Source organism: Homalodisca vitripennis, chromosome 5, assembly GCF_021130785.1.
Source record: "Homalodisca vitripennis isolate AUS2020 chromosome 5, UT_GWSS_2.1, whole genome shotgun sequence".
Classification (NCBI taxonomy): Eukaryota; Metazoa; Arthropoda; class Insecta; order Hemiptera; family Cicadellidae; genus Homalodisca; species Homalodisca vitripennis.
Window position 1 is genome coordinate 147,496,616 of NC_060211.1, and position 144,179 is coordinate 147,640,794.

The following is a 144,179-nucleotide window of genomic DNA, read 5'->3' on the forward strand; positions in this document are numbered from 1 at the left end:
TGCAGACGGGAACATTTCCTGTTCAAAGTAGAACGAGTTTAGTTAATGAGACATGTACTGATTGTTAGTTACAATCACGAAATTAGTTACGTGTCGGCCTCACACAATTCTGAAGGCGTTACGAAAAAAGCAAAAAAGGAAATCACGCGTATTCTTGAAAGGGAGGTACTACAAAGTGTGTATTTAAAAAAATCGGAGTTCATTCATCAACTTATTTGAACCACTTGAGATTTTAAATAAATAAATTGCCATCGTTTTTTGTTTAGTAAACAAGGTTTTACAAAAAATGGACCGTTACAGTTATTTGATAGTTTTGTCTGTTGAAAATCCTTTAGGATTACAATAAAATATCTTTATTGTTCATAGCACCAATAAAATGCATGGAATATAGTTACATTAATAAAAATCAGGATATATTTAAAAATTCAATATAAACACTATTTTACAAACGAAAAGCTAACAGTACACTCTATTGATTCTTGCGAACACTTGCTTTTATACTTCTGGTGTAATTTATAAAGTTTAATACTTAAGGTTGATTCAACATAACATATGAAAACATAATCTTTATGTTCGTTAAACAGTTTTGAAAATAATACTCAATTTGCTATTTGAAATAAGATTGCTACTCGTAAATAGATTTGCTAAAATAACACAAATTTTAAAAAAAATTTCGTTTTATAAAAAATAACTACACATATAAAAATAAACTAATTTTTTTAATGTGTAATTTTCACTCAGTAGTTTCATACAAATAGCACTATTACTTTCTTGTCTTAAAATTGAATAAAATATCAATAAAATCCAAATGTGTATTTTGATTATAACATTGTTAATGTTTGTCACTGGAATTCATTCTCAATGTTTCCTGTTCGTCTAAACGTCATGCTGTGGAGATGTTTTAAAAGTCAATCCCTACCTAACCTTTAATAAAATCGGAAATATTCCTAAAGCCACGGGGATATCGGTAAAAAATACAATACCAGGGTCACCCAGCTCGTCAGTCATTACACATCGTCATAATACGAGTCGTATGTTACAGTCCCTTTCTAGTCATTGTAAAAAAAATACTTCTGTATTTTATTGGACACGTTAAAAATATGATTTATTGTTATAAAGCATAAATCATTTTTGCATTAATAAGGAAATTATATTGTAAAGAATATAAACTCAACGTAACACGATCCTAAATAATTCACCTACCTTGTGGAACCATCCAAATGTTCTAGCCCTTACGTTAAAGGGTTCGATAGAAATTTTAATAAAAATTTTTCACTCGAGTATTTTATAGCTTATAGTTTTATAGTTTAGAGAGAACCAAAATCTCCGGAAGATCTTAAAAAATGTTAAATGGGTAAAAATTACTTGAAACTGATAAAACCAGTGGCGTAGATAAAAATTATATTTTGAGCGCTTACCATTGGGTTTGGGGGCCAAGGAATACCCCTCCTCCCCCAGAATAAACAGGGTTTCGGGGGCACTCACCAGAAAAATTTTTATAATAGTACTCCCTAAAAATAGCCTCTAAATTTTAATATTTCGATCATTTATATATTAATTTTATTTGATTTCATCTGATCAGTTCAGTAAGCTAACTTATTTATTAAATATAATTTATGAAGACATTCTATACCTTTTAAGTAACCTTTCCACATATCTATCATCCATTCCACTTGTGAATCAGACTCAGACTAATAAGATTTATAACAATTAATTATAAATTTTAATTATTGTAGAAGAACACAAAAATTATGAACCCCGATATTGAATAATGTTTTAAATACAGTAATAGGCGTAAAAATCCAAACACGCCATTGTTTTTCTCGTCTATTTTCTGTTATCTAGTTGCGTTAAGCCAAATACTTCTGACACTCATCACAAAATCATCAAACATACAAAACTGAGGAACTTTATACCTTTTAGGTGCTTACTAAGAAACGAGTTTGAAAATTTCGTGGTATAATCGCGAAAATCCACGAAAACTGTGATATTTTATATGCGAATTTTTATCACATCCAGAGTTGTTAGAAATATTAAATTACCATTTGGATTCCACGTGTGCTTTATTGTTATAACAATAATAACAGAAAATAATAAAGATTTTCTATTATTGTTGTTTATTTTTAAAAGAAAATAAATTTTCTATTCTTTTTAAAAATGTGATAAGAAGTAGGCCTAATAGTTGTATTGTTGTGTGGAATATTACAAAGAATCATAACAAGTAATAAATCTAGTGATTAATAAAACGTAAATGAATCTTACTCAACCTGCACAAATGATATGCTGTTAGTTAGTTACAAATAATGATCCTTGTAAACTTTGAAACAATGTTTTAACACACTTGATGATACACTTTTAAAGTTATTTCTGTACAAAGAATTTGACTCACCGCGATTTAGCGTTTAAAACAATCGAATACTTGGTCTGAATGGTATAAATATAAAAAGAAGATTTCTATGGTGACAAGTTTAATTGTTTTTAATAAATAATACAACAAGGCGTCTGTATAAGTAACTGGTGGCTTTTTGACGATTTTAGTATGCTATTTATATTTGGTTTTTGGCAAAAATAATGTCTTAAAGTATTAGTAGGCTGCTCTGAAACACACTGTCTATATTAAGCTTGCTTTATTAGCATATATTGAAACAAGCGATGAATAAAAATGGAATACATGAAATAGATCATAATTTGGGATTTCGAACAAATTTTTATTTACAACTACCTACATACACTAATAGTATGATGTATATTCAAAATAGTATCAACAAGATATTGCTTCGGGTATACCACAAATTTGCAGGAATCATATTAGCGACTTCTTTGACAAACAAAATGTACATTCTAGTGTTTACTACTTTTTATATTTACAGTTTATTACTTTATTTTGCGTTTGAATATTTTTATATGTAATTGTTTTTGGGGAATTTAAAGACAAAAGAGCCGTATAGGACTATTCCTTGGCCTCTCTCTGATGCGCACTTCCGCAATCATTAAGAAAAGTATTATTTCGTGTTTTAAAAGTGTTCAAAACTAAAACATCATATAACCTTGTTCATACTCGTGTAACTAATATTTCGTTATGTACGGAACGAAACTACGGGTTCTTGAAGTTCAAAATTAGTCAGTTAATCATTTACTAAAATTAAAGATAGCGTGTAAAATATTCTCACAGTTCCAGATGGAGCCAGGACAGTGGAAGTTTCATAATGACCTTACCAATGCTCGACTAACATTATGTTTACTAAAGCTTAATAATATATTGAATCACTTCACATACAGTTCAATCCCTGCAGTATGTATACAGAAATTACTCTAAATTTTAACACAAAAAGGTTTGACACTAGAGAAATTTACTCCAGTTTATGATAAACGATTCTTTGGAGGAAATTATATTTTAGAATTAATTACTGTGTATTTAAAACTGATTATTTGATTATCTAAGCTTAGACGTTAAAATTCAAAGAATGGAATGGAAACATGACTCTAAATGAGAAGATTTTGCAAACTCCTGATCTCCCTTCTATATATTACACCGACCAAAAATCTAATTGCTAGACATTTGTCCTTAGTATTTTCAAACTACTAATAAAAACTAATATCCTAAATACCATAATGACCATGATAAGAATGGTCAAAACGAACACGGCAAAAATATTAAAAATATGCCATTAAAATTATCAAATTCAGCAGATTCCATAACCACAAAATACGCTAATGAAATGATCCAAACTAGCAGATTCTTTAACTCATAAATATGCAGACGAAATGATCAAAACTACAGATTCTATAACACACAAATATGCTAATGAAATGATCAAATCTAGCATATTCTAAACACCTTACGTGAAAATGTGGAATAATCATAACAAGCACGCTGAAAATATTTGCAAATGTGCCAGTAAAGTTTTCAAAACCAACACATTTAAAAACCCACAGATATGCCGATAAAATGATCAAAACAATCAGATTTTAAGCACCATACGTGATCAAGTTAAACAGTCATAAAACCGTAAATATTATAAATGTACTATTACAATATTATCAAAACCAGCAAATTCTACAAACAAACAAAACATGCCTGTGAAAGGACATATCACTAAAGACCATGAAACTGTGTGAGAATATATCCTCAAAACATCTACATCCTAAACATGCGAACAGTGCGAACTATCTGGCTGTCCTTTTCAACACACTAACCTAACAGAGATTTCGAGATTAAATGCGTAAATCATCAGAAGATCGCTCAAACTCTCTTGGTCAAGCCGTGAGTCTTATAAAATGTCATAAAGCCCAACACAATATAAATATAAAGCAAAGCTGGCAGTGCTGTAATGTTTTATAGTGGAACAAATATAGCATCCGTGTCATCGCTGGCCCGAGACAAGGCCTGATGACGAAACAAAAGGGTTAAAAATAATTAGTTAAATCTATTAAAAGTACAGGATAGCATGTAAAGGTGGAGCGAAGACAAGGTAAAGATGTGTAATGGACCACTGTTCTATTTATAGAGGTTCCAGCTATTTCTGTCCCTTTCAATCATGATATTGGACATGCGCAGTAGCGTACGCTGCGTTTCCTAGACAGTCTGCCAACCGAACATCTGGGTCACCAAAATTATCGTATAGTTCGGAACGTCCTAATTTGCAATGTTTAACTTTTCCTAAGAGTAATTTTGGATATTTTGAATCTTTAAAAGGCACAGATCGTCACCTTGAAGGCCTAAACCGATTCTCGTACTGTAAAAGCAGCTGGATTTTAAAGTTCCAACTGTCCATTCATAAAACAATGTGACTGTCATTTAAGTCAATGGTATTTTTAACCAGTTATACATTTTTAGTTGGCTTTTTTTAGTTTATACCCTTGTACTTTATTTATTATTGATTTTATTCATTTCCCATCTTCACAAACACAAGTCATACTTGGCGTAAAGTTGTTTTATTACTTTTCAGATATTGTTCATATGACTTAATTTTGAACATTATAAACGACTGCTTCACAGCATTAACTGAATTTGTTATTGTGGTTTTCAAGTATATGTTTTCATCCAGATTAAAACTTTATTAAATTCAACTATTGCTAGCGATTTGATGGAAATAGAGGGATGCACGGATGTGACGAAAAGTCCTATAGGATAACCGCTAGTACTACCAACTCTGACTAATGTTTAAATCACCCAGCTCCCACGAATGGGAGAGGTAGACTTTGTGCAGAACCTGAAGCTCTGGTGATTACATTACTGCACCAGCTGATACGATTATTCCAGAAACTCCAGTTGCGATTCCTCCGCGGAAGAAGTTCCCAACACTGCTGCCACAGAGATAATCTAATCCCATGCCAAGAGATCCTGCACGAAGAGAAGATGGTGGTATTGCACGCAACGTAATCCGTCTGATACTGAGTCTGCCCCGGCCACTGTCTGTGGGTGCAAACTGCTTAACACAAACACCACCATTGCCACCTGATGTCAATAGCACACGTCTCTTCACCTCTTTTATAAACTACATAGAATCGTTGGACGACTGTGGAAAACCACTGAATATAGCACTACGGAGGCTGTATATGCTTATCTCATAACAGAAAACATTTACAACGGTTTAAAATTCAAAAGTTGGTTAGAACCATTTTTGGTAAGCAATTTGTTCGAAGCGATAAGCGAATGAACGTATTACAACAATTACATGGACAACAATTACGTGGACAACAACTACATGGACAACAATTACGTGGACAACAATTAGATGGACAACAATTACGTGGACAACAACTACATGTACAACAATTACGTGGACAACAATTACGTGGACAACAACTACATGGACAACAATTACGTGGACAACAACTACATGGACAACAATTACGTTGACAACAATTACGTGGACAACAATTACGTGGACAACAATTACTCTTAAATTATTTTTGCTAACATTTTTAACCCTTTCACCACATCATTAAACAACTAAACAATTATTTAAGCTTCGAAGAAAACTAAAATAAATTTCCCCATAACAATAAAATAGAACAATAGATTGTAACCGCTTCAATAATAAATGCATAAGGAAATCTTAGTTGTATTCTAAGCAATAATATACATCACTAGGCTATATACTCAATTTTTCAATAACGTTAAAACATTAGTCTTCGACTTCTCTTCTAAATCCGTTTTTTTTATATAATACTTAAAAAATTTAATACCCATAAAACTAGAGAGGAATTTCATATATTTGTCAATCAGTGATCATAAATTCCCCAACAGCCTTTCCCATCCTCATTGGTGATGTGGGATACTTTATATACTTATTATATTTTATACTTATTTTCTTAACCTTTCATCAGGCACAGTTGACATGTTTTATAACTGTAATTCATTTTGATTGTTGAATGGGCAAAGTATTAAAACAGCTGATAGGGTGATGATTAGTAATACATATAGTTATTTTTTATTATTATCTAATTATAATAACTAGTTTAGCTTTATGTGTAAATATAAGTATCATTTTATGTTTTAAGGCTTAAAGAAGTACGAGTAGTTAGTTTTATTGATTTGTGATTTTTTTTACTTACGTCTTAAATAATTTAATAATTTCTTCATGTTATGCGTTTTATTTTTGTATTAGTAAGGTAATTTTTAATTTCTTCATTTTCTGTTATAGCAGGTTAAGTATAGAAGAGGCCATGGGCCTAACTTTGCCTTTATAAATTAAATTCCTTAAATTGAAATTTAAGTTGCTTTAGTAAACTTATAGCTTGGTTAATATAAATAATAAATGCATATTCACATTCAAAATTGATGTAATGTATAGTTGGTACATCACTACCATGTATTTGATTATTTTTCACGTTAAAAACTTATTTTATTTGTATACTTTGTACAGTTTGAATTTGTCTTAATTTTAGATTACAATTTACATTAAATACACGAACTTCTATAGATACAGAATCCAATTTCTCCTCGTATACGCAAATTAAGTTATCCAAATGGTTAAGAACAATTACAATTTAAAATTCTCTGCATATTGAAGAAACAACTAAGCAAGCTATGAAATTAAGGTCACAGATACTACACTATCTGTAATAAGATCTCTCGGTAATTGAAAGTTAACGATTTATTATCAATACATTAATAAAATTACATTTCAGTAACATAGTAATTTATTTGCATAAAATACTATATTATATAATAATTTGTTAAGAGTAAATCATTTAAGTACGCAAAATTACAAATAAATGTTCTAATTAAATAAATCCCAAAATACTGAACCAAGTCTAACCAGTAAAAATTGGCGATCTTTATTAAAATTTATATATTTCTATAAGATGTGTTTTATCCAGTTTAAGAATCATGCATTTTATCAATTACTTAGCAAACTGTCCCAAAACTCAATCGGAAAACATTGAAATGTCGAGATTGGTACGACTATTTCGCTAGCGGGGGTTGGCAGCGCTGCGCCGTGACGTCAGAAGTGACGTCAGACCAGCCGATGTGCGTCATCGCTCGCCGCTCGGCACCAATAAACAATCGTATTGAACCGACCCCGACCGCTGACTGCCACGGCTGCTCAACCTAGTTCACCAGTTTTTGACTTTACGGTAGCTTTAGACTTTGGGCGCAACTTTTTATAAGCTTGTTATATTCAAGCCGTTAATTATAAATGTTTTTAAACTCGTTTACAGTCGAGAGCTGTTGTTTCCAAGCCATTTGGCGTTTAAAGTACAAAAATCACAAACGGCAGTTTTGAAAATTCGGCAGAAGTTTGAAACTCGCGAAACAGAGATCTGGATCATGTCGTTGCATTTTATAATGAAATTTACGTAATTGTCAGCCTATTTTACAATGATTTGATGACACTTTTAGGACAGTTTTAATTTCTTTTTACATTGTGTAATAGTTCCACACTACAACTTGCTTTCGTTATCAAATGACAAGATGATTATTGTATATCAGTAACTGTTATGAACTTACAAACATACGCTTAAGAGAACCTTTACTATTGAAGCAAATACCCTACTGTTCTTTCTTTTTATTCGGCGTGTGTGCGCATATATGTAACTGTAAAAGTCCCATTACAATAAATCGAAGAGCCAAGCGAAAGCAGTTTAAATCGGTTTGGTTCGTGTATTCATTAATATAATGATTCCTTCAGCTTTTCCATAATGTGTTTTAAATATGTTCACTACAGAAACTGGAGTATCACAAAGGTCAAAGCGATATGTGTATTTTTTTAAACAAAACTTATGTCACAATCTAAAAATGATACTTTCGTATCTCTACTCGTAATGTTACTTTAAATTTATATACATGACATTCGCTAACAAATTGCTCAAGCATTTTCAACATAAAAGACTAAATAAAAGGATCTTGAAAGCCTTATAAAAATTGTTTATAAACCTATAGTTGTTTTTTGTATATAAACTCCATTTAGTAGGCGTTATTTTAATGAAAAAGCACAAAATAACACTAATCAAGCACAAATTATTGCATATGAATAATTAATACTACTATAGGAAGAAGTATGATAGTATAAAGTATAAGTATAATAAACGGGGATCAGAAAACGCGATTAAAAAAGTAACAGAAGTTAAAATCGTCTATTTGAATTTTCACTACCTGATTTGGTGGTTGCACAAATTTAAAATAGATTAAATCATACTTTAGTAAAGAGACGAAGTTATCATTTACAAGATATTTTTGCTACTTATACTTATAAATTTCAGAATACTACCCAATAATTTCTAATATCTGATATAATGTAACAACGCTGAAAACGTACACCTATAAGCGCATCTTATATTTTAAATAAAATACGCGTATTGAGGAATTAACAAAGATATGTACTAAACTGAGCATTTTTACACATATAGCCGTAAAAATAGCACCACGAGAACGAAGAACCATCAAATCCTCTAACTCTGAAGGAATGTCCTTGAAATCGTCTCGCAAGCGACAGAGCTTGTCAACATTCCTGATACTGCCTGGAAGAGTATTCCACTAATGCCAGATGAAACAGTGAAAGGTTTAATTGTGTATGGTTGAAGGTGTTGGATACGTTGGAATTGAAGATACAAATTATTCCTTAAGACCGCACTAATTCAGACCTGAAGATACAATTTCAAGATTAATACCTCGGAGAACCAGCTGGGAATGTTATGGGTAATTTATAGCTGTTAAAAAGTTATTATTGTGTAATAAGTTGAAGATGGATGCAATACTTCTGTGCACGCTACATGTACTGGTCTTGTCATTGGTCACCAAGTCGAAGTTTTTGATATTTCTTAACACGAGAATCTTCATCAGAATTGTTTTAGCATCAAGTACTGAGCAAGTCATAAATCCACGAATGCAAACTAAATTACTAAACTCCATTTTCTTATTCTAAAGGTTTTTCGCATGTTCACTAATTCCATTAATGACAGGTTTAACGGTGTATGGTTAAATGATTTTGATGGTTTGGAATTGACAATAAATATGATACACTCCGACTGTGCTGCTGGAACTGATTCAGGAATGAAAGTTCTTCACTTCCATTTTTCGGAGTAGACATGTAGAATTTAGTAATACCTCTTGATTACCGATTAAAATGCTGTTGGAATTGGTTTCGTTTAACCTAAGTACATGCCTGTAAGTTGAGATTAAATGTAAAAGTACTATCCACGCTATCGATCCAATGAAGAATGAAATGTAAATTAGTGGTCAGTTAAAAAAGTTCAATTTTTATTTCTGTATGTGATTACGTACATTTACGAGAGCAATGTTAAAATTACAGCGCGTTTCTCATCGGCAATTCTTACATTATCCGTCATTTTTACAAGCGGGTTTACAAGTATTACCGTCAACATAACGAAAGAATTACAGATGGAGCCACGCGAACCCTATATTAGACATTAAGCGTAAAAAACACTGTACGAGGTCCTCATTGAGCTCCATAAAACAAGGAACAACGATTTCATTCGTTTATAAGTCACAGCGTATGTGTTAACTCTAAGAATATTTACCAGTATCATTAAAATTAAAATACAAATTGTATAAACGCCCGCACAAGAAAATAGAAAATACAACTGGTAAATAAAAATAATTAGTTTATATTCATAATAAACATATACAATATATTAACTTGAGATCCACAAACAAACATAACTGTATTTGTATAGACAATTCCAGTATGCAATAAACCTGACTGGTGGACAGTCATTCAATAAGGTTATTTTATTTAATACAAGGTAAGGATACGCCACACCACGTGTCGCGTAAAATATTACGCTAAGGTTCCATGCAAAATTTCAGATCTATAACTTATTTCATGAGTTAAATATTCTCCGAATAGATAGACAGACAGAGAATCATATAGAAAGGAAAATGGTACAAAAATTACGCTCACCAAATTCAATTGTTGCACAATCATACATTCCTTGTCTATGTAGAAATGAATTTTCATATTTTGCATGTAAGTTTACGGGTGACATCTTTCTGTAGATGTCTTGCCACATGATACACGCACACTTTTTCATTTAATTTGGTTGCATAGCAGTGTTCAAATAATACAAGTTTGGTAGGGTATGCTAGGGAGGGTACTACAACGCAAGAGCATACTGAAATTAAATCTTATCACCAATTCATAACACTAACTTTCCACCCTATTATTTTTTCTTGCACAAATACTGTTTTTTATTTTTTACTGTATGAATAAAACTCACATCTTTAAACTTTATATGTTTGTACTCAGTTTGTTTAAAACTTTATTTATTTTGCTATTTTATCGATGTCATCAAGGTTGCTCATAAAAGTAATACAAAACATTCGCTAACGCTCAGCCAAATTACATGTCGTTACATGCACTATCATCGAGCACAGTGTTGATCATATAAAAATGAGGATTCATGCAAACTTTCAAGTCTATAGGTTAGTTCGTTTTCGATTTATTGCGCGGACGGACAGACTGAAATTGTTCAATTTTCCATCACTCTTGAGGGTTGGTAAAAGAGTGGAGGTATAAGGTTTAGTTTAATACAAAAAGATAGCCAGTCTCAGTAAATATTGTGTTTCTGATTATAATAGATATTATTTATTGAAATAATAAATACTCTAATTTTTTAATATAAATACATTAAAAAAACTCACAATGATTCAAAATGGTATAGTGAATATTATATCTATAATTTAATGTGATGTAATGCGCATTATACTTATATATTTATGAAATTATGAGGCAATAAAGTCATAATTGGCGTAATAAAAGTCACGCTAATATAGCGTGCACTTTTCCTAATTAAAATAATAAACATTCCATGTCATATATACGGATTAATATATACCAACCACAAAAATTCATGTAAGAAAACTAAAGAAAATACATGTTTTAAAAGTTACATTGTTTTGGCTTTTCCAACCATAAACTATATAAGAATGTATTTCATGTTTCCAAGAATGCGCAGATTTAATTTGTGGTCAATTAACTTTCATTTCAGAAATTATTAAATAAATAAAATTATATTGTCGAATTTTAATTAAATCCTTATCTTACAATTACTATTATTGACGTCCTTGAGATTTGAATAATAGGTTTCATAAAATGCAATGCTTCAAATGAAGGAGGGGTTAAAACGCTTAGCTGAGAACATGTTTACAACCTGAGATACTTCGGAAGCCAGTTATACTGATACAAAAATATAATGGCTATAAAATGAAATATCGCATAAATGAAAAAACAGCTACTACAGCAAGCGCTATTCTTACATCTGATAGAACACATCTAAAATAATAACACAGACTATGATTGGTATTAAATAAGACCAATCGTAACAGTTTCGGCCAAGACTTTAGATAATATCGGCCAAAATAACATCTATGTTATTTTGGCAAATACAAGTAAATGCTGTTTTAATTCACCAGGACATCCAGGCACGTCGTTGTGGACGTTCTTAGCTATGAAGCCCTCTAATAAAGAATATGGTTTAATAAAATGAAAAAAATGAGTTTGTATTTTCCTAACCGAAAAAACATAAATAGCGTATACACTAAAGAATAAATTAAAACTATATTTTATTAGCTATTACCAATAATAAATGCCTATATCTAAACCGGTAATTTATAAATTGACAAAAGTATCTTTACAAAAGGTGAACTTATACATACTCTAGAAAGCCTATTATCTGTCATTTATTTTCCCAAAATAATTTGAGAGTAAAAATGCCTCTTTAACATCGGTCCGTCAAAGAAACGCCACTTTTCTTGGAACCACCGGCTTTTGTACCTTGAAATAGGATTTTTATGAAACTTCGTTCCAATTAACTCCTGAACATCCTATTTGTATAAATAATACCGGACTGGTATTAACACAATATAATTGTATATTATAGTAATGGTTATAAACTGAATAAATTAAATCTAGAACAATTTATATTTAAATAAAGTCAATATATTACGTTAAATGTTAACCAATAAATATCTCGAATAGCACATTTATTTGGCCTCTTAGGATTCATAACACTCGTTATCATTCCAGCCATGATATTTATATAGTAGCTGTGATTAGTAAACTAGTAAAGTAAGGTTGGGGAGAATTATTGCCTGTTCATTTCGTCCATTAGTATCTTATTAAATAACATTTGTTATTATATTGGTTCTAGAAAATACATGATTTAAAGTGACTAGTTTTTGGAACCTTGTTAATTCATAGGTTTATAAAAATTGCTTATTGAAATATATTTTTAGATTTATACTTAATAGATAATTCATACTAAATCTACATTAATGTTTGTGATTCATGGAATCGTGATTTTTCGAAGCAAATAATCTAAAAAATTATAGGTAAATTATAAACTAAAATAATAAGGTTTCTAAAATTATTTATGAGTTTATTTTAAATGTAAAACTTCAGATTATAAGTTTCCCATTTGGTATAATTTAAATAGTTTGTTTACTTGAATTATAAAAACACTGTCTTTTGAACGAAAAGTTGGAACTTTACTCAATATCGCATAACCCGACTTCAAAATAGTTTCAGTTCCTGAATAATAAGTGCTGGATGTCTCTATTTTAATCGTTAAATAATGGTTGCACCAATATATTACTTATAATTTTAGGGGATAAATTCAATTTTTGCAAGTTATCCAGGAATGCTGAGGTCACAAATATTTGATTAGAAGTTTGTGTGCTTCCATGATTTGATCGGGTAAGGAGTACCGCAAGGTTTAGTTTTTGGACCTCTCTTGTTTGTATATGCGAATGGTGAGCATTTATGTCGACAACATGCGTATAAAACAAAGTAAATGAAGACATGAACAAAAGAACCAAGTAGACTGATTCATGACAAAATCAAAATAATGTTTAATGCGTCTCATACTACGATAGTATCCACCTTAAACCTTGAACTGAATAAAAACCACTCACTTCAACTTACTTATAGAGTTAAGAAGATTCTCAGAATAATGTATTGCATGATTCGTTCCTAAATAACTGCAGAGAGATCTTTATCATCAGACATAAAACTTGGTTAAATTTCTTCAAATGTTTGATATTATAACTATAACAACTCAGTCATCAGTGGCATGTGAGGATCATATTATTTTAACAGAATTTGAATGCTACTGCAAGGTTTAAACTAAAACGTTAACATGGGTTTATTTATTCGCAAGTTCCAATATAATAATTAACAGATTCATGAACAAATTAGTTCCAAACGTAGGGCTGCAGTTGTTGAATAATCTTTGCAGCTATGGAATTTCCTCCCCTTTCATTGTGTGCACTGCAAACCATCCTCAGTTTGTAACACAGCTGAAGGAATTGTACCTCCAGCAGATTACCTTCTCACATCTGACATGACTAACGTCAAACAAAATACCGACGAATGTGTACGGTAAGTATTTATAATTGTGTACCTATTCAAGTATTGTCTCCTCTGGGTTACATGCATACTCGTACTTTTCATACGATTATTTGATGATATATTTTGTTTCTGAACACTGTACACGATATAAGAAAGAACAATGTGGCTCAAGCGTTATTACTACAAACAAAAAATTAGTCATTTAATTACAAACATAATTTCACACCAATTTCGTTATGGTTACTGAGGAAAACTTGATCAATTTACGCACAGTTTTCATTACTTATTCGCCTGAAAAAAGTGTAATTGAACGATATTATAAGTTCACATAGCAATGCAGTTTAATACGCGTATTTCGGAGAAATTTTGTTCCCTCCTTGCTCAAAATAGCAATTCCTTATAACAAGAAGCTTTATTAGTTCAAACAGAAATTAGCGAAGTCTGATGATTCCTAGAATAATCGGAATATCGTGGAGGCCTCCAGAAAGTTATATCTCGTTGTAGTAATGGCAGCCAGATGAGAATATTTATTTAGCATAACGACATCAAATATATTAGACAGAGCTTTATGTACATACCAAAGTGACTTTATCCAACTGGTATATGTGGGGAATCAAGTAATTTCAAATAAACACCGAAATATCACCAAAACCTCTTTTATTATTACTTTTCTTCATAGGGTAGTAATGGTATAAAAATTTAATGAAGTGGAAACATCCATTTTGGAATTTTTGACTTGGACGGAAAGAGTCCAGTGGAAATGATGTATGTGTGCGTGTGCGGGGATTGCGTGTGTGTTATTTTTGTTTTCATCCGTGGTATTGTCAGAGATCTCGTAAATTATCCGGTTTTTATATGTGGGGAATCAAGTAATTTCAAATAAACACCGAAATATCACCAAAACCTCTTTTATTATTACTTTTCTTCATAGAGTAGTAATGGTATAAAAATTTAATTAAGTGGAAACATCCATTTTGGAATTTTTGACTTGGACGGAAAGAGTCCAGTGGAAATGATGTATGTGTGCGTGTGCGGGGATTGCGTGTGTGTTATTTTTGTTTTCATCCGTGGTATTGTCAGAGATCTCGTAAATTATCCGGTTTTTACGAAATGAAACATGTTTACAAATATTGAATGTAGCCTATTGGAATTGGAGTTATGAGAAAACCGCTGAACGTCTATTCAAGATCAATTAAAAATAGAAAACTCCTTGAAAATTCAATTTCAGCCATGGTTTGGTCGCTAGTTTGGTCGCTAGTTGACTCGAAAGTAAAATAAGCTTGTAGAAAATTGTAATTCCGCAATTTTCAAAGTTCTTTGAGGAGTAAAAACAACAATGTCCTGTTTTAAGACTTACCTGTCGGTTATATAGCACTAACTACCAATCGTGCAAAATGTCAACTTTCTAGCGCTTTCATAAGTATTATAGAATCTATATTTCTATTTGCGACATATTGTGAAAGCATGCATAAGTGGTAAAACTGTTTTAAAAGCAAAAACGCACTTAAGAAAAGACAAAACCTATGGTGAAACTCTTACAACAATTAACTTATAATTAGCGATAGATAAATTAGATATAATTACGCCGGATTGTACAAAATATTTAGATACGAAATTGAAAATAACGGCAATAGTCTGGTATATCCTCGGTTACCTGTGAATATTAAACTTTGAAACAAACAAACAGCATTCTTCTGTTGGGCCATTTCGTTCATAACTCTCAATTCATTGTTATTATAATACGGTTCATCCTCGGTTACCTATGTATATTAAACTTTGAAACAAAACAAACAACAGTCTTCTGTTGGGCCATTTCTGTTCACAACACTCAATTCATTGTTATTATAACACGGTTCATCCTCGGTTACCTGTGTATATTAAATTTTGAAACAAGAAAACAACAGTCTTCTGTTGGGCCATTTCCGTTCAAAAACACTCAATTCATTGTTATTATAACACGGTTCATCCTCGGTTACCTAAGTATATTAAACTTTGAAACAAACAAACAGCATTCTTCTGTTGGGCCATTTCGTTCATAACTCTCAATTCATTGTTATTATAACACGGTTCATCCTCGGTTACCTATGTATATTAAACTTTGAAACAAACAAACAGCATTCTTCTGTTGGGCCATTTTGTTCATAACTCTCAATTCATTGTTATTATAACACGGTTCATCCTCGGTTACCTATGTATATTAAACTTTGAAACAAATAAACAGCAGTCTTCTGTTGGGCCATTTCGTTCATAACTCTCAATTCATTGTTATTACAACACGGTTCATCCTCGGTTACCTGTGGATATTAAACTTTGAAACAAACAAACAACAGTCTTCTGTTGGGCCATTTCGTTCATAACTCTCAATTCATTGTTATTACAACACGGTTCATCCTCGGTTACCTGTGGATATTTAATTTTGAAACAAGAAAATAACAGTCTTCTGTTGGGCCATTTCCGTTAAAAACACTCAATTCATTGTTATTATAACACGGTTCATCCTCGGTTACCTAAGTATATTAAACTTTGAAACAAATAAACAGCATTATTCTGTTGGGCCATTTCTGTTCACAACTCTCAATTCATTGTTATTGTAACACGGTTCATCCTCGGTTACTTATGAAAGAACGGTGCACGGCGGGAGCAGTTCATTAACAAATCACGACTGAAAGCGTCCTTTCATAGATATCTAGTGATAGAAGATATTGGTTAGTCTGGTGGGTGTATGTATATGGGTGTATATTCATGCAAGGCTTTGTATTTAGTCTACACCCCGTTCATTATATCTGGTCGTTGTGAGACAGTAATATGAATCAATTACGCCAAATATAAACCAAGATATCCACGTCAGTACCAGAAACTTAGAAAATTAGTCAGTTTTAAGGGATGCTGTTGATGCAATACGTCAACACTTAAGTCTTGAACTCTTGGTAGCCGACCTCACTAACATATTTTAAAACTATAAGGTGAAACGCACGAACCAACAAACTTTATCTTTTCATCTATCGATTGGCTTGGTATCTGGGAAAATTCCTGTTATGACCAAAACTGTGTACAGAAAGACAGACGCTTCACTTCGCTGTAATTTATGGTGTGCAAACTGTGTCTCTTTATCATGGTACAATATTACTGGTTATTGTATAAGTAACACAGGCCAATGATGAAAAATCTATTTTAGGGCGATAAATCCAAATATTATACTTAAAAATATTCTGACCAAAAGAGGTTGGTTATATTTTTCTGTTGACAGCTCATGTTTTATATGTTAACCTAACCTCACTTTTAAGTTTCCTGTACTTGCTTAGTACAATGTCTAATCGTGGTTGTAAAACTCTTGTGAAAACTGTGGTTACATTTGTGGTGAGTTAATAAACAGAAAAGACAATATTAAGGACTTTGGTGAAAAGGGTTTATCCTACTTTGAAATTGGAAACTTGGTGATCAGGAAAAGTCTTGGGCGCCGCGTAAGGCATGTTATGTATGTGTGCAATGTCTCAAGGGAGAAAAAAACCTTTAAATTTGCAGTTCCTATGATATGGAGGGTACCAAGAAATAATTCTGATGATTGTTACTTTTGCGGTGTTAATGCTACCGGTCATAAGTACAAAAAAGAAACCAATAAGCTACGCTACTATTTTGTCTTCCATCCTACCAGTAGGGAACGGTGTATATTTACCGGTTCCTGAACCTCCAGATGGCTTAAATTCTATTCAAACTGAATTATTTTCTGATGAATAATCAGAATTATTCGAGCAAGAGAATGAAGAATTAGAATGTATTACAGAAAATGTAGAGCCACAATTGTTTACTCAGATCGAACTTATCGACTTGGGTAGGGGTCTTGGCTTAACAGAAGAAAAAGCTGAATTGTTTGGCTCTGGATTAAAAGAAAATACCTGTTATGTGTAGCCTATAGGAAAAGAGAGCAGTAAGTTTCCAAGATTTTTTAGCAAGAAAGTGATTTGGTGTACTACTCAGACTTTCCAGGTCTGATGAATGAGTTTTGGTACTGAATACAAAAAGGAAGATATAGGGTCTTTATTGATTTATCCAAAACTAGTTTAAAGGCTGTTTTATTAAACAATGATAAAATGCACGCATCTGTAACTGTTAGTATTCCTGTGCATATGGAAGAAAGCTGTGTAAACCTAGAGATAGTGTTAAATAAAATAGGTCGTTCTGCTCATGGTTGGATGAAACGTGGTGATTTAAAAGTAACGTGCATGCTCCTTGGTCAGCAAGTTTGTTTATCCAAATTCCCACATTTCTTATGTGAATGGGACAGTAGAGCTTAGGGTCAACACTGGTGGAGAAAGAACTGGCCTGTGAGGTAGTCTTTCAAACTTGGTAAGAAGAACATTGTAGACAAAAACCTTGAAGAGCCAAAGAGTGTTCATACCACCTTTACATATAAAGTTAGGCTTTATGAAACAGAATGTAAACATATCTGCCAAAGTTTTCCACCCTTCAAAAGCCAAATGAAAAGAAGGCATCTTTGTTGGAACTGACAGAAAAATGATGTTTGACGTTCACCTTGAATCCACAAAGACCTTAAATGAGAAATAAGCATGGGTATAATTCAAGCAAGTCGTAAAAACAATCTTCGGAAATAAAAAAAGGCCCGGAAAATGTTTCTGTTGTAGCTAAAAAATTTAACATTTGGTGAGCCTAAAAGTTCACTTTTTTAACAGTAAGCTTGATTACTTCTAAAGAATGTTCTTCTTGGAAGATGTTAGTGAGGAGCAAGGTGAGCGTTTTAGCAGGATATTAAATTAATAGAAAACACTACCAAGGCTGCTGGAATACCAACATGATGGGGGAATACTGTTGGTCAGTTCACCAAGAAGTCCAGCTCTTCGTTACTTATACACATGAAGATTCAGAGAAAAAAAGAGAAAGGAAGTATAAACCAATGCCAGCTGACTAGAATAACCAATAATACCACATTACATCACTGTTTTAAGTAGCCGATTGTAAACATAACCCATACTTACGATATAACACAGTATTTCATTAATTCCACCATATACCGTGTATAGAGATTTTATAATATATAATAAAAAGCTAGCTCAAAACTAGGGGTGACACAAAAAACTAAGGCCATAGTTGATGTCAGAGCATACAAATCTATAAGGATCAACTATTGAACTAAAAAAGGTTTTCAAAAATATTAGTATGTTGTACTGTGTTACAATGTAGTACATAATATCATTACGCGTTGCTAACAGACCACACTGATGTAAAATTTCAAATCTATAACTTATTTCATGCTCTAGATGTTCTGCGGGTAGATAGACAGACAGAGAACCATGCAAAAAAGAAATTGGCACAAAAATAAGCTCAGCCAAATTCCTTTGTTGGACATAAACCATCATAAAATTAATTATTTGTATATGTTTCATTACGTTAGGTGTAATAGCAGTGATCAACGGTTAAAATTTCCGATTGGCTAGAGAGGGTACTAGAACGCAAGGGTGCACCATAATAAAATCTTATCACCAATCCACAACAATAACTTTCTACTCAACTATTTTTATTTTTAATGTATGAATAAAAATTACATGTTAAAAACTCATATGTTTGTACTCATTCTGTGTATATATTCTTATATTTTGTCGTTTATATCACGGTTACCCATAAGACCAATGTAAAATATTCACTAACGCTCAGCCAAATCCCATGGAGTGACATGCACCATCATCGAACACAGTATTGCTTATCTAGAAATGTATCTGTATATAAAATTTCAAGTCTATAGGTAATTTCGCTTTCGAGATATCCGCATGTATTTTCCTGAAGTTCGGTTGGAAGTTGGTAGGAAAAGTTTTCCTATTTTGGCCAAAGATTTTAAATGACCTCCCCAGTGACCTTCGGCCACAATCTGGGGGCGTCAAAAGCACGTGAAGTACAAAAGTAATTTGTAATTTTTATTTGTACAGGTAAATTTGTAAATTAATGTCTGAATGCTGATGGAAATGTTAACCGAATTGTAGTTTTGTTATTTTTAGATGTATTTTAAGAGTTTTGATGTGTTATTCTGTAAAGCAGACCTTGTACTGAGAAGCGCTCGTAAATAAAAGCATTTGTATTTATTTTATTGTGTAGAATTTACCAGTCTCTTGAATGATAGACTTCCCCAAAAGCTCAGCCAATAACAAAGAGTTTCTCGTATAATCAAAATCACATATAATATAATAAACCTAACATTTTCTTTAATTTTTCTCACTCCTTGCTAAATGTAGTAGACCAATGCATTTTACACTTTTAACATTGTTAACATTGTCAAGGAAGACTGCAATCTAAATCCTTCAGTTGAGTTATATTTAGATAGCAAAATGTATAAATGACAACCAAATGTTTTATCGCAACCAAATTGCGTGAGGAGAACGTAAAGTATTCTGGCGTATAATGAAAAACAAACATTATAAAAAGACATGAAAGAAGCATCGATATAAACAATAGTTTGTTGTCGAGATATGGTGCACATTTTCCTGCCTCTCGAGATATAGGCTTCGATAAAGCTCAGCCATTTGAATTTGCTACTGTCTTCACAGGATGTGTCTTGCAAGTCGGGTTAAACCTAGCAATTAAATTCTGAACTAATTTATATGTATTTAAAATTCCAATTGTAGAAGATTCTTTACCAGTAATCGCGATCATCTGTAATGGTAACTTTATACAAAAATGTTGAACTGCAGGCACTATTACGATCTTATTGTTATTGGTAGAATTATGGTGGTTATTTTCGATGGGGTCGTTTAGGTGTATACTAATCGTATCTTTAAAACGAGTCAGCTCCTATAACGCTTAGAATAAAACTAATGTTGTAAGTATGCACAAGGCTTAACGTTGTTCTTATAGAGAAAACTCGAGGTCATCTCACTACAGCCACCAATCCTTGATGTTGTTTAAACATAAGTATATTAATAATTCAAATAACACAAAAATTAAATTCAATTAGCAATATTTTAGTATATAAACTTATGGAGTTCCGCATGGTTCAGCTTTTCCCTCCAATGTGTTACTGAGACAAATGTAAAGTAAAGGTGTCATTTTTTACCAAGCGAAGTTAGAACTAAGAAGCCCTCTCTAACACAACCTGGGGGCCAACGGCTTAAAGGTGACTTTTGCATCACCACTAATGGCTGGGCAGGCCAGCTACTTGCAAGAACAGGATCGCTCAGCAGTCACCCATCCAAGTAACCGCCACGCTTGACACTGCTTGATCCGTTTATCTTGCGATGACCGTTGTACGCGTATTGAGATCCTTATTAATGTGAGAAACCATATTAAATTACTATCTCCGATAGGTAACTTATCCTCCAGTAGTTTGCCTCATTTTTGTGCATAATTAGAACAAGAATTCTGATCAATTTTGCATATTGCTTACCCTACTATAAAATTGAATTAGTTTTATTAAATAAAGTCTCGACTCAAACCTTTAGGTAAGTGTAAAAGTATCCTTGTGCTATTGGCTTCAGTTTTTGCCTTACTATGCGGTATAAGGTATATATTGAGTACTTAAATGTATTTTTTTCAACTAAAGTGGAATTATGAATGGTTGAGAAACAGTGAATATGTATTAATCCCTCTAGCTGACTGGTCATACTCTCGTATAACAAATCTCTTGACCCCTTAACTAGTATAGACAGCTACTGGGCTCGAAACTTTTTTTATTTCGGCAAAAGGTATGTTTGTATTGGCGTATCTCTATCCTGAAAAGTCTACCAGGAATTCATATCAGTGATGGTAACTGAAAAACACTATCAGTGCACTTCGTCTTACCAAATTGTTAAGAGAGAAGCTCTTTGCCTCAACTGCTGGCTTAAAAATGTACGCTGAGAATGTTGAAAAGTTAGATGGGTCTCTAAATGAATTCTTAATCTTGTATTTTGATTTCATATACTGGGCTCCAAATATTAAGATATTCAATTCTAAGCATCGATAATAATCTTTTGAATAAAATTGCATGAACAAGATTATTACTCAATGAGAGAGCTTAGCGAGTGAGTCAAAATCTCAATGGCCCGGTAGGCCTCAACGCTCTCCGCCAGAGAACAGCGTGCCTCCCCTACAGTCCTGTTCCAACTTAGCCTATAGCGCAGGGGTGGATTGCTTGCATATACTGCACAAGCATTGCCATAGAGTATTCGGTATTGAACTAATAGTATCATGTGAGTGTTATGAGCTTTTAATAATAATAATCAAATCCATTTGGTTGGATAGATTTTTGATGAACACAATATATGACATTTAAATTTAATAACACTGATTGTCCTAATGGATTATGACGAACAATTTATAGTTTTACAATACTGTTTATAACTTGAATTCTGAATTTGCTCTCAGTTCCATTTATATTTTTGGATCATTTGATTGATTAGCAAGGTTTAAAATTGCAGGGTTAAACTCAGTTACGCTAAGCACTAGAGGTTTTTGTAGTCATAAAAGTAGATAATGTTAGTGTTAAACTATGGGTTCATTTTATAATGCCATTCCTGCATCATGATTACAAACAAAATTTTAATTCGTAAATGTATAAATTTCTTGACTTGCAACAAATGCTGACAATATGATTTTAACTGGATGAAAGTTTCAAAGAACAATGCAGCAAAATGTAACATATGGAACATGTTAAAATGACATTTAAAATTATCAAATTTTTTCACAACTGAACAGCGAGCAATACATCCTCTGAAACATGTCTTAATTATTGTTTTACTTGTTCATTGTATGTGCTCTTGCCAACTCCAAGTAATTGTACTTTATTCCGAAGAAATGTTATATTACTAATTACATTCTGTGGATTTAACTTCTGCATAAAACTAGCTGTCATATCTATTTTTTAGTATTTAAGTCATGCATTAACCGTGTATACCACTGGTTGAATACAATGATAAAGGATTTAAAATATGTTGTCAAACATAAAGCAAATAGCAGACATTAAAACTATTTATTAAAGTGGTTACGTATTTATCCAAAGAACCTTAGTACATCAACAAACAGATTTAACAGTTTTATTTCAAATGTTTTTATATGAATCATTGACACAAATAATAAATAATAAAGAATCTAATGAGAGTCCATGAGGCAATCCAAATTTTTGAATGGTACCATTTAATTTTATGTGAAAAACATTGTCAAATAATCTTATTTCGTAGACTTGCCAAATGAGTTGACTTGTCACACACTGTATTATTAAACATACTCCATTTTATCTTTAATTTTGTTTAATAAATGTTTTTAATGGTGTACGTTTTATTGTAAGTAACATTCATTTAGCCGACCGATTACGAGGATAAATTGGGAAAGTATATTGATATAATTTGATGAAGATATTGATTGAAAATATCATGTGAGGGCTACGAAGGTCCGCATCGTTTCAGCGAAAAATGTTTGGTCTGATGGCCTTTTACAGTTTAAAGTTCAACTTCTATTACACGAATTTCAAACTTAAGTGACCTTTATGTCTCAGTACGCTTTACTTGGAATTATATATTTATATTTTTAAACTGCTTTGTCTAATTAGTCTTTTTCTGTGTGTATGTAATTAGTACACAGATAATTACCCTAAGTGTTTTATTTAATAATTGGCAATGTGACAAATAATATAAATAATGAGATAATGCTCAAATTAAAAGCAAGTGCTTTGTCTGTAAGACAACTTTTTTCTCTAAGCACAATAAATCTACTGGATTACTGTATTATCTGCAATAGTTTTCTATTCGAAAACCGATGTTATTTTACCGTTGTTAAACCGTAATTCAAAAGGTTTATTAAACCATAAAGCATATTATTGGCGTCAGTCCAAAATAAAGATTTCTATTTTGTACATATTGACCCATTTAGATAAAAATAAACCACTCAAAGTCGATTAAGCCACATCCACAAAACCAATAAGAATATAAACAGGTTAACTTATTGGAGCCTTCTCTCAGCTGTAGAATGCCAAATTTAAAATTTAAAATAACTTTGACAACATAGAACTTTGTATAAAATATGACAATGGAAAGAAAGAGTTTGAATCGGCATATTATGTGATTATCTTCAATTTAAAATAGTGTATGAATGCAATGACATCATTTAGAGGGTTTATAAACTATTAAAAACATTTGTACAGTATATTAAAAATGAAAATAAAATATTATCTTTTTGAAAACGTCTTTTAGAACTGTCATCTCGTCGGAGCCCACAGACAATCTTCAATGCCTTTTTTGGAGGACACAAATATTCCTGGGTGGGCAAACTCCAAGCAATATGATCGGAAGATCACGGAAGAGACCTTTTAAAACTGTTTCAGAAAACAAAAAACATGAATTTGTTTGAGCAAAGAACGTGCTGCGAATATTTGGTTGAGATATGGACTCAAGACAGAAGAAATGTTCTAATCCGTAAAAGTGTAGAATATGAGTTTTAGGTGATTTTGTTTTCTTTTTAGAAAAGCAAGAATAATAGAAATTGGTTAGGAAAGAGTCAAATCACGACGGTGGTTGCTCTTATAAACCAAGACCGATTCAAATATCCAGTATTGGGAAATATCCCTTCATAAAGAGATTTACTGAATATAAGAGATAACATGGACAAGTTCATAAGAAAACTTGTAAATTTATTAAGAAAAAATATGAAACAATTCAACCTTAAAAATGCTTCACTGTTTTTATTATAATGAACTACAGGTCGTCTATCCGTTATACCGTATGTAAATAAAACATTTTGATCTTTTTATACATGTGTTTTTAACCTTTTCCTGATGAATCTGGCTTTATACTATATTTTAAAATGTTATAAATTGCTCGAGCTCATGCAATGAAACCTAACCATATTTAATTATATTAGAAATCGTACTACCTTATCGAACCTACCTGTACATCGGAGTCATTGTAAACTTCAGTGAAATTTATAATTTTTGGCACTTCACTTGGAGGGTTTTATACATTGGAATCAGTGAATTATCATTCGGTGCAAAAGGGTAAAATTTCTAAAGATAACAATAAAAACTCATTAGACATTTTCAATTACAGTAAGTAATATTTTTAACCACAATTATATTTAGGTTGTGTATGTTTTTCATCATGTACATTAGAGCGATGATCCACCCAAGAGAGTGTTTTATTTCTAGTTGCATCTAGATATAATGCAAACATCTCAGACTTTGAGACATTCAAGAGAAAGAGTCTTGATGATATCCTACCAGGCTATAGGACGTCTGCAAATTTATAAATGAATGTACGTTCATTATTAAATGCTACTTTTCAAATGTGAAATAACACGTTAGATGTATTAAATATAAAATCGGGTCTATAGGTTGGAGCGCTGCTTTTAGAAACTGTAACAACGGAAAGACCGTCATGACATTTACCATCTTGGATTTTTGAGAAGAATTTGTCAAATAGCAAGAAGTCATTATGCACATTGTTTTAACTGCCTCATTCTCAGGAATACAAATCTAAAGCTGTTTTAAATACGTTTATTGGGTAGAATATATGACCATATAAGATCAGCCGTTTAAACTAGTAACACGATAAAAAAATTGTATTTTCACTATTGCACATTTCACACTCATGCTTCATCGGTATCCGCTCTATAATTTATACTTGGGTTTGCTAGCATCTCGAGAGTACAAGTCGCTCGAAGGGTGTGCCAACATTTTATTCTAGAGCAAGTCGAAAATTGTATAGTCATAGTATATGACAATAATACAGAATACAGAAAATAATAAAAAATAATAAAATAATAATTAAAATAATATAAAAAATAATAAAAAATGTAAATATACAGAAAAATATTTTGAGACTAGATATTTACATTTGAAAATTTTAATGTGTACCAGTACATACCCATAACATCTAAAAGAAAATTATTAGAATAATATTTTTACCTTTAACTTAGAACTTTTCCTGGGACCATGGGGAACCTATGTTCCCAGTTTCAAGTCTCTATGTCCTTTTCGTCGAAGACGGACAACAACGACATAGTCTCACCAGTACAACAGTTGTAAGGTTTGATCGGCATTGGGACAAAACAAGATTGTTCTGGCGAGATTTCAGTACTCTAATGCAGATATCAAAGACAAAGTTACTCTCTAACTTTTACTATAAATGTAAAGACTGTTATAAAACCAATCTTAGTTGTTTTGTGACAGAAGTAGGCTTCTCAGACCTGTGTATGTATAGCCTATACAAGAATATTTTCTTAATCAGGAAGCATGGCAAAATCAACTATAGCACAAAAATACAAAGGACGGAATAAATTTCAGTGGCCTTAAATATACATTTTTTTACATATTTTCTAGAACGTGACAACCAAGCAAACCAAGCATTGGCGTCTGAAATATAAATCACTCGAACCAGAAGTCCATACGCGTGCAAAGCCTACGAAATTTCGTGCGAATCCGCGGGCAACTGCTAGTATACTATAGTATTAGCATTTAGTACGAGTATACATATCAGGTCGGTTACTCTCTACGTCCCACTGCTGTTTACAACAGAATCCACCATGGACCTTCGGTGGTAATTTCTTAACAGTGTCCTTGAGGACTATCAAATAGTACAGTAGAACTAGAAAAGAGTACAGTTTCTAATACGAAATCAACGAAGCGCATTAGAGGACATATAACACATCAATTGAGTTTATATGTATAGACGTTACATAACCTTTATTACATCCCGAACCGAGAGATTATATTGCTCTTCTATTGAGAGAACACAGCGATGTTGCGTCAGCGTCGACAGCGTGGGAGTATGACGTCATTGCTGGAACGTCACTGTTGCCGGGCGAACATCATTCGCCCACCTGAACTGGATAGGTTTTCTAGCTTTGACGTTCTCTTGATTATTGTTACAGCGATCTGGAATGTTATACACTGCAGACAGAAATATCTTTCCTTTATTATTTAGGTCTAGTTGTGTTATTACTTTTCGAAGTCAGGAACAAAGTCCTATACGTATTTCTCCCTAACTGTTTCATTCCTTTGAGTTTTCTATTTTCAAAGAGGAGATTTTTCAGAGTCTGATAAAGGTTTTGTATCCATCCTAGCAAGCTATAAACTTGGTGATGATCATCACAATTCCAAATGTTCTTTTATCTTGTTGGCTGGCTCTGATATAATTATTATTTACATGTGTGACGGTTGGTGTCTAGATTAGAAAACATGAGCTCTGAAAAGCTTTATTATTAGGTATTTCTAACCCTTTCGTTACCCCATTTAACATTTTCGACCGCTACCAAAGCTAGTGTGACATTCGTTTTGAACACTTAAAGTGAATGGGCCTATACCCTAAATTTTGGTGAAAACCAAGTACGACCCAGCTCGTATATGATTGAGTTAAACTGATCACGGAGACCCGTTAAAGTCACCAAGGCTGCAGTATAATAAGAGGCCACCACCACAATAGAATCATATTTATGATTATCTAAACTATAGAAAAAAAATGTTGAGACGAATTACTTTATATAAAAACTATCTATGTTATGTGTATCTGAAAAATGTAACAAACAAAAACAGTTTAACATTTAGTTACTTTTTACTGTTTTTAAGGGAAAAAAACTGTGTTTTACTGTTTACTATGATTCTATTGTGTTGGTGTCCTCTTATTATACTGCATCCGTCCCCAACTCTTCCGACGAACTCCGTGATTAACGGAATATCGAATTATTGTTTTACATCATTACACAAGACACAAGTTTAGAATTGTATTACGACTTTGACAAGGAAATACCAGAATGAGTTACGTTCCAGCAGACGTTTAGCGAAGTCGGGTCACTAAATTGAGTAGGTAGTGGGAGGTCGGATTCATGAAGGATCTCTGCCAAGGGCCCATCTTGTACATAGATGACCTTTACGGTTATGTTCAGCACTGCACAGCTCTTCATTATACCAATGTTTGCTAGTTCCACTTAACTTACTCAACCCCGGCAGCTTATTTCGAATGTTAATTATATTAACTTCGTCTCACGATCCATTTTATAAAGGTCAGACGAGCTGCCATACGTACAATCATTCCTAGGATGTGGTTCATGAATGTCATCGGATGTACAAGTATAAAGGCAAGAATACAGTAGCTTTAACAACGGAGACCATATTTATTTCTTAGTGAATATCAATCTGTAGAAAATTGTATGATTTTCACTTTAGATTTGTAGGAATTTGTGGTTACTTTGGTATTATCTAGTAGGTCACTATTTTTGGAACAGTTTTTATTACCGGGGATCCAAAATAACAAGTGCCGAAGACGCTACCGAAGCCCGCACTGATGGCCAGGGGCATTTCCGATCGGTACCTACTTTCCCGACCTCAGATCACATGCCAGATCGTCAACATGATCTGACGTCGAAGGAGTTCTGGCACCACCCCGCAATTCTGGCAAAAAAAAGAAAACTTCTTTCGAGTTAGTACCTAAATCCAAGCTGAGATCACATGAGTGCCCGTAAGTTTCATCTTTAACGTTTTATATTTATAATACATACGTAACTAAACATAGCCTAATAACAAGTAGTATATAGGGACAGAGTGGTCCTCTTCTCGCCGACATTGCATTCTTTTGGGAACTAGATCCGACTGTCATAATGACATATAATTTTCACCGTAAGTCAAATAAAGTGTGCTCTTGCTAGGCTATTAATGCAGTTGTTTAGGTTATCGGTAAGAAACACTGTTAAAACTAGTGGACTCCGGATAGTACCAATTTCTGCAGTTTAACTTAAAACGTTACAAAGGCAATACCTGAATAGTTTGATAACTTTTTTGAAATTTCTTCAAGAATTCTCTCAGCCTTTGTATGTATACCTGAAGTACTTGTAGCTGTTTGATGGTAGACGTATTACCCCTAGTACTACTGTGGCATTCGAAATGTTTCTTTTTTTAATAGTTTTCCTACTTAGGCATTTTTCAAAACAAAAATAACAATATTCCACAAAGTAACACTCGTATTCATTCGTTTAAAGTTTTTATAAACTCTCAGTAACGTGCACAAAACAAAAATTAGATCGACTTCAACTATTATGAACATCAATAAGGACACAAAATAAACTAAACTCAAATAATTGAGAACAAAAACACAGCTTGAATAAACCACGGCCTTCAAATATAGGAAGTGCATGAAAATGTATATAAAAGAGTACTATGAAAAATATTCACTGGTTAGACACTATTCATATTACTATGCTAGTAGGAGATATTTGTCTGACGTAAATCTGAAAGTATTAATGTAAATCTGAAAAGGAAACAATAATCTTTGCAAATATGCTAAAAATGTTAAAATCTGTTTTTTAAGGTCACTTAAGTTCTTAGATTCAATAGTTGAACAAAACTTTGAGTAAATATCTGTTTTGATACTTAGTAACCACATTTTCTTTCCAAGGACCAGCGAGAAAAATGAATGACGATTTTCTTAAGAACCGTGTAAGCCAGAAACACATTCAGGTGCTTAAAAATTCCGATTTATTATCTTCAAATCCTCGAGATATGCGTGCGCAGTCTTCTATTAGCAAGTTTTAAGCTAATTATATTGTATTAACTTATTTTAACTTCAAAAAACTGCCCAATTGTGATATATAATACGTTTTCAATAAAATAAGACAGAAAATATTACTTATATCTTTTACTTTTTATTATATTAGTATAAGGTTTTGAAAACTCTTTAATCACGTATTAAAATTTCGTGTTAAAATTAATTTCATCTTACATAGTACTTTGATATCAGAAATATAACTTCTATAACAAATCCATGTGCTAAGTTTCTTCTATTGATATTGAATTTATTTAACCCTAAGGATTCTTTAATGTAAATAATTTCATTAAATTATTATTCTACTAATAATTTATAAATTAACTACTAATAGTTCACTAAAATTAATACGAAATAATTACATCATACATACATTAAACAAAATTCGTGTCCTGAACACAATGAAGTTCGTGGCTGCTGACCCTACCCCAATAGAGGAAATAAAATTTGAGAAAATCTATTACGACTTGATATCAATGGGAAGTTTAATTCTTATATGCATTGCGAATGATATAGACCCCATCTAATGCATGAAGTGTATATGTATAAATGTGTAAATGTTTACATGAAATCTAAAACGCTGAGCCATTTAAGTCATGTTCCCCATAAAAGATGGAGGTCGAGAACTTTTAAAGAAAATAATGTAGACGACCCTCGTTAAGAATGTTCTAAATTGTATATTATTACATATATTCAGTATATCGGCAGTGTTCATTATTTATTAAAGATTGTTAGAAGTAGTGTTGAACTACAACATTTCTAGTTTATGTGTCATACGGCTTGTAAAGCGGCGATTGCCACATCTAGTCCATTATTGGTAATTTGTTTAATAACCTGAGATGGTGGTTTGTCACTTTTATTCAATAGCGTTTAGGTAATTAGGTCTTTCAGAAGCAAGACGCAAAGAATTAGGTGCATTTACTAGTATATCCACTGTTTCAGTAGAATTTGAGTGAGACACTGCGTGTGACGTAATTGAGACACCAGCATAAATCTTCTACACGACGTGAAAATGTTTCTGTTGATATGAGTCAATTTAAAGTTTCCAAAGGTACCCAAATATTTCTTTCTTCTATCGTCCACTTGGTCGAACAAATCACGAAATATATCAACTACACCCGAGTTCCAGTCTTTGAATTCCGGGCAGAGATCTTGACTAATCCAACTCCAAACTCTCGTGTTGTGTGAATTCTTCTCCAAACCATTTGGCGATGCACACCTCGCAAAAGACTGACTACCTTCGTGAACTTGTGTTTTACTATGGGATGTCCTTATCAAACTGCTTAGAACACACTCCAAACTCTCGTGTTGTGTGAATTCTTCTCCAAACCATTTGGCGATGCACACCTCGCAAAAGACTGACTACCTTCGTGAACTTGTGTTTTTACTATGGGATGTCCTTATCAAACTGCTTAGAACACACTCCAAACTCTCGTGTTGTGTGAATTCTTCTCCAAACCATTTGGCGATGCACACCTCGCAAAAGACTGACTACCTTCGTGAACTTGTGTTTTACTATGGGATGTCCTTATCAAACTGCTTAGAACACACTCCAAACTCTCGTGTTGTGTGAATTCTTCTCCAAACCATTTGGCGATGCACACCTCGCAAAAGACTGACTACCTTCGTGAACTTGTGTTTTACTATGGGATGTCCTTATCAAACTGCTTAGAACACACTCCAAACTCTCGTGTTGTGTGAATTCTTCTCCAAACCATTTGGCGATGCACACCTCGCAAAAGACTGACTACCTTCGTGAACTTGTGTTTTACTATGGGATGTCCTTATCAAACTGCTTAGAACACACTCCAAACTCTCGTGTTGTGTGAATTCTTCTCCAAACCATTTGGCGATGCACACCTCGCAAAAGACTGACTACCTTCGTGAACTTGTGTTTTACTATGGGATGTCCTTATCAAACTGCTTAGAACACACTCCAAAACTCTCGTGTTGTGTGAATTCTTCTCCAAACCATTTGGCGATGAACACCTCGCAAAAGACTGACTACCTTCGTGAACTTGTGTTTTACTATGGGATGTCCTTATCAAACTGCTTAGAACACACTCCAAACTCCCGTGTTGTGTGAATTCTTCTCCAAACCATTTGGCGATGCACACCTCGCAAAAGACTAACTACCTTCGTGAACTTGTGTTTTACTATGGGATGTCCTTATCAAACTGCTTAGAACAGACTCCAATCAGCTTTGATGACGTTGCATTTAGGCGTAGAGAAAGGATCTTAAAAGGAAACTGCATTCCTATCAATATTAGAAGAAAAATATCATTGTAAAAAACTCCCAGTCGCTTTCTGAAAGCTAGTTTTTATTGAAAGGGTAACAGGATTTCGGAAATTTGCCATCGTTATAGGTTACAAAAGGTATAACACAACGTTTCGAGGATTGGAATCTATCCTCTTCGTCAGTTGGGGGAGGTATTAATACAAACAGAAGTAACGAACATTTCGTATATTCCAGTCCTCGAAACGTTGTCATGTACCTTTTATAACCTATAACGATGGGAAATGTCAGGAATCCTGTTATGCTTTCAAACCTTTCATCGTCAATAACAAACTTTAAACGTGGTTGTTATTGGTAAGATTTGATGTGCCATTTGAAGCATAAATTAGGCAAATACCTTGGTGACAGCAGACGAAATAGAACGTATGCAAATCTTTTGTAGAATATTCAAAGACTGGGATAATAGTGAGTGATAACTGAGGTTTGAAAATTCTACAATGTGTAGTTTCGGACACTATTGCCGCTTCAGTAAATATTTCAACATTATAGCATTTATGGCGCATTGATAATAAATGCAAACTTAATCAATGCGACTTGTGTTGATGCCCAGTCCAACACAAGTCGACACATAACAACTCTGTACACAATGCTGTCTACAAGCAAATATAGGCCTATATACAGGAACTTTTTACCTTTCTTATACTACTACTTAGTACATTCTATTTTGTCTTCAACCAGTACTTTGCCCAGTCAAATGCACTTGGATCAAATTAGACTATCAGCGTTACAACGTGGATTCAAAACTGAATCTGCATGTTTTGAATTCTTTCTGGCGTCTGAGATAGTGGGAAAATCACGATTTGTGAAAATCACCACCCGGGGGAGACGTATAGATTAGAACTCTTAGCTATACACGCAATCATATCACCCTACAAACGTCTCTTAAGAATCAGCTATACTGACGGCCATCTTGATTTTGACCGCATAAGAATAACTTTAAACCTCAAATTCTGTATGTTACACCTTACTTTTTAATCGTAGAATTATGAGTGATACATAATTCCAAAGACATTAATATGCATGAAAACGTTTGTACTTTTAAAATTACGTTTATGGTAATCCAGGAAAAATCTCAAGCTTCTGTTTAATTTATCGTTAAGGCAAAGAAAAAATCAATTGGAATCGTATTTATCATTTTTTTATAATAAAAAGTATAAAATCTCCCATTACTCTGCGAACAATAATGAGGATTTAACAGTTCTTGACGTTTAACATTGTTATGAGGTAAAGTCCATAATGTTGGTAAGATTTACTATGTTTTTTTTTTTAAAGATAAACTTTTTGCTAAACTGTACGAAGAATGTAAACGGAGGTTCTATTTCCTCCCTTCTCCCAGATTTATACCAGATAATCTTATTTTTCCGATGAAAATTCTAAATTAACAAATTGTAAATTAGGTTACAAGAACGAGTATTCCATTTTAAATTTCTTTTCTTGAAAGCATGTTTAAGATTTTATTATTCAAATTGAGTGGTGAAATTCCTACCTTGAGCCAAATTAGTGAATTAATATAATTTCTATTTGAGGATATTTAGTAGTAAGCGAGCTTACCAAATGATTACTCCAAACTGTGTTTTAGTTTGTCTAGTACGATGTTAAATGTCTAAACTTTTTATGTTCTTCAGGCTTCTGGTGATTCCTACAATCAGCAACAATTTATCTGCGCTGACTTTTTATTTTTTATTTAGCTCTAGAAAGTGGGGGACTATTAAGGTTTACAAATAAACAACAATAACTAGCCTCTTACAATAATGATATTGTCTTAGCGACCTTCTCCTGCAGTGGGAAATTGATCAGAGTATTTTTGTAAGCGGTGAGATCGAGGAGCTAAAAATACTAAAAAATAATATCAGGCCCGGAGGTAAAGTAATAAAGAGACAATAGGGGGCGGAAATAAAGCGATGGACGGAGGGGAGGAGGGTTCAGGCAGGGTTGGTACCAAGGTGTGAATGGTGGTCTTTACAGATATGTTAATAAAACGATTTTCAGAATCACAACACGAGTGGCTGCAATAAGACCACTATTTTTGTATTTTCCCAAAATCATAAGAAAAGCCTCTATGTCATTTGAAGACTAAGTACAGTATTTAGTACCGTTAGTAACATGAAAACTAAAGTAAGATACGATTCATGCTATTTATTGAAATTTAATGCATATTTAAATGATAAAGAGTTGAAAAATAATTGAAAAAGCATTTAATAGAAAATACCACCTTATAAAATCACTTATGAATCTCGTCTCTAAAAGGTTTTATACGGGTATAAGTCGTGCAATCGGTTCGCGAATGGTGTAATTTTTTAAAGATTTTACCAACCATTACAAATTTGTAAAAACATCATTGTAGAATTGTCACCCTTTCTAGTCCTAATAAGTACTAATGTTTCTACGGTTTAAAAAGTATTCCTGTTAATATTAACTATTTCTGTTATTTTTGTTTTTAAAAGATTAATATTTATTTGGTATTACATTTTGTATTCTATGGTAGTTTTTTCAAAATAGAGTGTTGTGATTTTTAGTTCTTAATACTAATATCATTTTTTGCATTGTCCAATAATACTAAACTAGATGCTTTAAAACGTAATAATATGTTCATTTTAAATTATAGCTGGTTTTTACCCGCTATAATTCAATTATATTATATTATTATTATATTATATTATAATTATATTAAATTATATTCTTCGCCCACTATGCTTCTATCCTATAGAAACCATATAAAACTCTTATAGGTAATTAATACTATAAATAAAAAGTAATGATAAGTTTCTTATTCAATCTGAAAATGTGTAGAAAAATTATAAATCAAACATAAAAAAGTTATGTACATAGGAAGATTAACTTTATTAGATAAATATTTATTTTATTTATATTTCATGGCGCTTTATATTTCATTCAAAACAAGATAGTAGTAACGATTTTTTACGACTCCCTATCGCTCTCCTGCCATCTCAGATCCTTAACAATCCTTCAGGTTCTCTTTAGCAAGTCTTTAAAAGTGTATGAGTTCACAATATCCTCAGAAATCCGGTACATAAGTCAGTTGTGATGATTCATAAAATTGTATAGCTAGTCTGAGATTACAGAGATCAGAAGAAGAAAACAAAGGCTTGGAAGCATAATTATATATGGAATTTTTTACAGATATGTTAAAAAATAATCATTTATATTTATTGTTTGTTTAGTATGAAGGCTAACAACTATTTTTCTACCGGTTATTCGGGATTTACTCAATGCGCTATAGTGGGTTCCATTTTATTCTTGAATAAATTTATCTGCCAAAAATAGTTTTATATTTAGCTTCTCTATTATTGCTGATCATACTAGTTTCATTTTTGTATCATACCAGTTTGCAATGGCTGTCTGTAAATTTTAATCCTGGAACGTGAACGTGAACGTGGTGTTTAAAAGAAGATTCTTCCTAAATCCACCAAAAACACATATTTTAGACTTTCCAAACAACCTAAATATCAGTTTTGTTAATAAATCTCCATATCTTATGTACTAAAAGTTCAAATAAGCTCTTGGGTAGGCCTGTTCTTCTAGACTGTATTCTAACGCTGTGAGCCCGTATAGACGGAAGTCACCAAAGTAAAAAACTTGATATACATTCGGGAAACACAATCCGGGGGACAAACACTGGGAAGAGTAACAATTATTAAAAGAATGTGTGACGTCTGAAACGCACGAATCACTGAAAGTACGTAAAAGGATTGTTATGGGTGATGATTAACCATACTGTAAATGTCACTGGTGATGCAGATTTTGTAGAAGATTGAAAAATATATATCTTATCAAAAAAATGATATGGTGAGATACGTATGCAAAAATATTCGTATATTGTCACAGAATTTAAAATGGCTGATACATATAATACATAATATTACACAGGCTGATACATACCAAATGTGGGATAACCAAAAATACTATACGTTTACTCTAGTCAATATACCGGGTGCCCCAAGAAGAGGTGACAACGTTTGAGTTTATATTACTTGCCCATTTATGCACCAAACATTTTCAAACTCATATTTAAATTATTGGACAAATTTTGTTGCTTGTCTTAAAACAATGTTATGGACCATTTTTACGTACTTGTTGTCATTACTATAGCCTAAACAGTGTTACCTAATCAATGAAAGAATTGACTATAATATTTATTTAATCAATCTTTGGACGAAACATGTTCTACAAAAGTTTATGCTTTCTCTTGGTGACGACAAGAGAAAACATTAATCATTACTTATTACGTAATTTGTAAATTTCTGTAGTATTTTAGGTCATTTTATATAAAAATTTGTATATTTCCATCAACTTTATGGGTTTTTTTCAAATCTTTTGAACTTTATCTTCCGATTGCAACCCCTTCTTCACAGATTCGTTCATTATGAACTGATTAAATCCAAACAGGTTTTTATTCCATGGTAATTACATAGGCCTTGGCCAATTATCCTTATGCAATAAATCACTTTCACACCATGGTCCTTAAGCATTTACATCTCATTTATTGCACAATCCAGGGCAAAAATAAACGATAAAAATCATAAACACTTGTTCATTATTACCGAACAATTCAATTTTTGACGTAATTTGTAAATTTCTGTAGTATTTTAGGTCATTTTATATAAAAATTTGTATATTTCCATCAAATTTATGGGTTTTTTTCAAATCTTTTGAACTTTATCTTCCGATTGCAACCCATTCTTCACAGATTCGTTCATTATGAACTGATTAAATCCAAACAGGTTTTTATTCCATGGTAATTACACATGCCTTGGCCAATTATCCTTACGCAATAAATTACTTTCACACCATGGTCCTTAAGTATTTACATCTCATTTATTGCACAATCCAGGGCAAAAATAAACGATAAAAATCATAAACACTTGTTCATTATTACCGAACAATTCAATATTTGACACATAATAAGAAATTTAGATAAAACAATGAAATAGTTTAAAAATATAATATAGTATAGTAGAAATAAGATAAGTGCGACAATTTCTGATATACTCCGTGTAAATTCGGTTTGAAATTGAATCTATACATGCTTAGACAACATTTTTGCCAGCCTCAATTTTACAAGAGTTTCAATATGGTTGTCCTTCACATTTATGCCAATTTGGATCACAATTATCACATGATATAGAGAAAACATCAAATATGCATTTACAAATTTAAAATAATTTAATACAGCTTTTAATATTGTATATATTTAAATAAATTTCAAGGTTTCCAGACTGTGGGTTTTCAAAGATTCTAAGGCATTTATTTAGTAGTACAAAATTTGAAAGATTCTGAAAATTCTAAATCATTTTACAACACATTCGTTTACATACTGACATTTTGTAAGGTTCGAAAATTGCGGCCGTACATACATAATTCTATCAAATATAGGATAACCATAAAAAATCGCTATTGATTCTAACTGATTGTAACCAAATAGACATTACACAAATTATGCTCCCAGGTTGTATATTACAGATATAAGTTCTGTTTACAATATTCGTTTCCTGAATATTCAATTGTTTCCTTGAAATTTTATCGTCCTTGCCATATAGGTATACACATTATATAAAAAAATTAACCAAACTGTGCCTTTTCGTGTATAGGGCGACGATAAAATCTTGGTTTTATATACGAAAATCTAATTAAGAAATATGAATGAGTGAGCATGTTTACTGCATAGGACGAGCAAAGTTAAAAAAAGGAGATTGATCTTGACAATTGTTTAGAAGAAAGGGGGTATGAAGAACTACTAGTACTCAGACTGCTACTACTCAGAAGGAAAAGCGAGAAGATCAAACTTTTGGAAATCGTCTACAGACTGGTGTGTACATTTTTTAGTGAAATAGGGGATTTCTTAAGAGATTTCAACCCACGTATCCCGAGTTGAAATTTCTAAAATGGAAACGTCAGAACGTTGGAGAAATTGCAAGCCGTATTGGAAATTTCCACAATAAGTTCCTTGAAAACTTCCATAGGTGTGTTTCCGGCTATCCGGTCACCATTGAATCTTAGACTGCTTGGAAAAGACAAAAATATTTCCCCAAAACTAAAATGCAGTAAAAGTGATTTACAGATCTTAATTGTGTATGGCTTCAACGCCAAATTCCATTTGCTAACCTACAGAAATCTTTTTTTCTCCGTGACTATAAACAAGAATATCTTGGTCCAGGCATCAGTAAATTGAACCTGTAGGATAACAGTTTGCGAATAGAAGTTCATTTAGACTTCTGGTGGTAGTCTTAATCTGACCTGCCAATCCATAAACTACTCAACCGATTGTACTGAAATTTTACATGGTCATTCCTGAGGTTCCTGGGATGAATATAGACCTATTCTTATTTCGAAAATCCCTCCGGGCTACGCCCCACTGGTCTTTAATGTAGCGAAAATCCCATGTAGAAAATCTACCTAGAAAATGTCCTAAAACATAATACAGTCAGAATTTTACTCTGATTTTCTCCCTATGAAGCAGTCGATAAGAACTATGCTAGATGAAAGTTTGCTGGGCTGTTCTATTGTTTGTTTGTTATGATTTCACGCGTAAACTATTCAACCCACTGTACTAAAATTTTACAATTTTACGTGTACATTATTACAATCCCTAGTATAAATATAGGCCTATTCTCATTTCGAAAATTCCTCCGGGCTATGCCCCACGGGTCTTTAAAGTAGCGAACAATCCCATCTTGTTCATTAAGGTTGTGAAATATTAATTAATATAACGATCCTGTCAAATTTTCTGGATTAACATCCTTCATAATTTCTAATTCGTTTACATTTATAATGTGTAAATTCTCTAACGAGTAACCATTAGTTTTCAACCGTTTTAAACTTCAGCGATTAGTATTCACCTATATTATAAAATTTCCTAAAACATAACATGGTCAGAATTTGACTCTGAATACTCCCTTTGAAGCAGTCGGCAAGAACTATGCTAGAAGAAAGTTCGCTGGACTGTACTTTTGAAATAATGTACCAAATTCCAGCTCTAAATGTTCTAAAATATTAATATTTTTCAGTTTATAAAGAAACAAATGCGTTAATAGTGTAATTTTTAATGTACTTTTATCTGTACATTTATAGCAAATATTGAGTATAACAGATATAACAGATAAAGTTGTTATTTAACTTTAATATATATTTAAAGACTTATCAAATATTGGTTGTCTTTTGACAGAAATAGGCTTCTCAGACCTGTCTATTTATATATATTTTATTGATCAACAAAGAGGTAAAATCATCTGTGGAACAAAAAATACTAAGACCGGAGTAAAGTACAATGGCCATAAATATACATTTAAATATGGGCGTCAGAAATATAATTCACTCGAACCAGAAGTGCTCATACAGGTACAAAACCTACGGAATTGCGTGCGAATTCACAGATAACTGCTAGTAAATAATAAAAAAAAAATCATTGCCAATCTAGAACATTTAGCCTATTGAAATACGATAATGGTGAGTACTTTGCATATTTTACAGCTTAATATTCTGCATGAAATTGCTTTTCAAATTAGCTTTATGAGTAGAACAAAGTAAAGTATGTTTACCTATGACCTGCATGGGCTGCATATAGGGGTTGATTGGCCATTGTTTGTCCGTAATAGTTTACTATGCAATATGTGCTATAGGCTTTTGGTTGAGTTGGTGTTTTTAATTTCATAGTGACATTTTTTAGGGATTCCATCCAAGAAGACAAGAAAATAGAAACAAAATTAATGTTTGAAGCCAAGAGGAGGTATAGGTATATAAAGTAATTGGATTTAGAGAGAACGGTTGAAAATAGCTAAGGTTAAGTATCCTTTACATTAGTCTATGTATGTATATCAATTATGAAATCAGGGAATTGTATGTGTGTTAATTAAAATAAAACTTGTTTTAATAGGATATGACTTTTAATATAAGAAATGTATTGTTCATGTATATTTCATATAGGCTAATTAGTGTGAAAATACACATCCTTGACCAGCCGGTATCCGTGGATCTGATTTCAAGAAGACCGCAAATACACTTACAATTCTTTGTGGAATAATAAAAGGTCTGTTCCCTTATTTTTCGGTCAAAAAAGCCATCTTTTGAGCTGTGACTAGATTTGAAAAACTTATTGCACCAATGTATTGTAGATAGAAATTGTATTTGGCATTTTCTTTATTTAACGCTACAATATTGAATACAGAGGTTAGGTGTGTTGAAATGAGTCTTATTAAACTCTCATTATTTTTCTTGCCATAACATTTGACGAAAATAAAAACACACTAACAAATATGCAAATATATTCAAACTGTATGATATTATAATAAACCGTGTTTAAAATATTGAATTATCACGTTTCTTTAGAAACAAATATCCATTGAAATAAAATAATGAGAATTGTTCTTTTTGTCTGAAAGAAGATCAAGATGAGATCTTCTCATGAGATCTACCAATGAGAGAATAATCTTGTTTATATTCAAACTTTTAGATTTTAGACAAAACCCTTGGTCTGGACTTCAAGACCGAGACAAAATCCTTTCTGGGATTTCAATATGAGTAACTTCAAAATCTCAAACCCATCAGAAAGTTATTGTTCATGCCAAGTTTTGTGTAGAGAATAGGTTTACTGCTCAACTGTGTGCCTACTGGAGCATTTCCCACGTTATCATACTGGAATGCGCGCGCATTCTTATCTGGCTTCATCGTCCCTAGATCATCCTCAGTGGGATCTCCTAGATAAGTCTGTGAGATAGCCAGTCCTAATCCCCAGTATAACAACAGTGTGCTCTGTTCCAAATTTGTCGTGAAGCGAGTTATTCTTAATCAGATTGCATAAGAACTCTAACTAATCAAGGGGAAGTTTTTAGTAAGTTAATACGAGAGAAGTGGTGACTGGAACATTTGTATCACAAGATCAGAAAATCCGTTGCGAACTCAGGAAAACAGTGTCAACACTCCAACCATGCATCACCTACTCCTGTGAAATCCAGGATCGAGAATAATTACAGTGCATTCATTTTCTACTTACCGTATCCTCAAAAAAAAATACTCTTAAGAAAAATGAAATGTGTCTGTCATCTAAGTGCCACAAGCTGGCCGTTTATTGTAATTGTGCAATGCATATAATAAAAATTCCACATACCTTAACAACAGATTGGGTCTAAATAAGTACTATAAGTTTCAAAGCAAAGGTTACGACGGTGATTCAATGCTGGTTTATAGCACAAGAGGAAATTTGACGACGGCCTTCCTAAGCTTACAACCTCGGCAGAGATCCTGGCATGGAAAAGAAATAATATATCTCCTATTAGACTGTTTTTCTCTCTTAGTGCAAGAGGGTGAGAAATTTCACTTATTCCTAAAAGGACCTTGGCGCTACTTCCGGAGTAACAGGCTATTCTGGACGGATAAGGTTGGTGGTAGGAGCCGCCTCCTATCAAGATCCACGAGGAAGGATTTTGGGCATTTATCTCAGTCATGTCTCTTTGGAAGAAGGGAAAGTCAACTCTGCACTAGCCTCTTTAGTCCAAGCAGGCACGCCCTTATGTGTGGACTAGCAACAACATTTAACACTTAGGGAGCCTCACCAACTCTATCAGTCATCTCCCTCAGTAGACTAGACATCGATATAACCTTGCACCCCAAATCTCAAAATTTATGATTTTTATATGACATCCACAAGATTGTCCATAACGTTATACTTCACATATTTATTTATACTCAAAATCTCAAGACTTTGAGAGACTGTATTGATCCTATAGGTCTTAATGAATCTTCTCACATTCCCATTTGGTAGCCGAAGAGATAAGAAACTCTGGTTGAGACGAAGTACGTAAGAGTGTCTCAGATCAATTCGACCAATATACAGAGGTTGAAGACTACCGTACGAGGCTACGACCTGTGAGTCAAAAACGTTTAGAAGAAAATCAGATCATAGCAAGAAGTACAAAGGGTGAAATATTTCATCCTCATCTAAACGTCGCTTATGCACGGAAATCAGATGAATTATAATTATCAGTATTGTAAATACCAGTACCATCCAAATATATCTTGCTGTAATTGTCATCCTTTTTTGCGACTGCTTCCAGTCATTTCTCTATCAACTTAAAGAAGAAATATCACTGATATGTCTGTATTGACTGGAGTATACAGCATTGATAACCTCAGATCCAGATTCTTCTCTGGTAGCGCCTGTGTCCACTACTGTACAACGCAACGTCAGATCAGAATGTCCAGATTTGATCATCTGGCTTTCAACAAGCTAAGTGTAGTCAATAGAATGTATATCTGTATCAAGTCTTAGGGTTGTAATCTCCTTGAATCTTCTTGCACCACCCACTGCTTTTCATCGTTTTCAACTCAAGTTCTGAGAAGAGATGTATCTCCGCTATTGCGCTGATGTAGGTTCATCTCCCGCCTCTTATCTAACACGTCATAACCCTTATCAGCCGTGATAACAGCTCTGATAAAGTGCCATATTAGCACGGCAAGTAGGATGGTTGATCGCCTATTCCAATAACCGTTTGCTTGCTGCCATGAACAAGTTACTAGCTGTGTAAGTAATTCCAAGCAAATATTTATTTAACAATGTTCTCTATCACAATGCCCGTCAAACGAGGCTCTTCTCAAGTTTAAAATAAGTAAAATAGCAGAAAACACATATAATGGGATTCACGGTGAGGACGAAGGCATTTTGGTAAAAACATATGAAAAATATCCTCTATAAAAAAAAATTAAAGGGAATACCTAAAGCAAACATGTAATATGGGATCCAAAAATTAGCTCAAAAGTACCCATAATTCCATTATTGATGTAGAAGGGAACTAAAAAATAGTCATTATTTGTAAAGTCCTCTAGATTTGGGGTTTATTTTGGTTAAGCATGCAAGTGCTTTGTCATTTTAATTAAGTATTTCACAAACTATACATAAAATGTATACCATATTTAGAAAAGTTACTTTTGGTTACTTGGTCTTCCTGCTGAAAGTAGAATGAACGTGAATCAGTGAAAGTGTGCTTCACAAAACAGAGAAAAATTGTATAGACTATTCACGATAATTGCATTTTAAGAGGGTTGAAGGTTAATACTGCAACGGTCGACTGCGGATTTAGACCAATGGTAGTACTTTGATGTAAAATGAATTAATAGCTTCTAGCAGAATTATATTTTCCCATTTTATTGTAATAAACTAGTAGGAAGTGTTAGTCCCAACTTCAAATATTTATCATTTGAATGTCTAAATCGTGAATATAATGAGTGTGAGCACCATGTAAATTCCTGTTAATGTATAACTTCATATATCCTTAGGAATTACTACTCCACAACTCTATGATTGGAGAAACTTGAAGCTTTGAATTCGTGGATCTGCTTTGTACGATCTTACGGTTTGATTGTATACGCTGAAATGGCACTTTCGTCCATCGTCATTGGTCAATGTAATATTTATGGCATTCCCGTTTTTGACCAAAAACGGCTTGAGGTTCGACAGCCGTTCTAGTTTTTTCTTGCATTCCCCTTATTGACTAGATACAATCGAAATTCCACAGCTGTCCATTAGTTCACCTGGACACCAAACGTTTCTGGCATTCCACATGATAAGGGGATGGCTTGATATTCGACGGTTATCCATTGATCAGAAGATTTTTCTGGCATTCTCTTTGTTGGGTAAGATGACATGAGGTTCGAAAGACGTCTATTACTCAACCTGAATCCCAAAATCGGTGTGACATTATTGGTTTTAGGAAATTTTTCATCCAAAAACTAATAAGCTCAAATAAACTCTCGAGAACCACTTTTATATAGACAAAAACCACTTTTATCTCCAAGTGTGTTTTAGGAAACGTCAGTACAACCTTCCTTTTTTTACTATAAATATATGGCTCGTTTTTTACCTTCTTGACCCTCCATTTACCAACCAAAGCAGACCTTTTCCCTCCATGTCACTTTTGTACTACTTTCGTTACCTTTGAACATTTCCTCCTGCGCCAGAATACATGCTTCTGTAAAGTTACAGACTCTATACCACGCCGAGCTTCTGGGTCTAGTCAAATATTCTGTAGGTTTCAACGTATTCCTTTTTTATTCTTCCAGGATGATTGGAGGATCCTAAAACGTTTGGAGTACCAATTAGACCTTAGAATTACTAGGGCTACTTACAAGTGTGACCTTTGTGTATGTGTTGTTCTATGGACATAATCAGCAGATTGTGTGGTATGAAAAGTGTCAGAAAGCCCAGTTGGATGTACTGCACATGTGTTCTTAGTATTCGTATACTGATCTTAGTCCTGTCCCAAATCTTTTATCAGAATGCGATCTGTTGAGAATGTGATAAAATTCCCTCCCCCATACTTTTGGATTTGAATCTCTTACTCGGTTGCTATATACTATAATATCTACAACCTGTCGGGTATCTCGATAAACATTGTCAACAAGATTGTAGGAAGTTAAACACGCGTGTTTTGAGAGATTAGTATGTGGAATATCGAAGACCAACTGTAGCTCTGTCACATTCATTCGCGTTCCCCATGCAAATTCTTTTAGCTTTCTGGTGAGAATTTATCCTACAATAAATTATGGTAAAAGTATGCAACTGTTACAGTGCCTTACTCTATATTATAGTTTTTTTATAGGATATATATTTTATCTATTTGACTTGCATGTAGAATTATAGTTTTAGTACGCTAACAAAGAAACACTAACACTTTTTTTGTAACTATTACCAAATAACATGAGGTAATTTATTTAAGTTACAGTTACTAAAGCAATGAACGTAATGGTGTTTTACAATCACAACCTTTGGTAAAATTACTCGATTGCTGTGAAACTACACACAGAGATTTTTTATAATATTTGGATGGAAATATTTATTATTTGATTCTGAATTGTGGTCCATACAGTTTTGTGGACCAATAAATGATATGCGTGTCGTGTTTGTGAAATTTAACATTTTACTTCTAAAGATCCAAATTTCTTTAATTTTCCAAATTTTGTCTCAATTAATTGCAAATGTTGTACACGACCTATTTTGATGACAGCCCAAATTGATGCTTGCGACTTAGCGTTTTGTTATTTATTTTCGTAGTGTATAATTGATTAAAGATCAATTATAGGCCTACACAAGTAGTTTCTTGATTAACGATCTATTTTGTATTTTGTTATTTATCTAAAGCCAAGGGTATTTTGATCTAAGAAATTCTAGAATAACTCGTCAAGATTATACATTATTAAGACCGTACGCGTTACGTAAGAATATATTTATTGGTTACTATAGATTAATATTTTATTTCTTTGATACAGTTAAACAGATCAAGTTTAAAATAATATTTATCAATGTACAAAATTGATTCCTTGATTGAGAACTTCTATGTAACATTTTCAATAATAAGATAAGCAAACAAACCACAATAATTTGGTATTTTAATTCAATAGCATTTAATTAAATGGGTATGCCCTCAAATTGCTGTTCGTAAAATTACGTCATACGTGTCAACAACCAGAAAATAAAGTTTTAAACGACCAGTACTTGTATTTATTATATACATTTAGCTTTTATTTGAACATACATTTAGGATAGAGCAATTTTAGTTTCTATTTGTTTATTTGTAATATCTCTATAATATGTGTTACTTTAATGTTTTTGCTTGTGTCATAAACAAGTTAATAACATACTGTTCATTACAGTACATGTACCCTTATGTACATGTACCCATGTAACCTTACTGTTCATGTACCCGGAATTATAATAAATTAAGAACAGAAACTGTTGAATTGTAAATAAGAGTGTACACTCCAATTTTGTAGGGTTTAACCAAAAACGTTACCGATTTGTTTACATTGGTTTAATACATTAAACGACTACAAAATTTGATTTTACTTAAATTGTTAAACACTTTAAATTGCTAAAAGATGAGGGAAATGTGTTTTACTACACATGGCCCTCAAAGAAAGTAACACAAGAAAATAAGACAATAGAAACTGAGGTTCGATTCGTGTAAGATGTTGGATACCCCTCCTCACCCCACCATATGACCCCAACACCCATCTCCCACCCCAACCCTTACAGTACACGTTGTTGGTTATTAGCCTTTCTGCATGACCCATTAACGATTTTCACACGATCCATTCACATACCGAGCTAACGATACATCTATCTACTCACGATAAGGCGAGCGATGCTAACGATACCTTCAGTGGATCGTGTTTATAGAAACGACGCGACGCTACCATTATAAGTAACCAAACATAACCTCAATCTTTTCGAGCAAAGTTTACAGTGTTACAGAATGAAATAACGGGTTGAAGTTTTGCATTCGTGCTTTCACTAATATTGATTAAAACACTTACTTTATCGTTGGAAAAGTCAAGATTAGTGCTTAATCTAAATATAATTTATTCTGTACAAACGTTTGGTGTTCAATCAAAAACGTAATCAACTCAGCTGTAGATATCAAGTAAATGAATGAGAGCAGGTGATTGAAAATTACATTTTGAAGACAATATTCAATACTGGATCATCTACATAACCAAAGAGTTGGTCTGTCTTCTTTTTAGTTGATTACACAGTACAGACAAGTTCATTGGTTTTTAACTTCAAAACAAACCAAAAATCTCCATAAACAGAGAGGTGCATATGTTGTTTTTGATTTTACATTAGATTGAATTACTGTGATATGACAAATTATGAATTATATTTTAATGGACAGACTGTGACTGGCGTCGACTACTCACGCATACCGTGGTGAACTATTGACCCACAGTTGAGGAGTGACTGTGACAGTGGCGGGCACAGTTGTCAGAGTATGACACCGAGAACCTGTCACGCGGCACCACGTCTGTCAGTAGCTCGCGGCCGACTGCTTGCCTGTGAATCAACAGTGCTTGGACGGCATGTGAATGGCACTACGTCGGGATTGGCTGAACGGTCGGTGACGTCAGCGCCGATTGATCCGCGGTCCGCGCCTCCCATTGGTCCGGCACCGGGGGGCGGGGCATCTGCAGCTAAACATTATTCAAAAACTTCTTTTATTGTTCCCTTTATTGTTATCTTATTGCTACATATACAATTAACGCGTGTTTAATAAAGGATGCGTTTGGATTCCGCGATGTAAAGTCGAGTATTTACGCACTCAGTCGGTCGATTGAGACGTGGGACATGATGAGATGAGATGAGACACTTGAGATTCGAGGTTACACGTATCGACTACCCCCATGTGACGTCATACCACCCCCTACTAACAGAGGTTAGGTAAATAAATAAAATAGAAAAAGTTTTAAACTGACGAAGATCATTTCGACTGAGCCTCCGCAGATCTGGGAGCGGGTACGACTTCTATTGACGTCCGACTTCATAAAGTGGCCTTTAAAATTAATTAACTTCACCATACATTCAACCGTGGTACTCATTATTTTGTTAACAGCACATATATTTATAAGTCCTAACACAAAGATTTGCCTGCCTTTTAAAGACAGTCGCCAAAATAAATTGAACTTCAAAATTATGTAATATTTCACGCAATTAATTTGTTTAACTCATTTTTACTAACAATTTAAACAATTTACCGTAGGCTACTATTATTTTAATTCCAAAAATTTAACTTTAAGAAGAAGCCTACATACATAATTCTAAATATATGGCGTATCAAAAAAGTTGGGCTGGTTATGCATTTTCAGAATTTATGTGTGATTCTAAGCAATCACATTGATTCTAAAGAATGAAGAATATGTTTTTTTCCTATTGTCACTTTGTTTAGCAACTATCACAATTTTTTTTTATTTATTTTAAAACCGTTTTTATCTTTATTATTAGACTATCGTTATGATTGTTATAAGACTTGGTAAACGGGTCCATTTCAGAAGGCTATATCATAAAAACATCGTTTGACGTAGGTCTTAATATTTTTTAAATGGCGGCAATTTTGTTTTATGTAATATCTAATATAAACCAATGTTTTTATCAAATTTGTATAAAACGCAAAAACGCTTGTTAGTATCTTTTCCTTTCAAGGAGCCCGGACTGGTCCCCGTCATACGTTAATTTGAAGGGACCGTGTAGACGGACGAGATAGCTCAATCTAATAATTATAACGTTATAGGCTTCATTTGTAAAATCGTTCATTACAATTTCGAAAAAAACTGTCAATATTAGAGTTTAAAAAAAATAATAAGTTTACTTTTGATTTAACAATGTCGATTTGTATTTATATCGTGCAATCAAACGGAAAAGTCAATACAAGTTTCCGCGATCAAACAACAAACACCTCAACACATTCGACCGGTCTGATCCGATGAATCATAACTGGAATGTCAACACAACAGGGGGGGGGAGGGTGAATCGGTGTGACGGGGCCCGCCAAAGCTGACTACGGCCCTGGCTATGCCGCTTGAAACATGCAGCATTAAAACGACTGGGTCCGAACAGCTTCAGTTATCATAGCCTAGGTACTGAAAGCTGTGTGACCAACCCTGACGCGCAATTAAGGTCAGGTCAGAAGAGCCGGTTGTCCTCGGCCCATTGGAACGACAACAATGGAAACTGACCATCGGCGCACTTTGCTATATCGACTCGGGCGGCCATAACCTATCCCAATTAAAATTTTGACCATCGGCGCATACGGTATATATACATCCGCAATCACCCTTAAAATATAATCAAATTGTATTTAAAATCCACTCAATGAATTATCTTATGCTATAAAAAGGAGCCTTTTTAAGTCTATTTAGATACGCCTTAGTACAAAATGGGGGATAAATTGCAGAATGGTGTCACTTTTAAGTTTATGTGAACTGTACAACTGTACACTTACATAATCTAAATATGTGAAGAATGTCTACATATTTTCTTCATGTTGTCAGAACGAATTACCTCCCATCCCTAAGGCTATTTGTGTTTATTGTAAGCAAAATGATTTAAGTTTTTCAAGGTGAATTGTTTCATTTATTTATTTCATACAACGGCAAAACCATTACATAAATAAGAAACATTCATTAATGGCTACAGTTCTATGACAGGCTAAAATATGAGAAATAATAATATGGACAGTTAGACTACTGTGCTACAAACAATGAATATATAAACAATAAGATATATATACAATAATCAAGAGTGAAAATTATCTACAAGTAATAACAAATGCACAAAAGCTGTAAATAAATAACAAACGTAAAATAAAAACAAACAATATAAACAACAACACTACATGCAAAGAAAAAACATTTTTATGCTCATGTAACAGTCATTTCATGTGTTTCAAACTCATTAATGTTGATTTCCGTGAAAAAAGAGTGTCTAAACGGAAAAAGTATCAAAGAAGTACTAAATTGGTTTTGTTTAGTTTATGAATATCTTGGTGCTGCCATGGAACGGTATTTACCAAATAAGAAAATAATCAGCTTAGATTCATTTCAATGTTTTCATAATTTAAGCATTCAGTCCTGAAAAAATACAATCCAATATGATAACATGAAAATGGCACCATCTACAAAACGTGTTTCTAGCAGAGATGTGACTATTTTGTGTTTTCACCATGAAATTGTCCTCTTTTGAACATAAAAGTGTTAAAAGCGTTTAAAAACTGCGTCAACTGTGCATGAACTTATATAGACAAAACAAATATTGAGTTTTCATAAATTTCTTTTTATAAGTGACTGCTTCTAAAAACTATTCAAAACTATTAAAATAGAAGCAATATTAAACATCTATGTTTGCGACGCGAAATCATATTTGTGTCTATAAAAATAACATATCGAACGTAAAAATAAAAATGTTCTCACTAAAAATAACACGTAACATACTGTCAAATTTAGACAACAAAATATTTTCCTTCAACAAGGTAGGAGCAGTTCACGGGGTATTGTGTAACAAGCTTCCCTGAAGTAGCATGCAACATTTCAAGTCTATGATGTTGAATTTCATCTCATTCTCGAGATTTCAGATCCTACAGACTGGCTGAAACTGAGATAGAAGACAAGTAGTTTTTTTATTTGTTGGAAAATGGATCGCCAAATATCACTTGACAAAGGAAAATACGAGTATCTTGTGATGAGACAGAGGTCACAGTCAACCCGAAATTGCAATCAAAATTTATTGAGTTTAAGGGTAAACGTCAAGTTGGCTCTTTGACTTCGGCTGATAATGGAGATACAGTAGCAGGCCTTGTGTGCACGTCTGCAGGAGGTGCCTTTGTGCCAGCAATGTTGATTTTCCCCAGAAAGAGAAAACAACAAGAACTTGAGTTAGGCTTACCACTGGATGGGTAGCGTTATCTGAGACTGGATGGATTACTACTGAACTGTGCTCAAGAAATTCGCTCATTATTCAAAAGCTAGCAAAGACACGTCTGTATTGTTCGTACTAGAAGCCATTCAATACACACCGAAAGCCCCAGGCAACCAGAAGAGAACATCTGTCAGCCTACTGACTAATAGACTTCAGTGGTGCTCAATCAAATCCGATGGATAGACTTGCGTCTTCATCGAACTCATTCTTGTCTATGGAGAAAAGAGGTTTCACGTAAAAATAATTAGGCTTAGCCAAATTCCAGAGAGGATAACGCCCATTATCCAACACGACGTTGAGCAAGTATAAATGATGTTACACGCAAAAGTTTCAAGCCCACAGCTCAATTCGTGCTCAAGATATCCAGAGGGAAAGAAACACGAAGTAATTTGTTGCAAGTCCAGCCCCGCAAATAATAGATTTAACTAACTTTCAGCCAATAAAATAACTTTTTTTCATCCGTCTTCCAAATCGCCGATTAAATTAAAATTATTGTTTAATAAATGCTCTTGAATTAGATTAATTGTGCTAGTTAGCCTACTTGCCTGATTTTGTCTAGCAAAACATAACTTATATATCGGACTAGCTGTTACCCGCGCACTGCACGCAATTTTTGAAACCAAAGTCTGTAGCCTACTTAGTCAAAGCACTTGTCATAATCTCCTATGTTAGTTTTCAAACTTTCGTACGAGCAGGTACAAGAAAATAAATATACACAGGTTTCAGAAACCTTCTTTAGTTAAAAAAAAACTGTTTATTTACAGCCCTTGTAATCTACTTCCGGTCTAACATATGTTCAATGCCACAGTAGAGTTTGCCTCGTTGTTCCGATAAAGGAAATATATTTAAATATTAAAGACTAAGAAGCCTACTCCGGTCAAAAAAATCTACTACTTTCTGTCGTATTCATTTCTAGTGTAATGTATTCACGGTGCCACGCTTTATTTTGCCTTATTTATGAATAAGTTATATGGGTGTGTGATAGGAAACCCACTTCTGTCAAAAGCGTTGACTTCCGGTCTGATGTTTTCAATGACAGTAGAGCTTGACACGTTGTAAATAAGACTGAGAAGCCTGCTTGGGTAAAAAAAAACTACAAGCCGTTTAAAGTCAATTCCGATATAATGTATTTACGGTGTAACATTTGAGTTTGTCTTATTGTCCCGACCAAGAAAGTATTTATCTAAGGTCAAAAACCTGATTCTGTCAACTATAGTTGAGTTTACCTTTTTGTCACAATGAAAAAATATACATATATAATTAAGTCTAAGAAGGGTAATCAGTCAAAAACATCTACTCCCAGTATAAGGGGAAATTCCTTAGTAAGTTTATTCAGAATTTCAGCATCGTTTAAGATAGGTATTGAGTTGTAGAAGTCTTGTTTTTTGGACCGTAGTCCGGGAAAGAACGGTTTGTTGAAGCATGTTATTGTGAAAATGCCATATCTCAATGTCAAGGAAACCAACCAGGTTTGAGTATTTTATGTGCAAACATTCACAGCTTTCCTCATTAAGGTGGGTCTTATAACAGCGTTTAATAATATTTTCCAAAAAAATTAAATAAGGTACTTCAAATGCAATAGAAGTTGCATTATGTACAATAAAATCTACATTTCAGGTATTAGTAATAATTATTATTACCACGAAAGTGTTTTTAAATTAAGTTTGTAAACGTAAATATAAACGGTTACCTGCCTAAGAAGTCTTTTTTAATAGAGTCTTTATGTGTAAAGCATATCATAATTTAATAAAAGATTTGACCCGCCTATCATACATACGTGACTATTAGGCACTACTGCACATTTCATTCGTCATAATTTTCTATTCCGAATAAATTGTGCTTGGTAATTATAGATGAATTCATTAATTCTAATTATGGCTTACACATATGGCTTTTTATGTAGTCTAGCTGAGCGGCTATCCGGGAGGAAATGTTGTACAGATGGGTAGTAAATTTCAAGTATGTATTACTTTACAAAATTTTTATTGTAAAAAATATACATTTTATGTAGTATATTTGCTACGAAAATTAAGGAACCTGAATGAAGCTATAAGGAAGGTAAGTGAATTAAAAACGCATAGTACACAATTAATTTATACACGGACACCATGAGAATTCGATAAGTTAGAAATAGTTGTGATTTAAATTGTGAACGGTTTAATATTTTATTTTAATTGTGTAATGAATCCCATAGAGCTCTGCGGGGTTCATGAGATTTTCGGGTACGCCATGGAAGACTTCGTCGGTGATCCTAGCGATCCTTAGATGCGGCGAGTACTAGAACTACATAGAGGAGACGAGAGTTAATGACAGTACGTTGTGTTGACAACCGGATGCAGAAAATGTTTTAACGATTCTAAAGGTGTAAAAACATAAATAAAAAATCATCAAACATAAAATCGGGTCGAGATTACTGATTCACGCTAGTTCAAGGTACAATGTCTCATCAGGTAGGCTACACAATTGAAAAACAATGAGATGCACCACTTCATCTTGATTACATTTGTTTGTAGTCCAGTTTGTGTCTATGATGTCGAAACGATGTAGAGTTCGTTTTAAGCTTCTTCGTCGCCGACTGTTAGATCCCTTCAGATAGACGTTGTTCCAGATTTCAGGAATCAGGTCTGTCACAGCGTTAGATTTCAGACGCTGCAATAAGTGGAAGGTGAACTTAAAATTCTTATTGAATCAACTCTTCCCACCATAACTCTACGTTTTCTTAGAACTCTTTTTACATTAAAACTATCAAACTGAATAGTAAGTTTTTCACACTAAATGTTAATTATTTAGTGCGTTTATAGAAGTCGTGTGTTCTGTCTTGTGAGACAAAATGCTTAAAATTTGAATTTATAGCCTGATTTATTTGGATTCGTTACCAAATTTGATTGTTGTTCAAATGTCACAATATATTCCAAGAAAACAGACAGGAATATTTAAAAAAAATGTCTTTATCATCAAGCATCACAAAATGGATAATATTAAATTTATCCAGATTTAGACAAAGGGTATTGATTTTTAAGGTGACACGATCCATGTGTAAATGTGAAGGAATCAATGAAAAGTTTTTAAAAACTTGATCATACTCAAACAGTATTTTAATAGATTTAAATGCCAATGTCTCAAACAGCCACAGTAGTAATTTGCCAACGCTCAGCCTACAACGATAACCTACTTTCTACGATAACTTCAAGCTAAAGCACGTTAATTTTGGTAGGAATTGTTGGCGACATTTTGTATTTATAACAGTAAACAGATTTGAATAATAGTGAGATACCATGAGGAAAACAGACATACAGGCAGACGAAAATAAATTTCCAGTTCCTCTAGTAATGATAAGCTTCTCTAACGCTCAGCCACTTAAGTTCAACGTAAGATCCTATTTTCTTCAAAAACGGGCTTAAAACAAAATGTGCTTTGTATAATTCCACTTAATGAAAATTTGGTCTCTTCACTGGTTTAAAGCACTGATTCAATTTTGTTTTGTTAGACACTAGTTTTTGAACTTTTAATTTAAACACTTCCCAATTTTCTCAAGAGGTAGACAGATACAGATTTATTTAGAGATAATATGCAAAAAGTTACTTTTTCATTGATTTCAGTATTTCAGATTTCTTCGTTGATAACATTTTAGAGATTGGCATTTTTAAAACATCAGTTATTCTAATAAACAAGTCTATAAGCACACACAAACAAGCTAAAGCTCACTGAATAAAAAGAATTTCCAACTTCAAAATCTTAAAAATGTATATCACCATCTTCTTCGTTTTGCTATGATGTGTTCTTTCTTGAATCTTATAAGTTCCATTTGATTCTAAAGCGGAGATGCTGCCCAGAATTCGATTCTTACGGAAGCCATTGTTGACTGCACCAAGAAGACATTATTGTTCAGCAATTAACATTTCTCTCATTATCAACCAAAAACTACAAGAAAAAGATCATCCGTAGCTCACCATCGCTTTGGCCCTTCCATCGCTTATTCCGATTTGGTTACACTCTTCAGGGATGAGCATTCAAATCAAATCGTAGGAAACGTTACTAGACAATTCGTTCACACAAACTTATCATGAGCTAGAGGGTATCAACTGGATCAATTAAGAGTGAATTTGAGGGAGAAGCAGTCAGTGAAGGAATCTAAATCCCATGAAATGGGAGTCTCTACCTGTAAACAAGGTTGACTACTCTGCAGCAACCTGCATTGTATCTGATTACTATAGTCAGATTTAATGATCAGCCCCTACCAACTATGGATGTGAATAAACAATTAGGCCAGAATCTGCCAATGGAAACAGGAACTGTCCCTTGCATGCTCTCAATAAAACTTTGAGACCCGATCATTACAAATGGAACACTAATGTAAGACTTGGTTACATTGCTAGGTTTCTTTGTTGCAGAAAGCGTGTTAAAAGCCAGCTTTGATTTGTTTGTCAAGAGCTATAAAGAGATAAAACACAAATCTCTCTGTTTAGAAAGCTAAACTCAATGTCTTAGGAGGAATGTGTGTGACAAATTACTGTGATCACAAATTTTAACACTTCCATTAAACGAAATGCAGCCTACCATTGGCGTGCTAATTCGCGTATCCGATCAGTGTTGTTGAATACGAATGGCAAAAACTCAATTTCTGGAGGAGAATGATTGTTGTTAATGGACTATTTCTAATAAAAATATTTTGAATTCAAAGAAAACTAATAACGGTACTGTACTTATTCTCAACTGCTATACGATCGCTACTGTTTTATTTTGGTATCCAAAGCAGTTACAAATCGTTAACTACCTTTTTCAAGTATATTTATCTGAATTATTTTGAGCTTACCACATTGAATAAGTAAGCTCCGTAATTACTACCAAAGGTGTCCGCCTCTCCTTTATTGAAGGGAAGGCCGTTACTTTGAACTTCAAGAACCAGTCTGAGCCAAGGAAGGTGAGCCAAATAAGAACATCTACTCGTATCTAACCTAGCAAAGAAGGTCCTTTCAATTCTCAGTGACCCTTTTTCTTTATTCTGTAAATTAAAATTGGAAAAAATAAAGTAGATAAGATCCTTCTGATCAAGCTTCGGTTAAGCTTCATTGTTCAAAGATGTGGATAAAAGGTTTTCCACGCTACAGCGTACGAAGTTGGTCAAGGCGTCCCAACTGCCTTTCACCATTCTTGGTTTCATGGCAGCTTGCATAAGTCATCCATCTTCCTTTTCTAAATGGTTTGAGAAGGAATCACTTAGACTCGGAATTCCTTACTCATGATGGCGGAGGACAATCTGTGGTATAAGTGGTGAGATTAAGCACCTCATAGCTTGATGGACAGTTTTGGTGTTAGGTAATTGACGAATGTCATTGGGAACAAGGACATAGCCAGCGAAGGGATCCAAGGGGTCCGAACCTCCCCCCACAAATGTTCAATTGTTTAAATTACTTTTTTAGTAAACGATTATTATTATTTAAATGATTCGGTATTACTGACATGTACTGCTGAAAGATCGTTCCCAACACTGATAGGCCTACGGGTCAAGAACTTTTTAAGAAACAAAATGAGGCCTTACTTTCTGTTCTGTGTGTTTGGAAAATATCAGATGCCTTGACCCTCCCCCCCTCAAAAAAAAACTTTTTCCTGCCTACGTTCTTGGCTGGGAAATCTTCTTCCCTTGGAATCGTGGGTCGTAGATATACGAGTACATTCTTGTTTCAGTTCGTTCACGTGAGAATGAGAACCATCACTCATTAAATGTTTTCTGCTAACAGAAAATATCTGTTTCATTTCTTAATATTGTTTATTTATAATATTTGTTTGGAGTGGGCCTTATTAATAGTAGGCAGTAGGTCTACTGATTTTTCCGTATATTTAAACAATGAGTTGAAAAGTACCAGGACTTGACAAAATCGGACTACAAATAGCTCTCACATTCTGAATCTCCACCAATCAACCGTTAACTAGGAGCTTCTGTAGTTTAAGCTCAGATTTGGGTAATGCGTACTTTAAAGTTTTAGTATTTTCTAACCAATAGTCAAAAATCAGGAACATCTCATCAGTTCCTTTCCATAATCATAAGAAAATTGGAGTCATAATCTAGGACTAAATTTGGGTTACATTTTTATTTTGAATTCTTTTTACCAGGCACCTAGAATCATAGGTTTGAGCTTAGGTACGTGGGCTAAGTTAAAGGTTCATTAAGTATGGATGTACGTAATATTGAACACTTTTTTCCAAGTTGGAAACAACAGTTTACAAATGTAAACATCACTGGATCAAGTAGTAGCCTTGAGGTTCTCCTGTAATTCTTGGAAAACGGGATACGTCCATGTTCAGATTTATTATCTGCTGCCTGTCTCCAAGGCGTGAGTCAATCAAACTTTTAAGGCTTTGTCCTCAATCCTTGTTTATGCTGGCATAAGATCGATATGTACCATATTATAATGTATAGGATAAACATGTGATGAAGTTACATTTTTATCTTACTTACAAAAACCTTTTTATTTTACCTAACCGAGAATCCTTAACTCACGCATTTGTTCTCGCTGATCATGTTAATTATTTGATACCGACTGTGCAGCTCTGGAGGCCATCTTACGTCTACTAAAGGTAAATAAGTAAGGGGTGTCTTATTTTACAAGCCGAAGTTAGGGATAAAAAACCGTCTCTAACACTTAACCTGGGAACCAACTCCTGATAAGTTACTTCCAAACTACGTCCAACAGTCGAACAGGCGAGCTGCTTGCAAGGACAGGATCGCTCGGCGGTCACGCATCCAAGTAGCAGCCACGCTGACTATCTTGAGATAACCGCTGTACCCGCTTAACTGCGCCATTGACAAAGGAAGCTCGTTGAAGTCTTGAGGTGATTCGCCAACTATCAAAAGTTTGAGGCAAAATACGCCAAAAACTCTCATACAATTTTCAACACTAAATTTGTATATTAGTTGGGCTAAATCCAGGTGGTCTCTAAGTCGTTAAATTATTTTTTTATTGTACTTGTAAAATAAATGGCGGAATTTGTTAAACCCTGTTCCTATTTTAATTTTATACACATAATTTAAAACACAGGTAATCTACGTGATCGAAATTCTAGTGCTGTACGATTAGGCCTACCTGGAGTACAGGATAGGCAGATATTGAATCCACAGCAGCTCTGACGTAACAGTGACGTCATATACCCCTCCCACCCACAACCCAACCCCACCCCACCATCGGCAGAACTAGGTCAACCTGTCCCCTTACAAATAAATTATGTGCTGAAATATTACTTTTTTAAATGCACTGATAAGGCTAGGCGCTTCATTACGCTCGTTACGAGTATGTGTGATCCTTTGTATAAATTTAGAAAGAAGAATATATTTAGTAATCTATTATAAAATGTCATTTATATTAACATAGCTTAAATCCAGAACTCCAAATATATACCGTATATATATCTAACTACATAGTCAATATTATTTTACAGAAAAAGAAAATTTAATTACTGAAACTAGTTTAAGCCATAAAACAAACCAAATAGTTCTGAAGAAATTAGTGTTTTTACATTCCTACATCTAATATGGGTAGCAATTGGTAAAAACCTTTCATATATAGACTAATAATGTAACTAATTAGTTTCTGTGATTAGTATCTCTCAACGCTGGATTGGGCGGTCGACTTTGGCAGTAAGGACAAAATTTCCTGTCGCGTGTAGCTCTAGCAAGTTATGATGCCCGGTTTGATAGGACCTGCGCTCGTGACGCTCGCTTGTTAACTTACGCAGAATTGACTCAGGTTTATCCAAACTGCCGCGTGTAGCTCTAGCAACTCAAAATCCCCAGTCTTATAGGACCAGAGCTCGTCACGCTCGCCTGTCAACTTACGCAGTATTGACCCCGATTGATCCAAACTGCCGCGTGTAGCTCTAGCAAGTTATGATGCCCGGTCTGATAGGGCCTGCGCTCGTCACGCTCACCTGTTAACTTACGCAGAATTGACTCAGATTGATCCAAACTGTCGTGTGTAGCTCTAGCAAGTCATGATTCCCGGTCTGATAGGACCTGCGCTCGTGACGCTCGCCTGTCAACTTACGCAGAATTGACTCAGATTGATCCAAACTGTCGTGTGTAGCTCTAGCAAGTCATGATTCCCGGTCTGATAGGACCTGCGCTCGTGACGCTCGCCTGTCAACTTACGCAGAATTGACTCAGATTTATCCAAACTGCCGCGTGTAGCTCTAGCAATTCATGATTCCCGGTCTGATAGGACCTGCGCTCGTGACGCTCGCCTGTCAACTTACGCAGAATTGACTCAGATTTATCCAAACTGTCGTGTGTAGCTCTAGCAAGTCATGATTCCCGGTCTGATAGGACCTGAGCTCGTCACGCTCGCCTGTCAACTTACGCAGAATTTATTGACTCTGATTGATCCAAACTGCCGCGTGTAGCAGCGCAATGATATCTGGTCCAATAGATCCTACGGTAGTCACCCTCGGCTGTCAACTTTCATAGAACTGACTGGAATCCTTTTAATGCATTCCACAAGTCAAGAAGATTAAACACAAGCACAAGTGCAATCGCACTTGCTAATAATCAAATTAGACTGTTAAAATTGTCAATAACTGGCAGTAACCACCCCCGGTTCTTTTGAAGAAAATTATATTCTTCAACAGAATTCAATGTTGACCTGAATTAAGATCTTACAATTCAATTAAGGTTTACACCATATCAATCATTAAAGCCATACTTTCAACTTATATTTTAAAATTCAAAACAACAAAAAAGTAATTAACTTTTTTTAATAAATGTGTCTTACAAACACACCGATACCTTGCAGATTAAAATAATACGAATTAACACTATTATACACATGTTTTACTGTTGACTTTTTTGTTGTTGAGGTTTAAGGTGAAAACATGGTTGAGAAGATGAGAAATTTCATTTCATTTTAAAGCGTCTGAGCTAGACATTCCAAGTGGTTGTGTTTTGTTTATAGAAAACTCGAGGCGTGGTTCAACCTTTCTACAAGCTCCAAGGTGATATCTCATGGTTGAGGAGCAATTGTGCCTGGTACGAAGAGGTGCCTGGATGAGGAAAGCGCTCACACTTCTTTGATTTTTGGGACTGATGTCCTGCATCCACTTCCACTCGTGGTCAGATGTGCATTGTGTTTTTTCTACTGAACTGACATTTACCATACATGCTATGATCACACAGTATCTGAAAAACTGCATGTTTAGTGTTATGTGACTTCCATATTGGAAGGTGTTGGCTGGTTGTTATAGAAATGTGTATTGTTATCAGTTTATTTTAAAATTATGTAACAATGTTTTAAGCAAAACGTTTCATAGTAATGCAGAAAATACTGAAAAATTCTTGTTTTATTAAGTTTCAAAATATTTTCAAGCAGGTCTAGTCACAAGACGATTCTCGATGGGAGACGAGTTGCAGTTGCTACATGTACAGAATTGTACTCACACATGTCTCTCTGGAATTGATACTTGCCACTTTTTAAAATTGTTTTACACATTCCTACCAACGTACAAGGAAATAAACAAAGGGGAAAATAATATAAAGGAGATAAATATTTTTAAGAAGGGCTATAAAAACAAACAAATCATCAACCCATTTTATTTCAGAAAAATTCCAGGAGGGATTAACGTCCATATTTCACATACCTCCTGCAATTCTGGTAACAATTTGTTCCACTGCTCAATTTTATATGGAAGTCTCTAAGAATCATAGTAATGATTACCTTAAACAGCCAAAACTACTAGGAGACACATACCCTAGTAGCCAAGGCTAGATAAACTCCATCCTAGCAACCAAAACTATGGTAGCTCCAAGCAGCCAAGACTAGAAAACATACACCCTAGTAGCCAAGACTAGATAAACTCCATCCTAGCAGCCAAAACTATGAGAGCTTTACCCCAACAGCCAAAACTAGGGGAACTCCACCCAAGTGTAACGTCCCAGTGGTTGCACAGGCGGGGTTGGAGTAGTAGAGCGGCAGTCAGTGTTATGGTTACTACCAATACCAAGTGTAGGCTGAATGTAGATTTTATCAGGGCACCACCCCGTGGCGGGTTACTTCCTTTAAGGACAATACGAGGACCTGTCCCTCTCGTAGTTGTTATAGCTCTCACTGCTAAGGCAGACTTAGTTTGAACAAGTAACCATTCATGCATGCAAACTTACTTACACTAACACTCTCATTATCTTCCAATAAAAGCAAAGACGCTTGGAAACTCATCAAGCCGAATGTAAGAAAAGGCTTGATTTCGAATTCTGAATTTGAAATTGAGATTGAGGGACGTACGGTAAAGAACAAGCAAGAAATTTGTGACTCATTCAATAGGCATTTCACGACAGTGGGTGAAAATTTGAATAAAAATCGGCACGAACCTCCTTTACAGTTCCAGGTGCAGAACTACCTGCATGATAATCCAGTATCGATGCACCCGGTGACCCCGGGGGAGGTGGTCTCTGCTGTGAAGAGGTTGAAAAACAAAACATCCTCTGGTATTGACGGTATACCAAGTAAAGTAGTAAAATCTTGCATTCAAACCATAAGCCAACCTTTGTCTAACATAGTTTCAGCTACTTTCGGACAGGGCCGGTTCCCTCGGGCACTGAAGAGCACAATTGCGATTCCAATACACAAGGGGGGGGCATTGTAATACTCTGGATTCTTATCGTCCCATTTCTAAAATGTCTACCTTTAGTAAGGTCTTCGAGCTAATTTTTCTTGGCCGATTAAATTTTTTCTTGAGTTCGAATGAACTTCTACATAAGAAACAATTTGGATTCACGACGGGTAAAAGTACCGGAGAGGCAATAAGTTTTTTCGTGTCGGATATTGTGACCGAGCTGGATCAAAATCGGCGGACTGTGGGGGTGATGATGGATTTGACAAAAGCGTTCGACTGTGTCGGTCACCCACAGCTTCTGGAGTGTCTAAGGTGTCTCGGTCTGGGGCGCTTGGCTCTACAGTGGCTGAGCTCTTACCTAACTCAGAGAGAGCAGTGTGTGCAGGTTGAGGGTAGTCGTTCATCGTGGGCTCCAGTCAATTTTGGTGTCCCTCAGGGTTCGATCTTGGGACCAGTACTCTACAACCTATATGTAAACAACTTACCCCAGGCGATCCCACATAACCAGCTTGTTATGTACGCTGACGACATAGCCCTCGGGTTTTCTAGCGGGACAGTCGAGGACTTAGAAATTAATAGTCATATAGTTTTGACACAGCTGTACCAATTTTTAAATAATTTCAATTTCAATTTGAACTTCAAAAAGACAGTTTTTGTGGAATTTTCAAAACGTATGAAAGATAATTCACCTTTTATTCTAATTAATGATTCAGTAGTACAACAAAGAAGGTGTGTCAAATATTTGGGGGTACAAATAGATGATGACCTCAGCTGGCGTACTCATATCAACTGTGTATGCCAGTCGCTGTCTTCGACTGTATTCCTAATGTCCCAACTTGCCAAATACCGTAACAAGTTTCTTCTTAAACTTGTATACTGCTCTCTCGTTGAGTCTCGCTTGAGATATGGCCTGCTGGTCTGGGGCTCAGCTACACTAGCACAAAATTAATAGAGTGTTTGTGTTGCAAAAGCGTGCTGTTCGTGTACTCGCTGGACTGAAAAAACGAGAATCATGCAAAATTGCTTTTAAAGAATTGAACCTCAACGCTACCGTCATTGTATATATTTGAAACAATAATGTTTGCAAAATTTAACAGTGTAGCAGTTACTGATGGATCCGCAGTACACGAGCACAACACCCGGGCTCGAGTAAACCTCCGCCAAACTCCACACCAGACCGTTTGGGCGGCGAGTTTACCGCACAATGTCGGTGCCAGGTGCTTTTGGAGACTTCCTGAACCGCTGAAGTGCATCCAAAATAAGGAAGAATTTAAAAGAAAACTAAAGGAGCATTTAGTGGCGGGTTGTTTTTACACGGTGGGAGAGTTTCTAGTATAATAATGTTTTTGTTTTATTGTTTTGTTTTTCTTGCATTATTAGTTGGAACTGTAAACTTCTTTTTAATCGGGCATAAACTAACAATTGTAAAGTTGTGACTCGTTTTACATTTTTTAGTTTTTTTTTACAATAATTATAATTATGTAGACTAATAAAAAAAATTTAGTATAATATTTACTGTTGTATAACCATTATATTTTTATTGTTTTACTTTATAAGCTATGTATATACAGCATGTACTTGACTCTGTCATACAAGAAAAGTTGTCTTACGGCATTAAAGGAATTTGAATTTAGTGACTTTAGGAAGTGAGATGCGCGTTCACACCAGGAATTTCTCACAGGGAAGAGTCAGCGAAGCACCCAGAAGACCCTGCGTACGGTATGTGCAGTTGAATGCCCAGGCGCGTGCAGTCTGCCTGACGCACAGTGCAGAGCGCAAAAACCAGAACTGTCTTCCAAAATATCGAAAAGTCACAAAAATTCTCCCACAGAGCTAAAGAGAGTCGGTCACCTGTCTTGAACACTGCACTCCGATAATCAATCCAGGAACTCCTAATCTCAACGTTCAATCTTCACTCATCACTCCCAGCGCCAGGTGGACGAACCTTGAACTTCGACTATCGTCATACGGTCGCCTACTTCACCGCAACAGATAACAACTACCACGTTATCTATCAAGGCCGGTACGGGCACACTCCGTTATCTTAGTGAATGACGAATTTTGCGTTGGCGCGCCACTATGCAAATATAACTTTGTTTAGTTGATTAGACTAAACTTTCGTCCAGTAGACCAAGAAATGTACGTTTCACTAGTAGCGAAGGCTAGATAAACTCCATCGTAGCAGCCAAAAACGGGAACCTCAACTCTAGTAGCCAAGACTAGGGGAATTCCACCCTAGCGGGCAATACAACCCTAGCGCGAATCCCACTGTAGCAGCCGTGTCTAGGTGGAGTCTTCGCTCTAGAAACAAAGACTGAGGGAACTCCACTCTAGAAGCCAAAACTAGGGGGACTTCACCTGCATTCTAGCAGCCAACACAAAGGAACTCCTCCCTAGCAATAAAAACTATGGAAACTCCAACTTCCGAAATGATAATTTCCTGTCACCTTAATGATCATGGACAATAAGGAGATAATTTTATCACCTCTAAGTGTCAGAAGAAGTGCTACATCTATCAATATTTGGATGTCATTTAAACATATATAAACCTTTCAATACATATTTTACTTCATATAGCATACCAATGAAAGATCATAAGCCTCTAATGTTCCTTGCAATGTTGTGAAAAAGAAAATATATAATTTACTTTACTTAGATAACATATACTTGAATGTGCACAACTAGCAAAATAGTGCTTGACGTTACAGGAATAAGATATGAAGTGCATATCGGACTTATGCACCTCTTAATAGTATTGAACAAATCCATCTATGCTATAATACAATTAGCATTGGATGAAACTGCAGACATCTTCACTACATACACCATTGTAATTATAATGCTTAATAAACTACAAGAGATTCCTCTTTTGAAGGCTATTAAATCCTATTACCCCAACTCTGTTCAGAAAGAAAACTGTACTATACATTTCTTTAATATTTGACGCCCAAGCAATGAAAACCACTGCATTGGATTTTTCACTCAAGTCTCAGATTATTTATATCTTATTTTCTTATATGTTTATCTGAAGAATGGTTGAAAGTGTGGAGGGACTAAACTATTTCAACCACAGTGGCTATTATTGTATCAGTGCTTGAAAGGGCAAATCATACACCGATTTTTGGATCTAAATAAATGAAGCAAGATTATCTGATATCACAAAGTTTTGTAAAGTATCTACTGTTTTTATCAACAAATTTTAGATAATATTAGTGATGTTCCTATATAACTTAACTGTCCTCTCAGCAGATTTACTGGGTCAATCCTAATGGGATGGAGGACAGGCTGCTTTGAAAGCAGAGAGCAAGAGGGGAGTGACTAAAACACAAGCAACTAAAGGGGAATCAAAGCAGGTGAGGGCATGCAAGGATGTACAACTCGAGGAGTACAGGACAAAAGGATATGCTACACTCAGTATGTCAAACCTCTGGAACTCGCCAAGAGCAGTGGCTCAATGGCTCTTCAGACTACCATTTCTGTACCTGTAGGAGCTTAAGATGAGGTCAGTGATCTCAAGGCACAAACTAGAATGTTAGATCTTAAGTTTGTTCCAATCAAATAAAAGGGCTTAAGGCAATCGAGTTTTAAACCTTGGTAATGATTGAGATTTGGGTTGGAAGGCAAGAATTGAACAGAACAAACTATTGTTGGAGGTGTGATGAGCCTGGGTACAAGTCCATTGATTGTGGTACTACCAACCACCATATTATAATACGAGATTATGTGTGGACAATAATACACATTATTGCATCACAAACTCCAATACAGGTTTTTTTTATAAACCTGACCTACCACAAGCATTCTTAGATTCAACAAATTTTACTTATTAGTGAGTCATCACAGTCTGTGCCAGAACAAGGATGTTTTCTATACCAATTAAGTTTTATATTGACCAGCTAAGATATATTCCGCAAGTAAAAGCATTGAACACCAACATATGTTGCAGACAAGCTTTAAAATAATTAGTTTGGTGATTGTTTAATGTCTTTAGGTGGCCTGTTTGTCAATTTCACTCCAATATGGGATGGCATATTTTCAAAAGCTTAAGTTCTGAGTTTCAAATAAGATAATTATTCCTGCTCCATGTCTCATATCGATACATGTTTTAGTCTTGTACAGACTTTTAAATTAGCAATACATAACCACTTTGTAGTAAATATAAAGGCAGGGTAGAGTAAGGAAATAAAACGTTTTATTTTCAAGTCTTGAAAAGTATTTTCCTTTAACCCTGGTTCCTTCAGGTCAATCTGCAGCACAATAAAGCTGCTTCAGCTGTGTTCTGCAGACGCTTTCTGTCAGAAGATTTTCATGTGGCCCTGATACAGGAACCTTGGATTTGTAAGGGTAAAATATCAGGGCTTTTTGTGACAGGGGTCAAATTTGTTAGTGCCCAGGTCAATAATGCCAGAGCTTGTACTGTTGTAAGCAACAAGGTGAACATCATTCCTGTTCTGGAGTTTTGTTGCAGGGATCTCACCAGTCAGGCTGATGAGAGCTGGGACTGGACGAACCCTGTTGATTGCATCATCATACCTCCCGTATGATGATGTGGATTCTACGCCCTACAGAGAGATGGCTGCCCTGGTGGACCATTTTGGGAGGAGCGGCTTGGAGCTAGTGGTTGGATGCAATGCCAACTCGCACAACGAGGTGTGGTGCAGCACCAACACAAACAACAGGGGTGTTGCTTCTGGAGGTCCTAAACTGGGGACCTCATCTAGAAAGGGTCATCGCCGGGGGGAAATAGTCTTTAATTCAATGCAGACACGTGATAGATGATTGTTCTTGGGGACTTAAGCCGAGGCTTTTGTATTGGCTTTATGTTTCCGTAGTCAGACCTGCACTAATGTATGGGGCTGTTGTCTGGTGGCCAAAAACGAAGGCCAAGATGGCGGTAGCTCGTCTGGCTGGCATCCAAAGAATGGCTTGCCTTGCTATCACTGGGGCTTTTCCTAGTGCGTCAGGTGCAGCTCTAGGTTGTTGACTCAACCTCGCCCCCTGGATTTTGTCATTTGAGCTATGGCCAGGAGTACCTGCTGTCTTCAGCAAGCGGGACTGGTCGGGCTGCAGTGGTGGGGACTGTACAATTAGCATCCAGATTCAGGGGGATGCTCTGCACATGATCTCTGATCAGATGCCACAAAAATGTTCCCTTGACAAACCCTTTAAGATTTTGATACCTCCTAGGGACGATTGGTCGGAGGGAAGGAAACCTCTTCCACCAGCGGAGCTTCAATGGTTTACAGACGGCTCTAAAAATAAGAGACACGGGCGCTGGAATTGTGGGGGTGAGACCATGCAGTGAGCTGGCGGTCCCTATGGGTCCTTATCCTAGTTTTTCAGGCGAAGGTCGTAACCATTATGGAATGTGCTCGTGAGAATCTTCGGCTGTGATGTAGGAGTAAGACGATCAATATTTTCATGGATAATCAGACAGCACTGTTGGCACTTGACTCTTGTGTGTTCCAAATCCAAACCTGTCTCCGATTGCTATCAAGTCGTTTCTTCCCTTGCCAGAATCAAAAACGTGACTGTTAGGTTCCTGGGCATGAGGGGATCCCTTGGAATAAAAGAGCTGGTACACTGACCAACCGGGGTTCAGCGTCAATTTTTAGTGCCAAAAATATCCTAAATTGAAATAAAAATTAGATCCAACTGCATATAAATGTTCCTTGCAATGTTGTGAAAAAGAAAATATATAATTTACTTTACTTAGATAACATATACTTGAATGTGCACAACTAGCAAAATAGTGCTTGACATTACAGGAATTTCAGCAGCCAAATCCAGGGTTAATACTGAGAGCCGTGTAATCTGTACACTGAATCACCTTCCTACAAGGGAGCAAGGAATTCAGTTTGTGTAAATAGGATACAATAATGGTAAAGTGGCGGTGATGGACCTAATTTTGGTTGATTTAACATATCAGATTTTACCAATAGGGTTAGAAATCACTACCGTTTTATTATAAAAAATTCTTTATTACTAATGTCACAGTATTCACATAAAAAACAAACTAAAATTTAACCGAGTAAATTTGTAAATGGAATCACAAAGCAAAAATATTATACTACACAATAATTGTACAATTTCACAATAGGTATAATCCCAACAAGCCAAGCTCTTTCAATTAACGGCTAATATATTTCACATTTATCACAAATATCTTGTTTGATTATGTAACAGAGAACAAATTTAGAAGAGTGAATTTTTAGATTTTAGAGTGTAATAAATCTCATTTAGTGATTAAACAAAAAAAATACACACTTAAAAAACAGAATAATAAAATTTTATGATGTACATTAAACAAATCGTACATTTAAAAATAAATGTAAATTAAAGATACAATTCAATTCTGTCATATTATGTAATTTATAAAATTCATTATACTTAAGGAGGCATATGCAGTGAGGTAAGTTTAGGTTTTGGCAGTGCAATTAATCATGATGTATGTACTTCTTTAAAAGTGGACACACTTAAAGTGGTGTTAAATAATTTTATATGTCCAAACACAACTATGGTATAGCGTTAATCCATACTACCTACAAAGCTATTTTGTAGTTCTCATCATAGAGAAAATATATTTTTCATATTAGAGATATGATGTTTAATGTCATAGAACTTACAATAAATAATGGAAACAGACTATTTCACTAACTAAGACATAACAGTTTATGAATACATCAACCTGAAACCATTATTTTTTTAAATATTTTAAGTGTATAATTTTTGACTTTTTGAAAATTGTTTATTATTTCCAATCTCATTGTTCCTTTGCTCCAATTCATGTTCTGTTCAGTATAAGGAGGGATTTATTTACTAACAAAGGGACATTTACTTTGTCTCAAAGAAATACGGTACTGTATTTTACATTTATTTAAATGTATTTATCATGCAATTTCTTGGAAATTTAGCTGATATGCAATCCGTTCTGATTTTACACAATGGCCATTAACTTCTGCATTATTACTTCTTTAGGTAAATAATTATTTTTATTACTGTACAATTTTGAAAAAAGTTTTAATTTTAAGACGTAATTTCAAAATCATTCAGAAACATTTAAAAAATGTACTACCTAAACAAATAACATTTTTTATTGTAAACACCTCCATAACACATAGTTATATTTTAAACACTTTATTTGGGAAATATTTGGAACAAAAATTGTGTTGTTTTGATAGTTCACTGTAAACACCCAACTGTTTGACAGTACAAACTTCCCTAAGCGGGCAATACACTTTGTCTAGAGTGAACTACTAAAAATATCATGATTTCACTACCAGTGTCTACACAGCCTAGATACATTGGCATGATCTAATGTTTGTCAGAGAATTCAAAGTCTGTACATTTTTACCAGCAGTAATTGTACTACGCGTCTTATTAGTAATTATATTGTGCACATGATGCGAAATTAGTGTTCACCTTAAGAAGAATAAAACAGAGAAAATTATTAGTACAGAATAATCAAGATTACAAGTGTTTTTTTTTTTTTTTTTGCAAAAATCACCATTTTCTACTGAGCTGAGCAGGGTTATTCTCATGTTTTTCAAACATAATATTCTCAAGTATTTCATAATATGAAGTTATTATTTTTAACCACTAAATAAAATTAATACTTTGAGTATGTTTTTAATTAAAATTCAACGGTAAATTTAGCCCACAACTATATAACTACATGACAACAGACATATTCGGTTCAGCGACTGCGTCACTTGTGAAATCTGTATTAGAGCAACACTCAGATTATATCATCTCTTTGATTAACTCTTGTACTTAATCAGTGAACTTTCTTTCTATTAGATAATAAAATAAGATACAAAATATTGCTTAAGTTGTATCAATTTATAACCATTAATATTATTAAAATATATTACAATAAGAAAAGTTACATTAAATTCTCAATTACCTGGGATTGTTAATTAATCAAATGATGGTTATGGACCAAGGTTAAATGGCAATGCATCATAATATGACACAATTATTTAGTCTTCATCATGTTTTCAAAAGTAAAATACCAATGTAGCTTTGGTTTCATGTAACAGTCTCAGCTAGTAAACTATCCCCACCGGTTGACATGAACATCATGTTTGGGTGTAGTTTGTACACCTACGCGACGTGACGATTTCGGGTCATTGTCTGACTCGTAATTAAACAATTCATCCTCTATTTACCAAACATGTTTTAGGTTTTATTTTACTTTTTTTTTAATTTGACATTAGACGAAATTCCTACATTTTCAACATCAAGTCTGATGTTCTTTATCATCTAGCACGTGTTTATATAGTGTTTCACGATATTTAATTACATTTTGTGTTTAAATAAACACGGTTTTGTGCGGTTTAAAAGTAATTTCAAATAGCAATGACCAGATAGACTGAATGATAACTTGTCTGAATATGACGATATTGTGGTAGGACTAAGCTTACTTTATAGTGTAAAATCACCAAAAGCTACATTCTCTGTATACCAGTTCAGACAAAAGCTAATTGAGTATGTTCACAATATTTATTATTAAAAATGTACATATCATTTAATTAGCAAAGAAATCCCAGCAACGACCAGTATAAAGGCTCAAGAAAATTTCAATTAGGATTAAAATCAATAGATTAAGTTGCCTTGTTGTGCAACAGGCTAAGGTTAATGCTGTTGTATTGTACTGATTTTCTAAAACAAAACAAATCTTGAAATGACAAAATACGTAAAAAATAGATTTTTTTATCATGATATAAACCTAATATAACCTTCTGCTCAACTAAGAAATTCGATGGGCACAGTGGTTTGTGCGAATTAAAAGAAAATGAATGTTGTTACATTAATAAATAAAATTGAAGTCTTTTCTTACAAAAACTACTATTATGTACTATTTTTTATCACTTCTGGTATTTTCAGCAATGAACAGTCTAATAGGCTGGAATTAGTCAAGCTCTGTAAATTCAATTGAATTGAATATAACAAAAACCTACTTTAAAAACTGTTGCACATCCCTAACTTTGTAAATTGTTTAGTAATTTGGCTGAAAACTGACTTTTTTTTATTGATTTAGTATTTTATATGAAAAAATTGAAACGATTGCATTAAATATGGTTTTTCAATTAAAATATATTAGAATAATTTATTTACACCCCGTCTTTACTCAGTCTTCCTTCACAAACCTTTCAGGTACATAAAGCTAAATAATCAATACAGAATGTTCAAGTTGTAATAATTAAAGAAGGTATGGTACAAAGTTATGAAATATTAATTCAACCAAATCATAAAATAACCAATACATAATTGTTCATAGTCTCAATACTTGTTAAAACATTTAATATTACTTTTAAACACTAAGAAATTTTCTATTTATTCAAATTTTGTATCCTGGTGGTACGAAACAAATAAATTTAGGAAAACTCAGCACCATTTTCAACACAGATTTTTTTTCAAAAAAAAAAAAGGACACATTTATTAGAGTGTATTCCATTAGGAAAAGTTCTAAGTTACACAAAACGTTTATTAATAAATTAACATCGAGTTCGGTTTGCACAAAATTATTTTTTTTTCTTTTTCGGTGTTTTTTGGTCAGGAGTTTGTCCACCTATATTCTCACTCTTCCGTTTGCCACTCCCCCTCGGCGCTCTCTTCTTTTTCTCTGCTCTCTCTTTCTCCTCCAACTCTTGGTTTTCCCTCTCAATCAGGGTGATCAGTGTGTTGCATCTCCTTTGCAGCTCCATCGCTGTCCGGGACTTGATAAACCAGTCGAACCGGAACTGGGGTGCGCACCTGCCCAGAACATACAGTTCATGTGTCAACTTTTACACATATCTTGCTTGGGTGAGGAGAGTGCTTTTACTACAAATCTACTACATCTTTTACATTACTTCCCTACATAAATTCTCTATAGAAGAATAATTAAAAGACCTATAACAGATTTTTAATGTACTACAAATGATGAGTTTAGTTTCAATATTTTCTAGCTGAGAGTCCACAATTTGAAGACCTTAATATTGCAACAATTGTCAAAATACCAAAAGGACCACTTAATGTTCAGCAACAGTACTACAGCATTACACTCTTCTACACTTGTAAATCGTTCGTTGATCACGTAGAACTAGTTTTTATTTGAATTTGATTGGAGGTCAGGATTGCTCATTTGACTTCCCTGCGTTTTAAGAACTTTATCAAATTTCCTACTTAATCATGGGATTTTAAACAAAGGATTTAACCAGTTCAGAATACACTACGTAAATTAATTGTATGACATGAATAAATGTGTAATATATAGAAGGCGAAAGTTTGGAATTACACAAGTCATATTTTTGCAGCCAATGCTGAATTGATATTTTTTAACTACAATTAATTAATTATAATAACTTGATTTTGTCAACTGACAACAAATATATTTTTAAACTATTAAATTTGTTGTTGCATATAAAATTTTAAACAGACACAAAAAATTTAGTAGCTTAAATTATTGTTCAGTTCTTATTTTGTTGAATCATCAATATGTTAGTGTATGCTGCATTAACTTCATAATATCAACACAGAATAAAGCTGATCAATGGTATGGATATGGTGAGACATCATGTCCCATACTTAGTGACATAGTGGAGAGAATCTCAGAAAACCAGATTATTGAATCTCATCAATATATTCTCGATTTTGAATAATTTTTGAAGATTCAGCACATTATCACATCACCTAATCAGGTTACCTTCTTAGTCTTAATTGATTATAAGTTAACAAACCTGACAGCAGCTCGAAGCTCTTCATAGACATTTTCCTTGTCAAAGCCCAACTTGTGAAGCATGCAGACCAGGAATCTGTCCTCCTCCTCGATAAAGTTTTTGCCCTTATTGGTGCCATAAGCGATCCTCAGTTGGTGGAATGGTGCTCGATACCGTGCCATCTGTAACAAACTTCAACAATATCATATCGATATCAATCATCAGTAATCTGTCCTCCCAATTTAAGTTTTTGTCCTTATTGGTGCCATAAGCGGTCCTCAGCTGGTGGAATGTTCAGTAATCCTCTTATTAGTGCCATAAGCAAACCTCAGCTGGCGGAATCATCAGTAATGTTTTGGTATCAATTTACATTAACGTGACCATGCAAAGGTATGTTCATTTTTTTTCCTGAAAACAATATTGAAGAAAAAATTCGTCAGCAACGAAAATCAAAGGAACTACAATTTTTTTAAATCCTCTGTAAACTCCGTTTTTGACAGTTTCCTAAAACTCCGCGTCTGCTCAAACTCAGTATAGCCAGATTTTAAAAACCGATTATCATACCTACAACGAGAAATTATCGTACTGTCATATAAAATAATCGCACCAAACACATTTAATGAAAAAGTATGTTATGTTCGTATAATAAATTATCTTATAATTAACTTTTGGTTGGTTACTTGTATAAATTTGTCAAAAATCTTTCATGGTACGATAATAACTACCCATCGTGTATCTTACCGGCACATAAAATCAATGAAATTATCGTACCTTTACGATAATTATCGTACCTCTGGCAACACTATCCATATTTGACAGTTTGGTAATACTCCGCGCCTTCTCAAATAAATAAGGGACGCCATTTTGAACTACCGTTGTTCCTCCACGTCTAATCTTAACCTCCTAGTTCAGTAGTGGTAATGGCACACCTTTGTGTTGGATGTTCGGTATCTCACGTGAAAGCAATTCGTAAATACGAGTTTGACTAATACGTTAATCCTGTCAACGATGCCTGCCCGCTGCTTGCTCTATTAGAATAAAAATTAACTCGAGCTTGCAAAAGTCGAATCCCAGATCACGTGATGCCCCTGCTCCTTAACGCAATAATGTCCGAAAGGCATAAATATAATACAATAATATACTTTCCCCCCAGTTCATATGCACCTGTGATAATAATACTTGGCTATAAATGCCCAACCCATGAAAAAAAGTCCATTTTCCATGGTCACGCTAATGTAAATAAATACCAATGTTTTTATTATGTATGGGGTTACAAATAAAATATTTAACTCTTAAGTTGGAAAAGATTATTCTGTGTTTTTTAAATTAAAAAAAAACACAAAATCAAACTAAATGACTAGCAAAAACTATCACTGTCTTAGACATGACTCCTGGAATCCTGAGTCATATTCATCTGAAGAGATTCAATGAAAGTCGACGACGAAGAAGCTCAAAACGTTATTATTATATTAAGTCTGAGATAGTGTCAGATACCAGATGCTGCAATAAAAGGAAGGTGAAAAGCTATTTTTAAAAGTAAATCATTAATGTCAGTTTCCAAGGAAAAGCGATGACTGAACCAATTTTTTTGAAGTAGAAGAATAACCAGAAGCCACACATAGTAAGATTAGTCAAATAAGGCTGATATTCTATAGTTTGATACCATTTCCACTCAAAAATTCCAAAGTTTGTACAGCAAAGTGAGATGAAGAGTTGGTGTGGTGTAACATTAGAACCCCCTCCTGTTCACTCCTAAAACCACTGACAAATATTTTTGTTGAGTGTACCACTTGCCATGTTTCCTTTGTCGTTCCAATTTTATATCCTTCAACAGTTTAAGTCCAGTTCAGCGCTGCTAAAGAATATAAATCAGAATACGATAAAAAAACAGTGGTACCTGATGGAGTCTCAATACAAAAGCAAGATTAAGACGCTCTACCCTTTTTCTTTTTGGGGTGATCAAATATTAAAATAATCATAGTATGAAAATCCTCTCCTAATAAATTTATGACAGTGACTTTCAGCTCAGTGCAAATACAACACTAAGATAAATATGCTGATTAACTAATTGTTGTTGATTACTAACTCAAGACAATCAGATAAAGTTGTCGAATAATGCATCGATTCATGCAGACTTCTAAAAAATACATCTGTAATCAAGAAACTGAAAAAGCAACAAGCCAAAGACTACTCGCACGTCTATTTCAAATGTCCATCTACTAGTTAACAGTGGAACGAGATACTGTGTTTACCACAAATTTCATGAGTTGTATTTTAAGTTATCCTTGATGTATTCTTAAACCTTCTCCAACTGATATTAACTAGTTTATTTGCCTAGAGAAGTACACTTCTACAGCAGTGTCCTGAAAAAACTGATAGGTTCCATAATTAAATTATCTTTCGTAGGTACTGGTTGTACGAGGGCTGTTTTTTTTTTCAACTTCCGATCGTGCCGCTAGATGGCTGGGCGAGCGGGTATCGGCCAGCAATGCGCGGCAGTCGACTGCGCACCTCTCCCACTACAACCTCACTCAATTTCAGACGGCCGACGCCATTTCCAATTTATCTAGCGACACATAAACATGGCTACCATGATAGAATCTCCCGCCAAGTGTGAGTTGAGAAGTGTCATTCGTTTCTTGCAAGCTGAAGGGTTATCTGCAGCAGAAATTCACCGTAGAATGGAACGAGTATACGGTGAAAGCTTTATGAGTGACAGTTGCAGTGCGTGATTGGTGTAGGAAATTTAAAGATGGACGAGTTGACATTCATGATGAAGGGGGCCAAGGACGAAAGTCGGTCGCAAACGAAGACCTCGTTGATCGAGTTGACCAAAGTGTAAGAAGCAATCGAAGGTTTACGATTACGGAGCTATCCAATCAGTTTCCTGAGATTTCAAGGTCAGCCCTATACTCTATCGTAACTGAAAAGTTAGGCTACAAAAAACTTTGTGCGCGATGGGTGCCGAAGATGTTGTCTGATGACCACAAAGCTCGGCGAATGGCGGTCAGCAACGTCTTTTCTGAACCGCTATGAAGCTGATGGCGAAGATTTTTTGATCAAAATCGTGACAGGAGATGAGACATGGGTTCTGTACGACACCCCAGTAAACGAAAAACAGCAGTCCCAACAATGGATGCATTCAAAACTCTCCAAACAAACCCAAAAAAATTCAAAAAAACTTTCAACAACAAAAAGATTATGGCCACAGTGTTTTGGGATCAAAAAGGTGTATTGCTTGTTGAGTTTTTTAGAGCCAGGTACCACAATCAATGCGGAAGGATACTGCGGTACGTTACAACGTTTGCGGAGAGCTATCCAGAACAAAAGGAGAGGAATGCTCACATCGGGAGTAGTGCTCATTCATGGACAACGCCCGTCCTCACAGTGCTGCTTTGACAAAGCGTCTTCTTGACGGTTTTAAATGGGATGTTTTTGACCATCCGGCGTATAGTCCTGACTTAGCGCCGAGTGAACTATCACCTTTTCCCGGAACTGAAAGAAGATGTAGGAGGGCAGAGCTTCCGAACAGACGACGCGCTGCGAGACGCCGTGAAGACCCATCTCAAATCACTGGCGGCAAACTTCTATGAAGAAGGTATTAAGAAGCTTGTACCCAGGTATGAAAAAATGCCTCAATTTAAATGGCGATTATGTTCAAAAGTAACTAATAATGTACCTAACTTTTGATAATAAATTTATTTAATTACTCTCCCTAGTTTTAATTTTTATATCACATCGGAAGTTGAAAAAAAAAAACAGCCCTCGTACTTTACATGCCTTTAACCCTTTTAGTGCCAGGGATCTCGTTACAAGGCGATGTGAAATATACGCTTGAGTGCCGAGTCTCGCTACGAGACGATATGTATTTACGCAAAGAGTGCCAGAGCGAGAAGATTTCTATTTTATTTATAGTATGGCTATGAAATATCTAATACAGGCTGACATCATACCAAAGGTTAAAATATGAACTGAACTAACTATTTTAAAGGTTATTTCTCTTTAGTACTGCTGCTAGATGATGTATACCACTAAAAATAGAACTCTTTCTCAGTTCTGTTGGCGGTGTTGTGACTAGTAGCAGAGCGTTGTTTACGTTGTGTAATTGTACGTTTTTATCAATTTAAGTGCTTAAGTTAACATAGTTTTTAAAATGAATAAGAAAAGTGATGCAAGTTGCATAAAAAGACGTCAATGCCAGTGATACATCTGTAGATCCGAGTGTCTACGAAGAAAGTGTTGTTGAATTTCTGGAGGAAGATCTCGTGGAGTGACCTATTCAAACTACAGAAAAAGAAGACATTTATAAACCTGGTCCAAGTTCTCGGCTGACTAGTGCGGAAAAACATTTGTTGTCTAGGCCTAAAGACACTGATAGTGATTCCAGTAAACTGGTGGACAACACTGATGAGGATAAGGATTATTATCCTTTATCGGATCTTGAATAAACCTCAATCCAAACTAAGTGTAGGCCTAAAGGTTCAAAAAGGGGGAAAGTTGCAGGCAGAGGTAAAGTTATTCCTACTTCTACTACAATAAAAAAACGTTAGATGATGATGCCGCCGTTGAATTTGGAACCAATATATTCTTCTAGGCCTATTTTGGAAAATGATTGAGGATTCAGATGACCCTGATTCAAGTGACTTTGATGAGGAATTAAATTCCAGTTATGAAAATGAGGATGAAAACTGGTATGAGGTGGGTTCTAGTGACATTTTTCCTAACATATCAGTGGATTTTATGCTACTGGCCCCAAAAACGTGCCAAACAAGGATGCCTCTCCTCTTTAATTTTGTTACTGTTTTTCAAAAATGATTTGCGTATCTATTGGTTTCTTGAACCAATCTTGAACCAGTGTTTGTAATCACTAACGCTATCCAAACACTCCCTGTATAACAGACTGGCTGCCTGTTAGTGCTCATGAAATAAAGGCATTCATTGCTTGTATTTTGAACATGGTACTAATGAAGAAACCATCCATCTTTGCCTGTTGGTCAACAACTGGTTGTAGTGCCACACCATAGTTTTCTCAGATGTTGACCAGGAATCGATTCCAGCTCATACTGAAATTCCAGCTGATACAGTTGTACCTTACTGTAACTTTCAGACAGTGAAAGTCTAATTGGTACGAAAAGTCATACATTGTTTATTGAATATTTACTGAAGAAGCATCACCTGGGGTGTAAATTGTGGGTATTGTGTGACTCGATTACCAATTACTGCCTCAGCTTCTATGTCTACAAGGGTGCTAAAAGTGCAGAAGAAAAGGCAGCACAAAAAGAAAAGGGGCAAGTATGTGCAGTGGTCCAGTGGCTTCTTGAATCAGGTAAATACCTAAATTAAGACTATCACACGTATGTCGACAACTTCTTTTCTTCTGTGCCATTGGCAAAACATCTCGGCACTCTTGGTAAATATACAACTGGTACTACCATAAGAATGAATAGGAAGTGTTTACCCAAAACCATAAAAAACTAATTTAATATTAGTGAAACTCGTTTCTAAAAAAATAGGAATCTTCTTCTCTGTGGTTATAGAGAAAGAAGAGCCAGATAAAACAGATTCTACTTCTCTCCTCCAAAGACCAAACTACTGTCACAGAGGTGAGGAAAAAGCAGAAAGAGACACAAGACGAAAAGGTTATAAAGAAACCAGATATTATTTTAGATTATAATAAGTATATGGGGGGTATTGATGTGGCAGACATGATGATGTACGCGTACCTGGACGAGAGGAGGACTGTAAAATTTTGGAGGAAGGTGTGCTTTCATATATTTGCTAGAATGGTGGTGAACTCTTACATCCTGTACCAGGACACAATTAGACCTACTATTCAGCCACCACAGTAACCAATGTCTAGGTACAAGTTAACTGAAGTAATTATCGATGAGATTGCTAAGGAGTGGCTATCCCACAAGCACCAAGGTGAAGGACTTCAGGAGCAGCAGCAGCAACCAAATTCCTTTGGATTCAAACTACTACCAGTATTTTGAAAGTTCTGCATCCTCAATACAGCAAATTGCAAATAAGACTATCCTAAGTAGAAGAAGAAAATGTACATAATGCAAATAGTAAAATATAAGTTATTTTGTTTTTATGGAAGTTATCATTGTGAAATTGGATGTACAAATAAATTGCCTGAAAAAGGTAAGTTTATGTTTTAGAGTTTTGTATTAGTATGCATTGTTTTATTGCACATGATTTTAAAATTAATTGTAGATAGTTCTTTTTTTAGCCCTGTTTTAACAAAAGAATACCTCTAGCGCTTGATTATTTCTTTAAAAGTTGTTTTTGGCATAATATATTAGGTTATTAAATATGATTTTAGATTGCTTTTGAATGCTCTTTATCGTGAAATTATTTACATATCAAGATACTGTTTTGTAATAGTTATTTCACCTCCAACTATTTTGTTACCACGGAATTACTGTATAAGCGATTTTAAAAATTTATTAAATATAAATCATTCTAAATGTTTTTTTTTAAATGTACAATATGTGTATTTATTGGTTAGAAAAAAATCAAAAGGAGCTTTTTATGTTTTAGCACAATATTTGTTTTTGGCATAATATTAGGTTACTACATAAGATTTTATACTATTTTTAAATGCTCGTTATCATGAATGTATTACAATTTTGAAATACCTTTGTTTAATAATAGTAATTTATCTCAAAATAGAAATTTATTTTCTTCTCTTTGAACTGTCTTTGTGTAAGGCACTTTTCGCTTAGTCACACAAAAAATAATCCGGCACTTTTCAATGTGGATTTTTTAAACTATGGCAATAAAAGGGTTAAAAATTGAGCTAAGCATATTAAAAAAAAACTGTTCAAGCAATTAAGACCAAAATCTTTGTTACCTATAAATGAATATTTTGAAAGTTAAATTTCACTTTATTCCACAAAGTAACAGTATTAGTATAGTAGTATTTAAAGATTACGATGACAGGTCATTTCAAATATAAAGTTGATTTTTATTAATTTCATTCATTCATTCTTTGTTTTTTCCTTTTGGGAAATAAGCTGATGCATAAGAGAACATGCTTCTGTACGTTCAAAGAGTCAATATTTTTAATTTTTAATTTATTCAAAAGCGTAATAACCAAAAAGAATAGATAATTGCTTAATTTGTTAAAAACTACATGCTCAGATTAATGCTACAAATTTAGAAATACACCCATCTACTGTGTATGTACAAACCCTCCATTCTACCACAACAATCCAAACACAACACAAATCATAGTAGACATGCTCAAACATACAATATACATGCACACATGTTTAGTACAACAAAGCAAAGATTTAGATTCTTGATTCTAGTCTACCAAGACAAGACCAGTTTCAACTAAAACAGAGGTAAATACCGTATTCACATTTCTCCACCATTATCTTGTGCTCCTACGTTATAAAAAGAATGATAGAGCCAACTCTTTGGGCGACAGTGTAAGAAAGTTGTCAAAATTAGGAGGCAGCAGTGAAAGTGTTAAAATAGCATTTAAGCACTGCAGAAAAGAAGCACCAGTGCACAGAACATTTACATCAACCATCACACGGATGTTGCATTTCTGCGAGTCAATCTACAGGACCAAAAGTGTTCCTAAGTGTCAAGAATTGGGGAAAGAAATTACTTAAGAAAAAAGAGATATCTTATTTTTGGGGAAATGAACTTTGAGTTAGTACATGCCTATCACAGACAGATATATTGAGGTTCCGCTTTCATCATGGGAGTTGAAGTTTAAATGGTATTATAAATAGGAACTCGTCTCAAATCCATATATGTTTCACTTCAAATACGTAAATTTTACTGTCTTAATATGCTAATGAATTGCTAAAAATATTTCTGTAAATACTAATGGTTTATAACTTATTTTCAAAACAAGTTTCTTAAGGAAAAATCTAAAACGAATATAAATTAGAAACAATTGGTATTAAAGATGATTTATTATTGTATTTCTAACAATTTTTTAGCAATGAGCATACCAAAACTTAAGTTTCTGAAGTGAAAAACTTGTGGATTTAAAACTAATTCAAATTTATAACACAGTTTTAAACCTACACAGTGTCTACTGATGAGCTATAATGAAAATCAGTGACCTTTAAAGAAAATATTGGCGACCTTTATCAACATTTTTAACAACCATTATAAAAGAAATGTACAAAAAACAACATCTTTACAAAGCAATATCATAGGACATATTTTACTAATTAAACTGGGTAATATATGCATAGATTGAAGAAATATTTTTACAACAATAATCTTACCTTATTGTGTGTGTAGTGTTCAGCAAACCAAACAATTTTATTACATAGCAATACTTGTAAAAAATCAAAACAAATCTAACATAAAGCAAAATATTATTGAAAAAAGCAAAATAATTTACTAATATGGTAATCTATCTAACCATTTTCATACACAAAATATAACACGTTTTAGTGATCACTATTTTGTGTACTGACCACCAACTGCCGTCCATAAATAAACGCAACAGACTCACGGCAATGTGCAAATATAAATATAGAAAATACTAACTGAAAGCAAAATATTATTTGTAAATATATAATCAAAACTAAGATTTTTATGTGCAAAGTATAATAATAAGCAAGTTTCAACGATTGCTAAATAGTGTAATGCTGATCAACTGTCATTTGAAAATATTTGCAATAGACTCACGGCGATGCCTGTACATAAATGCACAACTGAACAAAGTATGATTTGCTAAACTAAAATAACTCATTAATTAGGTTATCTATCTACGAGTTCTCATACAAAAAATATAAAGATAAATATGATTCAACAATTTGTAACTAATTCGCATTCTGCCGATCAGTTGCCATATGGGAATATATACAGCAGGCTCGCTGTGATACGCGAACGTAAATATAGAAAATAGTAACTGTAAGCAAAATATTATTTTTAAATCTCAGATAATTCGTTAATAAAATTATCGAATTTGGATTTTTCAAGCACAAATTACAACAACAAAAAACGTTTCAGCAATCGGAAATGTGTGTATTACTGACCAGCCAATAATTTTATCAACATAATGAGACCGCTAAATCCCATCAATCGATTCTCGAATCTGAATCTTTGTTTAAGATTCAATGTATCTGAGATTCGGCTTTGACACATCGCTAATTATAATCATTATGGCACAAAAATCGATATTTTAAACAGAAAATATTCAGTGACTTAAAGCCATAATCCTTGACTTCTGTGACTGGTAGACACCCTGATTTAGCATTGTCATTGCTATTTCAGTTAGCTATCTATAGAAGTTATCAGTTAAAGTAAATAAATGTGTTTCCCCTATAAAATGAAACAATTTTATAGATGAACTAGTATTCATTCGAGTTCAGATATGGGAGTGTTCACAGATACGAATATAACACTCTACTGTAAGCGTACAATATCCCACGATTGAAATGCAGGCAGGACAAAGGAAACAGGACACAAATGCTGTGTTGAGAGGAGGAGGACCGTAAGCGAGTGCACAGGATGCAGGAGAAAGATACATACATCACCGACCTTGGCGTCAAGGGCCTTCTTGATACTGGCTCGCCGCTGAATCTTGGCCTCGCCACGCTCTATCTGCGCCATGATGCGATCGATGTCCTGCAGCTCGTGGCACCGGTCCCAGAACACACGGCTGTACTGCCGCACTTCATCTGGCGTCTTCCCTGTCACATCAGTGTGGGGCATATCAATAACAAACAAAACTAGGCCTACACAACGTTTTATAAGTTATACCACTTAAGATTAAGATTTATATACGTAATGTATGGAAATGTAATGATATTTAAGAAACTATTTATCTCTCCTTGGTTTTAAAAGCTAAGAGAAAGAATACTTATACTTTCCATCACTAAGCAGAAATTTTAGTGATTGCATTGATTAATTTTTATTTTACAAATCTCTGATATAAATTATCTCCAATTTAATTAGTTTCCCAAAAATTAAGTGTATTATAATACAGCAGTACACATCAATAGACAGTACATTAAGCAATATTTCCACACTACAGTATTAATTACATATAACATTGGACTGAATTATAATAAACAATAAAACTTTGCTATTAACTTTTTTTAATAAGTTTAAAATCCCAGGTATATATTGCGATAGTAATTCCGTGTTCCAGGAATTTGTACAAAACAGTAGTTTTTAGGGTTATAATTATGAAACTCTTATAATTAAATAACAATTCTTCTTCATCATTGTCATTTTCTATAAAATCTAATGAATCAGAATGATATTCAACTGTGTCTTCATCGACAACTCGCTTCCATAAAGATGCCATGACAATTTTTTTCAAACAACTAACAGTTGGTAAAAGCATTAAAACAACAAATTATTAAGGAGTAACCATGAATATAGAAAAAAACCCAACTACACTACGAACATGCCCGACTCTTTATAAACAATTTCACACACTCAATATACCATACAGTGTTGATTGAATCACTTATGTTAGGACGTGCCAGCTGATGGGACATTAATGAATCATTGAACATGACACATTCAGAGGACTGAAATAGCTGGACAAGTCAGACTGTACAGGGAAACACATCAAATATCTTATTTTTAACGGTAAGGACTTTCATGTATTACGGAACAAAAATTGAGAGAAAGTGTACAAGCCTCAGAATAATGGTTATAAATATAATACCTCTTGGCTATACTAAGACAATGTCATAAAAAACGTCAATTAATATTGAAATTAATTACATTAAAAGTATATATCAAACCACTGCATATAATTAAAAAAAAGCTTATTTGTAAGAAAGTTACTTATGCATTGTCAAAAAATAAAATACTTTTGATAATGAATCATACACAATCTGTACTTTTGTGCATCAATCTTTATAGGAATACTAAACCATTCCCTCTCATCTAAGACTGATGATTAAAAAAAGGAATTAACAAATAGCATTATTTACATAAGATTATTACCTTCAACATCTTTAGAGATATTGTCTATGTCATCCCGGCCATATTTCTCATTAGCTTTGATGAACTGGTTGAAATCCCTTTTAGTCCAATTCGTAAATCCCTGTAAGCAAAATAATTATTTATTCATAATAAATAAATTCATGAAAAACGTTAAAAAAAATAATTCTGCAAATTATATTTTTATTCCCTTTTAGTGTAATAAAAATATTAACTTACCATATGATTTCTAAACAGTTATATATATACAGTTCCAGGCACTAATGTTAACAATGCACCTAGCAAGTCTGCTATTTGAAACAGATATCAATAAAGATTTTATTTTTTATATATTCAATGATATCGTGACTATTTCTTTGCCAAGTTGATGTTTTGAAGTGGTTTCAAGTTTTCTTGTTGATTTCTTGTGAAATGGTCATTAAGCTATTTTAAAATTTATATCTTAGAAATTGGTAACAATATAATCTTAATGTTTAAAAAATACCAGTTTTTGTAAATTAGAATAAACTATATACTCACTTGCGTTAATAACTTTTCTTTTTCCGCTATTTCATCGTCATTGAGCTGTTGAGCATCATCGATTTTTCTCTGTTCCTCTTTCTGGATCCTTGATGCATCACTGCCTAATTCTGGATTTTTTGGTACCTGAACATAGATAGAGAAAGATTAACATTCTACAGTCAGCACTGGGCTGACCGTCAATGCCAGCCCGTCATTGCCATGCATCCAGCCGTCAAACCATGCATCACTGTAAAACTAAACAATAATATCCTGTCATGAGCTGAAAGAATATTCAACATACCTACAAGTACAGTACAAGGTTTCAAATATAAATTTATACTTTGTGTAAAATTTAAGATCTTTAGGAAATTTCACACAAAAAGTTCTACTAGTGGGGTTTTCTGATGATGAAATCTTTGACTATAAAAGTTGAGTTTCAAATTTTTCAGTTGCTTTGAAAATCTTTCACAAAACATTATTTTACGTACACAATTTGCAATCACTCAATTAGTTAATTTCTATTTTTTCCAATTCGTAAAAAGAACCTTACCTTGTAACCAACTGTTTTACGAAAATAGTAGATCTCCTGGTCCAATAGCTCAAATAACCGGGGAGGAAAGAACTGGAAGTCTTGAACTATTGGTTGTTTTGGTGGTCTAGGAGCCTGTAATATATAATATGAGTTGTTACTTCACTTTGAAAACTCAAAATACAACAACACCTAAAAATAAGTAGTGAGAAAGAAACACTTATTAGGTTGTATTTATATTGAGGCAAAATTAGAATCACTAGTCTTTTTAAGTCATCTAACACTATTAATAGGGATTAAAAAGTTCAAAACATTTACTTTAATCTAGGTTTCTGGTGTTTTTTATTCAACAAAATAATCGACAAATACTATAATACATTCATGTAGGACATTAATTTAATTTAACCCCTAGTTTGTTTGTATTGTACAATTTCAATTCCAATAATATTTGTCTTTTTACTTAGCTTGTTGGCGTACTCAAGCAAAGTTAAGACAAATTTGCATAGCCATTTTACATAACTTGTTATTATTTATTTCTGGAGACAATCCTTCTTTTACTACCCTCCGTCATACTGCAATTGCCGGCAACTCAGTACACTCTTTTTTATTACAGAAATTTGTTCTTGGTCATCATGCTGTTTAATTAAAATAAAAAAATCTGTACATTCATTGACCATTACAAAAACACAAAAGTTCAAAAGGGTTATAATAGACCAATATCAATGTATAACAGCTGTTATCCAACAGTCCTGTGTCTGACCCATCATAGGAAACATGTAAATACAATTTATTGACTCATTATATACAAAACTTTATTTTCTTCAGTACCTGCCAATTAAATTCTATTAAATAAAGTTTAGAAGTGACTTTCATCACTAAATCAAACATTGTTGCTGATAACTGTATCTAATTTTTCTGATAACTGTAACCAATTTGCTGGACCATATGTGAATACACCATGAAATTTACTACCACATAACTTCTTAATTCACTATAAAATATCTATGACAGTCAAGGAGGGAAAAATGGGTTATTGTTTTCTACCCCAGTGTTTCTTTGTCAGGAATAGGAGAACTAAAATTCCAATTAGATAAATGTAAACTAGCCAGTTATTTCCAATTTATCTTATTGCATCTACTTTTAGTCCTCATCGCCCAATAACCTTATTTATTGTAAATAAACATTAAAAAGTAAATTTTTAATTTAAAACCCGTTTAGTACCCCTGATTGATACAATTTTCAATTCAGCAATATTCTAAAATTTTTACATACAAGAAAGGCTACATAAAATACGTTGCAACAAAATAAATACAACCAGTCTTATTTGTTTCACAAACCATAGAATGTTTCTCTTATAGAGAACTCACCTTAGGAGCCTTCGGTTCAGACACTCGGAGTGCCTCTCGGAAGTAAGCGTCCACAGCGTAGTTAGCTTTACGTTCTCGCTTGGGCGGTTCTATCCAGTTCCCGATTCCCATCACCTTTTGTTTCTCTCTACACACAAAGATACCACATGTCAATCATCTGTCTATATTATTGTGAGAAGGATTTTTTGTGTTAGGTAAAAAATAATTTTGAAATAGACAAAGCAATCTTAGAATTTAATGTGTCAAACCTATTAACATTGTAGAATAAAATTAACTATTTGTACTATTTGTTTGCAATCTTATATGTTTGTATTTGTACACTTCCATCTCGAATGATATACCCATGTATGAGATGATATACCATACTGAATGAGAGAAATTACATGTTTAGTAATGAAGTCAACTTTTTAAACACTTGCGAACTGGTATATTTCATTTAAAATTATATTTCGAAAAAGTAAGAAAGTAAGTTAACTTCTGATTATCCACAGGCAGTTTGCTGTAAGGAATATTTATTACTTCTATGATAAAACATTTTACAAAAAACTTACAATAGACTAAAACATATGATCCCTAAACTTATATCTAGAAGAATAAGAGAAGAATCCTATCTCTTATGATAGGAGAAGAATTTTGATGATTCGGCTCAAACATTGCCTAGAGGCATAGTTCATGTGACAATACCTAGCTAACACATAGAATGTTAAAATTAGACCCCCAAATTAAATCTAGTATGACAAGAAAAACATTTGGTGATTCTGTTCTGTTGATGCCAAGGAGCACAGGTTTGTGGGACAATAACAACTAACTAAAATATATAGAATGTAACCCTTCGAGTCCCAAACAATAATCTATGTATTGTCAGTGAACCATGGCTTGCTGGATAGAGTATAGTATGATAACAGAAAAACTTTTGAGTCATTTAAAACTGTCCTCTGGATTTCACAAGGTTAAAGAGAAAGGAAGCACTTTCATCTTGAATATTAATATTTTCTTATTCCACCCTTTATGTTATTAGAAAAGCTTTACTCAAAACAATACATCTCAACTCAACCACACAGTGTAAGTATGTATGTCCTAATACCCAACATTGCATTATGCATACACACCTGTAGTCTTCGCCCTCAAACTTGTACACAGACTCAGTGGGAGTGTCCATCGTGAAATTCCTCAAGGACGACTCGTCTCCCATAGCCTCTAACTTCTGTTTCATTTCTTCTGTCTGAAAATCCAACAACAATATTACTTTTAAAACAAAATATATTAGTTTTAGTTGGACTCCCAACCAGGAAATCTTGTTGTTTAAGGATTCATATAACAGTACGGAAAGTTGAAATTGATTAGACATTGACGCTCATTTTGCTTTTGAGAAGAGATGCTTACTCTGATGTTACATACTGTGACAGGAAGAGATTAGAGCCCATATTGAAGAGATTTGTCTATAGACCAAAATACCAAGAGATTACAATACTTTCCCTCTTTTTAAAAAACTTTAAAGCTACTTTAAAAAATTGTATACGTATTATTTGAATGACAAATTACATTGAATTTGTCAAAAGTAGAATTCCATTTTATTCTCATTTTTTTCACAACAATATGCATTACATGAAAATATACATTAAAACTTAAGAAATGTTGATTCAAACGTCATAAATTGAAAAGTATTTATGAGGATAACTTTTATAGGAAGCAACATTATGAACTGTTATTTTATTTTCGTATATATTCATTATTACTACATAAACTCCTAGGTCTTGAAACCAGATCTTTGATACCATCATATAAGAGCTCTGCTACTGCCCACTTCAATATTCAATAACAGTTTCATTCAACACATCATAATTCTCCAATTGCTTTCCACAATAAAATTAAACAAACTATTTTATAACAAAAAACAATATTTTTGTATAAATTAACCCTGAACACTTCCTATATATTCCAATATGCGTCCACACAATTTGTGGAATCATATGTGTAGACAATGTATTGCGACTTATATATGTGTACACACCATAACTTTACAAACAGCCTAGCTAGTTGCTTTTAACTATTGATCTCCAAGTTAACTCTGTGAAGGAAGTTTTCTAGCATTATTCCTCTACCTAACATAGTATGATCAGTAGAACATAAATCCTACTTCACCTTTGCCTCCCCCTTCTGTAAGATGGTGTCAATGTCCTCGTCAGATATCTCAGAATCCTTTGATGCGAATACGTGATTGGCTCCGTGCCTGATCATGTTCAGCATTTCATCCTTGTTGAGAGCATTCTTGTTGTCCACCAGACGTCCTGCAAAACACAACAGCTGTCACGTTTGTCCGAAAATGATTTCACACTTAACACTTTATACTTAGTTACAACATTCTATTAATTCATACATTGGTTAAATAAAAAAATAACACAAGTTTACATTCTTTTTTTTTTAAAAAAAAAAGGCATTTGGTTTTCCTCAAAAAGCGAGACAGTAATTAAAAATCATGAAATGATAATTAAATCATTTTTTTCACACATGCTTTATCAAATCATAAATTGCTTTGTAAAGTACTTAATATTAATAATTGTATAATTTGAAAACCTGGTCAAAATATTAAATTTTGATATATATTTGATACAGTTTATATATTAGCAATGAACGAAAAGCACTTATTTTCCCATAAAGAAATTTGAAATAATGTCTAATATATAACTCTAACATCTATAAGGATGTAAATTTTTAGATCAACATGAAACCTTAAGGTATTTGTAGAATGTAGAATCTTGGAGCATTGGAAAAAAGGTTTATCGTACTATCACTAGTATAAACAAATTCAACATTTTCCAATATATAATTTTTATTTTGTGCAAGGCCTTTCTGAATCGAAGATTCCATCATCAGGCACTTTAATGCTCGCGGCGCACGTCGTCATTAAAAGGGTTAATATATTGATACAAACTCTAGATATACTCTAAAATATGATGTAAACTTCATTAAATCATTCATCAAAGAGCTTAATACTCAGTTAACACAGGGCTTGTTTTCTAAAATTAGTGGATTTATTCTTTTAAAACATTGAAATGTAATTAAAACCATGTCAGCATATGGAATAACACGGCACCAAGGTAGAATTTACCTGTGTATGAGCTTCAACAAAATAAAATAAATAATCTTATTGATTTGTAATTTTCGTACCAAACTGGAGTCAAAAATAATTAATCAACGCTGCTGGATGTTACACATTAAACGTAGGTTGGGCAAAATTCAATCTGTGTTAAGATGACTCAAATGGATATATTTTAATTTTTAGTATATTTAATTTCAATAATAACTTGTGATATAATGTATGTGAATTCCAAATTTGTTGTCTATTTACAATATACCCGAACGATATAGACTTCTCATTCCAGATGGTTTTAAAGACTAAAATGTAACATAGTTGATAATTAATTATTTAATGTCTTTTAATGAAATTCAATATTCCATCTCAATAGTTTCAGAACAAACAAAATAAATTTTCAATAAAAACTCAAATAGGCCACTTGGGCAATCTGTTGGCTTATGTTTATGGTGTTGTGAACATGATAGTCGTCTTAGTTATCAGAAGCAGTCAAGTGCTGCCATGTGGGTGTGAAACATGTGGATGCAGACCAACCTTGCTGTATGACCAGCTTGTCCAGCCGTAGCTTCACTTCTGCTCTCTCCACTATCTTCTCTTCCACTGTGTTCTCGGTGATGAGACGGAACACCCTCACTTGCTTCTTCTGTCCGATACGATGTGCTCGGTCCTGTACAGGTACAAGCAGCCTTATCACTATGTTTCTTTTAAAATTGATTACAAATGTTTCTTTGATTCAAACAACTCAAATTAACATCTAACTTACTTACTTACTGCCGTGGCTCCTGGTACCCATGGTGGTACTTTGCCTCGCCAACACACTGCCTCCAGATCTCTCTATCCTTTGCCTCTTAGATGTTAATTTGTTAAATTAACATCTAACAAATAGTTAAATTGTAATTGATTAGAAAATCTGCAGTCTTACTTTGAAAACTACCTTCTAGAGCTCACTGATTTCAAAGAAATACATATAGAAGTACACATGTTTAGAATGTTTTGATTGCACTGCAATTTTTATCAAACAGCAGAAGAGAGCATTCTCTGCAACCTGTAGGGTTCTGGTTGAGAAAGATTATCTATTTATAATCATCAATTAAATTAATCCAAGACATTTAATTATTAAATATTTTAAATTTCGACATTATGTGTAAAACTGCACAATGAAAGTGACAACATTATTGATAACTATTTCAATATCCAAAATATATGATATCCTAAACTAGTGATGTGTTGAAGCAGAAGCTCAAATCTACTGAATCTTCAACAACAGATTCAGATTCAAGAATTGACAATTGAATTTGCAGAGAAAAGCCACGTCATTAATTACCGTCCGATCAACAGTACACAAATTGCTAACCGCTAGAAGTGTTTTTGCCGTACTTTGATTGTTAAAACCCGTAAATACATAACCTAATTAAATAATTATCTTACTTTTGTAAATACAGTAATATTTTGCATTTAGCGGCAGTGGGGTTGTATCCTTGTACCTGTTTGGTCGCTGTGACTCTCCGACACAACCTACCTCCTCTGTTACTCCAACCTACATTACTCCTGTGTCTTTTGCACACATTCATTTCTCTGCTCATTACCCCATCTCACCCTCAAGCTCACTATTCTCCTTTATTGTTTTCCTATGTTGTTATACATTGTTTACCCTTTATGTGCCCCGTTGTGCATGCTAAAGTGTATGTTCTCTCGCAAACATGGACTATCCGTCAGTGTGTACCTCTGTAGCAACCCCTCCTCCACCAATGAATCTCTCTCTGTTGCATCACCCTCTGATATCATGGGCCTGGTCCAGGGACTCTTCTTGTGGTGGTACTCATGAAAGATATCTTCTCTTGACTTCTTGTGACTTCTTTGGCACATTCCATGAACTTTCCTATCCTTAAATTGTCTCTTTTAAAATTTTTGAAGCTGGAGACCCCGACTGGTGCTCTAAACGTTTTTATTAATTTTAATTCTTTTCTCTACACAACATTGTTTCGACCTCTGGGTAGGTTCTTTAGTTTTTATTTATTTCAATTTCTTATACAACACTGTGCGGTTCTCCAGGGCCGGATATCTCTCTTTCTTGAACTTAAACATTGTTTGGTCTTTCTTTTTTGAACTTAACAACCATATTATATCTTATCAAATTAAAGTAGAAGATAAAGGATATTAACTTTGATCTTAAAATATAGCTTTTCTCTGAAACTCTGCAAATCCCTTACAACAGAGTAGTATCATAGACTACTATACTGAAAGAAACTGGATTTGTGATGATTTTATCTAAATAAAACTTAGTTGAAATAACTTACTTTATATTTATAAACAAACACTCCAATAATTATATAATTGGAGTGGTTAAAAAAAAGCTATTAGGATTTGAAATTTGAGAATTGGGAATCAATATTATAAGCTTTGGAATCAGATTCAAGATTTTAAAATTCAAGATTTGCCTATGACTATCCTTCACCATCATCTATGACAGAATAAGCTGTTAACTAATATTTTACTTGTTATAATGTATATGTACAGAACAGAAGACGGACTGACCATAGCTTGCAGATCCATCTGAGGGTTCCAGTCCGAGTCGTAGATGATGACAACATCTGCAGTGGCCAGATTGATACCCAGACCACCCGCACGGGTAGACAGCATGAAGACAAACTTCTCACTGTTATCTTCATTGTACTCGTTGATCTGCCTCTGCCTGTCCTCGTGAGGGGTTTGACCGTCCAGTCGACAGTACTGACATAGAACAAGAGCAAAGTATCAGTATAGAGATTGTGAACAGAAGTACTCCAAATTAATAAAATAAATTAAAAAAAGTGTCTAAGCTACTCAAAACTTGGAAGTCTTTTTTTTAACACCTGTAGGTTTAAAAATAAAGTAATTACATTATCAAGCTCAAAAGTGATTCATAATATTGAACTCGAACCGTAATAGTAGAAAAATATAAAATAGAGATACTAAAGGAGTAAAATCTTTACTTGTGTTGTTGTATCAAAATGAATTGAAATGAAATGTGTCCATATTTAGTTTTATATCATGCCTTAGCTAAAATCTAACTAAGAGACATTCAGTAATACCTGAATACTTTCCAAAACAATTATATATATATATAAAATTTTTCAATAAACATTGAATCGCATATAAAATAAAACTTGCTCCGCCAGGACTCGAACCCGGATCTCTCACTTGCCGGGTGAATGTGCTGCTACCATTACACCACAGAGCCCCTACTTTTTACGATTCAATTATATTGTATTGGCCGTATCTGTCACATATGCGTTTTTAAATAACTAAACTGACATATGATCGGAAGACCAAATACCTGTCAAACGACTTAAATATATAATAAATAAAATATGTATATATATAAATTTAATTACAATTAAATTTATTTTGAAGAAAAATTTAACTGACATTTTAACAAGAGGTGACATAATTAACAAAACACACAGCTATCACGCTGTAACAGTAGATGAAATGTGGCAGTGACAACTAACTTTAGACGGTAGATTAAAAACAGATCATGAACATAATCAGGACAAGGAGAGTCATCAAGTTTGAGACGTAGCTATTTACTTCGAGTCTGAGTTAGAGATAGCGCATGTTCGCTTATTCTGCTTGAGAAGATCCTCGCACAGGCCAGTGGTCCATGAGGATGGGCAGAGTAAGGTTCAAAAGGGGATCAGCTTCTCCTTTTTATAAAAAAAAATGTATGGTACATTATCATAGATTCCTTTGAATATTAAGTATTGCAATATGGAAAGAACAGTCCTTAAGGATATCTATCACCTCGTCATCTAGCTAAAAATTAGGACTCTAGAGCCTTGAGCCTCTTGACTAATATAAACTAGAAATCTAATAACAGTCAAAGGTGGTGGTACCTGATAGCCTCTCCAGAAGCAGTAGTCCTCAAGGATATCTATCATCCTCGTCATCTGGCTGAAAATTAGCACTCTAGAGCCTTGAGCCTTCAATTTGGGTAGTAGTTTGTCCAAAATAACCATCTTGCCACAGTTGTATACCTACAACAAATTCAGTTCATCAACTAAAGAATATTATTGTTGAATTCTTATGATTAAATTCTACAATAAAGACATTCACTGCAGCAGAAGCCTCACTGCGCAGTGGCTTGTGCATTCAGTAAAGCTGGAGTGAAGATTCTAACTGATGATTAATTCGTTACATCAACTATTTAATAGACCATTCCGTGTATGTGGGCCCACAAGCAATAGGAACTTTAGACCAATTTAAAATTCAGAAGCAGTTACATATCAATATTTTTGTAGATTATCATCTGGACAGTAATCTAAAGGCTATACATCCAATTGAGTAATCACTATCTCTAGTATACTGTCTTCTGGGAACAAGAATATTTTATTATTTGTTAGTTAATAGATTTTTTTTTTTTTATATACAATGCTGATGGGAAACTTTGACACCAACGCTTGCAAAAATGAAATAGATAAATAAATTCAGCACAACAGTAAAATCTTAAAATCAGGAGAATACATAAAAAAAATAGTGTAGACTTTTGTACATTGTTTGAAGCAAAAATATAAAACAAATTTATTACTATTAATGCGATGTTTACACAATGTTACAAAGGCTTTTAGGCTTGATGGGATAGCACTACAAAACAGCCTGTACATTAAAACAGTCACCTCTGCAGTTAAACTATAAGAATGCCAATAATGATAACCAAAGTAAAATAGAACTAAAAATAACATTACTAATAATACAACTGATTTTACATCAATATTTTTACTACTCCATGGCGATATCCCACGATATACACTACGATATTTAGTGTCTCTAGCACAGTCTTTAAAGATACTGTGCCTATACGCACATATTGTGTGTACCAAAAGCTTACAAGAAAATAAGTTTAATGTCATGTAAATAACATTGGTTTCAATGAAGAATATTTGAGCATTGGAAAAAGTTTTATTTAATATCACTGGTGAATGAATATACATTTTACAATATTAATTTTTTTCTTGAAAGGCCTTTCGGAATCAAATGATTCCATCATCAGGCAACTTCACAAAATGAACATTTGCTCGCTGACTCATGATGTCAGTGACAGTGGGCAGTACTACTCCCACAGCTGGGAGAACTGGGTCCCACAAAAACGTCATACGTTGAAGGGTTAATGAACTGACAGCTGTTCATTCTCAACTAGAACTAATGTGACAACTCACAAGATGTTCGTCGGTGGTGTACGGAGGACCAGGTTCGGCACCATCAAACAGGTAAGGGTGGTTACTGCACTTCCTCAGCTGCATCAGGATGTTTTGGAGCCGCATTTTCTCTATTTTGCCTGCTCCATTCACCACATCTATATCTTTCATCAACACTTTGGTGTACCTGGAACAATGTCACACTCGTAATATGTGTGTCAGTAACATAAGGCAGTAACATAAGGATGGACAGGTCCAACACCAACAAGGCTTGTTACACTTCCTCACAGCACAATGTTCAGCTCAGTTACTTCATTTACAAAATCTATGTTTTGGTGTAAAACCCAACAACTAAATATTTGACATAATATTTTGCAATATTCTTTTATCTAAAGTAATAATATTTCTGTTATTTAGGCTAGTTGATATTGTACCCACTATTTCAACAAAAAATTATACCACGCTGCATCTACTATATAGTGACAATATTTTATTGTTTTCCAAACTAAAGTGTTACTATTTTAATTTAATCCTTTTGGGATCACAACGAAAAAATTAATATGACTCGAAATTGCATATCACAATTTTGGGACATACTCCACAAAGTACAACAGCATATTATCAAGCATTTTTTCTAAGAGTTGTTGTGATGAAATGTAAAAATACTTATAACATGAAAGTGCAAAAAAACCAAAAAAAATGTCTTAATTTGATACAGTTATAGTAGGAGATAACCTAAGGATCTTTCTGTAGAAGTTTTCTTTTTGTTTTCTGTATTATTTTGTATAAGTGTACCAATACTGAAAAAATAAAAATGAATAAAAGGGTTGTTAATTAAAAAAAAAAAACATGTAAAACCAAATCTATGACAAACACATCAATAGTTAATATTATTACAACAAAATAATGTTTTTTTTAGGTTAAATTAGATGCCTAAGATGAACTGCTTGGAATAAATTATCCTTCTAAAAATTCTCAACAATACTATTTATATTATAAGCCAAATTTTATAAATATACAACTGTGAATGTTTGAAGTATTGTATGAACTTTTGTTTATAAATATATTCAATGCAAACATCTTTGTAACTGTATTTTTTAAAATTTTTTTAAGTGGTAATTTAATTATCATTCAGTTTTCAGGAATATATTACCGAACGTGCGCATCACAGGCTACATCAAAATGGACAGTACTTTTCTGCTCTGGTGGAGATGTAGAAAAATAAAAATATATGTAACAAAATCATTTGATTTCATTATTTAGTCCAAACGACTTATTATTCAGGTACTGTTCAGTTTCCAATCAAATTTTTTTTAATCATATTAGTAAACTATGTGTTTCACAGTAACATTACAGAACAAAAATACAACTTACCACTCTCTTTGCATTTTGCTCAAGCCAACATAAATTTTCACTTCTTTTTTGGGTTTCAGCCGCTTTTCTACTTCAGATTTCAACCGTCGTAGAAGGAAAGGTCTTAATACCTACAAAGGAGACAACTGGTTAAAAGATAAATATAAACAAATATTGGACAAGAAACTGTTAAGAATACAAAATATTAACTTATTATTGTTGAATTTATTATTATTGAATCACGTCATAAACTTTATAAACTTTTAATACCCTTTGATGGTGTCCATTAGATTTTAACAAAAAACTAATAATAGGATAATAAAAAAGACTAACCATGTTAGTACAACCTTCACTGTTCAAAAGTTAAAGAAAGTACTACAAATGTACACAATTTGTAAAAATGTATTAATATAAATTTTAGAGTAAAAATAATAAATGTTAAAATACATCATAATAAGCAGTTTAAGAGATTCAATGTAACAAACAAAATTATAGGAATAAGTAAACAACAACAATAATCTTGAATATGGAACTTATAATTGGTTACTTAATTTAGAATCACAAACTAACTTAATTACTATACTCTTTATCTCGTGAGACCTTTCGACAGCAAAGCTATCTTCAACATCAGGCATTTCACAAGAGTAAAAGTATATTAATAATAATTATATTCAAATAGGATTAGTTTTTAGTTCAGGAAATGTGAGAGAAGTGGACTGCTTTCTTATACTGGATGCTTACGGATAAGTGTGAACAATATTTAACTTTTCAGATTTATTCAGCCTGTCACAGCTTAATCGAGATCATAATAAGCACAATAGTACCTTCACAAACTTCAATCAAGTAAACTATGTTAAAAAGTAATGCTTTGCTGGATAAGCCTCCTATTAAGAACTCTATTCATTATTATTAAACTAAAAAATTGTATTAAAATTTCCATTTCAAAATGAGCAGGCTTTACGTTTGCTACAACGGTTCATTAGAAATCCACTATCAGATCAGATGCTATGCTGATACAATATACACACTTCTCTATTCGATGAGTAGTTGTATTATGTAACTCTTATTAAGGAAGATGGAGTTTTGTACAAATCTGGAACCTTACAGTTATACCAGATAAACAAAAGTAAAAGTCGGATAAAAGACTAACATTGTAGTGTTTTACTTATTATGAAAAACTAATTTTGTAAAGTTTATCGGCATGAAAATTAGTCTAGCTCTGTTTTTGTATATGTTATTGTATCAAACCAAACTTACACTGCAGAATTGTTTCTTCGGGTTACTTATTCAAGTTTAAGTACCACCTTAAATTTGAGGATCAGTGTTAACCAACAACCAGTATCAGCACACTCAGTAACCTATAATACTCTATACTTACGGAATGCAATCTCTCAACGAGTGAATTGTCTCCCATAAAACTGTTTGTGTTAAACCATGAATCGAAATCCTGAAAACAAAACAGAGCATTAAAAATGTGTGGGGGACAGACCAATTACCAAATTGGGATAGCGACATACCAAAGAACATGTGTTGTGCCAAATATGATCTGATGAATGTAAACAGATCTAACATCACCTTCTTAGCAAGTTTAACTACTCTGTTTAAAGTTTATTATAGATGAGTTTTAAAGGATATCAGGATTTGAGACATTTGCCATTATTGTATGTTACAAAAATAGAGCAGCACATTGAGAATTACAATTTATTCTCATTAAGTGTTAAAAAATCTTAAGACATTCACAAGCATAAAAACTAAAAACCAATACATGAATGGTGATTGTTTTATTATACACAGCTTGCTCTGTTATGAAGTTTGACATTGACAAGTTCATACTTCAGTAAAGACTTTCGTTAAAATTCTCTAAGATCCTTTAATACTCTGTTGTATCAGTTTATGACTATAATTATACAAAGTTTATTTTCAACGCCTTTTGAGTTATCACTACAAGAAATGTTCATGTTTGCCTATGTGTAATTAATTTTGGAAATATTGTTCAATAAAATGCTACTTTAATCAAGACTAGTCTACAACAAAACAATTATATTTGTCTATATAAATTTTCGGTTATAACAGTTAAGGCACTTTTCATGGCCAAACCATATCCTACACACCTGCAAATGTCAAGTTTAACAAAGAGAACGAGACTTACATCAGAGGAGTTGAAGACATCAGGCAACAGGAAGTTGAGTAGGGACCACAACTCGTGCAAATTGTTCTGTAGAGGAGTTCCCGTCAGGAGTAGTCGATTCGTCGTCTTGAATTCTCTCACAATCTCCGACAGCTTAGACTTCTCATTCTTGATACGATGAGCCTCGTCTATCACCATGTACCTGAAAATATTGTGATTCAGCATTTTCTAAACATTTACAAAATGATAATTTTTCTATCACTTAAAATCTTACTCACCAATCTGAATTAGATTACTGCTTCTTGAGTGGAAACAATTCCTAGATCTAGATCCTAGACATGTACAACATGTTGTACTAACCATATATATAAAGCAGTTGTTATTACATGTAAATAATTACAATTATTATACAATGACAACCATTAAACAGCCACAAATCAAGATCAGGTTGATGGCTAGATTTATGTTAATCTATCATATTTCACCTGCTGAATCTGAATTTGACATCAGAATTGGTCTATTGGAAAATAGATGAATATTTTGACGAGTCTTCTAATGATTATAATATAAAATCCTACAGAATGATTTGATGCCCACTTCAAACTTAAAAATACAATGAAATAAATAGGTCGTCATAAGCAAATGTCTGTATTATCAAGTGAGTTCTGTTCAATTTTTGATATTAACACTTATTTGTAATAATCATCAATCCATAAATGTCTATAAATTGACCAATTTTAATAGTAAACTTATATATTATTTAAAATTTACGAGTAAAAATTAAACTTAAAATTTATAATCAAACTGCGATGTAAAAATTGTGATTTGACATAATGGTATTGTTTAACTTACCGCCAATTGAACTTCTTAAACACTCCTTTCTCTCGAATAACCATTTCGTAAGATGTGACACAAACATCCCACTCTCCAGGCATAAGTACATCTCGAATAAAAGAATTCTGAAAACAAAGAGTAAATTTGCATAGCTACTAAGAGAATATGACAACCTAACTATAGTGTCTATTCTGCATAACTTACAGTGGCCTAGTTTAATCGTAGATACCACACACACCACCCAGTGGGCTGCATACATAAATCAATTCACGTTGTAATATATGAAATTTAATATTTCAGATTTATTTATTTCTAATTATTGCCATTGATTTTTACTCCAGATCTTATTTTAAATCAATCCAAATACACACCAATTACAATAATTGTAAATAAAATATTATTTGAAGGTTTTAAAATACACAATACGTGTATTATACAACCACAATTTCTTAGTATTTAGACTAATCCAATATATAATCAAAATAATTGAATACAATATATAAAAATGACCCTTCTAGCTCAGTTAAAAGATGTAGGTAGATTTTGTGACAACTGAAATATTGGCATGATTTATTTTATAAATACAGGATTTCAACTACATTTGTACAAAATAATTTTTCTGTAAATAAAGGAGTTGTGATTTTTTAATAATTTGAATGACTAACTTATTGGAACAAAATGGCTTTACGAGCTAGCCAATGAAATTTTTTAAGATATTTATGAGATCAAAGTTTCAACTTGTTTCAACATGTCTTTCGTCGTCAGTTCATGGTAATCCAAATATTCTCATAGGATTCATTATGTAACCACTATCTCTAAACCATATGAGTTACAAAAAACTATTTATAACAAAGTTTAGGAAATGTCATGGATTCCAAAAATACTTTTTACTTTTTCTCTAGGTCCATAAAAAAAGCAATGTTGTGATCCCTTAGTGCTACCTCGAGGATTTTGTATACAAAATGTAGAACAATATGAAATGTTTATTTAAATTTTATATCTAATAATGAGTATTTGGTTCAAACAAGCAAAACAGTTAATAAAACTACAAATAAAGATAAATTCAGCAAAACACCACGTAATGTATTCAAATCACTTTTATCAAGGTTTTTCAAAATGTCTTAATTAGACTAAATATTTTCTAAATTTAAGTTTATACCTTTATTCAATTTAAACATAAATTTCTCCCCTACAAAACACAGAAAGACACACAGACGGTAAACTAAGCAAGATAGGACTATACTATATGTGACATTTCTTACTTATTTTGACAAATCAGATCGGGAAGTTTGATAAAGCAATTTATGGACACTGTAAAAGTTTTAGACATCAAAATGGTTGATGCCTAAAATTCTGGTCAATTATATGAAATGTAAGCAAAATATCTTAAACATTCATATTTTTAAAATAAATTTCAGGGGATCCTGTCAAAATTAAAATTAGTCTTAGTTACCCTGGCTTCCTGGTCACCAATCAGGCAGACAGCTCTTAGAGTCGGACACCACTTCTTAAACTCATTCATCCAGTTAGCCAGTGTGGACTTGGGCACAATCACCATGTGAGGTCCAGGAATGTTGCGGTAATGTTTCATGTATCTGCAAACATAAAAGCATTTTCAACGTCACACATACAACGGTTTGTTTGGAAGTGAATGTACAGTTAGATATAGTAAGCCTATAATAGTTTAAAGTTTCTTAAAATAATGAATTAATATTTTTATATAGTAAGAGAACTTGTTATTCTGGGTTTAAGCTCATGTTTTTGAAGTGACTAGGATGTGAACTTGAGAGTCTGATGCAATGATTCTACAATAAAGAAGAGCATGTACTTTTGGATACAACAAATGATTTAGTTATGCAGATAATAAGGAAATTCAGCAAACCTGTTTGCTACCACATATTTTTTGAAAAAGGCAAATAATAAGTCATCTCACCAAAAATCTCACTGTGATTTTATGTTTTAGCTCTTCTTTGAGCCAAAAATGATTAGCAGTTCTTACCCGAAAAAAAAAAACAAATGTTAACACACAAATATTTCTTAACACACTGAAAATTACGTACAATTCAGACACAAAATGCCATGAATCTCTCAGGAAGTAATAAATTGGTATAGGCCTATTTGAATACATGAATGAAGATATGGGTAGCTCTAAGGCTGACACGTCAATCTTGCAATTCATTGAATACTAGATAGGGAGTCTTAAGTTTTTTTGCAGAGTATACAGCCAGATTGAAACTACCACCTACAACTTTTTTCATCGTGAATTCATTTTTTAACTGTACTCACAAGCTCGGAACGGCTAATTCCTAAGACTGGTTCAGGACCAACAAATGTGGCCTGAGCTACTTTTTTAGCCAAGAAATCAGTTGTCTCAATACCAGTGCTTCCAAGGTGCCTCAACACCTAGTACGTCTGAACATTATTTAGAAAATTGAGACTGACAAGGTTTGGAAACAATTCCAGAATAATTCTGAAGTGATCTGAGTTGAATCAAGAGCCAACAAAGGTGCTTGGCTATCAGAGAATATCAGGAGGTGCTTGTTGTGGTAAGCCTATATGAGCAAAAATATTATGAAAATTCCTTGTAGAACCAGTAAAGAACTTTATCTTTACTTATTTTGTATCACTAAAAGTAATTATATGTCTACACTCCTCAAAAACACAGTGTGGATGTGGACTTACCCCAGGAGTGATATGGTCTGCAAGGTCTTGCCCAGCCCCATCTCGTCGGCCAGGATACCGTTAATGCCGTTCTCGTACAGGGAGATCATCCAGTTGAGACCACGCACCTGATAGTCACGCATCTCCCCATTCTTGATGTAGAATGGTGACGAGTCAAACCGAGCTATGGTCTTGCTCTGTACGTTCGTCTCCGCTAGCAACTCTTCATCTTCCTCCTGTTCCGTCTTCCGGTGACGGTGACTGTGACAAAGTATTACATTTACTTATTAGATGATTTAGGGATCTCTGAATTACGTCTTAGTAAAAAGATATGTATATTTTTTATCGTATAACAATCAAGACTGTACAGCTGATCGCAGCTGCTACAGCGATTGCAGTCACCATCAGTTTGCTTGTTAGAGTTTAAAACAAGTTTTTGAGAATCCTAGTAATGTTTAACCAATTTTCTTTTTTTTATCCCAAATCAGCTGTAAATTACAATCACTTTGTGCACCTTTGATTCAGAAAAGTTCCACAAGGCCAACTGCCACAACTAGACTGACAAACTATGTAACAATATTTTTACAGCAAGTATGAAAAAAGCCCCTGGGAGTCATGTCAAGACATTTATTAAGGACCCAGGGTACAGAGTTTTAATAATTTAGAGACCATAAATCAGCATTGACAATAAATAGACCTACTTTTCACACCATAACTTACTAGTTGAAGTGTACGGTACAACTTGTCTGTATTACAGTTAAACATTAATTAAAAAAAGGCAATATATTTGTTACCTGTGGTTCAGCAATGAACAAAACTTAAGACTAAATGTAATTGAGTACTTTAAACCAGTAAACATAAGAAAAGAAAAAAGAAACTATCACGTTGCAAGAGTTCCATCACTAAGAAGATTTGTTTCTAATCATATGGTTTATTGGAGTTTATTACATTTTAAGATAATAAATTTCTTAATTGCATGTGAATGTGTATACGATGTCCTTCAAATTTATATTTTGGAAAATTATACACCTAGTTTGGTTCAATTAATTTGCACAATAACTGTTAAAGTCTGACAGAGAAAAAATTACATGTAATTTAGCAAGATAGTTTTTTTTTTAATACAGACTTGCTTCCAATTGTCATGTAGAATTTTGAGGTGTGTGTGCCATCAGACACTATACTGATCAGTAGTCAAATTGATAAATATGAATGTACAAAAATAACACATAGTTTCATTGTCTATCAGTATCGCTATAGACATACATTGTTCACAACTCATTTCCATTATCACATACGTTACATAATGTTTATAAAGCTATATGTTCTCATTCAAAATTAAAATTTTGCATTTCTTTTACTTATGCTAATATAATTTTTTAATTAACCACAACACATTAAAAGCTGCACATATAAGCAAAACTTTACATTGACTACTAGTTGATTTATTGTCAATGTTTTGTTTGTCAGAAGATATATATTTTATTTACAAACAATAACATACTTCTAACAATTTTTACTATGTGTTTATTATATTTTTAGGCAATCAGAAATATTTTGTTTTTCCGCAACACAATTTATTAAAATTTATTAATAAGCTTCCAATGTTAGGTTTAATTTTTCTTTTTTAAGATTATAAGCATCTACCTACCTCAGTAAGCAATAACATGACATAATCAATCATGTTATAAAAAAAAGTTAGAACATTTAAAATTTTGTTACGTACAAAATGCCTCTGTTCATAAAATTTTAAAAACTGCAGAACTACTTACTCTCCTGCATCGCCTGAGGCAGCTCCTGCAGGAGGCTTTGGGTCCTTGTTCTTGGGTGGCCTGCCCGCTTTCTTGACTGGACTGGCCGCCTTGTCCTTAGTATTATTGGTCATGAAATGAGAGAAGATCTCCGTCTGCCGCAGGAGGTAGTCGAACCTCTTACTGCGGTCATTTTCCTGCAAATATGATTGTTACTAAGTCAAGCTCTTTTTTACTGAAACTATCATTCATGATGAAGTGATACGAATAGAATATATTATTTATTTAAGAGTTAGATATCTAGTTATGATCTAAAATTTAAAGTGAAATCTAATTTGAAAAAAGTTGATGTTAAAAAAGTGATGAATCAATTTTTAGTAATATTAAAAAATTTCTTGAGGTCAGGAGAAATAAAAAAAATGTGTTGATCGCTTCACAAAGAATTTTATGGATTTAAAGTAGTAATTTTAGGTAATTATTATTACTTTAAATGTATGTGATTATAGAACTACATGTTTTGAATGACAACATTGAAACGACAAATGGGGATTTGCACTCGTAACCGATTAAATTTTCAATGTGACAAGCAATCAATTTGCTTCCCAACATGCACTACTCAATACCTTTAAGAATTCCTGCATATACAGGGCACTTTTGTAAATTGTAATGTACACTATAAAGAAAAATAAGACAATGCACATATTTCTGAATGTCGCAATTAGATTGATTTCGATAGTACAGACACATCTGTAACCATGTTTTAAGGGTTAGTTGACTACCAGTTGCCAGTCACACCTTGGTAAACAATGATTCTGCTGATGTAGGGTTACCTTTAATCACTGACTGAATATAGTCAGAAAGCCAAAGCAAGACAACAAGAGACAGAGAAATTGTAAAGTTTGATGTGTGATTGATTGCAAAATTTCCTATTAGAAAGGACAAGGAAAAACAAAAAAGAACGTGTTATTTGGTGAGAACATTATTTATACTGAACAGAAACATAATACTTGCTTAATAACTAAAATCTGTCGTACTTTGGTTTTACTTTCTAATATGCTATTAGGTGTTCTAAATGTTTTCATTTCTTTGCCTTTATACAAACAAGAACTGAGCGATAGCTGGTGGTTGCAGTGAGTGTTAGGACCACAGCCAACAGTTGGCAACGCTGTTATCTTACCCATGTACATGACTTTCTAATTCACATCTGCCTCTCAACCACCAAAACCTTTTCATGTCCATTACTTTGTAATTTTGGAACTATTTATCTCAATTCAATGATAACTCAGTCCCAAAAAAATAAATGTTAAAAAATGGAATAATTAAAAGTTTTGTAGACATAAAGTATTGCAAAACAAAATTTAAATCAAGACCTGGTAACTTTGCATGTTGCTATCAACACAGGGTGTCTTAAAACTCCCAACGCAGGGTGCTGTTAATTCTTTCACAAACGGAGACAAAAAAGTTTTCAAGGAGTTTATATGACCAACCAAAGGAGTTTTTTAATATATGAAAATTTTTAATCAATCGCCGGGAAGTGGAATAATATTGGGACAAATCCAATATTTTTCCAAGTTTAATCAGAATTATTATTAAGCGACACCTTATTTTAAAGGTATTAAAAAAGAAGAGATGTGTATTTAAAAAAACTATAAATCTGTAATGTTGAAGTTGGAATTTTCTCCTAAAACCCCTCATAAATAAATCCATGTTGTAATATTAAACATCTTAAAATCACCTCTTAAATTTCACTCATATTAGTAATAAAATGCAAAAGCAGGTCCTTAGTATTTGTGGTACAGGACTTTGGTCAGAGATAACAAACTTTGACAAATGACATGTTATTCATGTTTGTTGATTCCTATGATTCATTACAAATTCTTGTGGTTAACAACTTTTACATCCAGATTTGGTCTCATCCTTTCTCAAAATACTAGTGAATGCATGTTTTCTAAATGATTAATATGTAATTTAAATTACAGATTTTTCTATAAGCATGTGTAAATGACTATTCGAACCACAATGAGAAAATTTCAAAAGATAAAACTTATACAAGTTAATGATGATTGCTCATATTTAGTTAAATACAAATTACAAGAAATAGTGAGATCAATATCGTACATCTTTAAAAGTACTTGCGCAAGTGCTTTTAATTTTGTTTTTCACTCCAATGATAGAAAGAACATATTCATTAATACTTAAAAGATTAGGCATAAGGATGAAAAATGTTTATTGAATTGTTTCAAAAAAATCTGAAAATAGAAATTTCATGTAAATATTTAAGACATTTGAGCATTCTAGTACTTTTGTACAGTTATGGAAATAATATAGCCTACTTACAATTTTTGTATCGAAATCTTCAGGTCTTCCTTTAGATGATACAGTCTCAGCTGAAGATTCATTCTGAAATTAAAACCAAAATTAAGAACATTCCAACTTACCAATCTACCGCCATGAAAAGATTACAATAAAAATTACACTGGTTTTAACCTTTTACCACTAACACCCCGTTTCACAGACATTGAAAACTAGGCTACCATATTTAAACTACCCATGTTTCAAAAATCAAACTTCGCTATTAACTGCTATTGTACATTAGCAAAGTTTATTAAAGAAATGATCAAACCACATTAACAGTTAGCCAATTTAGTGAGTACTGTGTTTAGAATTAATCATTTTATATATAAACAATTATTTTACAGTTACATTCTAGGAAAAAGCTGAATTATTTTAGTTATTTGTACACTAAGATATGTAATTTTCGTATTTGAATTACAAATTAAAGGATTATAAGTTTAACTCAATAAAAACAACTCTACAGAGATGTTAAGGCATCTCTATATTATTTTTTTAATTGATTAAGAAAGATATTGAGTATAAACTAATGGATTTACAAAAAATATTAAGATGGATCTTCAATATTCTGAAACTCAAATCAAAATCTAAACAGAGGGAAAATTTCACTTTTAGTTATAACATTGAACAATTAACATTGTTTCTAATATTAATTTCTACTAGAATGAAAAAATAAATTTAGCTGTTTATAACAGGCTAATAAACAACAAGGAAATTAATGTTATGTTAAACACTGTAAAGTATCTAAAACTGGACTGGCAGGTAGAAGACATGTCACTGATGAAAGGTCCTGACAAAATGGAAACATGATGTAAACAAATTTTCTGGCAGTGAAATAGTGAATGGACATGAGTTACTTTCAATCTTCCTAAGGGACTGAGTACTTAGTAAAATATATTGGTTTTGTTCATAGAGCCCTCCCTATTCAGTGGCCATGTCAACGGGTACTACTGTTTCAAAATCATGGAAATTTCAAGAATACAAGTTCCAAGTTGTATTTCCAAGTAAGCCTTAGGATGTACAAATAACACATCAAGAATCTTTCCTTCTCTAAAGCCAAATATCACTCACTCATTGATGGCTATTTCACAAGAATGACAAAGCAATGAACTTGAAACCATTGTATGTGAAACAAAAAAGTGATTTTCAGCAGCAAGTCAAGTCAGCAGCAGTCTGGTCCATCACCAATACTTGCAAATTTTGAAGCAAATGAGTACAAACTGGAGTTTTGAAGCTATTCAGCCATGGAATACTTAAATGACTACATCCATGATGCTTTCATTAGTAATTTGGCTAACAATCCGCTAAGACAATTAGAAAATAAAACTCTCACACTTGATGAAACATATTATGAGACAAGATCTCGTGATCTAGCACAGCAGCAATCTATTTCGTATCTACGTCATCCACTTCACTGAAGCTGCTTTAACCACAAACTAGTACTAACACCGCAACTGTAGCTTAGTTTTCAAAGACCTGTTTCTTCTGTGGAAAGTCCCAACACCTTCGAATGTCACGTCCAGCTACAGGATCTGAGTGAAAAATTGATCTAAACTTGAGTACTTTGCCCCGATTATACAAACCACAGAAAAAGCTAGTCAAAAAAGTGTGTCCATAAACTAAGTATTGTGGGTGGCTACAGTGTGAAAACTACTGTAGCGACTCATAGCATCTTAAAGAATTCAACAACTTATCCTTGTCAAGGTATTCTGCTGAATGGATTGATTGGGACTTGATCATCACACTATTTCATAGATGCAAGTCTTGTGAGAAACTGGAATTCAAAGATTCTCTCCTACAGTGTTCATTTTCCATGGGAAATGCTTCCTTGTGTACACAATTTTAAGTTCAATGTAAGGTTGACCTTGAAGTTACGAACACTCCTTACGACGAAAATGTTTTGTTCTGCTGTTATTCTTAGTACTTTCACTTAAGCTCTACAGGTGCAATAAGAAGAGATTAAAGAATTGTATTTAAGCAGATTAAAAAGCTAAAATACTATTTTTCACTAAATCTCAGAAATGAAAAGAAGTGGAAAGCTTAAACTCCTAACACAAGTTATTTTTAGTCACAAGAAGCTCACCACAACTATAAAACTTCAATAAAACAGTATATTTTAAGAAAACTTATGCAGACTTTTTTTTAATTACTAATAGACAACTTCATGGTGTACGGCAATCATGTTCCACACCTTAAATTTAAGTCTTCTTTCTGATAGACAGGTTTACTCGATTTTGGATACTTTCTTAAAAATTTTAGAGCAGCACAATCTCAAAATTAAAATTGTTTAAACTTCCCGATCATATTATAACTTTTAATTTTTAAATCTAAAAATGCTAACACAAAAGCATTATCAAAGAGTGTATTATAGTTAAATTGTATTTAGCTACACTGTATCTTTTTTCAGTATTTATATTGTTATTCTAAATAAACCTTAAGTCATCCTACCTAAAATGTGACCTAAAATCCTTTTCTGATACTTGTGAGTCAACACGGGGAGTCATCTTAAGGGTGAACTTGGAACAAAGTTTGCCACTTGAAGTGTCTGAATGTTCCTCACAGATTAACTAATAAGGGATAAAGTACAAAAACAGGCCTGCAATATTACCAGTCATTGTACTTCAATCAGAGATTTGAAGTATTAGTAAAAAAATGTGAATAGAAATGCTTGTTTGGAGGAAGCTGGGTGATGTTTAATCATAATAAATTAGCCAACTGCACTTTTAGCTTAGGACCAGCTGTGTAACATAAAAACTATCAATGAACATTTACAGAAGTAAGGTTAAGCACATGTTTTAACTAAGTTGTAGAGGTAGGTACTGTTCATATTTTTCAATATAAATATATTTAAATCATTTAACGGGTGTTACGCATTTTCAAATAACGGGTGTTACAATTTCACTTTAAATACTAAATTGAATTAAAATCTAACTCATTTAAAAATGTTTTATGTTGAATTCAAGATCCACATAGAAGAGCAAGATAAGCCTATGTGCCCAATTTAAGAAACTTACAATTAATAGCATAATATACAATAAAAACACACATTTGATAACTAAAGTGTCTCAACAGAGATCTAATTTAGGCTAATTTTAATTTTATATAAAACAGATTTTTAGGCCTAGTCCACAAATAGGATTTTTATAACTCATACACTATTGTATGATGTTCAGAAATTTAGATTGGCTTTTCTATAGAAATAACTAGTCTAGATCAGTATGTTACACTTGAGGAAAGTAAAAACCTCTTAAGGTCACAGTTGTTTACTTAGTTACTTGATAAATGTTTATTCATTTATTTCAACATTACTTATTTCTTGGTTTTAACTATTTCATCGATGCTTATTAAATAGTACCTGATGATTTATTTTCTTCCAGGTAATTGCACCAAAAAATAACATAATGAAGCAGTCAAGAGAAAAGTTGGAAATGAATGAAATTAAATCTTGAAAAAGGAAGAGAAAGAGACAAAATCAGAAGAGAGACGAGGAAAACAGAAATAGGTCAAAGATCCTTGTTATATTCCAAACATACATTCTTGCCACAACTTTAAAGTGTACAATTAATCTCATGTCCAAATTTCCAAAACCATCACTGATGTAAAAAGATTCCTGTGTATTAGAAGAAGATGAACACCACAATACTCACAATTAGGCACCGTCTCCACTACAACGTTCTTTATTCAGACACAGATTCTGAAGAAGAGGAAAATCCCTACTCCACCATCACTAATTCATTTATGGCAGATGATCAAGGCATCAAAGATATCAAATTTGAGTAATTAATAGAAAACTGCCTGATCTAACTGTTAATCCTAAAGGTTTACAATTGTTTACGAATTCAGCACAAAGTTCGAAAAGTAACTTTAATTGCCGATATTTTCTAGATAGTGCTTTTTATTTTGTTCCATATATTTACCAGAGTAACTGATATATCAATAGTCAATAGTCAATAGTCAAATATTCTTTATTCAAAAACATATAGTACATTTCTTACATTAGAATAGTGTCAAGTTTCAATAATATAAAATAAAGACTACATCCAAAACTAAATCTAAAAATCAATTGTTATTATTAAAAAATACCCTTTTCAAATTCCTCTATAGAGTACAAAGCTAAACCTGTCAAAAATGCTTTTAACTTTTTCAACATTGATGGTGTAAATATAAATAATTTACTTAAGAGGTACTTTTTCTTATTCATAATATATCTAATTTTTTACATGCAACACCCGTTTTTGTGGACTGTTATTTAATGATGAAATAAATATTTTTTTATTTAGATTTTTTACAGAGTTCTGGATTTATTTAATAACACCTCTCTTGCCAAGTCCAAATTGTGTAACACCGGTTACAACTGATTTTCAGTGTGTTACAACTACAATTCTAGCTGAAAATGTATCAATATGATGCTTGGGATAACAATTTAGGATCATATACTTTGATTAAATGCTAATTTTATTTTATATTTGTGTATTTTTATAAGGTTTACATAATTGAAAACGTGTTCAACCATAACACTCGTTACGATGGAATCCCTGAATACCCTTTCATAGAATCCCTGCTGCAAATGCAAATAAACATTTCATTCATGACCTGCATATATGCGCCTCATACAGCCCTGCTTCCTCCCAATTGTATAGGCTAAGTTAGATATCTATTTATTAGTGCATTGAGGTTATGACTGGTGCAGTGAATTTTATAAAAGTATTTGGCTGTCACTTTGATGGGCTGCAGTATAGTAAGCGACAACCACAACAACTTAACAGGCTACCAAATTATCGATTAGAAATACCTAAACTATTGAATATAAAATTGTTCTAATTATAGTTATTTACAATTACTTATTGCCAGCTTTTTACTATGTATTGAATAACATTATTGTTCCAAAATTAATTAATGGAAAGTAAAAAAAATACCTAGGTGTTATTTGTGTTACAAGCTCTCCGACACGTGTATCCTTCAAAATAATTCAAAATAAAAAGTAATTAAATGTTATCTTAATTCATTTGTTACATTTTACAAATACACATAGCCTAAATAGTTTTTAATGCATCATTGAATCATTACTTTTTTAGATATAAAAACAGTTGAACTATAATTTTAAATACTTATAATGTCATTCGATTTGACATTTTTGGTCAACATGAATATCGATGATTCAATTGTAATGCTGGTCGCTTATTATTCTGCAGCCTTATGTTATATATAAAGTGAAACACTAGGATTTACAGTGATATACATAGATGCACAAGTGCCCAAATTAGACCTATTCATAATGCCAGTGGCGTAACTAGTTTGATTGCGCCCCAATGCAAGTCTTCCTAGATACTGCTTCGCTACATACGGCATTTACAATCTCTATCCAATTAGAAAAAGATATATGATATACTAGGTTATTTAGGTTATCATCCTGTCAAAAATGACGGTATTTCTAATTTTTTAATGTTTTATAATCAATGGTTTATTAAAACTTATGATGTTATGACTTTTTACTGTTTGTATTTTCTTGGTCATAATTAGTTTCAAACTTAGTAAAATTTAAATCAATCATTCAATCACCTGGTAATTGGTAAACGTAAACACTAATGTTAAATTTGGCAAAACACCTGGTAAATGTTAACACCAATGATGAATCTTTTGTTTACATTTACATGTTTTGATTGTCAAAGATTATGTACAAACATTTCAATTAGGGCTAACTACAAGACTAGGATCACATTACATACTTTCAATTAATTATTGTACTTTTTAGGACGATAAAATAAGACTACTTCTTTTTACTTTTTACATTTATTTTACATTTATCCAGTGACATATAAATGATGTAAGAAGCTCCAACATTATCTTAATGTTAATTTTATGCTAAACATGAAACATAGACATTTTAATTGAGGGTTTTAATTCCTACTCCCACTCCCTGACAAAGCCCCTACGGCTCTTTGTTTCTAGGAACCGTCTAGCTAACCTTTTTACATCTAAAGACCGAGCTCTCTCATGTTCAATACTAATTACACTAAGGTCACACAGTCTAGTATTGGACATAGAATTTCTTAAGTAGTTTTTAATTATTTTTAGTTTGGAAAAAGACCTTTCACTACTTGCCACAGTCACGGGTAATGTAAGAAACATTATGAATGCAGTACATACGTTTGGCACACTTGATGAAATAAACTTATTTTCAATCAATAGATAATCAGCCAGCTGGCTGATTTTGCTTATTTTATTACTTCTGATGTCGTCCGTCTTTGACTATATTTCTAAAGCAAATGGACTTCGTTAACTAAAGCATGAGTCACACATCAGATTCATATTTTTTACAAAAGTCAGAGGCTGACCTGTACGAGTTGTTCGTCAGAAAACCGTAACAAATTTATCTGGGTTTTAAAAAAACTGAACGTGTCAGTTATACATAACATAGATTTAAAACCTTTCGTTTAAAACTGTGAAATTAAATATCAACAGCTCTCACAAATACCCTAACTTTAAAGCAATGCACAGGATCACTAAACTCATAGTCACTAGAAGAGTTCGTCAAAAAAAGTCTTTACTTTTCTTTTACGTTTGGAGGTCATTGACGAATCAATATTCCACTTAGCAGCTAACCTCCTGGCTTGATCTAGGACATCGTCGAATTCTCCTCGCAGTTGGCTCACAGTAATTTAAACACTTCTGAAGGAGATTCTTTGCATCGTCTAGATTAACGTCGGACCTCTGGTAGGGTTTTCGACGTGATCTGGATTCTTTCTAAAATTCGACTTTGAAACACTAACATCAAAACAAACTCAAAAGAAGACATTTCCTTTATAAGACCAGTTGCTTCTGCGACTTCATTGTTCTTGCTTGAAGTCAAAATTATTTTCGATAGAACACTTCAGCACAGCGACAAAATTTACATTGATTGATAGTAAAGCGTCGTACCTTGACGACCACCTAGTAGGAACAGAGTTTTTTCAAGGTTAACTTGATAACACAGGAGTCGGTCAACTCTTTTAAACATTGCCATCTTGGTAGGCTTTGGCCGAAAGATACATAAATACTGTTTATTGTATCATAGAATGATGAAATCTCTGAAATCGATTTCACACTGTCGTTTAAAACTAAATTTAAATTGTGACTAGCACAATGGACATACTCGGCGTTAGGAGACTTTGATTTTATTCTGGTCTGCAGTCCTGTGTAAATTCCATTCATGACAGAAGCGCCATCGTATCCTTGACCTCGGCACTTATCAAAAGATATTTTCTTTTCTTCTATAAATTTAACTACAAGATCCTCTAGTCCTTCGGCTGACTGGTCTAGTACTTGCACAAAGCCTAAAAAGGATTCCATTATCTCAAAGCTGATTTAGGTCTGGTTTGTATAAAACATATCTTAAGATTATTGATAACTGATCAATTTTCGAAATGTCTTGTGTAGTATCTAAAATGAGAGAAAAAAAATGGAGCACTGTTGAACATCAGTCAATATTCACTCAAAATATGATGAGATGTCAAATGAATAAGCTCGTTTTGAATTGAAGGGCTTAAGTATTTTACCCTACTATCTTCGTTTTCCAGGTGATTCTTTAAAATAGGGTCGTATCTAGAAAGGAGATCAATAATATTCAGAAAATTTCCTGACTCACTCTTAACATTTTTTATGCTCTCAGATCGATGACCTCTAAGAGCTAGATTACAGGTTGACATTGTTATGATAACATCCAAAATTCTCTTTATTACTTCAACCAGTTTATCTTCTTTGTCATAGAAAAGAGTTTTGATATCTCTATTATTTTTTCTTATCCATATAAACAAGCTTTTGCGCCCTTCTAGGGCCTGCGCCCCCTGAAGGCCTGCGCCCCAATGCACCGCATTGGTTGCATTGGCGTTAGTTACGCCACCGCATAATGCTATATATTGTATTGAATGTTACACTAACTCCTATCATATCAAACAATATTTCTATAGAAGCACAACTACATGGCAGTCCACATCGGGACTTCATGACATCATGAAAGCTCTATTTATATTTGTAAATTGGAACAAAAGATAAACGAGGTCTGAGAAATGTCCTGTGGACACACATGTATGTCCACTAATACAAATCAATATAAGCTATTTATTTTTATAATGATAGAACTAGTAAATAAGTTTATGGCTGACATAATACTACTTAGTTATATTTTCAAAATAATAATCAAGAGTCATACAACATTCAAAGCATGTAGTCTATATCAGGCCACTTAAGACAACCGGCTAGCCTATTAGTTTGATGTGGTATGCCTATTTAGAATTGAATCAAAATTACAACAATTTTGGTACATGTCATATTTTGGTTTCAAATATAGGGGAATATTAAAGGATATCGCGTATATCAATAATATGAGACAATGCAACACTAATGAAGTTCTAGCTGATTTTAACTGTAGGCTCTATAGCCTACTCTATAGTTAAGACATTGTTTCTTAATTAACAAGTGAATTAACTGAACAGGCTAATGTTTCAGCCATCAGTGCCGACTACTAACAAAAACCATCCCTTAATATGGTACCTCTTATAAATTCTACAGTACTTATAAAAAAATAACAAATGCTTGAAATGACTAAAAATATTACATACTCACTTAGTCTAACTAAAATGTCCTAAATAGTTTTGGTAGACTAAATGTTATTAATAAAGTATCTAAAATAGATTATATAACATACTGTTTGTGATGGCCTAAATATCTTTTTTCATCGTGAAAGTAGCCCAGTATACTAAAGTACTATAGAAAGTGGTAAGTGTTACTAATTAGCCAAACAATACTTGGAGTTTTTTTTCTTTTTTTTTAAGGAATTGCTTAAAAATTAAATAAAAAAAAAACAGAATACCACAATTAAATTTAAGAAGGGTCGAAACTTTCTTCATCCCTTAAAAGGCACTAATAGTCGAACGGGCTAACATTAATGCCTCTGGCCATCAGTGGGGGGGGGGGGGGGGGCAGAACTAAAGGTCGCAACAAACAGAAAACCCCTTCAAGATACTTCTGTTCAGTAAAATATAAAATTAACAAAGGAATTATTATAAATTCACTTAACCATATTATTCTATGAAGCAAGGCATGTATATAGGTATAGGAGGCATGTATAACATATAAGACTATTTTTGTAACGTTTTATACTGGAGGAAAGTGCACCTGTTCATAGAGAATCCTTTCCTCCATTTCACAAAAGCAGTTCCACACTGGAATCCGGGTAAGCTGCAAGTATTGTAAAGTATCTCTGATATGTAGGTCTAGCCTTAATTAGGCTTTGCTATTTTTAATGCTATTGTTAAATTACTTTTGCTATTGTAATATGTTATGTTGTTAATGTATAATAATACTTATGTACGATATTATAAATATTGGGTAGGGTACGATAAGCAGACCCGGTTTTTTTTATATCGAATAATGTAATCATCGATACCTAATATTCGCATCTCAAATCCTAGACTATCAATCGATATAAAAGTATATATAGTCCTCAATTATAACAATCATAAGTTTTAAATTTAAGTATGAATTTAATATTTACAGTAATCAAACAAATTATAATAATCAAAATTATGAAAACTGAAGATGACCATATTTGCTCCTCTCACAGTTACAGTTGTTTCTTTCCCACAAATTTCACATAATGGGTTATTCGGTACGAATACAACATGTTGAAGCCATGGGTTATTCGGTACGAATACAACATGTTGAAGCCACTAAAAACATGTCTTATCATTTTTCAAAGCTATGTCGTGTAGTTTTCTAAAATTGACTGCCATTTTTAATAATAAATGTTACTTATGTAAAATTGAAATAATTTTAATACCGTACCGTAATACCGTACGTGTATTATTTGAAAGTGTTTACAGCTGTTGATATAGATTTTTAAAGTTAATTATTGTTCAAAATAATTATGTCAGTGTCGATTGATTATATCGATGGTTGATTAGTAATATCGTTTGCCAATTTCGATATAAAAAACCGGGTCCGCTTATCGTACCCTACCCTAAATATTTTATAGTTGGGTCATAAAACAAATCGTTCCATAATAACAATTGAATAGTAAGTGTAGGCTACTTATTGAAAAAGTATGCCCCCCAGAAAAAGTACCAAAAATTCTTAAATTATAATCAAAAATGCACTTGTTGCAAATAATCTTTCTGCTCAAATTCTTGTATGAAAGTTGACAATCCTGTTATTTCCCCCCTCCTTAGTTTGTTATCTCTCCCACGCAATTCTAAAGATTGATGGACTAATTGAGATATAACCTAAAATAAAAATACTTCAACAATTATTGTGCAATATACGATTTACAATCCACTAAAAACTCCTCTCTCCGGAAATGAAAGTGTGCTAATTAAAAAAAATTTAAAAACTTGTTTTGGACCATTTTAGGTAACATGTCTGGAGAAAAGTACAATCTAAACATTATACTAGAAAATTATTAAAACTGGTCCTATCTGTTCCTAGCACTTAAAAAAGACCAAGTTAATGAAGATATATGCATGCCAACTTACTTTGATAGAACATAATAGGCCTACTGAAATGATTTTTTCCATGAATAATTGTTTTAACCTACAGAACAGTACAAGTAGGTTACAATGCTTATAGGTTTTTTTTTAGAGAGATAAAAAAACTAAAGGAAAGAGAATGTATAATTTAGTCTTAAAACTAACTTCAACTAGGACACAACCAAAGTTGATTATACAACATTGACGTGGTAAATTTTGAATAAAACGGTGAGATGCCTTTTACTTCATAAATTGTTTTTGTTGGTAGTTTCAAATAAGTTACAATCTAACAGGCTATGTCTATCTGGGCTGCAGAAGCATTGTAAAAATCTCCAGGATTCATGAATAAACCGGTAAAAACTGTTAAAAGATGAATGAAATTAATATTCTTATTTATGAGGCTTACCGAATTTTCAGCTGTGTCTCCAGTCTCCATACCTTCAGGTTTTGACATTGTTTATTTACGTTACAATAAATTTTCTAACACAAATTCATCAACACCACAAAATTTAATGACAAAAACACTGCCAAGATGGCGAGGTCTGTTCTCTGCTGTTTCTTTCGTGTTACTCTTTGGCGGGTTCCCGCGTTTAGTAGTCGAAGCGAATGTAGTCTGCAATAATTTAATGAGCAAGTAATTAACTTACTAGAATAGCCCTATAATGTTTATTATAGCATTGTTTCAGTTAAATTAATATCTTTCAATTATAACGAACCTAAAACCACTCTTACGAACCGTTTTCTGTGAATAAAAATGTAGGAACGACTACTTATTACACAACAATATACAACTACACAAGAATATGTATTCTATGTCACTCATCAGCTGTTTATATGGTGCTCATTTGAATTATAAATTTTGAAGATCGAAGCCCAATACGCAAAACCGGGGCATGCCGTAGATTCAAAATATAAGATTTGGGTATCGTGCCATGTGTCACGGAGTGGCGTAACCATAATACGCGGGAAACAAATACACTGGGGTCGGGGGTTAGGAATGAAATTTAATAAGCAAAAAGGAACTTAATTACATTAAAACATAAAACCAATATTTAATACTTTCATTTTTGTGAGGCCTTTCGATAGCAAGGCTATCTTCGTCAGACATATCACAAAAGTAAATTTGATTTTTAATAATAGTTAAACATATGTGATTTAATATTAATTTGTTCTGTGTGGCGTAGTGTGTAAAAAATTATTACTGGTATTATACTATATAAAGTTTGAATGTTATTTTTGAATCTTCGTTTAAGTAATATTGAATTTTGTATTGTTCCATCTTCTTGATTTAATAAATCTTCTGTGTTTGTTTAATTAATGTAATATGACTCCCATGCATTTAAATATCTTGGAGTGTTAACATGTTTTACTAGTTTTAAGTTGTCCTGTGATATAGTGTGTCCAGTATTGATACAGTGGTGTGCGACGGCCGAGTTTTCTTTTCTGTTGAATTTAATATGAGAGCAAAGTTCTTTATATCGTGTATGAATTTTTCTTCTTGTCTGTCCAATGTATTTTTTGTTGCAGTCACTACATTTAATTTGGTATATACCTGGTTTATTAATAATTTCTTCGTCATCTTTTGGATTTTTCAATTTATTCTTCAAGTGACTTGTTTTATATGTGACGTTTTTATTTGTATGTTTTTGAATGATTTTTGTACATCTTATTCATCTATCTTATATTATATATATATATATATATTTGTCCATGTAATGCTAATCCAATTTGTGTTTGTGTCTTTACTGTAATAGATAAAAGTGTTGTCTTTGACATTTTGTCATGTTTCTTTTTAGCTTTTTCAAATATATTTTCGACTAAATCTGTTTTAAGCCTATATCCATTAAAAACGGCAACATCTTGTATATACTGAAGTTCTTTTTTTTTAATTTTTCTTGTGATAGAGGAGTGTTTAATAATCTATATATCAATGAATGGAAGACTGCTCGTTTTTGTGTTGGTGGATGATTTGAGTCATTTGTTATTGCTATCGAAAGTTCTCACAAAAATAAAAGTATTATATATTGGTTTTATGTTTTAATGTAATTAAGTTAACAGTAAACAATATAAGTTCCATCTACAACAAGCAAAAAGGAGTTCATGGTTCATAAGAATTTAAAATAACGTATACACTCATGAAAACCATATTTTTAGCTATTTTAGACACGAATTAACTACAATAGACTGGCTCATTTGTAGAAAATACTAGCTAATTTTGATTATTAATTAATATTATAACAAAATATAATGCAAACAGATACGTTACAAAACATATCTCTCCACATAACAATTGTCATTTTATTGCTTCACTATTTGTAAAACCTGTTCAGTAGTACTCTTATTTGTATTACAGTATTAAGGTGTTGACGAATAAGTATCAATCACTTTACACTAAGTAGACTACGTACATAAAAATGAAGAGAGAATAGAAAATAACTCGGATTCGAAATTAGTACTAAAAAGTCTTCTCTGCGGTTCAATTGCAAAACCTTGGGCCTAAGTATGATATTATTTGTGTTTAAAAATAAATGTCATTCTATTTCTTTCAATTATAAATATTAGAACTTTTCAAATTTACTACTTGTGAAAAACGTTTCTACCAGTATTCATACAGAGAAACGTGTCGCACAAAACTGAGATTTTTGGTACTTGAAGCCAAGGAATCTATATCTGGAATATTTGGTGTTGAGGGTGATTTTTGTCAGATGTTTGGTCCCAGATGTATGGAATGCCTGACTAGGTAAAGGAGTAGTTTTTCTTCTGGATATATTTTCTTCTTGGAATGTTCTCTTCGTTCGGGAAAGAATATATTTTGTCATCTAGAAATTAAGAAAGTCAAACGCGTCTTTTTTAGATGTTTGTTATTTTTATTACGTCTTATTCTTTCTATTCATGCTGTTCCGATGGCGAAATCGATGAAATTAAAGAATACCCTTTATATCCATTTTTCGTTTTAGGACAGTACTATGGTATGCAATCATTCTGTCTAGCAGGTCAATGCTCTCATGTTGGAGTTTAACTTAGAAATAACTGTGGGTCTTTTGATTTGCACATACTGTTTTATATACCAACGTATTACTTATGTTTTTGGCCTTTTGCCATGGGCATTAGATAAAATAATTACTAGTGTACTATCCTGTCATTTAAAATTGGCTACTTGATCATCGTCTCTTACACACTAAAAATAGCTTTCTCGATCTTGACGCTTTTTCTTTATCGTACCTATTCCGTGCAGGCCCTTGGCATGAAGCTCATCTACAATGCATACCGAGCGGACTGCCTATCTACGTGGATGTTGCAACCTTCTTGGATAATCTCACATAATTTTAGGGTATCTATTCTCTAATATCCAATGGAAATGGTATGTCTATACAGGGTGATTCAAAACTAAACGGCAATCTCTCGGGAGCTTATTCTATAGCTAAAACAAGTAAAAAAGTTCATATAACCATATGCCCGGAAACGCTTCGTTAGCGAGTTACGCCTAGCGAAAGATTTCGCCCGGATTTCAGAAACCCATGGTGAAGTCAGGCCGTATAAAAATGGTAAAGGTAGTTACAAAGATACAAATACGATTGTTTTTTTATGTTTTTATATCTGAAAAAATTTATAAAAATTCGTCCAGAGCTGTAAATGCAATACTTTCAGAGATATCTTACGTAAAACACAAGAATTAGTGCAAAGAAATAACACATTTTTGTGTTTAACGTAAGATTACTTCCATAAATGTTAAATAAAGGTCATTTTTTTCTTAAACAGATTTGTAGAACATTTAATTCTGAAAAGATTCGTGTGAATTACTTAGGAAAAAAATTAATAATAGGTATTGAAATTTAGCTTTATTTAAAAATAAAACAGACGCACAAAAATGCATATTCTTATCTGCATAAAATATTAACTAATGTTTAGGTTGTGAGTAACAGCTGAATCATTTATTCTAGACTGAACATTAACATAAAATGTATTTACCTTTATAAAACTGTAATAATCACCTATAATAGTTGCTCACAGTGTCCTCCGTTGTTAGCAATGCACGTTTTTAGCACGACGAATCCACTCTTTTTTCGCGCGTTTCATAACGTTTGGAGAATTCTTGATAGTTTCTGCCGCCTCTGTAATGCGATTACGTAACTCTTCTATGGTGTTAATCCGTTTTGAATAAACAATTGACTTCATCCAACCCCATAAGAAAAAGTCTGCTGGCGTGAGGTCAGGAGAACGTGGTGGCCATTTTACTGGTCCATTTCGACCAATCCATTGTCTACTGTATCTATCATTTAAATAGTTTTTTCACATCATTAGAAAAATGTGGAGGTGCTCCGTCGTGCATAAACCATGCATTTATTCTGTTTTGAACAGGAATATCTTCCAAGAGGGTAGGCAGGTTTGTTCTTAAAAAATTTAAGTACGCTACTCCATTAAGTCGATTAGGGAGGAAAAATGGACCAATCAAATTATCACCCAGAACACCAAGCCATACATTGACTGAAAATGTATGTTGAAAAATGCCTCGTCGCAGTTTCATGTGGGTTGTCGTACGCCCAAGTATGGGTATTACGAAAATTTACAATTCCATTTCTAGTTAAAACAGGATTCATCAGTAACGAGAATACGCCGAAGAAAATACTGATGTCGTAAACAATTTCTTCTTAACCAGCGGCAGAACATCTTCCGTTTATTAAGATCTTGCGGTAATAAGTCTTGAACACGTGTTATATGGAATGGGTACAACTGTGCTTCATGAAGTGTCCGCCATACGCTTGACTGGCAAATATGTAACTGACGTGACAATCGTCTGGTGCTTGTGGTTGGTGATAATTCTACAGCATTTATTATTGCTTGTTCATTATTATAGTTCCTTGCGCTACGTTAACGACCAGTATCTATTCGCTTCGGTTTAAAGCTACCAGTTTCCTCTAAGTCGTCTCTCCACAGCTTCAAATGTTTTGCGATCAGGTGTTCTTCGATGTAGAAAAGTATCACGATATTCCTGAACTGCAGCTAAACCAGTCTTGTTAACTTTGCCGTAAATCAGTATCATGTCCGTATACTCTTCAAACGAATACATACCATTTACATTATCTGCCATTATTTACTAAGATAATTAAATACACTTTTATAAAAATATTTATTAAAATATTTTAAAAATAAATATTTAATAAAAATATTTTATACACTTGTATAAAATATTTCCAAATAATCACAGGATCTCACAAAATACAATCTTCACACGCTACAATACAAAAACCTCCATAAAGGTTATTCAAATATTACTTCATGAACTTAATTGTTGATCAGCTGATATTGCCAACCTTTGCAAAGAAAATATGACGATAAAAAGTGTTGAATAAAATGATCAGCTGTTACTCACAACCTAAACATTAGTTAATATTTTATGCAAATAAGAATATGCATTTTTGTGCGTCTGTTTTATTTTTAAATAAAGCTAAATTTCAATACCTATTATTAATTTTTTTCCTAAGTAATTCACACGAATCTTTTCAGAATTAAATGTTCTACAAATCTGTTTAAGAAAAAAATGACCTTTATTTAACATTTATGGAAGTAATCTTACGTTAAACACAAAAATGTGTTATTTCTTTGCACTAATTCTTGTGTTTTACGTAAGATATCTCTGAAAGTATTGCATTTACAGCTCTGGGACGAATTTTTATAAATTTTTCAGATATAAAAAACATAAAAAACAATCGTATTTTGTATCTTTGTAACTACCTTTACCATTTTTATACGGGCCTGACTTCACCAAGGGTTCTGAAATCCGGGCGAAATCTTTCGCTAAGCGTAACTCGCTAACGAAGCGTTTCCGGGCATATGGTTATATGAACTTTTTTACTTGTTTTTATCTATAGAATAAGCTATCGAGAGATTGCCGTTTAGTTTTGAATCACCCTGTATAGTTGATGCTGTCTACCTTTCCTTTATACAGGAAACGTATATTAACAATCTAATAGGTGACGCACAAATAAAGTTTTTGAGCCCAAGACGATTTGGGTTTCCTCGAACATACTGACTCGTAGTTTAACAGAATTATTTGCTCATCTATTGACGAGATTGTGTCTTTGGGTTGGATAAGAGGAAATAACTTTCAAAATTAGCTGCTCGTTTTTTTTCATCTTGAGAAACTGTAAGGAAATCTCTAACAGAGAGATGCCAGTATAACAAAGGGTTTTCTTGAAATACAGTCAGCTGTTTCAGTCACATTTCTTATATGTGTCCAATACATCCGTATTCGTGGGTAATTCATGTTGGACATGTCTCTATTTGCTCTGAGAAATTTTAAATATGTTTTTCAGTGACTAATTCAAGTTTTGTTTGTGTTTGATCATATTCTTTGTAAGGTTGCAGCAGCTATTTGGATGAGTAATTGTTCAATTACATTTAGGAATGATACAATTAAGGAAACTCTGTCGGGTACTTAATTTTGAGGTTCATAGGGTGGAGCTGCGGGACGAGGATTAAAATCCGGTGACATGTTTCAACCACCAGTAGGATCAAAAGGACATCTTCTAAACTCCAATCATCATGTTCGTCGTCTTGTTCCTTGACAGGATCAAAGACAGTACCACGTCCTTCGTTATCACCTCTCTCATCATCATGTTCTTCGATTTGTCCTCTTTCGACACCACTCCTTTCTTCGGCAATTTCCTCTTCCCTATCAGTCCAATCTCTATTTAGAACCAAAGGAGGACAACCTCTTCATCATCTGAAAACCACATTTACAATGGATAAGGTATCGTCAAGAATATTGTCAACAGTCAAGCGAGTTATTTGAAATAAGATCATGAAATTAAATATCGAACTTATTTAAATCCAATTGCAAATGTTGGTAAAGAGATCATTTGTAAAACTAAAAATAATTATTTTCATCTTGTCCAAAACAGGCCTAGAACAACTTTATTATGTTTATCAACTTTTCACTGCCTTACAATGATGCAAATTTAACACTCATCAATTAAATAGAAAAACATGAAGTTCAACCACTCGTCAGGGTTTAAATGGGGTTGCCACCTCTAGAAAACCCATATTTTTGTTTTTCAACTTCCCGATGTCCTAGAGAGGTGAAATTTTAAATAAACGTTCCTTATGACCGGAAATAGTCGTTTTGGACCGAAGTAGATATTTTCAGGTTAACGTATGTATAAACCTTCTTGATCGGGACAAGGAGATATCTGTGAGGTTGGCCCACCCACTTAAAATTGTTGGAATCGTTAGTTTAAGTTTGTTCTGTTTGTTTAGACATTTTAACGTTTTTCAGTTGCCTGACAATTTGTGAAGTTTGGAATTTGGAAGTGCTCACGATGGAATCCACAATTCTGAAAGGACTGGAAAAATTAAATTAATATTGGAATTTTTTATAATTCACTGGTTCAATTCAATGCTCCAAGAATCTTCATTTTTAACGTTTGTTTTTATTTCTTTCCGTTAGTTTTTGACATAATATGAGGTAGGGCAACTCCCAGTACCCCACCTACCACATAACTTCGAGATAACATTCATCACGGTCGATAGCTTTTAGTTACTTTACATTAGTTGGCATTCCCGAAGTTTGTTTACGTAGTAGTTTTCTGTTCGTTTTTTTTAATTATTATTATCTGAAAGTCTTTATTTCGTATGTCTGTGAAGTTGGCTCATTCAAAATAGACCACCCATTCAAAACTGGTTGGAATCGTGAGTTATTCGTTTATCTATTAGTAGTTCAAATCTAGATAAATTATACTCGATTATTAGTAGTAAGGTAAGGAAATGTAATTAAAGAATTCTGGATAAACAAAATTTGAACTTATTTGCCACATAAATTTGACTTGAAGTATCATTCGTGTCAACGTGGCAATTGCTACTCCTGTGCTTTATTAACATTAATGCAGTTAAGAGTTAACGCTACTCTTGATCGCTCCATAACTGTTCTGTAACTCCATTCAACTCATGAGTCATGCGATTCCAGATTCCAAGCTCGGGATGGACTGCAGAGTGGACAGAGAAGCGTCAAGCGTCACCCATTCCTGTGTGTCAGCTGGTTTCACGCGTACAGTCACTACGACAGCTTTATGGCAAGCCATTTTAAAACCTGCCAATATTGAATTTGCAAATCCTTTATGATGCTGAGGGTAGGAAATGGGCAAATGTATTAAAATAGTATTTAAAAAGAGTTGTTTAGAGGCTTGGCAAAGCTCAATGTTTGCATAATAATATAGGATTATGTCTACCGTATTACGACTTTCCTCTGCAGTCCTGGGCGCGAGCGGGCCGAGCACGATCGTGGCAACAGCGCATGGACAGTCTGGCGGGTTGCGTGTTCCAACGTGCAGGCGCCCGGCGGTCACGGCGAAAATCGAACTAAACGTTGTTAAAAATTAAAGTGAAGAATAATATTTTATTAAGTGAGACGCCTGAGATAATGATATCAGAATCTCCATAACGTGATCAAGTCCGAATTGTTTGAACCGCCAGGTCAAGAATAAAAATAAATTTTACTGTAACTCCTCTAATTGTAGCTCTATTAGTTAATTTGTGGTCAAACTCTGTATCTATACTTTCTTGATCGGAGAGTAGGCCGATTGACACTTATCAGAGTGGTTTTAATTTAGACTCGTACATAAAACTAACCAACCAAAATTATTGTATTTTTATTATAAACATTTTAGTTAAAATATTATAGAAATAAAATTCCAAATCGTTGAAATAATAATATAATTAAGAAACCGATTCTTTCATCAACAAAAATTCATACATTAGATTAAAAAAGTATTAAACAATTTTAAGAGTAGGTATTTCATTAAGGAAACAACTTGAATAATAAGTATTTCAAGAGTCATTAGGTACTCATTTAAGAACTAAGAATATAAAGATGTGTGTTGTTAGAGTATATCCTTTATATATCAAGACAATTCAGATGTATATTTAGTTCATAATGTTCATGTAACAAGAAAATAAAGATATTTTATAGTTCATGTTGTTTATATACCAACGAAAATCAATATATGTAGTTAGTTAATGCTTTTAATGTATTATCAATGCAATTAAGTTATATTGCTGGTTCGTGATTTTCATATATGAAGGAAATAAGATGTACAGTATAGTTAGTAAATGTTATTCATATAATCAGGGCCCGATTAAGGTTTTTGGCGCCCGTAGGCTATCTTGTACTTCGCGCCCCCCCCCAACGGTTTCCGGCCGGCTTTCCCTCTGTCAATTTTCAATAATAAAAAGTGTTCTGCTGTATAGCGGCCATATTATATTTTTGTAATAAAATTTAAACTTACTTAAATTTAAAAGACCATTACAGAGAGAGACCATTTAGAGTATTAAACTTTAGGAAAAGAACAACATTCAGCAACTAACTATAAACTTTAATTATTGTTCAAAGGTCTAATGATACATGTATGTATAAAACTGCTATGTAATATGTTCAAATTCAACGGTTAAAAGAACTATGCTGTTTGCTGTCATTTCCTAAAAACACACAAACAAACGAACAAAAACAGCAAAATTATAGAAAGTGCAAACTTGCAAAGGGAAAGGATGCTTACTGCTGAGCATTTATTTGTATCTTTAAAATGGAATATGGTCTATTGTTGTAGACTTGTAGGTAACATTCTTTAAAGAGAATCAAGGGTTCTTATTTACCACTGGTTTTGTAGGACATACAAAAATGTGTCCTAGCTACAGCCAAACCTTACATGAGTTTTTTAATTCTTATACATTTTTGTAGATTACTATCATTAAATAGTCACAAAATTCAAAGTTCAGCACTTTGTAATGTTACTTTCAAAAAATCTGTAGGCTTATTTTTTTCAAAAATAAATTAAAATGCATACTGTAATTTTAAGGCTGTTAAATTATGTGAATTTTATCTCTTACTTCAGTATAAATGCTGCCATAATAATGGAGATTTTATTGTTGTCCATTTTTAATAAGAAAGCTTAGTAGCTACGTATAGCCTGTTTAATTAGCGTTTTAACTGTAAATCACTGAAAAGGATTTATAATAAATCAATGAACATGGTCAAATTGGTCATCAACTTTCTCTGGTTTATTCAAGTACATTATGTTACATAGAAATGACATTAGACTTTGGTATACAAACTTGGTGACTTGAACATTTAATCACAATAACAAACAATGAGCTAGAACTATAAAATTATTAGGCCTACTGTTAACAAAAGAACTTTTTATTTTCTCATGGACGATATATTCCCTGATTAAACAAAGTCTTTCTTCCGTGCTTTTGATGAGGCAAACGCATCGATCAAGTCATCAAACGGAACGAGCTGTACATAGTCACTTTCTATAAATAAGAGAGCGAGTGCCTGGAGTTTTTCTTGCCGTAGAGTCGCTCAAATAATTCTTGACTCGAGTAAGAGCAGAAAAAGGATCTTTCTCCGCTGCAATTAGACACCGCCATGCTCAAGAAGATCCGCAATGCCACTTCCACGTTCGGAAAAAGAGATTCAAGTTTTAGGGATTTTACATGTTTTCAATAGCCTGTAGGCTTTAGTCCCGGTCGGTTTGACTTTCTTCTTTTCCTCCATTCTGTCTGACAGTACATTTTCCTCTTCATAGAATGTATTATCATCTTTTAAAAATTTTTGAAGATACAAACACTCATCTGGAAATGAATCATCTAGGTCTATTGAATATTCATTTCATTAGCTTTGTTGCCTTTTCCTTCAAGATTGAACTCTCAATTTTATTCAAATTCCGTAAAAGTTGAAGGAGTCTCGTAGTGTGACATAAATTGATTTTCTCCTCCTGTTAGTTGCCCCTAGGAGTGTATCAATTGCTTTGTAGTAACAATTTATCAGGAATGATTTCCGCCCATCAAACTCAGTGTGCCCCTCTTTGCTTTCTCCAAAAGGGATTTTTGGTTTCTTTTTCCTTGTATTGTCTTGTTTGTACTCTTGAGAATTGCACATAAGCTTTGCCTCACTTTCAAAGTTAGAAAATTGTTCCTCATTTCTTAATGAACTTAGAAAAGACTCTAGGAGCTCGTACGAAAGTGCTGTCTGATCTAAGTCTCCATCTTCAGATTGAAGTCGTACACTGATGTCATGAAACTTCATGAGTACTTTATTCCAAAAACAAATCATCATGGTCATTTCCAAAGACTGGAGCTTCTCTATCAGTTGTTTGGCTTCAAGTCGTACGTCTTTTTTATTTTTCTTCGTTTGAAGTGATGTCTTGTAACGCTGCGATTATTTGTTTATATGACTTGTGCATGGCTTTACTGGCATCTGCTCTTGCACTCCAGCGAGTTTTTCGAAAGGTCTTGACTGTCAAACATTCTTTGTCATATTGCGACAAGAGAATTTTCCCATCTGTGTGTAGATGAATGGAAAAAGTTGTACATTTGCTGTGCCAGGGCAAAATATTCAACAGAACTACTACTACTTTCTGCAGCGGTCGAACCTACTAGCTGTAACGAATGAGCTGCGCAAGGAACGTAGTGAGCAAGAGGATTTTGCTCTTTGATTCGATTTTGAAGCCCCTTGTAACACCCAGACATGTTACTTGCATTGTCGTAACTCTGACCTCTACAGTCACTGATATTTTAAGTTCAAACTTTCAAGAGTATTTATCACAGCCTTCTCCATATCTTCCCCTTTTATGGCCACAATTTGGGATGAACGTTATGAACCGCTCATTAGGTGACCCGTCAGGTGCTACAAAACGAATGACAAAAGTCAATTGATCCACATTGGAAACATCTGGAGTAGAGTCGACAATAATCGAAAAATACTTAGAAATTCTTGATATCTGACGCGATTTTGGATTTAACATTGTCAGCTAACAGAGTAATAAACTCGTTAACGATCGTGGAAGATAAGTATGAGGGCACTCCTTTACCTTTATTTCCGAAACGAGCAACATGGTCAGCCATGAAAGGATCAAACTTGCACAAAAGCTCGATACAGCCAAGGAAATTACCATTACTGGTTGACCCCAAAATTTCATTTTCACCATAAAACGGAAGCCCTCGAGAAGTTAAATACTTAACTACTTCAACAACTCTTGACAATACATCTCTCCAATACTTCACTTCTACTTGATGCTGCTCAAGTAGTTTTGCATCAATTCTCTGAGGTGCATTCATCCGGGTCAAATATTTGTTCACACATTCTCTGTGCTCTAGACTATTATCATGTTCTTGAATTTTGTGTGAATTTTTCCAATCATTAAAGCCGCATGTAGCTAAGGCAGTCGTCCCCCATAGAGCTTACAAGGAGCACAGTATACATAGCCAGTTGATTTGGAATAAAACTAAATGAGTTCTTTTTACAATCTATCCATTTACAAGTTTTTTGAAAAAACAAGCTTTGTTTCAAATAACGGTTTTTGGTCAGAATACTGCCGCTTTGATTGGGAAAAAATCCCCACTGTCATTTTGATTGATGCTGTGCACTGCAAAGTATTCACGCAATGCCTCATTTACCAGCCATAAAGCGGGATCATCAAGATTTTTTTGAATCGGTTACCTCTTTATTTGCTGGTACACAATCTTGCAACTGATGTCCCAAATCTGCTATTTGCTCGGTTGATGGTGGTGAAGGGACGTGTAACAGGTGCAAATTTCCGTTGTGGTGTCTGAGACATCGGTAGCAGTGGCACTGGCAGGCTGCTGAATCACTTCCACTTCCCACTATAACACCGCTGTCCTCACTCACAACGTTTCGTTCAGTTCCCGTGACGACCGGCAATGTCTCAGCAGAACAACTGGGAGTTTTCGGGTTTATTGAAAAAATCGTCTAGTCTATGGATTTAATTTAGAAGAGCACTTTCCCGTTCGTTACGCTCCCGGGCCCGTTTACGGTATTCGGAACCACTTGGTTTTTTTACTCATAATGTAGCCTACATATGTAAAACAAGCAAACCACTGCTTCTTCTAATATTTCAGTATCAAACACTCTACTCGACTTACGAATAAATGTCAGTGTTTATAATAACGAGCAATGACACCAATTAATCACAACGAAAGTCCAAATAATTCATAGGCCATAGGCCTAAAACAAACAGTGCAGACGAGGAGACGACTGACTGCAGCTGCAGCTACACTCTGTCTCTATCTGTCAGAGAGCGTCAGTGTTGCAAACGGCGAAGGCGGCGGCCGGCGGCGCCCATCGCGCGAAGCAAAATTCCCCTTTTAGTTTCCCTACCGTTACGATAATTACTATGCGTTGTCACTAATCGCTATTAATTCATTTCTTTTTCTACTTAATAGTTATTTTTAAGTAAATGGAGTAAATCTAAGGTCTAGGTGGATGTGTAAATAATGTACAAAAATGTATAGTGAAGTTTTAGACCATACCATTTTATTTACTACATATAAAAAGCACTTCATCTTGAACTCCGAAGCGCCCCCCTAAAATCGTCACCGGTCTCGCGCCCTAGGCTGCAGCCTACTTAGCCTACTGGTTAATCGGGCCCTGCATATAATAGGATAATCAATGTAATATTTAATTAGTTCATGATATCCCATCAAAACGATAGGTACATAACTTCAAATTCATTAGCCTACCATTATGAAAAGGGACATACACCGAGTGTTCTATATAAAGGTAAAAACTCCATATATCAAGGGCGGGTCCAGTTCAGATTTTCGGAGGAGGCCATTTTGGTTTTAATTTACCATTATCTTTTACTGCAGCCGGTGATTTTGCATTTAGATACAACAAAAATGAAGTGTTTAGGAAAGATTTACTCGTACTCCAAGATTACTTCATTGAGCTAAGTCAATTTTATTTTACATATAATACAAAAGTGATTGATTTTTGATTATAAAAATGCCCTTTTTAGATCTAGGAAGGGAGCATGGCGCTCTGCCACTGGCACAGCTGATTCGTCAGTTTTTTTTCTTCTCTTTTAAGCCTCAGCTTTAAGCTATGCTGGCTTCGATGTACACTGATTTATTACACTGGTATTTATTTGCATAGTACTCTATCAATCGTGTCTATGCCTGATTGGACCTCCCCGGGATTTGAACCCGTGATCTCTCAGTTAGAGAGCCGAGACTATATCCAATAGTCTACGGAGGAGGACATTCGTCAGTAGTGACCTAGCAGTCAGGTCTGCCAACTATCCGAATACTGTAGTTGAATGAAAATTTCCCTCATACAACCATACAAAAACGGGGTTTTATGAATTATGTGATTAAAACCACAAAGAAAATATAGTATATATATATATATATATATATATATATATATATATATATATATATTATTTTTGAAATAAGTAAAAATCTACTTTCTTTTAATTAAGTAAAATATTGACCGATCCACTTAAGAAATTGACTCGGACTTTATACATCGACACAAAACTTAAAAACTTAAAACATATTAGTGAAATACGTTGTAACATCTTTCGTGTTTGGCAACACGAGACACTTATCCCTGATTAGCTATGAATTACATTAACTTAATTGGAAAGCAAAGGCATTAAAAAGTGATGAAGTCGATGTTGTGGTTGTGTACAAAATATAAGATGTTGGGTACTTTTTATACTCGCAAACGTTATTGAAAATAAATCTAATTTGATTGAAACTTGAATTTCTTAGATCCTGTATTTGTTTTAAACTTTCTTTTGGAGGCCTCTCCTGAAACAACGAGAAATATCGTTTGCAGAAAGAGTTTTTCTTACAATGGCCAAAACCTTATTTAGTTTTACTAAGAAAACCTTTGCTTTTCATGCTTGGATTCTGGACAACGCTCTTGTTGAAGTGCATGTGAATCATGTCCTGGACCAATTGTGCAGAGTGCAGAAACTGAAATTATTAATTATGACTTCAATCAATGATGATTGAAAATGGTTAGCTCTTCATGTTACGCTAGGTGATGCTCTTCTTGGAGTCCACTGGAACATGATGTGGAGCGACGAGACGGAATAAGATGCAGATATTGGAATTTCTCGCTCCACTAGGAGGTTATTGGAAATTTAACTGGAGGAAATAGATGGAATAAATTACAAAGATGAAGTTATTTGTAATCTATTATTCACCTCAGATACGCTATAGGGAACATGTCTTTATTCGTATTAAGATTCTTTTCTAGGAGGCCTTTGGAAAATAATTTGAGCAACAGAACAGAATTGGTTACAGGGATTTTTTTCTAGCATTGGCTATAATTTACTTTAGTGATGTAAGGGAGATTTTTTTTATATTCGGATTCCAGAGACGATCTTATATAAGGCGTATAACACGTGTTATGGTGCAGAGACAGTTTCAGAAATGGCCTTTTCTAACAATCAATGCTTATTAATTTCATCTTTTTTTCATGCAAGGGAATACTCTATTGTTCATGCCAATGTTCCAAGTAATGGACTTATTTCCCTTATAAATATGAAGTGGAGTAAAATATAAAATAGATTTCTGAGATGAAGTGTTTTTTCCAGAGGCCATCATTTACTTCAGCGATTCTAGAGACACTTCAGTGATCAGGTTAGAATTCCATGATTGTGATGCTTTCCTAGGAGGCATCTGGAACAGAACTTTTTGTTAACATAACAGACTAAATTAAAGAGTGTTCTTCTAGTCATCTCAATTAACCTTAGTGATATTTAGACTTAGTTGTGTACATAATAGACTCATGTGTTTAGTATGAAATGATTAGTATTCATGTAACGAGAATCGGGGTTTAGTTTCACGGTAATTTAACAGTTCACTATATCGGCCCATAGGGCAACAAATAAACGTGTTACCTACTTAGTTTTGTATGTAGCATTCCCGATTTCCATGGGAATTTTTATTCAGCATACACACACACACACACACACACACACACACACACGAGCGCGCGGTGAGGATAATGAACTAGAGCACACCAACTTCCAAAGGATGATTATCCAGCACACGGACACACTCATAGCACTGAATTAGCACCTCCATCCGTGATGTCGAAATGACGTCAAGTTTGAGACCTAGCTATACCCAAAAGGTGGTAAAGCAATTCCCCTTACCACCCTGAATTACAATATTTGCAAATATAATTCCAGTTACAATTGAATGAATTATAATTATATTTTAAGATATAAACGTTGTTATTGAAAAACTATATCCTGTCTGACTGCAAAGTACAAACTCCACCCTGGGATGAGAGGTGGTATTAAACCCAATAATTGGTGTAACCACGCGCTGGAACTCGTAGTAACCCCTCGCAACGCTGCTTCCCAACCGTTCAATACTTGGTTCACGGAAAACACTATCCACACAAGTGCACTAATTAGCAACTTCTGTATGTCCACGTTATAAAAACATACAGTTAAACAAATTTTAAAATTATCATGTCTACTATTTTACGTTTACGTTTAAAACGTATTTAAGGAAGCCTACAAACTTATTTAAACCTTGGAAAACCTGTATATGTTATTTATCTGGAGTGCTGCGGCCATCTTATTTAAAGATCTTCCAATTTATCGGTTACAGTTTAGATTTGAATCGCGTATTTACTCAAAACTCACATATACATTATCAATCATCATCTCCATGTTCTTTTACCTTAATATTTCGAGGTAGGAGTACGTCACGGACATTGTGCTATAAACTTCAAGGCTATACCTCATTTAAAGAGGCTATATTATGTGGTACTATATCACAAGTTAAAATGTTCTTTATTCTCTGAAATAATGTCTCTAATCATGTGGTACTGTGATTATTAATGAATGCACTTTGCACTTCGCAGTAAATAATAAATCAATGGTTAAAATATAGCCTACTCTGCTATTGGTTAATGGGTGGTCCAGTTTAACTCCGCCACGCAAATAGAGATTATTCCCTTGCGCAATGTATTTGTTCCCGGCAGCAATTTCGTAATTAGAATTAGTACTTTTTGAGATATTAATTAAGAATGTTTTACTACACATAATGTAGCCACAGTGGGAAGGGTTGATTTCATCTGAATGTTGAGTTTATCTCCATTTCACGTTCCTCTCAGTGCAGCACATGAAAACCTTTTTAGTAGCGTCATTTTGAGCTTCAGCGTCGCCAACATTTCAGACGGCCATGACTCCTTATTCCAGGAGTTTTCAGTGCACTAAGAGGAAGGTGAACTGGAGTTAAACTAAACATTCACATGAGTTGTTTATTATTTTTTTCGTTTTGTAAGTTATTTAGTGACATATAATATGAAAAGACTGAGAAGAAAGGAGATTTTTAATGTTTTATTCTTTTCATTTTTTTAAACATTGTCATTTTATACATTACATAGACAGACTAAGAGAAATAAAATATCGCCAGACCCTCGAGCAGGGCCGGCCTCAGGCGAACATTATAAGTGAGCAAGACTCACATTTAATGCCCTTACTGGAGAATCTAGGGGGTATGGAATATACATTTTTTTCTTTTTACGTTATTTACGTGTGTACTGAAAGTGAAGAGTACGAGTAAAACAAACAAAAAAGTATATATATATATATATATATATATATATATATATATATATATATATATATATATATATATATATATATATAAGTTTAATGAATTTATGTAATATAAGATAAAGGTTATTTAGGACGAGGTAAGATGTAAGATGTGGAATTTAACTTTACATGAACATATCAAGTTTAAATCGTTATTTAGTAAAATAAAAACTATAAAAGTATTAGGATAGTTAAATGTTAATGTTAGTTTAAATAATTAAGTAATTAACACTACTTACGTTTCAATATTTAATTACTGAAAGAATACTAACCTTCCTTGGTGAAAAGTTTCTATATAGAAACCAGCTTGTCGCACAATTCTGACTCTCTAATGTCACTTTGATCAGTCCCATGTGACATTAACTCTTCGAGTTGTTCGCACAAAAGTCTATCGGGCAGTTTTTCTAGCTTGAAGAGAAACCTTTCTTTCACAGCTGAGTAAGCTGCAAAAAAATATTTTTTTTAAATCTTATGTGTATTTGCAAAATGGCGACCATTAAAAAACGGTTAGTTTTCAAGTTATTTAGGTTTTAATATTTTAAATAGCCGCCATTTTGAAAATACATATACGATTTTTTTAAATATTTTTTTACAACTTATGTTCATGTTTATAATATTTATGGGAAGTTTCAACTAAATCGGTAAACCCGTATTGAAAATAAAATTACATATATGTAAAAAACAAAATGGCCGATCTGAGGTAAACGAAGCTAGATAGGACTATACATTATATGACATTTTTCGTTCAGTTTGACCTCCTGAACAATTTTGTGAAGTTTGGTCCTGTAATTTTGGGACACCCAGTATATTTCTGTTACCATGTTTTATTGGTAAAAAAAAAAAAAAAAAAAAAAAAATACAGTGACGACCCTCGTGCTCAATGCAGATTCTACACACTCTAAAAAGTTTTATTTCAGTCGAATAGTTGCTTATCTCCCCTATCGTTTTCAGATAAATTTTATCTTTCTTACAAATAAACTAATGGTACTGTAAACCAGTTTGCCAATTTTGTTGATGGTTAGGTTATTAAATAAAACCCGCTGCTAAAACTAAAGATTTTTTATCATTGTATGATTATTTCTATTCCAGATGCTTGTAGCATTGATTGTAACACCAGGTTTTTGCAATGTTAAAGTTTATAGTATGTTTTGAACGTAAATTGTATTCGTATAGTTTTGATTAATTTACTGTACTGTGTAGTCACACAGAACTTATACTTGTATTTGACTGCTGACTACTACTTGTCTATATGAATAAAAAAGACAGGAATCATGATTCATTATAAATCGGAATTTAAGCTGAAATTAAGGGAGAAGTTGTCGGCGGGGTGCTTTTACTTGGTGGGAGAGTTTTTAGCGTAAATGTATTACATTTGCGCTTTAAACCTGATTCTCTTAATTGGATTCCTCTGTTTAGGCTTTCTTTTATCATTGAATAAATCTAAGACCCCTGTTGTTGACTTTGTCATAACAATTGTAAGATATTGACATTGTCATACAAATTTTAGTTGTCATACAGCAATAACTGTATTTTTATTTGTTTTAACTGATTTCTACTCTTCCAATGAAACTGGAATCTTCAAGATTTAAATTTTGTATTTTATTTCAAATATTTTAAAATCGTTGAGGATTTTATGTTTTCTAACACCAAAAACGAGTTTTTAAATACCATGGATGGATACGGTGACAAATTTATATCCGTCAGATATATTTACCAGTCAGGTGGTTTTGAAAAGAATCAAGAAATTAAGCTATTTATGTAGCTATAGCCAACCAAGAACGTCGTAACAGTCAAGAGTTTAGTGAAAAAAAGTAACAACTCGAAAACTAAAAAACTCGGATAACATGTTTCAGGTTACTTGAGTACCTTTAGGGGTGCTCTCTCTGGGATTTTGCTTGGCACTAAATTTTGGGTTAAACGTTAGAAAACCTGATTGTTCAAAAGATTTACCCAGATGAAAATTTAGGAAAACGGATTTTCAACAAATTGCCCCAGATGAATTGTCTTATTATCTTATATATTAAAGAAAAGGGAGGAATTACTCGTTGAGGATTATAATTTACTATTTTAAATTACTATTTATGACACAGCTTTTTTACTCTAACTAAAAACTCCACTGTCTCGCACATTCCGAGATTTGGCACCTTTGGATTTTTTACACCACTTATTTTTTACCTTAGTTGCAGTTTTATACCTTTTAGTTGCATTGAAAAAATACTTCAATCCTAAACCTCTTGCTTGCTGGCCTTGAAAATATTTTTCATTATAATATTTGAAAACTATAGTAAATGTGATGCAGATTGTATGTAAAAATGTTCCATCATAGATACTGTACTAATAAGAGAGCTGGGACAGTTTGACTAAAAACTGTATTTTTTAACTTAGCGGGTGAACGACGCAACCAATAATTAACTTAACCACATTGATTTACTGATCTTTTTACTACGCACAACGTTCTCCATTTAATATTAGCTATATCTCTTATAGTTTCCAAGATCCCTTCAGTGTGCATACTATTTGGAACACCTAGTATATGCAGGGCGAAGCAGATAAGGTGTCTTAAGGTCACAACGAAGGAACGATTAAACTTATAATAAAAGAAAAACACACAAACACACACACACACACACACACACAATGTAGCTCACTTGTCCAACGAATCACATACGGGAATATATTTCAAATTTGATGTAGTTAATCAAAACTGGAAGTGCCCCAAATTTATTGGGATGCCACTGTCTTTGATGATTGACTCCCAGTGCGGGCTCTTCCTACAACTCATATTGTATTGATTGCCAAAAGCCAATAGCCAAGTTGCCAATACCACTATACTATTGGCTAATTATAGATTTTAATTTGAGTCCAAATGGCAAAATTCATACAAATTAGTTAATAGTCTTTTAATTCTTGATGTGACTTAATGCAATAACGATTCAATTCGACTTGAGGCGTAAATACAAAAAAAAATCATTTTCAAAGGCGATTAAAATTAAGTACCACTAAGTACTCAAATATTAGGCCTACTTTTGACCCTTTGAACTTTTTCAAAATATATTTACAGATGGGCCTACCGGTGGAAGAAATTATGGAGAAGTCTGCGTGACATATTCTTTTATAGGACATTCATTGCAGATTTTATTGCATTATTTGTAAAAGGCTTGAAATTATGAAATTTGTATATGTTTATCCACATTAATTGATTTTGAATCAGTACAATAGTTGTTTATACTACTGTAATGCAATTTTTATATTTCTTCTTACTGGTGGTAGTTGGGGATGTTTCTCGAATTAAGTTAAACACATTAAATAAAAACCTTAATAATTCGAACATATATATAGTATACAATATATTATAAGGATATCTCACGACCTTTTTTCCTGAAAATGTTGGTAGAGAGTTCTAAGACACAGTGCACATGTGATATGTGCTTATGGAAAATAATAGAAACAATTTAAAGGATCGCGATCGTTTGCATCAATGCAAAGCTTTTATCTCCACATTTCAAAACATAAAAAGAATGTTTTTAATAATGAGTAATTTTAAATAATTTTTCCGATACAACATTTTCCAGTTTCTCTTAAGATGATGGGATTTCAAGAATGAATACTTATATTTAAGGTATTATAGAAAGCAGAACAATAAGAAGAAAGGTTTTAACATTTCCAGATAATCTTAAAACAAATGTTTCTTACAGTTTTTTTCATAGCGTAAGTTCTACCGTCCGTGTAAAGTTTTGAGAAGTACACAATAACAACACAATACCGGTGAGTACGATAACTCTTTCATACTCGTATTACTTAAATTGTTGAAACTAAACTTGGAATTGATATAGTAATTAGACATGTTTTTGATACGTGATATAATGTTCGTTAGCCAGTATCTATAAAAGCAGTTAAGTTCAAATTTACATCTGTTGTTGACATGTGTGCAACATTTTTATCTTCAGTATTTCATAACATTAAAAATTGTGTTTCCCAATATAATGAATAATTTTAAACAGCATTAGCAACATAACATGTTCCGGTGTCTCTTAAGGTTTAAAAATGGCACCCACTCAAAGTAGAGACAGTATGGTTCTATTTCTTATAATGTGAGAGGAGGGATGTTTTGGCCACTTCACAGCATTTACCAAAAATAAATTATTTTTCGGAAACATGAACAGTTAAAAAACAACTTGGAATTATTTAATTAATTTTTAAACAAACACTCCAATAATAATACAATTTTTATTAATGTGAGGTCTTTTGTTGAATTTTTATTATTGACAATAATTTTTTTTATTAAAACTTACATCGGTTTCCAGATGTCAGTTGTTCAAAATGTTTGAAGACGAATGGTGCGAGCTATTAAGCAACGTAAAAACGGTAAATGCTTTTAGAATTCTCACATCAATAAATTACAACGGAGTTGTTACTAAACTTTTTCGACATCACGCAATCTTTCCACATGGTTGAAGTGCAAGGTTATTCTTTGTTTGAAGGTTATTTTTGACGATGGAAGGATTGTGAAGGAAACAGGATTTTTCCGGACATTTGCCATCGTTCAGTGAAACAATAAATCAGTAACACTACGTTTCGAGATCTGCAATCTGATCTCTTCTTCAGGTAAAGAACTAACCTAATACATAATATTACAAACTAGGTTAAAATAAACAAATCTTACCAAACCGTTGTGGCACGCCTAAGTCAGGAATCACAACCTACATGTTGTTTGTCAACTTCACTAACTCTATAAACATGCACTTAATAAAAAACTATACAAAACACTAATCATTAAAACTGAAACTACGGAATACAGGTCACAATGCGTCTTCATTCGTCTACTAACCACCTACGACTAACACAACGCTTTGGTAAGATTTGTTCATTTTAACCTAGTTTGTAATATTATGTATTAGGTTAGTTCTTTACCTGAAGAAGAGATCAGATTGCAGATCTCGAAACGTAGTGTTACTGATTTATTGTTTCACTGAACGATGGCAAATGTCCGGAAAAATCCTGTTTCCTGCAAGGTTATATCACGGATATAATTTCAAACTGTAATTACGAGTAATTCCAGCTCCAATTTTGTATACTTGTAAATCACTGATTTTAAAACTTACAAAGTTCAGACAAATAAGTTCACTAAGTTCATTTAAATAGCCTTCTGAGTTTCAAACTGACGAAGTTATGAAAGTATTATGCAAATTATGTCAACCAATCATACTACAAATTAACCTTCTACAATAACAATGTCTTCAATTTGAAACTTCAAGATAACAGCCACCTAAAGAAATCTACTTTTCTTCGTGATCCCTGTTTACGTCGAAGAAGGGATTTCTATGTTTTACTGATTATATAAATTGTTCTTACACATTTCTCCGTTTATACCTAGGTACTATGAACTTACTATTAACTTTCATATTCTACGCAGTAGGATCCACCCTTGAAAACATCATTGTAAGATCGCTTATTACGCTACATTTCAGACCTATTAATTTAATCAATATATGGGCTGAAAATAAAAAAATTCAGTTTACTTCATTTCTTAGTAATTTTTTATTTTAATTTGTACTAAACTCAGTAATTCTTTATAATTTCCAAAAATTCCAAGGCCATTTTGGAAGTATATGACGCCATGAACGCCGAGTGAATTGAATAACTATGTGTTGTGAAATCTTTGCTTAGCATCCAAATACTTGTATTACAATCATTCCCTGACGTTCCAAATATTCATTGGAAATCCAATTAGTGTTAAGTTGCTAAAAAATAATTGGAATAAAAAAAATATTGTTAACCAACATTTTCCCGATAAACCCTAAAAAGAAATATTTAGTGTCGTTAAATAAGGTCAAAATAAAGTTCGTTTCTAATTTTTACGAGTTTTCACGGCTACAGTAATCTCTTCAACACTGTATAGGTAACTTAGAATGGTTTACTGTAACAAATTAAATATCGATCGTATATTATCTTCTCTTAGTCCTCCTGGTGCTGGTATTTATTTTCCGAACTTTGTGTTAGTAGATACTTGCTAAAATGCTAGCCACCATAATTATTATAAGATTACTAGTGGAATGTAATAGAATAATATAGGCTTACTGGTTAAATACTTGAGAGGGAACGCCATTATGCTGTAGGTCGCGCAACTGCGACTCCGCCATGAGGCTCAAGTTTAAAACTGCGTTGTAAAAAAGAACTCGTCTCAAATCCATATAGGTTTCACTTCTGAAACTTAGATTTTAGAGTCTCAATACTGTTTCAATGTTAAAAATACAATAATCTGTATTTTAAAATTAAATGTTTAAAAATATATTTTTTATTTTACTCGTGAAGAGTACATTTTGTGAACAGTATATGAAGTAATTAATACAATATTTTTAAATTTTTCATTAAGTTGTTAGAGATTTGAGACTAAAATTGTAACTACTAATCTTTATAAAAAAATGTACTACATAATAAAATTTAAAATCGACAATAGTTTTAAAATTATTATAGTTTAGTTTTTACCCACAATCTTTACGATGGATCCGTAAAATATTTTATACTTAAAGGTTTTTCTAAAACTAAAATAAAATTGCAGGTTACGTTCTATTTTTGTCTCCGAATTTAAATCTATATCCAATGTTTCGGTACTAATTATTACATAGCTGTTTGCATTACGAACATAGCACCAGTGAGTAAAATTGAGTTAACATTGAAAGTTTTTAATCAAACAGATAGAAAAGCTAAGGTATTTTGCTAGCTAACATCAAAACGGCAAGCAAGTACAGACACAGACGCGGTCGTGGCGGGCGGTGCAGTGCGGTGGGTAGACAAGGCCGAGCCTCGTTGCCATTTCTCCCAATTGTCTGTACTGTACACAGTAGAACTGGCAACGTCGCATTGTGAGCAGCGGCCGGCCGCTCAATTCTTGTCTCTCAGTTCTCCCGGTGTGCGACGCGATCTGTGATGCTGTCAACACGTTATGTGTGTGTTACAGTGACGTATAACGTACACAGCCGTGTGTGATGCCTGAGTGTTCGGTGCCCGGTTGTCGTAACAATTACAAACTCACGGCCAAGACCGATGGGTACACGCGTTGTTTCAGAATGCCCAGGGAAGCCGCGCGGCGCGAGGAGTGGGCGCGGGCTTTCACACGTTCAAATTGGACCCCGAAAGATTATTCCCATATTTGTATAAAACACTTTCATCCCGATGACATCGTGCTCGTCGAACGCTACAAGAACAAAGAAGGTGTGTGGTGCGAGTACAAATTACCGAGACCGATGCTGAGTAGAAACGCTGTGCCCAAGTTGTTTATCGAATTGTCTCCAGCCTGTTCTGAATCGCCGGTGATAAGCGAGGAGGCGAAAGAACAAGTGGTACCATCAGGGTTGACCCAAGCTGAAGACAATTTAATTTCGTCGACGGAAAGTCTATCGAGCAAAGCCACAGGTACCGTATAATTATTAATTATTTTATCAGAACATTTTTATTTGTACCAATTTATTATAATAGGCATACATTACCCTACGCCTATAATTATATGGAACATAATAATTGTACTATTTTAATATTTACTGAGCTCATTATCTAAAACCAAATTTGTAATTTATGGCATTGTATACCCCTATTTCTTTGTTAATGTACGAAGAATTTATGGCAAAAACTAAATCACAGTCAGAATTCATTTAGATTAGTTTTTGGAATTTCGAAAAAATAATAAACACCTGAACTGTCTAATTTTTCATGACACACATTATTTTGTTTAATAGTTAATAACATTACTCTTAATTGTTAAAAAAATGGTAATTAATTGTGAAATTATAAATTAAATAAATACTATTAAATCTATTAAAATTAATAGTGCATAAATATGAACGCTTATAAAAATAAAGAATATTTTATAAATATCATGTAATATTGTAATATTGCAATCCGACGCGGAATTTATTATCTCAAAGGCGGGAACTGGGTAATTATGAAGGGGTCATTGGGGGAGACGGTGCTACTGTAAGTAATTTTTAAGTTACATTAGTTTATAATTATTTGAACTTCTTTTGTATGATTTAAAATAAGCAGCACATTATCATTTATAGAGATTTTTGTTAAAATATTGTTACTTTAGCAATTTCAAGTGAGAATACATGTAACTTTAAGTTCTCAGTCCACGTACACAGCCATAATGGTCTAAGGCTCAAATAATAAATATGAATTATCAGCAAACCTGCAGCTTTTGTTCAATTTAACTTTATTTATTTTTAAGCTTTTTTACTCATTTATTACAACTCAAATAAAACAAAAGTATTTATTTATGGACCCACGGCTTCTCACACAATTTAATTTTGAAAAACAAGGGACACCATAGGGGCTTTTTTTTAAATGGTATTGCAAATAATCCTGATATGCGTATCACTGAAATTTCTCGAATTTCTCTCCAATATTTCACGATATTTTATTGAATAGCTAACGATTTCAGTTACGATTGAACTTAATTAGGCCATTGTGAAGAACTTCTAAAGAGAGACTAAAGTCAAAGTCCTTAGCTTTGCAATTAACACGCTTATGACGTACGGTAATAAATTATGGCATTTTGAGTAGTTTATGAAAAATCCAATAAAAACAAACCCAGACAAAAAAGCGTCTGCTCATAACATGACGATTGTAATGTCCAACTGACTTGGACAGACAAATAACAACAAATATTTCCTATAATATGTTTTAATGTGTATAAATTATTATACTTATTATTATTATTGACTTTTACAGGTGGTAAAAACGCATTTACTAGATAGTGATTAAGCCAAATCCATAAATATAATGCAAGTTTTCAACACTAGTGTGGGGTTTCATAAATTAAATAGGAATATATGCTAATAAGGGACCCTAAGAATATCCATGCCAAACTTCAGTACTATCAAGCCAGTAGTTTTTACATGATAAAAAACACATACATACTCGAAAACACGGACGGACACAATTAGATTTATATATAATAGTATAGATAATAATGTTACTGGATCGGTTGCTTCCGCTCAACTCTACAGTACGTGGCCTCTTTACGTTTGAGATACTGTAATTGAGTTAGTTTTGAGAATGAAAGCGATATCGACGAACAGCAACATAGGCCAGAGGCGGTCTGGCTTATCGCGGCGTCGCAGGTGCACGTCATAACGTGGCTCTTTCAAGAGTAACAAATTTATAATTTTCCCTCTTATTACAACTTTTAGTATTTATTATCATTTCATGATTAGCATTTATCTGCTGATGATAAATGTGTAAAAATATTGAAAGTCATGACAATTTTAATGTGGCGCAATCTATTTGTTTTTATTTTAAAATTCATAGCTCTATAAAACATATTCTGTGAAGAAAAAAATATTATAAAAATATTTTTGTTCATACAACGAAGAATTATTCATTTTAAATAGAATTTTAGGCAGTGTTGTAATAAGGTTAAGTAAATAAAATGAAGATAAAAATGTAAATTGTTTGGAATATGTGCATGGGTTGTAGCTTCATAGAGTTATGACAATGAGTTGGACGTGTTATAACACGTATGATAAATACAATCATGTTACGTTCTTGTTATAACAACAATCATAATCATTATAACAACAACATTAGTACGTATGATATATACAGATTCTCCATAACACCAAATTTCATTTTGAAAAACAGGGACAACGTTGAGCGTATTCTTTTTAAATTTTATTCCAAACAATTCTATAATAGTCACTGAAAGATAAGTCACTTTTAGATTTTAGATTAAAGTTTAAAGACACCATGAGCATATTTTTTTTTAATGATATTACAAACAATCCTGAGATAAGTGATAGTCACTGAAAGATATATCACTTGGTTCATTTCAGATTCAAGTTTAAATATGGGGTCCTGAATTCTGAGGTTGAACCTTTTTTATAAGTACCTCTGAAATTCCTCGAATTTCTCTCCAATATTTCATATTTTATTGAATAGCTCTAACGATTTCAATAACAATTGAACTTAATTATGCCAGTGTGAAGAATGACTAAAGTCGAAGTCCTTAGCTTTTCAGTTAACACGCTTATAATGTATTAAATTATGGCATTTTGAGTAGTTTCATGAAAAACACAATGAGTTATAACAACAAATAACAAGTTGATATTCATTTATATGTTTAGAAAATTTCATTTATTCTTATTCCATTAAATATTATTTTTAACCCCTAGTCCATAAAGAAACTTTTTATGTACATACTGTAAAATCTCATATCCTTTTCTTCATTGGTTTTTATTTTGGCCTGATGATAAGATGCCTCCAAATTCTGCTTCAAAGGCCCGCCATTTATGTTTTCCAGTCCTCATAAATTTTATCGTAAATGGCTGTGGCCAAAATTAAAAAAAAAATATCCTAATCGAACACCGATTAGACCTTGACTTCGTTTATTTCACATTGCGTTAAGTGTAAAGAGATATTGTTCAAGCAATTTTCTTTTATCATCATCATTTATATTCGTAAAATCTCTCTATATAGATAGCTTTAACAAAAGTTTTACCCACTTATTTAAAAAAGGGTGGTTTCACTAAACCATCTGGTTGTAAAGCAATTGCCAAAACACGACGCGTACGTGCGTCATACGGTACGAGATAGCGACCTGTGTTGCCAAACTGTGCAAAGCTACAGTGCACACTTGTAAATACTGGGACAACTCCGGAGTAGCGATCGGTCCATGACGCGGTGGGCAGCAATACTCGCATTATCGTCATTTAGCCCTGTATCGTTATTTATTCGGTCAGAATTCTCCTTTTTTTTGAAAATTTATTTGATATTCGTCTGGAAATAAATTAGTTAAAAACTAAAGTTGATTAAAACCTTTTTAGCACACAACCTCATTGGCTAATATTATACCTCACGTGTTTTTAAATAATAGCGATTTTCATTACTGGCAGACTCTAAAATCTGCCCAGGGAGAGTCCCCACTCATGTAAGACAAGGGAGTTTACATATGCTAGGTTAACAAATTTCGGAAATTTGCAATCGTTATATGTTACAAGAGGTATAACACAACGTTTCGAGAATTGTAATCTATCTTCTTCGTCAGGTGAGGAAAGGTTAATTATTAATACATCATCCCACTTTCGCTTGTGCTGGTGTGATGTATGATTGTGATTTTCGTACTCGTGATTTGTGCTCGGCACTTGCATTCTGTCCTTGATTATAGATCCTCAGAAGAAGCTATAATCAAGGATTCTGTACAGTGACATCGCTTGGACTGGACTCCAAGAAGCTTTCGGGTTAGTCTCAACCCTTTTCTAACCCTTCTTTCTTCTTTCACCTGACGAAGAGGATAGATTCCAATCCTCGAAACGTTGTGTTATACCTTTCGTAACATAACGATGGCAAATGTACGAAATCATGTTATGGTTTTAAACCTGCCATCGTCAATAACAAACTTTAAACAAAGAATATGCTAGGTAATTCATTCAGGGGCGTAACCATTGGTAACCAGGCCCTCACCTACCCGAAATTCTGATAAAGTTTATGAGTACATTGAATTTTTTATCCTAATTTTAAATAAATGTAAACCATCTGAAGGAAATAAGCTGATATAAACTGGTTTGGTGGATTGAGAATAACTGGTTAAGCAACACGTGTGTTTAGTTATCTGCCGTTTTGATAGGAACTAATTCTAATATGATTAATTTTAATATGCTATCAAAATTAATATGCAACATTTTCATGAATTTGGAAATTTATCTTTAAAAATCGGTTGAGTAGGTCGATCAGAATTCATTTTCTAAGTAATTTCCTATATTTATATTTTGCCAGCTGTGCGTCACCTCGCCTTTTGGCAGCCCTAGTTTCATGTCCATGTTGGAAATTCACAAAAACAGTTATACCACGATTTAATACTTACTTAGTACTAATTTTTACTGAAGTATCAAAATATTTACATAACAAAAGTATTTTTAGTAAAAAGTTATTAACAAAAACATAGTGGCCAGACCATGTCGCTGGCCCGGCCATCTTAGAATTTCATGAAAATAATTAATCCACGATTTAGAACTCATTTTGCACTAACTTGTATAGCAGTATCAGAATTTGTACCCAATACAATAAAAAGTTTGGCCATTGTGTAATTTCTTCCGTTGGTGGAATTTTCTGAAAATAATTTTATGCTACGACTTAGAGTACTCATTTAGTACTAATTTGTACAGAAGTAGCCTATCAGAATTTATACACACAACAATAAAAAGTTAATAACAAAAACACATTGGCCAGATTATATCGCCGCCCAGGAATGTTGAAATTTAAATAAAATAACTACACTGTGACTTATTACTCATTTTGTACAGGAGTATCAGAATTTGTACCCAAACAATGTAAAAATTTTTTTTAACCTATCGGCCGGGCTAGCGACATGTTACAATTTTTTTCCGTGGATGAAT

The 144,179-nt window shown here is 33.4% G+C and overlaps 1 protein-coding gene across 6 annotated transcripts; it reads right to left on the reverse strand.

Annotated features, from left to right (window-relative positions):
* Positions 1–69,645: 69,645 nt before the first annotated feature.
* LOC124362999 (chromatin-remodeling complex ATPase chain Iswi) lies at positions 69,646–115,077 on the reverse strand. Of its 6 annotated transcripts, none has more exons than XM_046818037.1 (22): positions 114,768–115,077; positions 103,845–103,907; positions 101,529–101,704; positions 99,781–100,020; positions 98,552–98,693; positions 97,117–97,223; positions 96,286–96,466; positions 95,515–95,583; positions 94,158–94,267; positions 92,805–92,970; positions 91,485–91,625; positions 90,145–90,339; positions 88,144–88,276; positions 86,658–86,803; positions 85,625–85,737; positions 84,516–84,642; positions 83,170–83,283; positions 82,638–82,763; positions 82,122–82,221; positions 80,697–80,857; positions 71,193–71,353; positions 69,646–70,227 (listed from the first exon to the last, which is right to left on the reverse strand). In XM_046818037.1, exons 1-22 carry the CDS (start codon positions 114,813–114,815, stop codon positions 69,996–69,998), a joined length of 3,051 nt encoding a protein of 1,016 aa, XP_046673993.1. In that variant the 5' UTR covers positions 114,816–115,077; the 3' UTR covers positions 69,646–69,995. The 6 variants fall into 6 exon arrangements, with proteins under 6 accessions (XP_046673993.1, XP_046673994.1, XP_046673990.1 ...); XM_046818038.1 differs by having other exon boundaries at positions 80,697–80,848; positions 114,768–115,076; XM_046818034.1 differs by having other exon boundaries at positions 80,688–80,857; positions 114,768–115,076.
* Positions 115,078–144,179: the final 29,102 nt, after the last annotated feature.

What these genes read in the sequence shown, in the direction of transcription:
- LOC124362999 (XM_046818034.1), bottom strand. Translation starts at nt 114,815, where the DNA reads ATGTCAAAACCTGAAGGTATGGAGACTGGAGACACAGCTGAAAATTCG. An exon ending in GTAAAACAGTTGGTTACAAG is followed by an intron (nt 82,764 to 83,169) that starts GTAAGGTTCTTT and finishes ATCTATGTTCAG; the next exon opens with GTACCAAAAAATCCAGAATT. An exon ending in GAGCTTCGAGCTGCTGTCAG is followed by an intron (nt 70,228 to 71,192) that starts GTTTGTTAACTT and finishes TGTTCTGGGCAG; the next exon opens with GTGCGCACCCCAGTTCCGGT.